This window comes from Styela clava, chromosome 3, assembly GCF_964204865.1.
Source record: "Styela clava chromosome 3, kaStyClav1.hap1.2, whole genome shotgun sequence".
NCBI lineage: Eukaryota > Metazoa > Chordata > Ascidiacea > Stolidobranchia > Styelidae > Styela > Styela clava.
Genome location: NC_135252.1, coordinates 12,234,409 through 12,341,411, shown reverse-complemented (window position 1 = coordinate 12,341,411; position 107,003 = coordinate 12,234,409). Strand labels below are relative to the sequence as shown.

The window sequence follows — 107,003 nt, the reverse complement described above, 5'->3', positions numbered from 1 at the left end:
ACAATACTTATTTGGGAATCCTCAATCATTAACAATAGGAACGCTTTGCTTCCTTTTTTTATTGCTATTATCACAAACTATGATGCTCCACACAATTTATTATATGTTTATAACGCAATTTAGGCTATGAAAAAGTTTGTTGTTCGTTTGAAGTCAACACTAAAATACAGTGACAGTAACAGAGGCGTAGCTTAGGGGGGGCAGTGGGGTACATATGCCCCCGGGCGCCAAGGTACAGGGGCGCCAAAATGGGGCTGGCAAAAATTTCACAACAAAGGTAAAAAACGGTCACAAGCAAGATCGCACCGGCGGCAGACATCTAATCTTAGTACATGGCAAATTGCACACTTGGTCAGACCACTTACGACTGCCGACGTCATCACGCACATAGCACGGTCAGATTTCCATCGTAATTACATGGCCAAAAAAATTTGGCCGGAAAACAAAGCAAAATTTGATTTGGTAACGTTAGGTAACAAAATGCACCGGGTTAATTACGTGGTTCTGTATCGTTAAGTTCTTGCCTGCGCACTCGGATGTAAGTTGATATTAGTTCTGTGCTGGAGACAAATGGAAACGGAATTTGGTTGAATGATGTTAATACATGTTTTGAGTAATACGTGGATTGTATTTTGTTGTCAAAGTACCGTACTTTGCGGCAGAGTTACATAAAATATATTATACTGTGCTAAAAGACCTCAATGCCGTTTTCGACAATTCGTCGAGATTGCACAGATTTTGCAAATCTCTACCACACGGACATCAATGGCCACGAACTTTTCACCGAAATTGGAGATTGCAGAATGCTGCTCAGTAACAGAACTGTAGATCAACCAGAAACTCCTTCGGCTCTTCTTGGTTTTATTGTGTCTTTTGGAGACGACGTTTTATTCAATCTACGAATTTCTCTACAAATTTTGTTAACAATATCAGTTTCAATTGCAAGCTGTGAACGGTCTTTCAGCAGATTGAAACTTATTTTGTCGTATTCGCGTGCATCAACGGGACAGGATCGTCTCCGTGATCTTGCATTTCTAAGTGTTGAAAGAGAAACATTGGAAAAAAACAGATTTTGTACCAGATCATCTTTGACAGTAACTGAGTGGGACATATGCTCTATTTTGTATAGCTTTGCCTCTTCTTTAAATAAAATGTTCCATTAAAATTTGAATTTACATATACATATATTTTTGAATAAATAATAAAATATATAAATACATATAAATTTGAATTCACATATCGTCACGCTAATACCCGAATTGCGTAAGTCATTTTGGGCGGTTTTGAATTTTTCATAAAATAGGTATTTATGTAATGCTGCGCACCTGTCTGTTAACTCAGATTTTATTTTAAGAATTCCGAAACCCATAAAAATAGAAATTTTGTATGATACGCAAATTTGTTCAATTGTTCCGTCATAATGAATTATCATTGTTAACGCAGGACTATTGTGACGTCACGAAGGCAAAATAACCTAGGCGAAGGATTTTCGAGTTTTTGCATCTCAGATTCTAGCTTAGCGCTAATAATTTTCAATTTATACTACTGTATAGGAAGGCGTGCACTTGTGATATTTACTGTCTGAGTCCAATTCACCTTGGTTGACTTTTATATAAGAGTACATTACTGTTTTATTCTTTATATTTAACTTTAGTCTTATTTCGGTGATGTGCAGAGCGTGTTATATTGATGAAATATATATTTTTAAACATAAAAAATAATGTAATTGAAACAGATTAGCTATTTTGGATTGTTTGGTTTTCAGGACTGGTACATATAGACAAGTTGCAAAATTGCGTATGTCCTCTAGCCATAGACACATTTTTGCCTAAATCACAGTGTGCCATTATGACGTCACATGACTGCGTCATACAAATTAACTTAAATCCGGCTACGATCAAAAAGTTGAACTATGGCAAATTAAAGACTCTCAATGGCATAGCAATATCATTAGGAAGTATTTTTACGTTTTTCTCAAAACAGCTAAAAATGACTTACGCAATTCGGTTATTAGCGTGACGAAATATAATTTTTTTTACATATACAATTAAATGCAATAGAAAACATGATTAAACGTGGGGGTCGGGGCGCCAATTTTATATTTTGCCCCGGGCGCAAAATGGTTCCATTACATTTGAACCCACGTACATTTGAACCCATGACAATTGCACCTGTATGCTATTGCACCTATGGAATTTTTTCTGTTTCACGGATAGTTAAACCCATACTAACCCTAACCCATGGGTTTTAGCACCCGCATATAAATTGAACCCGTGGATACACGCATGGGTTCAAATGTACGTGGGTTCAAATGTACGGTCACCGCGCAAAATATGCTGGCTACGCCTCTGGACAGTAACGATCGTGACTTGGATTGGCATGATCTGTTCGTGTGACCTGTCCTGTAATCTCCTAAAGATTTTATTTATATATATACGATTTTTATTTATTGAGACAAAAGAACATAGCCTACATATTACATGCAGTAGTAAAAGTATAGGACTTTAACTGCTTCAAGCTGTCACACAATTAAGTTTTGTAAAAGGACACTTTGACGTCATTTAATTTTCGTCAAACCAGCAAACACATACTATTTAAAATAATAATGAAATAAGGGAATCAAAAATTTTCGGTAGCTGACTGGATGGTAACGATTTAGGTCAGGGGCTTGCAACCTTTTATAAAGGGGGCTAGATACAAATAACTAGATGAAACCGCGGGCCAACATAGGCTTGCTAGTAGTTGAAGGCAGAAAAATTTTGATTATTGATCTTATGACATGCGTTGTCCGCTTCGCACAAGCTAGTTGTTAGAGCAGTGTAACGTCAAAGGCATAGATAATAAAAACTTTGCAACGCATGGGGATTGGAATTACTCCTACCAGATTAAACTATATTGAAAACTCGTTTTGCGGTCCGCACACCATTCAAAATTAGCACTTCCCCGCGGGCCGCACAAATTTCCTTATGAGTCGCATTTTCCCGCGGGCCGCATGTTGCAGACCCCTGATTCAGGCCATCTGAGTCAGTCACCACCCAATACATATATATAATTGAATAAATAAACTAATACTCGATGAGTTGCTTTGTAAAATTTGGTTCACAGTCATAGCTATCGAGTAAGTACCCGAGGTAAGTAGGATAATTGAAAGTAAAACATCCTAACATTTACCCGCCTCCCCGTCGCCACCAATCCGAGAGCGGATATTTTGTTGTTTTAGAAACAATACGCCTTTGCCCCCGTTCAAAATAAAAATGATGGTTGACAATTTGCCACTAAAAATCATGTTGATCGTCAAAGGGCCGCAGTCTGATTGAGTTACATACAAGAAGAAAAAATAAAATATGAGACACAAATAGGAGATAGGAGGAGTGTTTGCTCATACATTAAAAAATATAGCAAACGAAAATAAATACTTACTAATTCCATTGCTCTAATTAATATGTACTTAATGAACATGTAAACTACTATATGTAAATAACAGGATATATTATTTTTTTTATTAATAAAGACATCACATTTATATAGACACAATGTCAAAATACAATTGCACTTAAAAACACAGCTTATGATAGTTTTCCACTTCTTCTTATGGATTAACAGTTTGCCTTTTTTAGTTGCAATAGCTTTTTCACAGTAAATAAAAATTTTTGTCATATATAAAAATTGACAAAACTGAGGCCTTTCATCACGAAGTTTACATTTCTATATAAAACATCTGGCACATAATAAAACACAATTTATACCTTTTTTCTGCCCTACTCCCATTAACTATTTACCACAATTGCTGCGTAAATTTAAAGCCATAATGTATCACAGTTTCGACATGCATGGATATATTAATTTAATTTAAAAGAAATAATCCGAGATCATTGATCACGTCATGACATATTGGAATCCACATACCGTAGGCTACTAATCGTTGGTGCCTCAGAGTTGAGAATATAGATTTCACGAGCTGTTGTTTTCTATTACATACAATTGGAAATAATTTTGTGAGTGTCTATGAATAAATTTGATAAGTTTAGGTGAGGGAAAAAGCACCTTCTTCTTGGTAAAACCTTCCACCTCATATTCTGTACGATTTAAACTTTATCTAAGGTTTTGTTTGCTCTCTTCTGGTTTTCTAATCAGTTTTCATTTATTTGGGTTTATTAATCATTTTATTGCCTATTATGCTGATTGAGTCCAAATAAACTTATACTTAAATACAGTAATGCTTTCATACTTGGCGTTTATAATGTGAATAGTGATGAAAGGAACAAAAATAAACGCACGGCCATAACCATTGTTCCTAACCGCAGTAGTCTTCTTTGAGACGGTAACTAAACAAATTAATACTCCCTGATTTTTCGCTTGCGCTAATAACAAATTCTGAATCCTTCTCATATCTCCACAAAAAAATGATTACGGACAAGATTTTCAAAGTCAGTTGGCATATGATCTTTGTGTTGTTGTTCCCCGATTCAGAATATCCACCAGTTGGCGTACTTTTACCAATCTCTGGCTCTCCCCATCCTTTTAGCGTGGCCATCGGGAAATCGGCAGTCATGAGGTAATTTTCAACAATATTTGAACATTTTCTCTTTTTATTGCATTATAATGGGGTTGGAATTTGTATAGAAAGAATGAAAAATTATCAAATATCATTTAGATGCCCTGCGTTGCCGTTAGAATATTAGTTATTTTTCCTGCAGTGTCATCAGGAGTGTTGTAATTAAGAATATTTTTCTGCCCATTTCCACTCTCAGACATGACCATGTAATGCAACAAGTGAATAGTCCTTTGGGGTGTGTTTCATCGAATGAATATTGGCATGATAGTTTTCAATATTATGTTATTGTAAAATCATTGTTTGCTGCCATTTTATACATTTGTATCTCTACTGGGAAGAGTGTTTGTTTTAGCTCACCAGCTAGCCTATAAGTGCTCAGACACAGGTCTTAACTTTGTGAAAGGCGGACTGGTTTTTGATATATCAGCAACTGTTCTAGGAAAAAAAAACCTAGTATACTTGAATTGTCTTTGCCTAGTCAATTCACACTCATTTTGTATTACGCGTGTGTACTGTTCCTTCTCACCACTGTCTGACTGTACAGTGTTATAGAAGATACACTGATCTGTAGAAAGATAAATGCTCTGGATTTATCTGCATTGTGTCATAATGATTTAAATTTGAATATTTCATTTATTTGTTCTAGCACCCTTCGACTGCAAAAGCGGCTTGCCGCTGCTGTTATGAAATGCGGGAAGAATAAAGTTTGGTTGGATCCAAATGAAACTTCCATGATTTCAAATGCCAATTCAAGTAAGAGTTTTCACCTCCGCCTTTAATAGCTTGTTCTTTATCTCATTCTGATTTAGAAGATGAAATATACAGCAGTTTAACTTTTTCACCAAGACAAAGTTTTTCAAAGACTTCTCACACATAGTATTATTTAAAATATTATATTAGTTGGTAACATAAATCTGTTAACATTAAAATATAAACCTTTCTTATAATAAATAAAATCTGACATAAGCTAGAATTTTGATATTATTTAAGTATATTTTTAATTATTAGATTCGGATTCACATCTATGTGTAACATTTCATTTTCACAGGGCAAAATGTTCGTAAATTGATCAAAGATGGTCTGATTATCCGAAAACCTGTGGCTGTTCATTCTCGTGCAAGAGTGCGAAAGAATACAATCGCTCGTAGAAAAGGTCGCCACACAGGACGAGGTATGAATCAATGACATGATTCTATATATAAACTTGTGAAATTATCACATTTAAGCTTTTCTAACTCGTGAAGATATTTTTGGTCAAGTAGAATTCGGGAGTTTTTTATATAAAAAATTGAATTAAAATAATATTATTTATTTGATTAATTTTTGCAAATAGGTAAAAGAAAGGGTACTGCAAATGCACGTATGCCTGAAAAAGTAATCTGGATTCGGCGAATGAGAGTTCTTCGACGTCTTCTGAGAAAATACAGAGAATCGAAAAAGATCGACAAGCATATGTATGTAGAATGTACACTATTAGCCCTTTTTTGCTGCATATTCGTTTCTTAAAAATTCCTAAATCTTACCTCAAATGATTTTTGTTATCTAATCGAACTACCTCTTCGTCAATTCGTTCGATATCAAACTCCATGAAGCTGAAAAATTATTACTAATCTTATCGACTAAATTTCATTTTATAGGTACCATGAACTTTACTTGAAAGCTAAAGGTAATGGATTCAAGAATAAGCGTATCCTTATGGAACATATTCACAAAGAAAAGGCCAAGAAGTCGAGAACAAAGATGTTCATGTAAGAAAATAATTATTATCAATTGTTACTTATCGATTTTAATCGGTAAGTAGGTATCTGTTTGTCTGTTAGATGCACGCGATATCTCACGAAAGCGAGATTGGACCTGCTCCAGATTTTGCATGTGCATTCATCTTATCTCGGACCAGAAGCCTATTGATTTTGGGCGAATTATGTCGTATAATTAGCGAGTTATTAATTAATTAGTGATGAGACACAAGGTGTCACTATGGAGTAAGAGTGCTGTTTTGAGGAATCCTCTAACTTTCGATGGACAAGTCTTCGGTCTCTGACCGATATTTTCGTTTACTTTTCAGTGAAGTTAAACGGATAAATTTTGCACTGTGGAAAATTTTTAGTGCACTTTTATGAATATAATTCTTTTTTTTTTTATTCAAGTTGCTGCGCCTTGTTGGAGAATATGCAAAATATTACTATTTTCAGATGCATGATTTTGATAATGCTACTTTTAGTATGAATTAGACATTCTGTTCAGGGCTGTGGAATAGGGGTTTCAGACCTTGATAAAAGAATTTACCGAAGAAACTCAAAGAACAATGTAGTTTACTAAGCATTATTAACAGTATATTACTAAAGAACACTCTTGCTTATACGGAAGTTTTGTTGTCAAAATTTGATTTTCTCAAGAGCTGGAGTCTGAGCCTGGGTTTTCTAAAACCCATATTCAGAGTCCACAGAAAGTTTTCTTTCACAGCCCTGATTCGGCTGTTTACTATTCCTAAATTTTTGCATTGTCTCAAATCAGTGACCAGGCGGAAGCTCGTCGCCAAAAGAACAAGGAGGCCAGAAGAAGAAGGGAAGAGAGAATTCAGACCAAAAAGAAGGAAATGCTTTCAGCACTTGCAAAAGAGGACGAAGCTGTCAAGAAGGAGTGAATTCTATTTGCCTTTTAAATTTCTGTGGCTATATTCACTACAATTGTACAACAAATAGTGCAAATACTTTTTTTGTTTCTATGGGTATGTTAGAGATAGTTTAGACAGGAATTATGTCAAGTGGGTGTCATTAAAATGCAATAAAGCCAGTCCTATGTCAAAATGTTGGTATATGCAACTGGGGTTTAATATCGGTCTGGATGATTAAGATGGTAAAAATATTGCCTAAAATCTCCCATAGTTTTCCAAGTTTCATGCTCTGTTGCCTCCTGCTTCCAGAAACTGAAAACTATTTTGGTTTGCGACTAGTTCACATCAGTTATTTTGTTTGCCTGGTTTAGTGATAAGAAGCCAATAAACAAAAGGTGATGGGTGGATCCAGTTTGAGAAGCCTTGCTTCAGGTGGAGACCTGGCTAGTTGGGTGCAATCATCTCTGTCATCATCATTTGCATTACCTTGTCAAGGTGGTGATTAATCAGAAAGGAAGTGACGTCCGAGAGATAATAAGGAACTTGCGACAGATGCGATACTCAAGAACAAAAGTGTCAAACTTTTCTTGGAATTTGGAGTGAAGAACACAACTATTCATTTATGGGAAAAAGCTTGTGCGCTAGATTATGACGCAATGGGAGGTGGTGGTTTTATTTAGCCATTTTGTTTCTCTTCATTTTTTTGTAAAATCCTACACCCAGTTGAAATCACGAATCGATCTGAAGCACAAAGTTTTTCTCAAATATCATGAAATGCTCTGAATTAGACAGAGAACAGCAACTCGTTACACAAAATGATCATGACAAGTTAGTCTCAGTTATCATGAACCATATCCTCTTGTCCAGTTACCAGTCCATGTCCGGTATTGGACTTTTCTAATCGACCAGCAGTTACATGAACCACCCTTCGCCGGCAAGAGGTCCTCCATTCCTTTCGCACGTAATTACCCCCCATGATTCAAACGCAGGGTAACCAGAGGTACCGCATGCCGCCAGCTAAGTCCCATATCCATACCATCGATTCGGAAATAGACAATGATCGATGTGGTATCATTTATTTCTGACAAGAACACAACACAGCATATACATCACTCATGGTAAAGCAAGAACAGTGGCAGTAGAAAAAATAAGACAGGATTTGATAACTTACAATATTCGGCATGAAAAAAAGGTTTGTACTTGCTGATCACAAACATGCAATATTTAAAAATCCAACGTTCCCCCAATATTTGAGCAGGAAGGATAACACAAAACCATCAAAAAGTGAATGTGTTTAAAAAACTATATATGTATTCAACACAATGAACATTCAAGTTGCAAACAAAGCTTTCAGATGGAAGTATCAGGAAGAATTTGCTCAGCTTCATCATTGGTTACACTAGATCCAGCAGAAATGTCCTCTACTTCCATATCTTCTGCATCTGTGAAAAGCAAGATGTCAGTTATAAGTGTGGGATTAAAAATATTAAGAACAGATTCTATTTTGTATCAAACTCACTAACAACAGGTTCCCTCATTTTAGAAAATGCATGTAGATACATTAACATGACTTTCGCAAAGCCAAAAAGAGGACTAGTTATCAGCTGTGGTGCATATTACCAGTTTGCCGTCTAGTGCACCGGTTCTCAACCAATGGGCCACAGAAACATGTTCAGGTGGGCCACAAACATATTAAAAATTTGCTAGAGTTGTTGATAAATTGGTTAAATTTTCATTGTAGTAACAATGAATGATGCTTTTTTTGCTACTGAGTGGTATTTTTTATTTTAATTATTAAATTGGAGATGTCTATCTTTACAAAATAATTTTTTTTTGTTTTTCTATAGTTCTTCCCTCACACAAGAAAGTTAATGGGGCACAGAATCTTTTGTGCAACAAAAGCAGGCTACGAAAGAAATCAAGGTTGAGAACAACTGGTCTCGTGTCTAAAACCAGAACAGGTTCGCTGATTATCTTAAAATTGAAAAAAGGGTTCTTATCCGTTTGATGCAGTTGCCCAGTGTCTAAAACCAGAACAGAGACGCGCATGAGTCTCCTCAAACCCAACACTTAACTTACGTGTACTATTTTGTTGTTTTCAAAGTAAACTGAGTTTACTTACACTTCAAACAGCGTCTCATTACCTGTATGCTCCGATGGTTGTTGTGAATTGTCAGTATCTGCATTGCTTTCCACATCAGGGACTTCTTCCTTCACTGATGCTTGTTGCACCTCTTCACCTGTAATGCTGGCAGGAGCAGTTTCTGTGACAAATAAGTCATGTTGATGAAATAAAAGTTCGTGTTCTCTTGTTTCATTGATCAAACCAGGCTGTATTGAGCCTAACACCGTTGAAATATCAAACTTTCCATGGCGATGATTTGAGTCGAAATTCTCTACAGAGACTCAAAAACAAAAATCTAGTTAAAAAAGTTTGAACGATTGCAATGCTAGAGAATTCATGTGCATGGACTATGTGATGAAAGAAAATTTGGAACTATTTTGCCAAGGACATTTTTGCTGCGGGTCAAATGAGTAAAATTCGCAGCATCATTCCTGGTATAGACTTGAGTGGATTTTGAATTGAATTTTGTCACTCAAGTCAAACTAATACCTGATTCAGGAGTAAAAGAAGTTGAGGGTTTGTCACTCTCATTATTCCCGTCATCATCATTGTTGGCAGTACCTTGTATCGGTTCAATGCGACGTGGCGGAGTCATTGGCAGTCTGGGAGCATTAGGTCTTTGCTTTCGAGCGGGATTGAAAAATCGACAATATGCACATCTGAAAGCTATCAATAGTGATGTGTAAATTAATAATGTAAAGAATTTTGAACAAAATTGAATATAAATCCTAGTGATATTGATTTCCCCAGATTTTCATCTGATCCCTCACAATGAGGTTTTGATGTGGGTGAATCCCATGCAAAACCATAACACAATCTTTCGATCATATCTGATTCCATCAATTTCAACCCATCAGCCAGAGAGAAGTATCAATAACTTCTTGAGTAAGGCTTACACTAGCATTCAAATAATTTGAAATTGAAATAACAGACTCTACCCAGTCTAGCAAAACTAACTGAAAGTGTGGATTCAGGAATTAACACTTTCTATGGACTGAACAGCTGGATGACATAGGTTAGATAGATGAGCAGATATCATTAGCGGTTGCAGCAAAATAAAACAACCATGAGTTCTTGGTTTTCACAAACCCATGGTATAAATTATTATATTAATTTGCATTGAGTGAAATAAACATTCAATCATAATTACCAAGATATTGAAATTCCTCCTTCAAAGCCATTCCATTATGATTGCAGCAATTTTGACATATGAGAGCATATCTGATAAATCAACGATAGGTATGTTATTAAGATTTCAAACATTCTAGGCTTCTAATTTTCGTAATTTTACTTTTCTAGACTACTACGATTGGAGTTGACTTTCAGCTGAGTGAATTTTTAGAGGTAATCTCTGATATTTATAGTTTCTCTACCAAGAAAGTCAAACAGAATTATCAGGTGGTCAATATACTGCAGTTGAGGAGGTTCAAGTTATTTACTCCATTCGAGCTGAACTTGAGTCTCCATTTATAAAAAACGTCGGAGTGATTAGGGACATCTAAATGGAAGGACTTTGACTCGCCATCTCTCAACCACCAGTGAGACCAACTCAGCGATTGACACAACTCGAAACTCTGACGACTCAAGGTTTAGGGACTTTTACTCACAGGTTAATACAATATGCCCAACACAACTGTGTACAGTAAGTTTGTTATAACATACCTAACTTATTCATTCCAAATTATGACACATCAATAATGCAAATCAAGAAACAACTTATTCATTCCAAATTATGACATATCAATAATGCAAATCACGAAACAATGTCTTTGATGAACGCATAAATAAGCAAATATAACCTGTGCGCAGTTCCATCTCCAATCATATAATCCATCAATTTATCCATTGTTGTTTTATTCAACGGCAATATTGGTCTGGGCAGTACAGCTACTGGGGAACGAGGAACAATTGGTTGTCCTGTGATAAGTAGAGGTATTATATGACTTAGGGGCAGGGATGGCCATTTCCGAATACTAAACTATTCCGAATACATTCTAAAATAATGTTTTCGAATCTGGAATTCCGAATACATTCTAAAATACCACATTTTTGTTTTAGTTGATTAAAACCCTGTAAATTAGGAAATAAGCTTCAATAGAAATATCAGAATGAAGCCACAAACCAACAGTATATGTACACAAAGTAATTGATAGTTTATAGCTATCAATAAAAAATAATAGCAACTTGTGACACAGTCAGTTAATTAAAATTAATCACTTTGTACAAATGACCATATGAAAAGTTGTCTGACGCTTTCTATCATTGGTACCATGATATTACGATAATAGTCAAGTCTATTGACAAAAATACTACTTGTATTCAGATAATTGTGTATATTTTCTGAGAGTAATAAAATTTATTGGCAATACCAATCGAAAATCCATTATGCCTTTAAAAATTCTAATATTTGGGCCTAGAGTATTCTACTACCTACCAGTATATTTGTATATCAATTTATGAGAACCATATTGTTATTATGTGTAATATATTGTTGTGTTTGGAATTAGAAATAAATTAGTAGAGAATAGATGACCATCACTGCGAGCGCGCAGCCAGGATTTTCGAAATCGGAATTTCCCATTGCCGCCTGTAACAACCACCGCGATTACGCGCTCGTTAAAAGAGTCGTCTTGTCAGCGTATAATGATGATCATTCTGTTACGTAAAATATTCAATCCATGACAACTACGAGATTCTAAAATATCTTTATATATTAATTTAATGTGTTCAATGTAACTCGCGGTTGCTTCTTCTTACGTCAAAAAAGAAACATTACTATTCCGTTCACGGCGATCTGTGACCTAAAATTACGAGATAAACTGCCTGATGTATTTAATTTTAATACGTATTTTTGCAATCTTGCCAACTCGTTATCGCCGTTAGAAAAATCTCAAATAATTATATAAAATCCTGTTAAGTGTAGAGTATAATTCATTTCATACAATGAATATACATATAAAGTTTAGTAAATTAAAAATACATATTCATCGCCGCGATTATGCCACCTGTTGAAAGAGTCGACTTTTACAACAAATAATATAACAACGAAATTATATTTTTCTGTTGTGCAAAGTGATGAATTCGTGACCGAAACCGGCATATTTAAAATGTCTTGCTTTATTAATTTAATTGTCTTCAATTTAACCTGCGGTTGCGTCGACAAAATAAAATCCTCACCACTCTTATATACCATTGCAATCCGCGGTCATAAAAATAAAAACGTGAGGTAAACTGTCCGATTAAATATTGTTTTGATACGTATTTTGCGAATTCGGCAAATATTTAGATGTACTTGTTAACAGTGACTCCGCTCGATCGAAATGCTGCCACTCGGATTATTTTTAGATAAAACCGTTCGAAAAATCCATAAATATGCTGTAATATCTCAGAGTAAAAATTATTTCATCAAAATAAAATTGATTGAATATACTTTAGATTAATTATATTATATACATCCTCACAACCCGGGAAAAAGTCGCGTTTCAAACCTTGTATCGTGTTAACACGAAAATATTTGACGGCAATTTAAAATAATGGATAATCAGGCAAATCCCGCCCTCAATTAGTGACGATATGTTTCTAAACGCCGACCAAACATAATGTGTGCCAGAGGCACACGAAATTTTGCGTTCACTGCCTAGAAATTTAAATTTTCGCGGGCATCAATAAAACTTATATTGTTTACGGTTTTATTTTCAGTATTTTAAATTGCCGCTTTTCAATCAAAAAGTTGCGTTGTCTTCAGAAACTCGCCGCCGATGAACGTATTTACCAGATTCACAATTCCGTGCGTGTACAAAAATAAAATAAATGTTATCGTTATCGTGGAACAAATTTGTGGAAAATTTTCGTTTTAGAGAAAATAACACAATTGTAAAGGCGTTTACGGGCCTAAATATTACGTTACGCTGATGAGTGATGAAAACAATCACGCGCAAGGTACTATCGAGAATGTTTTCATTCAACGGAAACGTCTTGAAAGCGGCGTCGAAAATGTGTGACGTCACACAAATATCCGATATTCTTATGAACGTGAATTCCGATATTCGAATGACGAGATATTCGAATACATTCGAATACTTTATTCGAATTGGCCATCCCTGCTTAGGGGATTATATGATAATTTATCCTGTGGGAGAGGATAGTTGATAAAATGGCTTAATGATATGACAAACCATCACCCCAAGTACATGTCGAGTATGGGTATAGTTAACCAGTAATTTGTTCTGATGCATGAACTTATTGTTGGAGGAAGCGGTAACCAACAAGCTTTACATGAATCATCCTATGGTAGAGAGGAGTCTGGCAACCCTCTCGCAAATAATTATTCTGCATAGGAATCGAACCTGTGAAACTGCTGAAACTTTTTTAACCATGGATTTGAACATTTCACACTCTGTAAAATCTCACGTCTGAAGGACATGCTTAAATACTAAACGGCATGCAGTACTTTCACGGCCACAAACTTTACGCACCTCTTGCAGCTCCATTCATTGGTGTTTGCTGCATATTAGGAAGAGGTAATGGAGAACCAATTCCTCGTCCACGACCAATAGCAGCCCCTGGTGCTCCGGGATGTTCAGATTGACCTGGTACTTGTCTTCTGCGCAAACCTATATCAAAATATATAAAATGAAAATAATTTATTTTACTACATATTTGATTAGGCTGAAGTGGCCAGCCCCAGCGTCCGAGAAGAAAAACAACCAGGTTTAATGATTTTCTACCTGGATGTTGTTGCTGTTGTTGTGGTGGTGAAGTTGCAGCATTTGCTTCCGAATCTTTTCGATTTTTTTCTTCTTCCAATTTTTTCTTTGTTTCTGGATCGAACTTCTCTAAAATTTCTTTCGCTTTCTTGTACGTTTCAGTTTCCATCACATTTTCCAGCTAATAAAACAAATCATTTTATAAAACTATCAAAAAACGTTTAAAAAAATGAACTTACAATGTCTTTTCGTTTGTCTTTTAATGCTTGCATTTCGCCTTCTGTAAAATAAACAGAGAAAGATGAGTCAAATTTATAAAAATAGTGTTTTAAATGAGTTAATAATACTCAAAAAGGACAATGATTGAATATATATATGAAAAATCGTAATTTATATGCCAACGCTCTAATCACATTTATTTGCATTCAAATTTAGGATATTGCCCAATTCTGAAGCCAGTATGTCACTCATAGAAGTATTTTCTAATTACGCAGATTGTTGAGAACTGTTGCCCAAGATTGAATTGAGCAAATTCATTCATTAATTAATATAACAAATAATTAAATCTCAAGCTTTTATATTATTTAACTTACCATTTTGAGATATTTTCCGTACAAAGAACCAGTGAAGAAATCTTTTTAATAAATAAACTCTGAAACACAAAATTAATCCAAAAATCATTTTTAAACTACTTAATTGCAACAGAATGCATAATATATTTACCGGTAATACTTACAAGAAAGGAAATAAGAAAAATGGAGACAATCCATATATTTTATATGTCAACTCTTGAGGCATAAAAAAGAAGTAAAGAGCCACTGCGCCAACAATATACAGAACAACAGAATACAAAATGAGTTTCCCAATAACCTGAAAAAGGTTATTCAAACTTTATTAGTGTAAAAATGTGAAATATCACAAAATATGAGATTATCGCAATAAAATTACTTTTTGTCGTAGCTCTTGGTTAGCTTTTCTGAATTTTTCCAGATGTGCAATGTTTTTGTCTATATCTTCCAATATCTCTATGGTTGTTGGTGATTTCTGAGTATACAAAATACAATTTGAATAAAATATTTCTTCAGTGAAACTGCATTTCAAAGCTCTACGTAGTCACAAGAAGAACATATGAAGAAACTTTTAAGTTTCGGGAGTCAGATTTTTAATGATCATAATCAAAGGAATTTCTATGAAAACTCAAAGGGGATCAAGTTGAGCAAGCATTATCAACAGACAAAGATGACGAATTATAACCATATAAAAGCTCAATAATTGAAATGTAGATAAATAAAAATCATAGTTACCCGAAATCTAGCTATAATAGCACCCATGATGTAAGAATAATAAATATGGCAGCTGAGCAGCAGACAGAACAAAATAATAGAAAAGGATTCAATCTATAAATAATTTACTTCAAACATTTTAACACCAACAAAAATGGCTAAAAAAAGAAAATCAGATCTTAGGTTAGCGAGAACTTTCGAAAACAATGAATACTGGTATCATTAAAAATTGCATCATTATCTTTCCAGTTATCAAGCATTGTTTCAGAAACTAAATCTTCTGAAATTATTTTATAAATAAACTTATATTCATTTTTTAATACGCTTTCAGGCAATCTTTCCCACATTGTTTTGAAAGAATTGCCGATTACTATAATCTTATCCATAGTTCGATTTTCCAAATTTTCACATAACAGATTGTCATAAAGGAATTTGTCACAATGAATCATGTAAAATATAGATATTCCATGTTCCGATGATCCCTTTCTTCTGCCTTCTTCATTTTCTGACAAGACTTTCAATTTAAAATCTGAAATAAAATAGACATGTCATATACACGGGTGTATCTAGGATCCTGATTTATAATTAAAAAGCCATTATGTTAGGATGTTTATTATATATGACAAATGTGATATCATAATAGAAAAATGGCATTTCAAATCATGAGGAGTATGGCATTATAGCATTAAAAACGCCACTGATAGGGATGACCTAAAATAATATCTATTACTAATATTTTTGAATATGGAAATTTTAAACAATGTTCCAAATTGGGTTATGTTTAACAAGGACAAACAAATGTCAATGTACATCAATGAGTTTAAATTTGGAATGCGGGGAAAGTTAATCTTTGATTGATGTTATATTTGTAGCCTATTGGTCATATCATTCAGAAATTAAATGAAAGCGTTTTTATTAATACATTTTAAGAGCCCAAATGATAATTTTTAATTCTGAATTATTCCAAAAATAAAAGTAATTAATTTTGAATGAATTCAAATATATTATTAGTTTCGGACAATTGCCCTGACCCCTGAAAATAATCATTTTAACAGTATTGCATACAATATAATACAGACTTATCAGTTTAATTTGTCAAGTTATTGCATTCACTAGAGTGTCACACCTTTGTATGTAAAAGTAGAAATATAATAAGATATTGTTAAATGTTAAAAAAATGGTAGACTTACTTTCCAGTATGGCAACATCAAAGTTATTGAAGATTGGATCATATACATAGCATGGTATTAGTTTATTTCCACAATTATTGCCAGTTCTTTGTGATAAAAACTTCAGCAACAAAATTAACATAGCAAGTTGGTATCTTGCGATGTAACTGTTTGAAACACTGCCAAGTCCATAACAAACAATTTCATTCAACATGGATGTTTCTTCATGACAATCGTTTTCATATTTGATTAAAACTGTTTCAATATATTTGCAGAATTTGTGGAAAAAAGCAGATTCTATAAGCTCTTCTGATGCTTTTTCTACTTTAGATATTCCATGCTGTATGTCCGATCTTGTAAAGTTTATATTGCTCAGAATCTCAACACAGTTTGAAGACGTATTGTTTTCTTTTTCGATTCTTCTTTTAGTTTTCCGTGTAACTGTCTTCCATTCTTCCAACATGACTGATATATCCAGTTTATTATAACATCACTAACACAAAAAACTGCACTATCAGAAATTAATGAAATTTCGAAAAAATTGATATTTGGAATTTATACCTTTGTATGAGGAAAATTATAGAGATTTGCCTATTAGCTTATAGAACCTGCAAATCAAAAATCAATTTGAAGAAAAATAGTATTCAATCAACAGTATAATGGAAAAGATAACAATTTGACATTAGAATTTAATACCATATTTAACCATGTTCGATACTTATTTATTTAATAGTTTCTTCAATAACAAATAAAATATTAGTTTCAATTAACCGATCCAAATTATTATTTTGTATATAACAATATATTAGAAATGAAAAAAAAAAATTACTAAACCCATTTTCATGGTATCGGTAAAATAATATTGCACTAATTTCCAATTGAACAAAACAATTCATTGTCAGCATTCGGTCACACAGTACTATTCACACTACAGCTTGATAACAATGCAACTTTTAGATGGAAACAAATCACTTCTAGATTGTACTTCTGAAGCAGGAAGGACAGTCATGAGATGAGGTCGTATGACACCGCATGCTGCTTTATCTAAAACGTCCTTCAATATGTGAAGATATCGACCTTGCTGACTTGTTGACAATGTCCACATCTCAGGAAATAAGTGACATAAGCTTGACCCTTTCATATGCAAGACTTCTGAATCAGGAGGGTCTATTTGCAAATCACTTTGGCTAGTAATCCATTTACCTCCTACAGCAAGACAAGAAATAATATCATGTTTTGTTGGTTTTGAAAAATCTTCATCGTTATTGGTAATTGAAGAATCGTGAACAATAATTCCATTATCAACAATACAATCAACACCTAAGCCCCCTGTTTCGTCCATCACAAAATTATGCAACAATTGGTGACCACCGAATACTTGTGGGCCATTGTTAGACATCATACGTAAGATCTGAGCTTCTTCTTCAGAGGATGCAGTGACGAGAACCTTTGCGCCCCAATGTCTAGCAATTTGTGCCATTAGAACCCCTGTTGAATCAGAACCATTGCATAGTAGTAATGTATCACCAGGTCGAATGTGAGCTTGGTAATGTAGCGCTGTATAAGCAGTTAATCCATCCAGCAAACAACATGCTGCAACTTCCCAACCCAATTCAGAAGGCTTGTGCACTAAAAATTCTTCCTGCATAAGAGTAGTTTTTATGCCATGTAGAGTTTTGGCCATGTCTAATGGAATTATTCCAGCTACCTCATCCCCAATTTTAAATCTTTTGACATTTGAGCCAATTTTTGTGATTTTCCCACTTATGCTACGAATTATTGGAAGCTTACTGAAACCATCAGGAAGAAATTGTTGATCACTTCTCTTCGTGATAATATTGATGCTACAACATCGTACTTCAAGCAATACTTCAGAAGAACCAGGGAGCACATTCCCTTCCATTATATCTTTATATTGTAAAACCACAAAGATAATTACTACCTAAGCTATTCAGAATTACAAATATCAGCAGTGGTACAGCAGCAGTACTGGAAGATCAAAGTGAAAAAGAGTTAACCATGTCCAGATGTCATGAAATCACCAAGCAATTTCTTATCAAGCTTGGTTTTTAAGAGGGTATTCTCATGACTATTAAAATGAATTCTCAAGACATTTTGGATAAGATCCCATGCAGTTGAGCAAGGGGCAGAGGGTAAATCTGAATAAATGTTATCCATACATCCATACCAACCAAGATTTCCTTGTGTTTAAAATAGTTGAAAAGTACCAACAAAATTCAACCTATTACAGTCTGGCCCTATCCAAATTCCAAGAATTTCACTCCATTTGGTTCAATAAAACAAACAATCCATGTGTATCACAAACGAGGGGCGATTGGCACCACGTCATATCACGCCATGCTTGTCTCAATGATAATCTGAATTAATCGCGTTTTTAGATTAGATTATTCGATTGCTTTTTTGGAGTATTTTGCGCAACTTCATTATACTGTAATTTTACTGATATTGTGGGACAGCAATGTCCAAAGGTCTCCCAAAAGAGGGGTGTCTGATCATCTGTAAAACAAAACAATGTCGCTCGATCTATACCCGTATAGTATGCTGAGCTGTATCATGCAAAATATAAACGACATCAGATATAGGCCTATTGAATATATTATATAACAGTAGTCAGTATTGCACATGCAGACATGTTTCACTTACGGTAATTATTTACAATTTCGCCTACCGGTACCGGTACCTTATCTAAAAATACATACATATACAGATATAGGCTATAAATAACATACATACATATGAATTATGTGTTTTACACAAAAACAGCAATTTCAGATGTATGATTTATAATACTTTAATGGCAAAAACAAGGTACGGTAACGTAACAAAAAAAACGTCTTCGAAAATAGGAGTTAATACCAGGTTTTATTTCGTTACCGGTACCGGTACAGGTACCGGGTAAGTTAACTAAAACAACAAAACTAAAACATAGAAGAATTAGTCTACTGTACACTACAGCATGGATATTCTTACCGAAGCCATTACAGCATTAAGATGGAAAAAATCTGATTCAGCACCAAATAGCATTCAGACATCACGGGATATCAATACCCTGATACCCGGCCTTTGCCTTTCCTACTTGCTTAACTAAAATACAAAGATAAGGTAGGCAGATTGAGCTTTCCGTCAGCAAAACTATCCCAAATATCACTGAAAACAAAAGTGTCCACGGCCCTACGTATATTGAAATATACATAGATTTGGGGAGTCCAATAAACAGCACTGTACTGGCATACGTGAACTTCCGCCTCGCTAACAGTCAGCAAACGAGAGTGATTCTGCGTTTATGACAGAATAACGAAACCGATCAGTCACGGCCAGCCATAACATATAAGTTACCTCCCCGAATGACCAATATGAGAATGACTGGCCGTGTGATCTTAATGATATAGAGAGGAAGAGAAACGTGTCGTATATTTTTGTCAATCGGAAAAATTTAGCATCATCAGACGAGAAAAGTTATTCTTTTTTTAAACGCCCACAAATGTGTTAAATGTGTCACAGTAATAATCATAGAAATAGTGGCGGTTCTCAACATGTGGTTCGCAATACGCAGGAGTTTTTCGAGTAGTCCGCATACAGTTGGAATTATTGCAACAATTCACTTTTGTGTCGGCAACGAAATAAGCGTTCGACGCATCTCGAGATGCCCTGATAGGGATTTGACACGTCATACAGATGTTACTGTTACTACCTTCTGTATGTATCGGCTGGTCGGCACTAGCTTTACTTTTGAAGCTAATTTATCGGAAATTTTTTGACTGAATATTCAAGCATGTCGAAGCGAAAGTGTGCCTCCGAATACATTAGGTATGGCTTCATCGCTATCGAACATAATAAAAAAAGTTAACCGCAGTGCGTGGTCTGCATAACCGCGCGGCGGTGTGGCTCAACAGGCTAAGCGTTCGCCACCGCACCTCTAATTACTCTGCGTGGGTTCGCATGTTCGAATCCCATGCAGGGATGGTTATGTGCAAGAGGGTTGCTGGACTCCTCGCCGTCGTTTGGTGGTTCACGTAACCGCTGGTCGGTTACGGCTTCCTCCACCACCAAGTCCATGCCTCCGAAAACAAACAATATAACTAATCCCATACCCGACTTGGAATGTTAACCGGACGAGAGGCCGTGGTTCGCCATATGGATAAGCCGTTTTATCGGCTTTCCTCTCCCCCGGGATAAATATGTAAATCCTATCCTATCCCCCAAATGCAGTCATGAAACCAGGTTTGCTTAATAAGCAGCATCTTGAGTCCAATTACACAGACAAGAAGCACCGCGATAAAAGTTATTTTGAGAGAAATGGGGAACGTGTGAAGCGAAAGCAGGACCAGGCAGGGCAGTTTTACCAAACGAATGCCGGGATTGTGAAAGCATTGTACGATGTATTTCTTCTAGGGACTCAAAATAAGAAAGTTCATACCATTGCGGAGTCGCTTGTTTTGTCAGCAGCGAGGATGTTAGTTCGGAACCTGATTGGAAAAGAGTCACTGGAGATACCGTGAAACGACGTATCGAAGAAATGTCTATTCACATTGAAAAACAAGTGATTGTTGAAGTTAAAGGATCAAAGTTTGATTTTGCCATACAACTTGATGAATCGACTGCTGTCACTAAATGTTCTCAATTACCCGTTTATGTCCGCTTTGTACAGAATAATATTGTGCGAACAGAATTATTGCTGAGCACAGATCAATCTGATACAACAAAAGGGATCGATATTTTCAACGTTTTGGGCGAATTTTTCACCAAAAATAACCTGCTGTCACCAATTACTCGTTTATGTCCGCTTTACATAGAATAATACTGTGCGAATAGAATTATTGCTGAGCACGGATCAGTCTGCAACAACACAAATAAATGATGTTTTCAACGTTTAGGTCAAATAAATAACCTGTTGCTCCATCCATGCTTGTTCGAATTTCAAACACATGTTAAAAATGTATCACCAAGCGCCACTTTTATTCACTGCTTCATCCACATGGGTGTTCTTTGTGCCAAGGTGCTCCCTTCGGATCTATTGTCATACTTGGATCGAATAATCAAATGGTGAATTACGTCAAAACATCAGCTCTAACCACTAGGCTGTGTGAAGATTTGAATTCCGATCACAAGTGTCTTCTTTACCATACAGAAGTGCGCTGACTCTCCCGTGGGAATATCACTAGGAGGTTCTTTGAACTCCGACAAGAACTATTCACAAATTTCCAAAGATAAGAGACATGATTTAAAAACGATTTGGAGAACGAAGAGTTTATCTCATAGTTGGCTTACCTGTCGGATATTTTTCAAGCTCTTAACCATGTGAATTTATCGTTGCAAGCAGATCTATCCAAGAATTCGTCTCTAAGCTTGAAGCGTTGGTTAGCTAGACACATGAATGAAAAATATGAAGAACAGACAGTGATTTCCCTACACCCCCCTATAGGGGGTGAACACCCCCCCTAAAATTACAAACACCCCCCCTAATTTTGAGATGCGATTCCACACTGCGGGGTTCTAAACCGCAGTCTGCGGGCCAATTACGGCCCGCGTAACGATTTAAAATGGCCCGCCGAACTTGAGTGAAGTAGTTTAACCCTTCATGTGGTTTATTTCTTTATTGAAAAGAATCAAACTTCAGCGATTTGTCTTCTTACCAACAAAATATTTCAGTTCTGAAGGAGTACAACATTATGCGACATTACGATCAGTTGACGAGCGTATTTCAAAATTTAATTCATACAAAAGTCAAACAAACATGTTCAAAAAAATTAGAAATGTGTAACAAAACTAGCCATAAGTAGACATTCATACAATGCCAGATGAGCAGGTAACTTCATTAGTCACTATCAGTTGCAAATTACTTGTTGAAACGTAGTAGTTAGGGATGGGCAATATAGAATACCGAATCCGGAGGATTCGAATCCCAAAGTATTCGAATCCAACAGGATCCGATAACAGGATTCGGTTTCCGCCTCTCCGGCGCCATGCGTCGATTTTTGCATTTCGGGTTTCTAAATATCGATTAAAGACGAGCGTTTTTCTCGCGTGGAAATCTCTCTCGTTTAACTAACTAGACTTGCGTCTGCTCTGAAAGAACCCGTAAAATCGGTAAACTTCAAACACTGTAATCTCAATCGGCGTATTCTGGACAGGAAGTCTGCGAAGTACATCTCATGGCGAAGACTCGTTATTGCACCATTTTTGCGTTTTCGCCGGGCGTTAATTTTTGTATTTCGGATTTCTAATTTATCAATTAAAGACGAGCGAGTTCTTTCTCGCGTGGAAATTTCTCTCGTTTAATTAAACTTGCCTAATCGCAAAGAACCCGCAAAATCGGTAAACATCAAACACAGTAATCTCAATCGGCGTATTCTGAACAAGAAGTCGTGAAGTGCACCTTACGACAAAGACTCGTTATTGCACCATTTTTTGCGTTTTCCTGCTTTGCTATCTAGCGAGGGTTTAATAATAATAATTATTTGTGCGACTAACTGGCGATATTCCGATAATCTGATTGCAACAATCTTCAATTGTTTACAGGCGTGCCTTGCTTCATTTTACATTACTGTAAATGATTTTCCGCGACCGGCGAGTTTTCCCCAGAAAATGATGCATGTAAATCAAAAGCCAGGCGTAAAATGTTATGACATTACTTGCGATTAATTTAAATCAAATATTATTTTGAAATAATTTTATTACTTTTATTACACCAGTTTCTGAAATACAAAGTTATATCGCATAACACGACGATCTGTCGCATTTAAATTTCACTCCCAAAAGATTACATATATTTCGGTCCGTTTTTATCGTTCAAGATAGACGCACGTTTGATCGAGTGTCTGTAGTAATTTTATTCGCCGATAAACTTAAAAAAAAGATGCCACATCTGGCGAAAATAGTTACGTATTGAGTTTGAGTAGGGCCAAGTCTGGGTAGATAATGATATGTTTTAGAATATTATTAGAAGATTATATGTTTTATAGAATATGATAATTTACGGGAACCTTGTTTTGCACGTCTTGATGGCACAGAATAATAAGTTGATTTTAATTGATAGTGGTTAAATTTAATATTTTACACCGGTCGCATAGGTTGCAGTGGCCACACGCTGGTCCTGCATCTAATTAATTCTCAGCGGGTGTGTTTTAGTACACTCGACACTCTATAACATTAATAATGATTTAATGCCGTTTCATATCTATTTTTGTATTTAACCGCTTACTATTAAAGTGTTTGAAGCGTAATTTAGCATATAAGTATTTAGAGATTACATACATTTGGAACAATTGAAAGCAAAAATATTGTAATATTCTTAGATTTCATTGTCCTGGGAAATGCCTGTTTAGTATCAAATCCAATGTTAAGGACATTTCCAAATAAATAATACATTTATAGTAATACATTTACAATTTTTGACATCTAAATCCAGCAATCAGGAAAATTCCCTCTATTTGAATAAGTATGAAAATAGAATAGGATTCGGTATTCTGGATTCGATTTAACTATTCTAGAATAGTAAATTATCCTACATTGCCCATCCCTAGTAGTAGTATATATTTACGGTTGAAAGCCGTGCTTGTTTGTTATCTATTCCCCGGGAATTCTATCAGCTAGATATTATAATTATTGATTTCATTACATAACAAACTGCGATGCTAGGTGTATCTAAAATCAAGCCTAGAGCCTATTTTGGTAACTATTTCTCATAATTTTCTCAGGGCGCTCAAGCGCGCCCTGAACCCCAGCCGTGTCGTCCCGCACTTTTCCTCACTCCCCTCTTCTGGCCCTACAATTTCATTCTGCTGTGGATTTTAGCTCGCCGTCAATCAACTTAGGGGGCCCTCATGTACATCGTTTCTTAAATACATACCATTTTTTTTAAGAATACAAATAGCCTAGTTTTATCTCTAAAAGCAAATTATTTACCACCCCCTAAATTTTGGAACACCCCCCCTTAAAAAGAAAATCTAGGGGACATACTGAGAACAGACATTACGAAACGTTCGTTTCCGTACCACCATTACGAGGGAGCCCAGTGAATGAATATCTCAAGAAATTGCAGATCATCTAAGAACGTAACTGATGCATTGTTACCGGATATAATATGTTGCCCATACACGGTTAATTCGTTTCCCGCCGACTTCTACCTGTTGGAACTGGTGAACAAGAAGATATAATTGATATTCAATCCGATGAAACAGCAGAAACTGAGCACAAAGAATGCTCACCAATCAATTTCGGGCTAAAATTGGCCACTAGTTACCCGAGACTGACTCGCAATGCTGTTCCTCTACTATTGATTTTCACTCCACGTGGAAGTGTGAGCAAGGATTATCAGCCATGATGACAATTAAAACAAAGTGCCGAAATTGTCTAAATGAGCCTGAACATAGTTTCCGATTATCTTTGGGTGGGGTCATTCCCCACCCACGCATTAAACTATATATATATGCTTATTGTAAATTCGTTTTATTTTTTGCAAAAATACATATATTTCAGCAAGTTCATTGGAGACTATGTCGAAATAACTGCAAAACATAGATTATCAATCATTTAAAACATGTAGTAGAGATTTCTTGCTGTCCACTAAATCAAAAAAATTTTGCGTCATTGACTAGGTCTTATTTTGAGGGGAGAGCATATATTAAGATAATTTTTAAAATTCAGGCTAGGTCTTCTTCCGAGGAAATACGGTAGCGACTAGCGCCGATCAAAGTGTATTCGCTAGTGCTGCGATCACGGGATATCCGGCTTTTTTCCAATCCCGGGGTTATTTTGAATATAATCTCGGGATTTAATATGTAACCTATTCTTATTCTAAAATAATTTTCACTGTGCATTTCGTAAATTGTACGCATTTTTTTGCCAAAATATCAGAAATCGTCTTAATGATGACACTTTCTGTACACTGAAGTTGTACGCAGTCAGTAAAAGGTCGAGAACCACTGATGTAGAGGTAGGCACTACTTGCTGCAATTTTGCGAGCGGCAGTTCATTTATTCGCTGGACCGAGTTTAGCAAACATGAGTGATTCTTTCAGTATTTCGAAGGTGAATTAGACAGAGATGAAAAAGAAGAGTTGACCTTTTGCCTTTATTTTTGGGCCTACATGTTTACAAACTTTAAAATGCATAAAGTACACATTAACAATCATAAAATTGGGTTTTATTTGAAGGCAGCATTTTTGTGTGCACCATGAGTTTTTCCTCGACAATTTGGCGCCCCACGAATAAAAAGTTTGGGAACCGCGATGCTGGCAATAAAGCATTTACCACTACCTGATCCATGCACTGGTCGCACAATCGATTTTTTTGGGGGGGGGGGGGGGTAGTTGACGCGTGCTTTATGGTCCATAATATACGGTATTCCTATCCTGAATATATGCACCGGTCTCAACGGCTTTTTCACGCTTGCCAATATAAATACAAAACGATAACAATAAAAAAAGAATTGACAGTGAATCCGATACTAGGTGCGCGTTTTTATCTATGAAGCCTAGAATCGAGACCCTAGCTTATAATACCTGTATAATGCTTTCAAGCAGAATAAATTATTGTTCAATTGTATCACATCAGTTCTGACTTTTGAGCTCGAGGAAGGGGGCGCGAATTTGATAAAGAGGAGAAAGTCACAAACAGTTTGAGAACCCTTGAACTGGAACAATCCCTCTTGCATGGTAATCCACATACTTTTGTTATACTTTAGGACTTCAGAAGATTTCCGGTGAATCGTGAATGTTTGAGCAAACTCCTATTGTCAAATTGAATGATTTAAAAAAATACAAAACTTAATTATCTGCTAGATGTATCAAACTGCAGTAGCGAAAAGTCCAACCACTCTTGCCAAAAATAATTCTCCTCGGTAATTGGCGTTCATTGATGAGGCCATTCAAGGGGTATGTATATGCAGTATAAGAAAAAGCAAATATAGCCAAAAGCGAGAAACGGCGAGGAGAATGACACTGAAAAACAGAGTAGTTACCCAAGGAAAACGAGTTAGATGTGACAACCTAGATATGAAACTTACCAGAAAAGATACTTCAAAATCGAAATTGGCGTTCCTTACTAATGCCCAATAGAATTCTGCGATATATAAAAATATTGAAGATGGCGGGGCAATGCAAGTAATATCTGCGTTCAATACGACACACGTCCAATACAACCCACGTCAGTCAAATCGAGGACTGCAACATTGTTGACCTCAGTTTTCTGGGCCTTGCTACCTTCATGGCGCTGGATGAGATCTTGGCATCGTGTAAACAAGAAGGTACACCAGATTGCCGACAAAGCCGGCACTTACCATGCAAACAACCCACAGACTGAACGCGGTGTGGGCGGCAAAGAGGCTCGACCGGAGATGCATTTCTTTCTTTTGCGAGAATATCACAGCGGTGCGCGGTGTGATTGAGAGAATCGATGAGGCGTGTCGCCTTCTTTTATTCCATCACAGAGCAACTATTTAGCCAAAAGTTTTGATCTGAAAAACGAGAGTTGCCGCTTGCCGTGGCAGAGATCGGGTCCGCCGTCAGGCTGAGAAATAGTGGGAGCGAAAAGCAGCGACCAGCGCGTAATTATATATCCCCCAAATAAGCTATGCTCTTGAAGAATGCGTATAATAATTAGCTGATTCGTTTTGTAGAAAACTGCAATTAGGCAGATCATGTAGTCAAATTATTTCCGCCGTATTGCATGTTTCAGATTCTGATATATAAGCAGTAAGAAAGGTATTTTAGTGAGGTCCGGGGTTTGAATCAATCTATCGTTTTGGGCTTCACGAATAAGCTAATAATAAACCCTGTTAACCCACAGCAATAATGTTGATCGCGTCCAGCAGGCAATCAAACTCGTGCGAATCGCGAACAAACGAGAGACAGGAACGTAGCTTCGCGATCGGTTAATTCTCTCGTTTACCGACGTCGTAGTTCTTTTATGGTCTTCTTGCGCTGTCTTCTTATAAGCAATTAACTCCCGCAACATCTTTGATTACGCAAAAACAGATATATAACTTAGCAGCTCATCACTCCGCTAGGAATTGAAAACATACTCTTCATATTGGAAGGTGATTAGTTTGTAGGAAGTTTATGTAAAACTGGATCGCTGGCCATGTATGTGCTTTCGTCGCAAGACCATGTAAGGTAGTATCGTAAAATTTCACGCGACTATTGGTTGATGAAAAATTTGTTCAGAGTCGTCTACAGATTCTTGTTTAAAATAAATTCCAGATAAAAGTTCACTCCACCATATAAAAATTTTGGACAACCAAAATTCAAACTCCTCTGATTTACAAGCCTGGAGTACTAACCTCTTGAAGCTTAAAATCAGGGGCAAAATATTAGAAGAAGATTTGGGTATAAAGTCGTTTCTCCTTGTCAATTATGGTAACGCTTCTGGTTACTTGCTAACTGGTTAACTTACTTAAAATTATTCATAACCTATGTTGGCTGGACAAAAAGTCATAATTTACTATATTGTTGTATCCTATATACTCTCCTATCACAAATTACATATGTAAATCTTATTATCCTATCTATTTCAGATATTTACGTTATTCAAACAATTGCATTTGAAGCGACTGATATTTCTATTCCATTGTCACTATTTTTTAACTATGGCCACAGAAGTGATCACACCTACCGCCAGTCCTACAATTGATTATACAAAAGGGGAAGATCATGATAATTCCGGTATAATCGTTTCAGAGGAAAGGGCATCAAGTGAGACAAAGCTACTGTTTGATTGAATCTGACAAACTACCCTAAATGTTTTTGACCCAAATTATTTTTTAGCTTTTTTATTCTTATATTTTTATTTTAACTTTTTTCTGCTTTCAGTTGTGGAGAGTCAATCCCCTGAAAACTGGACCAGGCATAATGCTGACCCTAAAGTTCCGTCAGGTCAAAATCAACAAAAAAAGCATCATCATCGAAGAAAACCCTCGAAAAAGAAAAGAAAATGGAAGCCATATTCAAAAATGACTTGGGAGGTTTGTTGTTATGATTCTCTATTCATAGATCGTTTAGTGATGCTTTTATCTCAACATTTAAACAATCTAACAACCTGAATTGTTGAAATTATAGCATTCTCTCTTGCTCTGAAAAAGGCTGTGGACAAGCTTGAAGTACTACAAGACTCTTTATATATATACATAGGACTCCATATTGCATTGCAAAAATAATGATTGATTTTGTAAGAAAGATTCTTATTCAATTGTGTACCATCACAAGCTTGATCATCTGATTGTGCAATTCTGGCAAGATACAGGTTATTTGCAATCTAATCATTTTCCAAAAGCAATCTAGTTTTACAGATTTAAAAAATCACTTCTGATGATTATTAGGTTTTGCTCACAAACAGCCGGATAGAGTTAACAGTTTATCAATACTATTGCTAGTAGCTATTATTTCTATTTTGACAGCTTCAATCAAACTATATACATATTCTTGTAATTGATTTGCAATATTCAATTCTAGTGAACAAATTATCAAGTTTAATTAATGTTGAAGTTTATTGAAAAACATCAAATTCAATAAGTCAGCATTCATTATGTTAATATTCCACTATGAATAAATGCAGCTAGCTGATTTTTTGACTAAAGTTGCTTGATTGCAGCAACCAATAAAATGCTTTTTAATGACCTACTTGTTGGACATGCCCATTTTCTTTGTGACATATTTGTTCAAACATTCAATAACTTTATTTCTGTGATAGGAGAGAAAAGCCCTTGAAGAAAAAGAGAAATCCAAAGCTGTAAGAATTAGAGAGGAAATGAAAGAAAAAGGCAAGTCTGGTAGTTTGGCTCATGTACAATATTCTGCTGAGATGGATAATACTTGATTGATTATACATGATTTTGCATATATTGTGATTTTATCATATGATAGGTTAAGCGTGGTCATAAAGAACAAACAGCATCTTTTTTTTTCTTGTTTGGCCTAATATGTTGGAATATGTATATGGTAAATTTTTGTTGTAAATGTATAGCAAAAGCACCAAGTAACAACATTCTTTGATTCTAACAACTAATTGATTATGCTTGATGTATAGCTCATACATACAACATCATGTAATGTCAATTGCATTCAATTTTGATGGACCGTTGATGATCCATATATGTAGTTGACCATAATAGTTTCTTAGTTGCTCACCACCAAGTAGTTGGTGGATTATCTGTTGAAACTATCTCCCTATGCTCTTTGTATACTTGTGTTATTCTTTGGTAGAAATTTGATTAAAAAAGGCTTAAAACTCTTAAAGAAATAGAGTTTTCTTTGTGATTTAGTTTGTTAATGTATATCAATTTATTGATTATTTCACTTCAGCCAATTACTTCATCATTGCCCAGTCATTTCCCATTTATTTTACATAAATATAAATGTTACAGGTCGTCCTGTGGCACCATACAACACAACTCAATTTTTGATGGAGGAGCATGATCCATATGACAACAGTTCGTTTGAACCTTCTGGTTTGTATACATAGTATTTCTATCGGTTATATATAATTTACCTTTAGTGAACTGATATATTCAGAATTGGCATTCTGCATGCTGTGGAATCTATGTTAACCAGGGCTGTATCCCTGGTAGAAAATTTATACACTGCTCCACCCATTTTAAAAACTGATTGCTCCTTATCAGACTGGAGCTCTTGGCTACAGGTTGATGGAAATTATGATTTATACTGCTATTACCAAACTAAGAAACCAGTTTCAACCACAAAATTCATTGTCTGTTAAGAATGCGTAACATCTTTATTCCTTTCTTAGTTATTGTCATGAATTTTGACTTTGATTGCCACCATTGGAAGTTTGAATTCTTATACCAGACTCTGAGGAAGTAGAAATTGCTATTTTCCCTCTAAAAACATGTCATACTCCTGACTCCTTATCCCTGCTGATTACATCATTAATCTTGTCATTATTTTGTTTGATCATCTGCTGAATAGGCCATTTTGTTATATTTGATGTTGAACTAATATCTAGTGATAATGAAGACGCCTGCTGTGTTGATCTCTAATCCTAATTTAATTAGCAACTCAAACATGATTAAATTTAAATTCAAAATGAACAAACCTCAGCTTTTCTTTGAATGATCACTTCATATTTGATCCCAGGTTATAACAACTCCAGTGTCACTGGAACTGAAGATGGTGAATCTTATAGCGATGATCAAGATGATATGAATGGAAGTCTGGTTTCAAAAGAAGATGATGATAATGATGCTGAAGGTGATGAAACAATGGAAGGTTATACTGATTCGCCTCACATGGTTCCAGAATTTATTTCACAGGTATTTCTCTTCATAAGAATAACACCTAAGTTAATCCTTTTTTATAAAATAGTATGTAAATAATGAGAAAGGTCCAGCATTTCCATATGCAATATTCTACTACCCTCTATTTCTACTAGTAGATTAGTAAAATAATGGACTGCCTAAAAATTGGCAGTGTCTAGCATCTACCATGTCTGTGAACTCAGCAATTCTCTTTCATTTCAATCTAATTTTTGGCAATTTGGGATGGTAAGCAAATGTAGATAGGAGTATATTAATGTCTTTGGATAATTAGATAATAAAAACTGCACTTTATCTTGAATTTCTAACGAAAATGTCCTGAAATCATCACCCATTGTTTACTGCCTACACCCAGATATGGACAAATCCTAAAAAGCAGTAGTGCATTTGAAAAGTTGCAATGTTCTTTTGCTTTGTCATATTTCCATCTGTTTGTTTTTGTTTCAGGATTTCAGTGAGACATACGAAAGAGTTCATGAAGAAAATTTACAAACAATGTCCAGAGATGAGTTGTTGTCTGAACATATGGATTTAGAAAAGAAATTCAATATATTACAGGTAATAATATTCTAATATTCGAGAAAGTTTTGTTCTGTTACATTTTGTTTACGACACTCATATTTATTTAAATGCGTGTTGACAGGAGCAACTGGCCAAACGATCGAGTAAAATTCGTGCCCTCGAGGCAAAGATAAAAGAAGTGGAACGAGAGAATGAAAAATTGAATTCTACCAATGAAAGGTATTTACTATGCGTAAATGTACTTCAAAATTTGTTTGTTAGTTTTTTTTGTCCATTTTTTTTTTCTTTGTGGTACATACAATGTTTGATTGAAGTTTAATACATCACGTATTCAGATAGTTTTTTGTAACTTTTTGCGATTTTTAGAAAGAATTACAATGAAGGTTAAAAATCTTTGTTTCAAATCCTGTGTCCACTACCGCCCATAATAAATTGTGTAGGCAATGCGCAACCAGAAATATTTGGTACTTCCAATATACATTGTAGCCCCATGTATATGTATAATAAAATATCAGTTATGATTTTTTTAGTATAGCCTATCTAACTCGGCTTATTTTTTTAGCTTAGTAAGTGAGAATGAGATACTCAAAGGAATATCTTCTAAACCCGAGTCCAGAATGTCAACGTCTGATACAGAAGAAAATGGTTCAAAAGACACCAAAAAGCTTGAAGCTCCTTTCGACGGTGAAGTTATGGAGCGAAGTTGAAAATTTAGAGGTACGATACCCAGGCTTATTATTAGTAATAGTAACTCCGATTAAAAAGAGCTTGCAAATGTCAAAGTTTTTGTGGTAAAAGTTTGATATGGGGGTTTGGAGTGGGTGTACTTTTACCTTGACTTCATAGCACTGGTTTAGAAGCAAGACTAAAATTACTTAATTTTTTCACAAAATCACTGAATTTCTTCCAAGTTACATCCAATGATTAATGATCAGATTGTCCACATATAATAATGTCTCTTGAATGAGTTTGCATTTTATTATTTTCATCTGAGCATTAACTCTATAGTAGAACTTTATCATAAAAGTATTTCAAACCACCAACTAACTCGGCAAAATGATTGTTGACTAGAAAATTATGTTTCGATGATTATTCAACTATTCTATACAGGAATCGCGATCCTCTTAAGCAACCGACAGGTCGTTCGCATTGCGCAGCAGAAATGATCTGCTAGTCAGCATCAGTTCCACAGCTCATCGTTGACTGCTCTGCTGCCTATCTACAATGTGACAGTCTTACCAAACTTGAAATGAAGTTGAAGGATACCAGGCAGAGGCAATGCGAAAGTTCTGTCATCAGTTTTATATACAAGGAAAGAGACATGTTCAGCAGATGGAAGTCTGAAAATTCTCTGATCTACAAGAAACTAGCAGGAACTTTTAATGTAACCACGTATCTCAGATCTTGTTCTTTAATATCACTTTTCCCGGATTGTGCATCTAACTACAGATGTTTTAATATGAATTTAAATTAGGCCTAAATATTTTCCAACCGCCTTTTGTGGTATTCATTTTTGGCTATACTATTTGGTATTCTAAATTTCTGATGAAGTAATACCACATCTAGTGTTAGATAAATTATAAAATATGTCTAAGAAGTGAATTTCAGGCATTGCATTTTAACTAAATTGGACTAATACCAGAAGTGGTCATAACCAAAAACTATGTTAGAGGATTTGTTTTGAATTAAAATTGACCCTGCACCTTAGTTAACACAGAGAGAGTGTAGGATCTCAAGGTGAACTGTTTATTCAGTAAAGACCAGACTATCCTGTCTGGATAATGGCTTGCCTGCAGTTGATTGGTCAACATATTTGTCATAATTCCAGTGCAATTTTTTAATTAGGATTGAAAATTTGCCAATCTGACATACACGTCGCTTACCTTGAAAAATCATTTCATTTCAGCTTGTTAATTACAACTCAGCTTATTCTGTCTCGTTGTTCTAATGCATTTTTCAAATCGTATAATAGTCTAGTCATTTTTTTAATTAAAATGAACTGAAGAAGTTAGTTGGTCTGCATGTATTAATTGCAATTGGGGCATACACTCTCTGTCAGCATTCCACATGTTTCAAACGTTATCAACTGCACATGATCTTGACAGAAAATAATTAGGTATCTGGATGTTAGAACGAGCCAGAGGTTATTTAGGTAAGGGACTGTCAAACCATATCATGCCCTCACGCGCTTTAAGAAAATTTGTTACAGTCGCATACAAAATTTAAATTTATTTTATAGCTTGACTGTGAATTGTTAATGCTTTTTTTCATCTCCGGTTCAACAATGTCAATTCAAATTTGACAATATCATTCATTGGAAAAGTAATCAACATCGCAGTCTTTTTTTCAATGCAGCCCTCCATAATTTTCTGAATGTGGTGCTCGCAAAAAAACTTTACTCACCCCTGGGTTAGACTAATCACAGCGTTCAGGACGAAGGGGGAACCCTTGACTGTCACGAAGTCCCACTGAGGCATCTTAAGGTTAGCTATTTTGACTCCAGTTCGAAGGTGTCCCAAGATTTGACTCAAATGATGCAGAGATCAATACTGCCAAGCATAGACTTATGCCAGAGATAAAAACTATATAGCAAAAATGATAGTTTATTGCAGCATGACCTCAAAATAATGACCCTCATGTTAATGACATTTTCATTCTTATAGCTTTCTGGTGTTTGTTGTCTGCCTATGTGCACGGTTTCAACTGTGTTCTTGATACTCTGGCACCTTTTCCAGCAGAACTTCGAACATACAGTCTTTATCTTATCACCACATAAAAAAAGCTGGGTTTTCTTTCATAGACATCTACGGGAAAACCCCATTTTTATTATCCGGACATGGCGAACGCCAAAAATCTACATTTATTCAAAACTACTATGTTGAAAGAAAACATTGGCAAAGAGGATTTTAATACAATCAGATAACATATGACAATCTTTTCGCAATAAGATTGCACGTGCCTTCAAAAATAAAACATGCAAATAAACGCTCCGCATTTTAAAAAGTAAAATTTTTCATTGACACAGGCCATAAAGGACAACTCTCGATTTGTTAAGTGAGACAATCAGCATTTAGTCTTGAAAAACGAATTTAAATTATGTTGAAAAGTGCCATTTCTATTATATTTATACGTCACAGGAACTGAGCAGACCCATATTAGAAAAATTCATATAGATTAGTAAACTCAATATTTGATTTTAATTAATAATTCGAAAAATATAAAAAAAACTTAAAATATGGCCTATGAGCAAATATATATACCCAGAAAGTTTTACGCATTATTGGTTAATTCATATAACCTGACTTGAGTTACCCTCTTGACAATGAAATTAGTTTTTATTTCTCAATAACTTCAGCTATGCAAGATTTAATGTTTCTTTGTATGTCTTAATTGTAATGCCTGACAAATACTCTTCAAATACCCCTGTCGCCGTTTATGAATCAATTTTTGAGCAAGTTCCAATTGTGCGGGTTCAAAATTTGAGTAAACGAAAAAAAATCATATGCCGCAAATAGGCAAGTACTCTGTACCCAAAACATACTATTGGTACACCCATGATAACCAAAGAGAAAGACACATTCATTAGCATTTACTTGGCAGGCATAAGTAGAACTCTCAGATATAGAATACATTATATAAATTTTTTTCTTTAATACATCTTACATCAATTTGAAAATTGAGCACCAGAAACTAAATTTCATTATAACTGTGGCCTATTGCAAGTTAACAACCCTAATTTCCCATATTATGTTGTTTTTCCATTACAACCAGCTTGTATAAGTTCTTTCAATGAATGTTCCATAACATGTGACTTCATTGCAGTTGCATTATTATTTTCATCAACGAGTAAAGAAAATCCGCATACTCGACACATATTAACTTTTTCAATATATTTAACTTTCATTACAGTCTCAACGCTGTTTTGGAACAATTGCTCCTGTAAATTCAAAAATAAAATTTTGTTAGTTCACGAGAAGTTTTTTAGTTTCGAAAATCACATAAGTAATGTACGTCTTGCCATCTTCTAGTCCTTCTTGAATATTGTTTGTATATGCACTATTCATACATTTCCTAAGACATTTTTCAGAAACAGAAAATTGAATACAGATGCTTGCATTCATAACAGGTTTGGCTATCAAAATTAGATTTCCCAAACTTTAGATTCCTAACTTTTTTCACCTAGAGTCATGGGCCGAGGCGAAATTTTTGAAGTCGTTTTTAAATAGATTGGAATTTTGAGTCTAATGTAAATATCCAAAACTTGTTCAGGGCTCTACAAAATATTGCTGAATAACAAATATTGAAAGTTCAAACGGAGTGTTTTTTATGAGCATCATGACAACTCACATGGCTGTTTGTTGAAGTTTCTGTGTTGCTGTCAGAATCATTTGAGGAATTTTTACAAAATTTCATCGTTAATTCTGTATTTTTCTTCACTGATGATGTTGTAATTGTTTTCATAAATTCCAAACTATCTCCTTTATCAGCAATTTTGAAAGATGATTTTGATTCCGAGCTGGAAGTTCTGTCAATGTGAGAAAAGTATTGCAGACAATAATACTGCAAAACTCTTTAATAAAACAGCACAAGCTTCTATGAAATAGTGACTTCCACGAGACTGAATATACAAAATTAATATTTCACAAAAATATTCTTGCTTTCAAACAAGAAATGTAAGTGAAAAAGATTTATAGAAAATATAATTTTGTCTCAAACAACGAGAATAATATATTGAAGAGAAGAACTGAGGTCAAGGTCAGGATTTTCAATTATTGAACACATTCTAGATTTGGGTCAGTTGCTATTTTGCAGAAATCATTATAAATCAATAGAAATTGAATTTTGTAATGTTTTGACCAAATTCAGTTGGCACAAACGAAGTCATGAAATTACGGTAATTCAAAATATGTCATGATACCATTTGCAAGTGTGAGACAGACATTGAGCCAATTATATTATCTAATATATTTTAATCTCCACCTACCTTCGTTTCAAACTAGAATCCGAGATTGATTTAGAAATAACTTTTAAATTGTTATCTTTTCCATTTTTACTGTTTGACACTTCGCTTGGCCCCGCTCTCGCCCTAATCATTTCTTTCTCATCTTGAGTGAGAAGAGGTGAAAGTGATCTTTTGCGCTCCGAACGAGACCTAGTTGTCTCAGAAGGGAGATTTAAATGTTTAATATGAGATTTTTCGGCAGTTATTTGATTTGCGAGTGCCATAATAGTGTCCACACTGCTCGTAGATTTTAATGACGTTGCAGAAGATAGAGGAACGAATGAGGACGTTGAAGTTTCTGAACCGGGATTTGCCATATTCAAAACATTTATATTAACGAAAGGTGATGAAGACCGACTGTCGCTATCTTCTTCTGTGTGTGAATCTGTGCGACTGTGTTGTTCACTTTTACTAACGACTGAATCAGATGACTGTAGAAATAAAAAATCATTGTATAAACAACAAAGCTAGTTTGAATTTCTAAATCAAATAAACATATTCATGATATTTGGAGAATCATCCCATTTAAGCAATTTTGTTTGTAATTCATCAGTTTACTATGTAGCAGTGGCATATCAAGTTTTCTATTATGCTATTAAAAAGACTTCTTGAATACCAGACATTAATCAGGGTTGTTCCACGTAACCAGTATCCAAAATAGACTTAACAAATATTTGTCTAAGGCAGAGCAGATACCATATACAAAATGACGCACAACTTGAAAGTACTATAAAGGTCAAGAGACGCAGTTTTATATAGTAAAATATCACTTAGCAGTACACAAAATTTCAGTTGCCTATTTCTTATGCCTATTTATTTATGCTGGTCGCTTAATGGAAGAAGATTGATTTTCACAAGCTAATGATAACTTTTTTCTCTTATATTGCAGTGAGCTCCATTTTATAGTAAAAATATTAAAATATTGTGTTTTTCAAATTTGGTTTAATATAATTATATGAACAATTTGATTTCATCTAAATATTCAAACCAATACCTGAGCAGATTTCATTGTCGTCTGCAAATTATGCAACGTCTGCATGGCAGCACTTGCCCATTCCCCCGATCCATAATATTCAGAGGAAAGCATAGAAGGAAACGATGTTGCAGGGGTGTGTGCGGCTTGAGCCGCAAAAAGTCCAGCAGGAAAATTTTCTCTCATCATGTCGAATAAGGATGGCGGTTCATCAGATTCATCCATGGTGTTGTTTTCGGCGTGTTCGTCATCTCTGTCTGATATAGATCCATCTGAACTACTCAAGTTGTGTTTTCTACTTCCTGTGCTTACGAAAGGTCGAAGTTTGTCTACCCCCGACTCTGAAGGATAAATTAGTTTGATTTTCCAAAATATTTTAAATCATGATATACATCAATGACTCACAACCCATCATTTGCAGACCCCGACTAAATCTTGATTTTTGATGTATTTTGTAAGATTTTTAAAATTTTTACACATGAATAGTAAACATTGATCACATCTTATTGTGAAGCATGACTCATGCGTGTTCCTGTCCAATACCGCTCATCAAAATGAGAAAATTATTTGCAGTGAACAGACACAGTTTTTAAACTAATGTTCAGGATTATGTGTTTGAAATAAATACTTTAAAATCTTTTGAAATACTATTTATAATCGTTAACGGATAGTCAATATATTACCAATTCATTTGGTATCAGCTGACTAGAGGTTCTAGTTGATTACTATTTGAATAGGATACTTAATTGGGGAAGGATTTAGAATCTATGTAAGCCAAGATTCACGAGATAATATTTCAAAAAATGTCCATATATCATCATAGTAACAGATTAAATCAATTGACAGAATCGAGAAAGCTATAAAAATTTATTTTGTACGATTTGAGATGCTGTAAAATAACAGAATGAATTTTTGTGATATTTTGTCTGACCGAGATCAGACTTTTTCGGGTAAGCATATTTTGACCATCATCTTTATTTTGCTATAGCATCCACACATTATATTCACATGGATCAGCAAGCGCAAAGGCATAGAGATAGGATACGATAGTTAGTCTTCTGTAACCCTAGCTGATACTTAGTATAGAAGATTTATAGTTGTAAGTTGCAATATCAAACCTTGATTTTGCATGAATTTAGGAACGTCATATTTGCTTCTTCTTTTCTTTTTTACATCCGGTTGTTGTGGTTCAACAATCATGATTTTTCTTTTGATTGATTCTTGACCAGGATCTGATTCTGAAACCTTCAACTTCATTTTGCTACCAATAGTTGTCGTTGATGTCACAGTGGGAGAGACAGGAATTGAACTGGCAAAGTATGCAAGATATTATCAAATAGATAACCTTGAGTGACAATAGCCAAACACTAGAAAAATATTACTGAATGCCATATGAAGATGTGGCCATGAATAATTAAAATTTTGGACAAAATACTAGGCCACATTTGAATAAAATACAAGTAATGGCCCTCTGGCGACTGATTTCATCTAAAATTCCTGAAAATCATAAATGGATTGGTCTATTTCTCAATATCTTACTGGTAAGGAAAAAAATAAATAAAAATTGGATTTAGTATTTAAATTAAGATTACCTTTCTGTAGTATTTGATATTGATGATGAAGATGATTTTCTTGATTTCTTTATTGATGACTGGATCTCAGATTCGATTAACTTGCCTAGTGTTTTAAAATATAGATGGAATTTTCATATTTAACACGAGAAGAGGAAACCAGATAAGACATCTGAATGCTATAGCGGCAAAAGTGGCCCGTTACCAGTCCATGTCAAGCATGGGAATAGCTAGATAGCCAACCAGTGATTTGTTTTTGAAGGACCAAATTAATGATGGAAAAAAACATTATCGGAATGAGATTACGTAAACCAACCCGTGACGAACGGTAGCCAGGTAAACATCCCACACATAATAATGTTTCTCCTACATTTGGACCTGCAAACTCGCGCAGGGTCATCAGAGATGTGATGACAAACATATTTCTAACATATAATTTGAAGAGCCAACTGCTGGGAATGCAGCTTAATAATGGGTATTAATATCGTATATATTTTAAGAACATTTCAAAACACTGACCTATAGAGATAGTGCTTGTCTATTGGTGGTATTCCTAACACTCATCACAAAATGGGAAACTGGTTTTTGTAATAATTATTAATCAATATCCAAAATGAATTGAATATTCGAATACATTCAAATTTCATTATATTCAATATAAAAAAAATTTCAAATTTAGGAATAATTTAGACTATTTTTATTGAAAATTAGAGATTTTGAGCCATCAGACAAGCAGATCAAAATGTACAATATCTCAATTGATTACAAACAACACAGAGAAAACAATGATATTTATTTTTATGTCGTTTTAGATGTGATAATAATCAAGTAGATTTAGACATTTATTGAATTTTCCACATAAACTTGCCCCCAATTTAGAATGTATTCGACACTCCATATTCAAAAATATTTTCTCAGAATGTATTCGGAATAGTAAAATATTCATTTTGGCCATCCTGATTATACTTTTCAAGCAGAACAGATTTGAACTTATTCTAAGTCTTCCGATTCAAGACAATCCTACCTGTACCCCTGACATGCTCTTGCGTTAAAAGACTATCTTCATCATTCAGTTTTTTCATAAGACGAATTTTTTCAGCATACGTGAATGCTCGCCCAACAGCAAACGACTTCCTGAGTTCTTCTCTTGACATGTGATCAAAATTTTGAGGTGTATTTGGCGTGTACGTAGAAAGAGAGAACCTTTGAGGATCCCCCCCTCCACCTCCTCCCCATGACTAAAAAAAGTTGAATAGCAAGATTCCAGTCAATTTTCGGTTTTATGAATAGCGTTGTGGTGGGTGACCGTACATTTGAACCCACGTACATTTGAACCCATGTGTATATCCACGGGTTCAATCTATATGCGGGTGCTAAAACCCATGGGTTAGGGTTAGTGTGTTTTCAACTATCCGAAAAACAAAAAAAGTCCATAGGTGCAATAGCATACAGGTGCAATTGCCATGGCTTCAAATGTACGTGGGTTCAAATGTAATGGAACCGTTGTGGTGATATACCAGCACTGGTTATACCTACCATTTCAACAATATCAGCAATATTGGAATATAAAATTAGATATTTTAAAATGACAAAATTGAGAATAAAAATGTCTTACAACTAGGGATTTCGAGTCTGGGGAAATTCACACCGGACTTCGACTCCAAATTATTAAATTTTTGATTTAAGAAATAGTTTCAATTGAAAAATTATTATTTTGAGCAAACGACAGCAATCATCTCACAGGCCGAAATTGATTCATTCATAAATTTTCGAAGATTGTAGAAAATAGAGAAAAGAACATCAGCTACTTTCTTGATATTACAAGACAAAGTCATGGAAGATATATTAATATTTATTTATGTGTTATGTTTATGTGTGAACTCAATTTAGAATACATGCGATATACCATGTTCAAAAATGTTATTTCAGGATGTATTCAGGACTGTTTCAGATGGACTCGAGTGATTGACTCACCTTGAGTTAGGCTCGAGTCATCATTTATCAGTAACTAGATGTGACTCAGGTCATCTAAGTGGGATGTATTTGAATCGTCATCAATGAACCACAGAGACTTGTATGACCCATGGACTCTGTGTTCACAGAGTTTCTACCTAATACTGATTTAGAATACGAGATTATTCGAACAGCATGTACCTGTACTCTTATCATTCCTTGTTTTGATAAATCTTCTACTGATTTGATGGAAATAGGTTGTACTGTGACAGATGACGTTGGCATAGTAAAAGTAGAAAAGTTCGGAACTGAACGATTTTTTGGCAAATATCTTGCGTGATACGCTGCTGTAGCTAAAATTTCTTCTCGGACGCTCGCAGAAGACGTAACAGTTGAAGTATTAGCAGGAGATCCAGGATCGACAGGTGCAATTCTGAAACATTTAACACGCATATTATGAAAAAACAGGAAAGTAATGTATGTTTTCGAATAAATATTCCAACTGCAAGTAAACAAAAAGTTTAAATAAAAGAATATGAAATTGGAAATTGGACAAAACGCAATAAACCACTATTGGTATGCAATTTAAATTCATCTATTGTAACGTAATATGGAATACTGAATATATTTAGTATTGAGACATTCAACAGTTGAGAAATTAAACAGAGTACATTTGGAAGTCAATGTCTATTTAGGAGTTTGACGTAAGAAACATAAGAGACTTAAAGATAACCAATGATTTAATTCATTCTCTATATTTTATGTTCGGAATTTGAATGGAGACGAGCTTTAATAAGACTTCTTCAAATGCTGCTAACAATGATCATTTTTCAAAAAAACTATTCTAGTATATTCTTAAAATCAAGCATTTGAAATATCGAATATAATTAATTTTGATTTATTTGGACACTTCTGGATGAGAATACCAGAAAGAAACATTAGCGAACTAAAATACTGAACACACTCATGATTGTTATAAGTAATTTTTGTATTAACTGCTATAAATTATTATCTTCTTGAAATTATCATATGTATCCTGGACTAGAGGGAAGCCTATGAGATAGTTAGATTATATGGCAAACGACTTCATTTCAGTGTTTATTAGTCCATGTCGGATGGATTTAACTTTAAAAAAGTAAAGTGAAGTCGGTACTTACATTCCTTTTGATGCTGTTGATATCAGTTGGTTCACCACTCCTTGCAAGCCTGCAATATGGAGTTATGAAGAACGAAAATTATAACATGGAAAAAAGAGTACAAGCAAAAATGATGCATGGGTTAGGAACATAAACCTAGACAAACAACTCTTAAACATCATATTTTTCAGATACAGAAATTCCCAACCTTATTTGGCTGTGGGCCATTTCTGTGGCATACTCAAGACACAACAATGAAATAAATGTTGATTTCATTTGCAACATTTAATGTAAACCTTGCCCCTGAGCTTGTTTCACCAGTTTGTCAAAACTGGGGTTTATGGTAGTATAAGTGCATTTGATGTTGTCTTCAGGTTACAGAGTTCTCCATATGTATATAATTGCTTTTATTTTGTGATTGATTCGGAAAATGAATTTGTCACAAAATAAACTTTCGCGCAAATAAGTCGATATAACTGAACTGAAATACGAATGTTTTGCGTTTAAATAATTATTTTTGTTTTTCATACGAAATTGTTCGATGTGGGCAACATGTGTGTGTGAACTCACAAGGGCCCTTTGCGAACTCATTTTGAGTCCACGACCTCAGTTAGGGAGCACTGCAATAAAGGGTGTGTAACATCATCCTAAAGTTGATAACAAAAAAATTCAAATAAAAAATCAAACCTTCATCTTCTTTCGACGGTTTTTTCTCATCCGCAGTTGAATTTTGTTTTTCTTGATTTTCTGTAGTTGAGCTGGTGGTGCCAGTTGTTTCTTTTTCAACATTTGATGTATTAGGTGAAACACTATCACGACCCCCTTATATAACAAAACAAAAAAAATCAACGCTAGCAAGATACCGTATTATATCTATTAAAAACAGATACCGAAATGTTTTCGTAATGTTTCCAACATAACCAAAATTCGAAAAAAACGTCAGGCAAATCCAAATTACCAAATACCAATATGTCAGCAAGATTCTAAATATTAAAAACAGATGCTAGAATGTTTTGGTAACGCTTCCTCCACATAACCAAAAGTACAATGGGTTGAAGGTATACGAACATAGAAATGAATGATGATTATAAGGCGAAACCATCGACATTATAAAGAGAACGATAATTGCCAAAAACAGAATTCATCGAAAAAAGACTCTCTAGGGATTGTTATGATTTTCATCATTGCCGTAACATAAAGCATCATTAATATGCCCATATAAGGTTACATACAACGATACCATTAGGTCAGCAGTTTGTGATGTAACAATGCCATCCCAAAGTCAATGATGAAAACATGAAACTAACATGTAGCAAATTTTTTGTGGGTGTGATATATTGGTTAGGCAATGGAGAACCGAAAAGATTATAGTCCTTACAAAAATACAGTAGCTTCCTACATTTTGTTAGCTATCTGCTGCCTGTACAGGGCCTTGTTGGCAGTGATTAGGTGTTCAAAAAATTCAAATGTTCTGGCATTGACTCGACCAGAGTCACCATTTATTTAATACTCGGGTCATCTAAATACAATGACTTGGATTCTTCATCAACTAACATCCAGTGAGAATTAACTCAGGGAATAACTTGAATTGGGACTCGATTCAAAAATGGCCCTGCCAAAGATCCGCTAACACAGATGATTCAACTCGCATCTCAGCTTTTGCAATGTTAGGTAATAAAAAATTAAAAGCCGGAACTACTCAAAAAACAAAACCCAGGTCATTTGTAACATAATCTAGAGACAACATAACTTTTTTGCAAAGCATCCAAGATTACTGAAACTTTTGGGTACAATCATACACAAAAGATAAGTTGGTAAATAAATTTTCTTCATTTCAGCAGAAGTTATTAAGAAATTTATGGGTTCTGTTTTTTAGTTCAAAATAAATTATTGCGAATATAAATCATAAGTACACACAAACCTGTTCTATCACTGGCAGTACTGCTGCAGTCTTCATCACTATCTGGAGATCCAACCATGAATCTGACTGTTTTAGTTGGTCTCCCTTTGCTGTTCAATTTCATTGCTGGAGCAGGAGAATCTGTAAATGACAAACAATGAAATAATGTCAATGTAGTGCGGTGTATGCCCTAGGCCAGTGATTCCCAACCTGTTGTAGAACCACTCACAATAATTTATTCATTTTCTTTGTCGTTCTTTTTTTTGCATTAAAGTCTACTGTTCAGCATGCATTATATTTGTGACGCTTTAAAGAGACAATTGATTTGTAACAACAGTTATGATATGAGTCACAGTCATTTTGCAAAAGAAAGTCACTATTTAGGTTACAAAAGCCATATTGATATAAGGTGGTAAGTGGTGATAGTAATGAATACCCAAGTAGTACATGGGAATACCCAAGAATGGAAACCAATGCTCTAAACAAATTTTTTTTTAAAGTTTTTTTACAAAGACCTGAGTTAAAGTTATTATGTAGTCATTAAGATCTTAAGTAGTCATTATGATCACGAAAACAAGACACTGGTCCAAATAGAAGTTTGAAATTTTATTATTCTAATGCATAATCCTAATGTAAGATCATTTCTTCAAGATACCACACGTACCAACGGGTTTATCTTCTTTTTCACCAGTGGAAGAACTGACATGAGAATTTTCATTTTGTTTGACGATTCTTGAAGAGAACTTCTCCGTTTCTGTTTCTATATGAATATAAGAATGAAGAGTGAATCCAAGAAAACCCCAATTCTAAATAAGCAAGTACGTATAACAACGTATGTTAAAGATTAGAAAAATCGATAATATGGCAGATTTTTGCATGAAATTTAGAAAAAATTAACATCAAAGATGGCCTACTAAGATGGTTATAGGGTTAGACATAACTGTGTTGGCATCGCAGATTACACATCTTGGGTTTAAATCCCATGCACACTACCGGCGTAATACATAGCGTAGGCGATAGAAAATTTTCTGGTTCTTCCAAAATCAATAGCTTCTTACCTATCATTAGATATTAGTGGCTGCTTGTACCAGGCCTTGTTTGAAGCACAAGGCATTAAATAAGAGTCTTTCAAAAGCAAGAAACAAAATATATATAATATTAGGACTTTTCATGGCAGAATGATGCGTTATCTACAATGTGGGTACTGAAAGACATGGAAAAAGAAAAAATAGAAATACCTTTAGAAGATCCTTCTTCATCTTGACCAGCAAGATCGGTCCCAGAGCCTTGTTCTACACCTTGTTTTAAAGCAGATGCCATTAACCGCTGAGCGAGTGTTGGATTATTGACTCGTACTATACAGGATTCTGATTCATCTCCCTCGGTTTTCACTCGTTGGATTTGAAACTCCAGTTTCGCACTTGGATCTATTTCTGTAATATATTATATGGTATTATTCGATTCCAAACCCAAAAACGGATGCTGGCAACATACAGGCAATATTGCCTGTTAAACTATTTACACAGCCAACATATCTAATTCTTTATGAATTTTTTTTCTTGTTTATAACGACACTATCGGCATTTTTAAGTGTGTTGCATCACACTAGGATGAAATATCGTTTGGGGAGAATTCAATACTATTTACACTATTTCACAAAAACAATTCTCTTATTACGATAGCTAATTGGTTGTTGATGGTTTGGCCCTCTGGTCACCACAACTTCACGTTATATGGACCATTTCGATATAAAAAATATAAATTCCACCTGTATTTTCATTCATTTGTTCCCCAGCGAGATCAGGTAAATGTGCAACAAGTGAAGTTTTATCTTCAAATTGAACTTTAACTTCCGCAAAATCTTCACCAAAAAGAACAGCATGAACAGGTTTTTTATATTCTTTTACTATCGCTTGCAATAGAACAGTGACAGGATTGCCTTCCCCTTTAAAAAATGTATCCAAATTATCGATCAAAGTAAAATTTGTTATCTGGAATATCATGTCAATATAATTCCGGTTTAATTTTCAGAGAAACATATTAAATTAGCATGATTTAATAGTAGTAGAAAAGTGTAAGCAAAGCAATATTCATGTGAACTTCAATTATATCATTTGCAGATAGTTGTAATCCACTCTACTTGATAAAATGTATGTTTTGTAAATCTGTACAATTGCTAACAAACTTTGAAAGTTAGCAATACCACTGATGCCACTACCAATGATATTCTGTGACTACGAATTCGTCTGAATATTCATTCAGAAAACCTTTTTGCAGGTAACTTGTTGGGCCCAAATAACATGTGCAAAATATTCACAAATCTATTACGTACCTTCATTAAAAGAGCCAGCGTTGGTTGTCGGTGTATCACTATCAGATGATGAACCGACAGGTTGAATATTTGAAATCTAAAAATTGTAAGACAAATGACTGCTTGCAATAGTAGTAGTTATATCTAAATAAAGCGATATTTATAATATCTATAAAATAACATTACTGAAAAATATGGAACCGTAGCTGCGAAGAAGCATCATTAATTTGTCAACCACTTGTTTGCCAGGTGTTTACTTAAAAAAATATCCATATCTCACAAGTTTAGGCCTGCATATAGAGTAGATAAATATTGATTGATATAGCTCAGGTCAAACTGGGCACTCTGTCTACAGAGCTGTTCTCTGGTCTTTATTAGGTAATATTTGCATGACTGCATTAATTTAAAGTAAATTGACTGGGATTAGTTTAATTCTTTTGCTTTTGTTTGTTGACTTTTTATTACTGAACATGTTGAACGTATTGGTAAACTAATGGAAGCTTGCTGAAAGCAGAAGGGGAAAACGAGTTGAGTATCCTTGGAATGGGGAGTGACCTTTGTTAGTACTATCGAGACAAAATTTGCTCGTGTTTTTTGATTTTTTTTTTATATGAAATGTTTTGCATAGAACTACTGATGCAAGTTTGTCAAAACTTGGGGGGGGGGGGGCAAGAGTTGAGTCTCTGGAATGGGGCCACAGTTTATAAAAGTTTGAGAACCCTTGGCTATTTCAATTAGGACAAAATTTACATTATATAATTTGGTAAATAGTTGTACTTCCCTACGAAAGGGGTCAAAATGAATCGGAATCAAAGATTGGAGAAGGAAACAATTTTCAAAACAACGCATTATAAAAACATAAAAGATCACAAACAACACAAGAAGAATGAAATGAGACATGAAGTAAAAAAAATCACATACCTGGATGCCTTGTTCAGTGACTCGTTTCGCAACATACCATGGTAATGGTACAGGAGGAACTTCCATAGCTTTTTCAATATCATGAAAAACATTTTGATCTTGAATGAGTATCTTTTTGTTCTGTCTAAATATAAAAATAAATTCACCTTATGAGCCACTGCGCCTGAATATCGATTTATATATAACATCTCATACCTGTGAAATGCCTTCATATGTAATAATGCTTGAACAACTGTAACAAAATTTGCTCTGCATACCCCGCAACAATATGCCTCAAATCTTCTTGGCTTGCGTGTAATAATGACCCTTGCATCATGTGTGATTGCTGCAAAAAGTTAACTGTGGTTTGATACAGAAACATTTTGAAACAAATTGGAATTGTTAGTCTTTATTAATATGGACTTACATAATAAATTTGTCATTTACTATAAAAGCAACGCAGAAAATCCTGTTTTAGTTTTAAAATTTACTGACTAGGGGTTCCAGACCTTTTTTCTCTCATTTACCACTTTGTCAATTTCAAAATTTAAATTTATTTTCAAAATCTCAGTTTGGCCATTCAACTGTGGTCATAATTCTGGTAAACCGCAATCAAATACAATAAAACTAATGTAACCATGAATAACATAAGCATGGCAACGCTGATCAAATGCAAAATAGGAAGTGAATGAGAACATTGATAGAGAAGTTGGAAGTTGAACAAGTAAACTTGAATCTCACCTTTCCTACCTGCTGATGTATCACTAACATGAACTTTACATTCAACGCATCCATTTTCTAATGATATAAGCCAATACAAATCCATACTCAATCTAAAAACATCCATATTATTTCACATATTTAGGAATAGACTGCATTTTACATGTAAAAACTTTTGCAGTATTATTTGGGAGAACATATCTCGTCTGATTTCCTTCATACCAATATTCAAGCCATGATTGGCAGCAAAATTATCATCCAGTCAAGGTGTTATTATTCTGACCGGTTACGCTTCAAAAGCATCAACACACACAGAATCGCAAGGAATTTAAGTCAACCATATTCAAGAGCGCCAATAGCAAATTTTAGGATATACGAGTCGCTGTTACAAAAATAGTCATTATTGATTGCAATTAGGCAATTTTAAGCATTTGAGAAAACCAAAAATAAAGAATGCAAATATGAACTCACAGTACTGATTGATCCGGAACATCGGCATATGTTATTATACAATCAGGTCCAAGTGGAAAATTTTTTGATGACTGAACCATATCTGGAAGTATCATGTTTGTCATGTATGTCGACTGTCGTCCAGCCAATTCAGAACGTGTTTCGGCTGTGAAAATAAAATACAATTTGATGAACAAAAATGGACGATAACATCAAAAACTTTCCTTCATTACATACAAATCGGAGCAAAAACCCATTTTTAAAATAGTCAAGATTAAGCAACAAAAATACGATTCGATCATCATATAAAATGCTTACTGATATTCTGTCCAGAATGATTACCGAATGGAAGAGAAGAGGACTCCATCATGCTCACATGCATATCAAAGCAAATAAAACTGTATCACCTGGAAATAAAATAAGTTCTCTGAATGCAATAATTGCTTCCAATAGTGTTCTGCAAATTACATACTTCTGCAAATTCTACAATTACATAAAAAATCAAATGTTCTGATGAGAATATAATTGCTGTAAACTCTAATCATAATTAGATATATATTTTTCTACATCAACAATAGGAGCCATTGTATATGCTTTCATTTAAAATTCCCATCTCAGTACATGAAACAAGTGAACAAAAACCTTCAGTTCAGTAGTTTGAGCGTTTCGTCAGTTTGAAATAACAGGGGACTGGGGGATGCTAAGAGCTATAACGATATATATAATTTTTTACTATACTACTGCTCTATTATTCTGTAAGGTTCTGAATGTTAACAGTTTTGCTATTCTGAATGCTGGAATGTTAAGAGTTTACCTTCTCAACATACAGATACCTACCTAAATTGTAAGGAAAATACACAAATTTGCCCATGTAATGTACAGTATTTTATCGTACTAGGAAATGATGAAAATTAAATTTTTCAATAGTACCCTTGACGTAGTTCCCGAGGTTCAATCACGTAATAATAATCGCTAGCTCTTCCCCAAGGGCATATTTACAATAGCAAAATGAGCGGCAGCTTCCATTACTCGGACGACCAGCGAACAATCGTGACAAAACAACCCGTGCTATCCCCCATGAAAATACAAGCACAGCTACTCTCTTTACGTTCGACCTTTTGTGACATCACACGACTGCGCAAGAATTTTTTCTTTCTCTCTCATAAATGTAAAAACGAGAGAAACGGGTGACGCCATCTTGGTTAGACTGACTGCCTTTCTGATATCACAGTTACAAAAGATGGCATAAGCGACAGGCTTTTGGTGGATTTTATACAATCATTTTACTTAGAATTTTTGAAGAAATTAGAATAAGATTACCTATTCAACCTACCCAAGATTTGCTTTTCTTCGTTTCACTGGCTTAATTCATTGAAGTAGAGTCTCAATTGCGACAGATTACTGAGCAACGCGCTCTATGAACTCATTCCTAGCGACTGACGTCACGCACTGTGCGATTGTTTTTCATGTGATCAGCGCTGATGTCATTGTTTCAGGGATAAAGAGTGAGAAAGGTATGCACGGGTTGTGTAAGCCGCGTACGTCATTTCGACATTGTTTCGTCATATTTTCAAATTTATATAACTACTTTTCAGATATTTAGATATAATTAATCACTCCCGGGACATTGTCAACAAAACTCATATATTCGACAACCCACAATGCGCAGTCCTGAAGATATCCCCAAGACGTTTTGTTCACTTGGGCGACTAGGTTGGTACCAGCCGTATTATTTCATGTACCATAATTCACAGAAATGGTTTGTTTCATGTACATGCACTGTCTCGCTGTATGTACCACAAATGACAATATTAGTTTATATGGATCAATAAGTATACTTATTATACTAAATAATGGCTGTGCCATCCATGTTGTAGTATTGTGTGATGGTTCTAAACTTTGTGATAATAGAGTCAAGAGAGCAAGAGCGAGTCAACTTGTACCTAGCAAGTGCTTTATCGTTTGGCAAATAACATCAAAGTATTAATCAAATGAAAATTTAACCACTGAATTCAACCATTTATGGCATTATACAAAAATGACACGGATAAAACAGATTCACAAAACAAACTTTTTCTAATCTTCCACTTATCATGCAAACTTGAATGAAATTTTAAATTTCACCAGGCAAAAGCTTACTGTTCAATGCTGATATCTCATATTGTAGAAATGTGACGAATGATAATCTGGTTGCTATTAAGTGCTTGGACACGGATTTCTTACCATCCAGCTTACTCGCATTGCTGCAGGTATTAAAATTGTATAATCAAAGACTGAGTGATTTAATGAAGGTATTGAAGAATAAAACAGTAAAATAAATAAAGCCATTATATGTTTCTGGAACTGGAAGTATTTTAAACGCTATTGCCACTTTGCTTTCTCGGTTTGTCACTTTTGCTGATGTTTGAGAGGGTGGTTGTGACTTTCTGAACCAACCCCATTAAAGCATATAAAATGTTGGGCTGGTTTGATATTCAAGAGTAGGATGAAGAGCTATGGTTCGTCACATAGTTTAATCATACAGAGTATAATTTCATTTCTGCTTTGAACATTACAAGTCAAGTTCCATATACCCTCAAGTCAATCTGTTGCATACTGAAGTGAGTGATTTTTGACCTTTAATAATATCCTGATATGAATTCATCTCCAAATTTTCAGCATGAAGTTCGTTTATCACGCAACTTAAGTCATTCAAATGTGATCACTTTCTCATCTATATTTCTTCATGGAAGCAAGCTATGCATGGTTATGCCTTTAATGGAATATGGTTTGAAAATTTATTTATTTCCATCTATAAGCTTGGAGCATTTAAATTTCTTTCAAAGCAAGGTCCTGAAATATTCGAGGAGAATATTCATCATGCCAAAGTGGTTAACTTGCTCAGCAGATAATTGGACATTTGTTTGAACTGTATGATCAAAATTATGTGAAAATTAAGGAAGATATAGACTATATGACATTGGGCAGAGAGACTCATCTAATCTGACTTTTTTATCGGTTTCGATGGTTGTTTTTGTATTTTGTGATGGATTTGGCTTGTGGAAAATTTTAAAATATTTTTCAGACTTTGGAAAATGTTATATTTTTGTATGTACAATAGATTTTTCAGATTTATACATCTCTTCAAAAATGTTTATTGCACAAATCTTGATGAAATCTAGTCAGGGAAGAGATATGTCATTTAGATCATTTTCACTCATTCGATCTGGTATACTATAGCAAAGATATGGAATTATAACTTATACCAATGATTTACTTTTCCTTCTAATCCACTGAGAGTCATATATTATTATTTAACAATTGATATTTCCATTTTAGGTTCCTGCACAGATATAATGTCAGCGCATTTTAAATATGGTCTATCAGAACACGTAATTGCTCTAATAATGAGAGAAGTTTTGAAGGCATTGGTTTATATTCACAGCATGCGATTAATTCACAGGTTGGTATGCATGTACTTACTAGCTGGCGCATCATGCTAAGTGTTACTAATACTGTTAAAGTAATTGCCATATCACCTCTGATTACCCTGTGTTAGATCGCCGGTTCGAAATCGGTGGGGGGAAAAATTTGGGGGAAAAGATTGCTGCACTCTTTGCATCATAGGGTGGTATACTAAACTGCTGGTCAGTTACAGCTTCCCCCACCATTAACAATCCATGCATCCGAAACAAATAACTAGCTAAATAATTCCATGCCTGACATAGACTGAAGTCGGACGAGAAGCTGAGGTTTGCCATGTAATTAATTCATCTTATCGGCTTCCACTCCTCCAGGATAAATAATAATCCCATCATGTTATATATTTTTCAGAGGTATAAAAGGTAGTCATATTCTTGTATCGAAAACGGGTGCAGTAAAGTTGACAGGACATCGGAATGTCATAGAATTGACTCGAGAGGGTGTTCAAGTTCGAAAAGTTCATGATTTTCCAAAGCATGATACATCTTTGTTACCATGGCTGAGTCCTGAGATTTTGCAACAAGTCAGTCGAAATTCTGAACTTTCAGAAATAGAAGTTTGTGTTTAACAAATATTGTAACATTCTTAATTAATAAGTTTTGTTGTCTGTAACTTTGTATGTGCTGTTTGCTACCTAAGATTACAATGTATATTTTAACATATAGCCCATATAATGTTTCTCATTTGCCCAGCACAGCAAACGTTTAGAAGCAAGTCTGTAAGTCCGAGCTAAGATCAAAATTTGAAAAATCTAAATATTGGTGAATTCTAATTTTAGTAAGCTTGTGGCCAAACAGGCCATGTTGTTACAATTATATAATTGACACCTCAATTTTACAGAACATGCAAGGATATGACACTAAATCAGATATTTACAGTCTTGGTATCACAGCATGTGAACTTGCAAATGGACATGCACCATTCATAGATATGCCTAGCACACAGGTATTAAATGGAAAGATTTTCGAACTTCACATGTTATGTTAACTCTTTTATACAAGTCCCAAGCGCTCAAAAATGAGAGTCAAAAGAGTAGTGACAGAAGAGTTGGAAGAGACTACCAAGAGCTATTAAATGTCCAAAATTAATTAAACCGATTCGGAATTACTGTAATAATGTTCTGAATTTCTCGATTTTAACAATATTTTATAATAGTGCAATTAGAAAATTATTATTAAGTCTCACAGTATAACCAAAAACAGCAGGCTTAAACTTTAGGCACCTCTAATTTAGAAAATATTCCAAGTAATATGTGTTCGGTTTTGGCCGACTATGTGCATATAGGTTTATCTTTTCTGCAGAGATGTATTAAATAGCAGCACTTGAAAGTTAACACTCTAACCTCAGTTGGTTTATTGTAATTTATGACTTATTTTTTCAGATGCTATTGGAGAAGTTGAATGGAACCATTCCATATGTATTGGATGAGTCTACAGTTCCACCTCCATCTGACATTGCAGATGATTGTAAGTAATTACGTTCCATTTATTTCTCCTTCCAATGTTGTTATTTATAATTTATATATCAAATGCTTGTACCTTTTTTTTTTGGTATATAGAGCTTTTTATTAGAATGATATTAACATCCAGCTATGTTATGTGGAGTAATAGAATACAATACAATCCGGCCCTGGTTAGGGGAATACGAAACAGCCATAATTTAAAATCATGCCCTTTGGTCAGCACCTTGTCTCCTTGACCAAATCGATATGAATTTTGCTGAAAGGTTGCGGGTTCAATGTAAAACAGGTCATCACTATATTACATATAAAATAATGTGTATGTTTTTTTGTTGGTCACCTCCCACTTATACTTAGCCAGAGTGTACTGAATTTTTTTTTCAAATATATTTCGTCTAAATTTATTGTTTGTTCACCAGAAGTCTGAAGGTTTATTCTTTTCTAGTGGATAGTTCAACTGTGAATCTGAATCATGAAGTTACAAGATTGAGTATGATAAAAACAGCAAGATCTCGACGTTTCTCACCCCCTTTCCATAAGGTATATATCTATATGAGTATCTTCTCTTTGCAAACCTCTGGTAACATTCAAACTGATTGTGAGGTAATTTGTATACATAACCTCAAATAGGAAGGTAAAATATATGTGAATATAAAAAATGTCCTATTCCAAGGTTAGTTGTTGGGACATTTGTTTCACTTTTATATAATTTTCTCTCAGTTTGTCACAGATAGCTTGGAACGGGAACCTGAACTCAGATTAACAGCAGAAGAATTATTGAAGCATCCATTTTTAAAGCAATTAAAAAATCGCTCCAATATGGAAATATTTCAACCAATATTCAAAGAACTAACACCTGTGGGAAGCGATCGAAAAGGTTGATTTATGATTCATCAAATCTTTGAAAAAACTGGGACTAACCTATTACACCTATATTGAAATTAATTCTTGCTTATCACCATGCACTGCTTTATAATCACTCCTGTAAAAAATTTACCCCTTCATCTGAATTGACCTGTTACTAATAAGGGAGTGACCACACTGTGAGCCCATTAAAAGCGCCCCTAATTCCAGAATGACTCAGACTCCAGGTAGTAAAAAATTTGGACTCCCAAATTTGAACTCCGAACGAAATATTGGAGATCCAAGTTTTGAATTCCAAATTGGATAAATTCTATATTTTCTCACAGATGGAGACTCTCAACCTGAGGATTTGACTGTGACACAGATGGGAGAACTTTCTATTGATGACACAGAATGGGATTTTGGAAGTTGACTCATTCAAGTTACACAGCCTAGTTGATTGACTTTCATATTAAAGATTGGTCTTAACCATATGATTCTAGGTAGTAATCTCAGGTTTAGTGGGAAACAATGTGTTTTCAAATGCAAGAACTGGAAGTATATGATCTACGTTCAAGCATGGTGTAACTGTACTTGACCCTCCGGAATACTGGGCACATTTTGGAGTTTATCAATGAATTGCAAACACGCCATCGTTCTTTTGGTGGGTTGGTAGCCTAACATCACCCATTTTTTTTGCTTTGTACAGTTTAGCTTGTGTCTGGAATCCTGCAACATGACCATATAATATATGATGAGCAAATATATGCTTGCACTATTACTGTGAATAAAATCTTGTTTTTCTGAGCAGCTGTCTCTTTTCGAAAGGTTTTTAACAAAGCTTCAATCAATTCTAAGGTGTTTATTATTTGAACATCAAAAATAGATGAAATTTATAAAGTAGAGATCAAGTGGTGATGGCTCCACCTTTTCGAATTGGAATTTGTCTATATTTCAATGATTTTTTTTTAATTATAATAAATTATTGCTTCTTTATATATGTGCTTTTGTCATGAGAAGTGGTGGAGGTATGATCACAAGTCTGCACCTTTTCTTTCAATTTCATCCAGCACGAATTCTATGTCTTCGTGTGTCACGCGATTGTTTATGACAATCATGCGGAAGAAATTGACCAGTGATTCCAGCGGTTGGTAACCAACCAACATCGTTCCATCTTTTTGCATTCTGAACGTAATTTGTGGGTAAGTTTGTAGTAGTTGGTGGTAAAACATAATAAATAAGTATATTTTGAAAACCGAAAGAGATTTTAGAGCGATGATAAGGTTAAGACTCCGGGTAGCAGATTGAGACTTGTGCTAAATACCGCATTTAAAATCATATCGCGCGTTGAAGTAACTGCATTTTTCTCACCTTGTTTTAATCGTAGGAGCCACTAAATGCATTTTTTCCCAAAACTCGTCATCCTCTTTCTGGTTTCGAAGACTCGGTGGAATGAACCAGAATGATATGTTCGTCAGCTTGGGCTAAAAGATTTGGTAAATCGGTCATGCATGTGCGCAGGGGCGGATTAACCAGTAAACAATATAAGCACGTGCTTAGGGCACCAAGCAAAGGGGGGCACCACAGAAACTTTTATAACAGAATTTTCAATAGTTCATCGGTGTTTAATAAAAGATTACGAGTTGAACAGACAACTCACACTTGTTCGTATTTTCTTTTCCTCAAGCATCATATTAAGCTTCTCGATCAATGGTTGGAGGTTTGCGAACTACCTTTAAAAAATCGTGTACATCAATGGACCTTTCCCCGACCTTTGACCCCCGAAAAATTCTTCCTATACTTTACAATTGCAAAATTCTCGGGGCTTATTTTAAGAGTGGTTTCGCGAGTTGGCCCTTGTAAAAGGGGATATTTGTTGAGACTATCATTATGTTTCATGGCGTACAATAATCACCTTTTTATAAATACCGGTAAGAAATTTTATCCTAGTCTAACACAGCTATTTTTACACCAATTTTTCATTTACTGGAATTGAATTAAAACTTATAAAAAGACATGGTGATCATTTAATTATCTGATTCATACTCAAATTTCCGAAACACAACTGAAAACTAACGAATAGAGATAAAAAAAAACGCGAAAACGAGGTAATGTTTACATTCATGCCTGAAAATCTGTCTGAGTGAGAAAAGTGTCTGAGCGGATGCGAAAAGGGTGCATTGTTACGTCACTTTTTTGCATCTTGCTGATTGGCCAATTACTCTAAGTCAACAAGGAGGTTGATGCTCGGGGAAGGTACATTAGTGATGAACACTGAAACTTACTTGTCGAAAGTTTGGTGTAGCGACAACATCAAAATTAAAAATGGCGCACTATGTGGCGGTTCCGCGATCGCATTTCAGCGATCTAGAGGTCAGCGAAGTTGGGGAGTTTTCTGGTAAGGTAGACTAGACTAATAAGTACTGGTAAAATTTGAAACTGCAGTTTGTACTCGGTTCATCTGGTATTTCGATTCACGTTGAGACTTGACGCGTGAGTCTTAATCGTGACAATTCCCAGAATATATGGAAATCATATTCTGCTAAGCCAGTTGATGCAAACCTAGGCAGCTAGACTACTTATATTGCAGATAAAATGCAAGAGCTGGAATTCGTTTCATGTTATTGTTTTGGAATGAAGTTTTACAGAATTTTCACAGAGTAAGTCAAGTTCTGTAAAGTGAGAATGTAGACTTACAAACATGCGCGCATCTGTATGCATCATTACGAGGCCAGCTGCGCATTCCACGAGATGAATTTGAACGCTATGAAGCGCTCACGCTACCACTGCAACCAAATGTCTCTTCATCTGCTGAGAAGGAAAGGTATTCGCAGGGTTGTCAAAAGCTTATTGATGCTTACCCAGAAGATTTCAACAGTAATTTCTCAGCTGAGCTTCAGCAGTTTCATTTATATGTGCTCCATAAATTCAATGACACGGGAAAAAAAATCAAGATTCAGTCATGCTGAACTTTACAAAATTCTTGTAGAATATAACATTGAGTGCGCCTTTCCAAATGTAGACAATAGCTTTCGAATATTTTTAACATTAATGATCACAAATTGTTCAGCAGAACGTTCATTTTCTCAGCTGAAGTATATTAAAAACCCCTACAGAACCACTATGAAACAAGACAGACTAGAATACTAGATGCTTTATCTCTGTTGAGTATAGAGGCAGATGTGTTACATAAGCTTAGTTTTAAGGATCTAATCAAAGACTTTGCAGCTAAAAAAATTAGGAAAAAACTTTTCAAAAGTAAGTGAAAGACTTCTGTCTTTCCAAATGTTAGTGGTGCCTTTGTAATGTCAGTGGCGAAAAATTTATCAGAATCAAATTCAAGTAAATGTACCGAAAATATGGGAATATGAGCAAAATTTCACAGTCAAAAAATTGTAAGAAAACCTAAAAATGTTCGTAGAAGTTGTATTTTTTTACTGTTGGTTGTGAGTATTTTTGATGGATAATACACTTAATTATATGTATTTTAAAAGACACATCTGGGGGCACCAAAGCCTTCAGTGCTTAGGGCACCAAAGGGGCTTAGTCCGCCCCTGCATGTGCGGGAAAGTCGCAGAAAACATCAAAAATGACAAACAAATTTCCAATAAACGATATAAACCCATGGGCAGTTTGGGTCCGAATAAGGGGAAAAACTTTCATGTAAACGAAGGCAATTCGATAAACTTGACATACAACCCATAAACTTGCAGCCATTGCGGGCGTGCTATCAAGGTTGTTGAAAATGTATCCTACGTTATGCCAGGGTTACCATACCTTACAAGACAAATTCGCTGAAAAAATTTTATACGCCACGTTGACCAATTTTGAAACCAAAACACTTATATTATGGTATTATAAAATCGCGACAAATCCAAAGGAACAAGCTGCCGTCGCTTTCTCGTGAGAATGGGATGAATACAGGACAAAACGAAAGGAGCATAATTGTTACATGTTACTAAACTAAATACAGGTTCTGTGAACAATAACAATTATGAAAATAGCACAGAATAACGGAGTGAAGCATCAGTAGTGCAGCCGAAAATACCGATTACAAAATGCTGGCAATTCAGTGACGACACGATTATCTGAATGCGATGCAATCCGTGTTGCACAAGCCCTCATGTGACATATCTCTGAAAAAAACGATTTTGTGGCTTCACAATATCTGAAAACTCGAGGATTTGTAGCCGGGTTGCAGGGACTTCAGCGATCAGTCTCCAATGTTTCGGACGTGAACTTGTCAGACCCTAATATATCGATAGGGTTATGCATTCTTCCAGAGATTTTGTCGCATGGAATTCCCAATTATCGAATTGTGTATGATTATTATCATTGTTTGTGTTTTCACAAAGAAATATTTTAACATATTAAGTTTTAACCTGCTGCGTGACAAGTCTAAAATTATCACGCTTCTTGACCAGTTCCAAAAAATATTCCGCATTTTCCATCGCCTTGTCAACATGTTTCTCAAAACCTTCATCTCCCCGAGCTTTCCATGCCAACCACAACTTGAAAGCGTCGGCCTATAATAATAAAGTATACTTGTCCTTTAATCTAGTGTTTGAAAAGTTGCAACACTGTGTAAATAATTTTGATGTTTGCAACCCGTTGACTTCTGCAAATATCGGAGCATAAATTGGGCAAATATTTATACGACCAATCGATGTCAAACTCCTGAATTACTAAAACTAAGCGAACGGCGAGCCACTGATGTTGGTATCGTGCTTAATTACAGCCGGTAAATGATTCAATGTATAAGTTGAGTATTTTAAAGCTAATCCACTCTTAATTTAATTTTATTCGTTGTTGGATTCAGATACCAAATGCAATTTTTCAGCTTCAAATCTTTAACAGGGCAGGCCGAATTTGTTTGAAATGAAGTCTTTTTTCCATAAACTTGGAAAGGAAGGTTAAAATAAAGAAATTCAGAAAGGTCAATTTGAAACATACTGAGCTTTGTTTGGAGTGCGAAATTATATGAGTTATGATAATCATTAATAATAAAAATAGAGATATCTGTCGATAGCGTACTAAAGGAAGAATCCAGCAATCCTAATTGTATTAAAAATAAATAATTAACCGAACTTGATCTCAAAAGTTCCAATTTAGAAACTTTTAGAATATTATCGCTATAAAATCTATCCATCTAAAACTGGAAATATAAACGTCGTGTATTTCAACGTTTAATGAATAATGAACGTGGTTAACGAAAAAAAGGCGCCCGATAAGGGACTTGAACCCTTGACCGTTGGATTAAAAGTCCAACGCTCTACCGACTGAGCTAACCGGGCTGCGAAAGCGTCAAGTGAGAATACTAGAAACATTCCTACACGTCATGGGTTCTGGCAACAGAAGAGATTCTTCTCTCGAATAACCGCGATGCTACTAATATGTACATAGTGAAAAGCTAGCGACGATCGCCAAATGCAATGCGGTTATGACAATCGTTGTGATCGTACATCAATCGCTAGTAAAGAGTTTAGATATTATAGATATAGAGAATATCTAAATGAGGCAGCGCCCTCGGTTTTGCCAATTTAAAAGAAGTAAACACATATTATTATATAGATTTTGCAAGGCAAAATACTGAATCGACAGCGCAAAATATAGAAAAGAACTATCAAAACACTGGTGTATTTATTTTATTAAGTATTTCAAAGGAAAGCCGCGCAAACTTTCTCAAAAGTAAAGGGAAGTTTAAGGGATTTTTCGAAATGCCGGGATCTACTGGAAAGTAAGGAATACGGTTGTGTCACATGGAATTAAATTGCGATAATCGCGAGTCTTTCAATCTAATTTGATAAAGAAAACATTGAAATGATAGTAAATGCCACATTCGTGAATTTCTTCTAGAAACAACCTTCAAATCAAAAACGAAAAATAAATTTATGCAGAAAATAAAATGAACATACCCGTCTTCCACATTGTATCAGGTCCCTTGACACGTCATACTTCACATCATACGGTTTTTTAGGTTGGAACAGATATGGAACTTCCAATCCATGAGCTTTGCTCATTAAGCCCTGCATAAAACAAAGTGAAAATTTAATCATTGTTACCATGACTATATTGCAATAATTTCAACCACAATATCATAAATCTGGTGAGAGATCGTCGTCGTGAGAAAATGTACTTCAAAAGCGCATCGTGTGCAGTAGGCCTATGATAATTGTTTGAAAAAACGACTAAACTTCGTTATTGTTGTCTGCAAACAGTTGAAATTTGGTCTGAACAAATGTTTTGTTGTGGACTTTGTGTCCCGTGATTATAAGGTCTTTTGTAGCGAAAATAAAACTTAGGGGCAATAAATACATGACCAGCAGAATTAACCTTCTGGACAGGGTATTCAATTATTTTGTTATCAAATAATATGATTGGAGTGACTTTGGAAGCATGGTTTTCGACTAGTTGGAGGTAAACGAAGATAAAGGGCCTGCAGTTCAATTCACAATACCCTAGTACCCTATGTATAAAATAGACTATATATTTCTTATTTATCAACTAAAATATCGGAATCATATGCTTTAATTTATATATATTTATGTATATTTCTTTTATACTTGGGAAAAAAATTGAAGATGTCAAGAATGAATTGATTGTTGGGATAAATTCCTTGCGTTGCTATTTAAATTGTCAATGAGGATAATGCATACATTGATTGCTTCGCTAAACAGTAATCTAAAGAATTATTAATCAAACTTACCTCGTGTTTGGTCACAAGTAAAGAACACTGAATTGGCATCGATATCATTTTGTGGGGATTCCATGCTAATGAATCTGACCTGAAATATGCGATAGTTTTGATTTTGGGAGAACTCAATATCGTGCTTCACGAAATGTATAATGTGCTGTATAAAAGTGAATTTCGAAGTACGAGATACTAAAAAATGTATAAAAATTTCGTTTTTGACCATTTTTGTTAATTAATGTCCATTGAAGTACAAGAAATATGCTGGTATATAGTGACGATAGTAAGGGCTCCATACTTGGCAGAAAACGCGTGTACTACGTTTGCAAAAGTTCACAAATTCAAGTATATCATAATATCACATACCTTTCTATTCCGTTGCAAATATGCTTATACTTTTTAGACAACATCAAACTTCCACCCCAGCAGCCCTAAAACGATAGAAATATCCCGAATATAATATCAAACTTAGGTTTACAATATAAAAGCATACGAACACAATCGGCGCTAACTAAGGTTGATATAGAGAGAAGTGATCGTTTTTTGAATTCCGAACAAAAGAGAACATTATAATAAATAAAACTAGATAGCGATCGGAGACCGCCGACCTATCGATCTTCGGCATGTTCAATATTTTACTCGACCAGCCCCACAAAGTCGAAGTGGCGTGTAACCAAAACACCTAAACGCTCCACATCGCAGACAGTGCATTGTTACGCACACAATCGTTTGCAAAAATTTCTGATCTGCATAGGTAAAAAATCTAAAAAAATCAAAAAAAAAAATAGGGGATCCCCCACTTCGCTCTGACTCAATAGCGACACCGCGTGTCCCATCACTAATTATTTATTAACTCGCTATTTATACGACATCATCCAAAATCAATAGGCTTCTGATCCGATATATGATGAATGCACATACAAAATTTGGAGCTGATTCAGAGCTGATGCTTTCGTAAGATATCGCGTAACATACGAAAGTGTCTAACAGACAGACAGACAAAAACATATAAACATACTTACCGATCAAGATCGATAAGCAATAAACTAAAATCTCTTACGTCAACGTGCATCCATATTCCATGCTTTTCGCAAATGTCAGCGATTTCGTTGAATGGATCGAAAGTCCCCAAAACAGTCGTTCCTGCTGTTGCCACAACAAATATTGGAATGGCACCCTGGAAATGTAAACAATTAACACGGAGTAAGCAATTTTGAATATTTCTACGAAATCGAGAAAATTCCAGTTCCACCCGACGAAGCCCAAGAAAAGACCCATTCGTTTCAAGTAAGGATAAGCCAAGGGTAGTGGAGAAATACGCTTATAGTTAGTGAAAAAAATTGATTTGTGCACCAGTTTCAAAAGAACTTTTGAAATAGACCTTTTTGGACACCAAGTTTATCCATAGACCGACCGTGTTGCTAAATTTTGGCTGTTGTTGGATAATTAGTGCTGTTAGACAATAGACAATAAGTTTATTTCGTCGTGCAAGAAATTACAATACAATTCAAAATAGGAAAAAAATAATTATGCGTTACAGAAACGGATTGACTGGAAGTCGCGAAGAACCAGAAATGGTCACCATAAGTCTGCGACACCAAGATTAAAAACGGGCACCGTACCGGTATGACAGTGTCAGCAAAACTGCAGTTTATAAAGACTACCATCAATTCCATGGTTTATCTGATGCCTTTGGGGAGTAATTATCATAGATTTTGATTTTTCAATATTAATTGTCAGTTTATTTGAAACCATTCAATCATGTACCTTCACCATTTCGTAGTTTACATTATTTTCTTAAGTTGGAATTGATTCATGACTGGAAAGAAGACCGGTGTCGTCGGCGAATAGTTTCGTTAATAAATTTGTGGTTGTGGTTTTGTGTATCAAACGCTTTCTTTAAATCAATGAAAACAGAACAAACAATCTCTTTATTTTCTAATTTGGCATAGATGTATGACATCATGTCTAAAATAGCATGGTTTGTTGATTGGTTGTCCCTAAATCCAAATTGAGCCTTTTTTTATCATATTATGTTTATTGATAAATTTTACTATTCTTTCATATATTAGTTTTTTAAAAAGTATGAATAGAAATCGGTCTGTAGTTAGATATTATTTTATTATCACCAGATTTTAAAATTGGTGTTACTCGAGCAATTTTGAATACTGAAGGGTACATACCCAGCTGTATTGACGAAATCATAATGACCGGCGATATTATGTCTACACTATGCTGAAGGAAACATGATGGAATGTTATCAGGACCAACAGATTTGTTGAGTTTTCTCTGCAACTAAGAAACCAATCGATTTCAAATTTTCAGGACTTAAGAAGAAAGAAGCCGCTATAACTATAACTATATTTTTAAAATTTTCTTTGCGTCCTATGGGACCCGGTATATTTCCAATACTCATCGATATTTTATTTCAATTAAAGGGGATCACTTTTCTATTCCGTATTACTCGACAGTCTCAGAATCGTCTGTCCGCCGATCTTTTCAGCAAAAGCAATGCTTTCAGGCATTACCATACGGGCACCGACGACTTTTGTGACCATATATTTGAGCGTTGCCCTTTTCTTTGTGATAATGAAAATTGTAGCTTGCCATTTTTTTAAAATACTTTACGAAATACGAAAAAATTTCATTTTGCTTTTCTTCTTAATTTGAAATGAAATGTCAAGACATTGTGGTGAAGAAGGTGGTTGATTCGTTATTCTGCCCTATTTGCTTTTGGTGAACAGAAGTGACATACGGTTAATACCAACTTTTCAAATGAATGACTCAAAATATTGTGTTACCTCATTCTTAGCTTTTTGAATCTCCTTTTCCAGCTCCGAAACTATCATTCTACCTTCATTATCACATGCTATTTTGATGCAGTTATCACTACCAATACCCATTAAGGCTGCATTTTTTACCACTGAGTAATGAGCTTGGTTTGAGGCAAACATTACCAATCGAGGACCACCAATGATCCCCTTACCCTTAACATCTGGGAACTTATGATATCTCGCAAGATTGGTTGCCAACATACTGGAATAGGTGCCGCCTGAGAGAGAAATATATAAAAGGTTTATGTGATTATACGAGACGTAGCCACAACTTGACCCCTTCACCAATTTTTTTTTTAAATATCCCATTTCAACGACAAAATTTGTGCCTGGGTCTCGGACCTTCGCCAAGTCGACGGTGGAAAACCAGTACATACCGGTAGATACATTTTTGTAGGTGATTGTGTGTTATCATCTAAAATAGTGTATGCTTTCAAATCTGCGGGAGTCAAATTCTGTTTTCAATTTGATAACAAACAAATTTGATAACAATGTCATTTTAATTAAAACGTGTGAAGGAGCTCAGAATATATTAGACGAATATTTTTTACAGTAAATACTATAGGAATGAACACCAATTGTTGTTCAACACCAGATTTGACAAAAAACGTGGCGTCGTTTTTCGAGTTCAAATCTAACCAGACAACTGAAATTCGGCAACCTCATTTTGTGCGCAAATTTTTCCTATAATAATTACCTGGACAAAATGTTCCTTCCCCATGCTCATAACCGAACACTTTGAGGGCCTTTTTTATCACAGCTTTCTCCGCCATAACGAAAATTGGAGCTACTTCAAAAGTATGTCTGTAAAAATATAGTCATTTTGTGTTGAAATCAAGGAATCATTTTTGAGATTCATTGTTTCTAAATAATATTTATTAACAGTGAGAGAGAGTGTTACATATAATACTTCTGAGCTTACGCATTGCTATTTACTCCCGCCACTACAAGCTCGCCCGCAAGAGCATATTTGTCTACTCCGGAAAATTGCTGATTGAAGAACCTCGGATGATCTGAAAACGAGAGAGACGCTTTATGTAATGTATTTGAGATCGCAGCGCCCGTCTGCCTCGATGGCGCAGTAGGCAGCGCGTGAGTCTCATAATCTCAAGGTCGTGAGTTCGATCCTCACTCGGGGCACAATTTTTTAAATCTTATTTCTGTTATTCGCTAGATACAGTCGATTCTTAGATTATAGGAAATGCACTTTTATTTTGCTCAAATCTTGTATAATTCACGCATTTCACAAGTGCTTGGAATAGTGATATTATCTAAAATCATAGGTATTTCTGGGTTATTAATGTGCAACCATTCCTTAAAAATTCCCAATACAACTAAAAGAAAAAATGTATTGCGATTGAAGAGCTACGTTGCAATCAATCGCAAGATGTTTAAGGGTGAAATATTGCAATAAAACTGCCAAAGGAATATGGCGTGTGAAATCACAGAATATCTTTCCTAAAATCATATTTGTTGTTATATATTTTTTTCACCTGTATGAACGCTATACTCGAAAGTTGCTTCGCATAATCTTTTTATTGCTTCGTCATTCACCGGATCGGAGCCGACATCGAAGTCGATAACTGAAGCCAATTCATCTGGAGTGCGAAATTTTACAACCGGCGTCGTTCTATCGGTAGCCTTGTCATGGTGCTTCAAAATCATTTCATTTACATCTTAAAAAAAGATTGGTGTTCTAATGAAAGACGGAAATCAAAATCTATAAACGATAGTGCAAATTATGTCTACGGTACTACTATATATGTACACAAAACGACACTTTTATTAAAAGTCATTGCAATCCACATACTATGTAAATCCGAATCTTACCCTTTAACAGTTGGCGTGTGTTCGTATCTTCGTCAGAGTTCCTGGATCCTTGGTTTTTATAAAAAATAAGTTCACAAAATTAAAATGTATTTAGAAAAACTTAATTATCGTGATGAAGAATAGATGAAAGGCTCCAATGAGCATTACCGTGACTTGATGCCATTTTTCGTGTATGCAGGAAAATCAGACGATTTCGATTATTCTAAAAATAAAATATATTGTACATAAAAATCACACATGACTAATATGAAATCGTTGCACAAAAAATTTGTTTGTAAATACGAAAAATGTGTGTGTATGTGTAAAAAATATAAGACATAAAAATAAATGTATTAAAATGAATAGTGGTCACTACTTATGTCGTGAAAACTATCGAAAAAGCTTTCAACATGAATTAGAGAATGCTAGCGTGAAATATAAGTCAATCTAGGTGGCAAAAGAAACTCGGTTGCGGATACCATAGGGTTTTCATATTCATCCCATGGAAAGGAAAACCGATAAGATGACTTAATCATAAGGCGTACAACGGCCTCTCGTCCGGTCACCGGTCTATATCAGGAATGGGATCAGTTAGCCAGTTTTTGTTTCAGATTCTTGTACTTGAGGGTAGAGGAATCCGTAACCGACCAGCGGTACGTGAACCACCCCACGGAGGTAAGGAGTCCATCAATCTTCTCGCACATAATTATCCCCCAAGGGATTCGTACCTGCGATGACGCAGGGTAAACAGAAGTGCGATGGCAATCAAGCGTAATTCTGAACACTTGGCGCGACGGGCCAACTGCCGATCAGCGATTACTGCCATTGTGAACATTTTGGGTGTCACCCAGTCACTCTTGCAAGTTCCCAAGTTTTATTGTGCCCCAATGGTCATCATTATGAAAAGTCCGGATTCGAAGTTTGATAACTTTCGAGCTATACAAATTAAATAAAACCTGTACCGGCGTCACGCTACCGATATCTTTTAAAACCCGCAGTCGCTTTCAACGAAGCATCGCTAGAACGCAGCAATCTGCAGTGCTTGAAACGTGGCGGGCGCGTTTTTCCCATATCTCACAATTTTGCATTAGTGTCGAAGATTTTCTACAAAAGATCCGACACCTTTTCTGTACCGTAAGGTAATAAAGGCTCTTACCTGGGCCCCGTATGGCTTCTGTGTGCAGACGATCGATTGACGACTACAGCAGCGATACAGAATTTGTTCACTCTTGTAGTACAGACTGAAGAGAATTCCCCGTAGCATGAGCACGAACAAGCGAATTGCTATTACACGTACTTTCAAAAATGCTACTCTATGCAGATTGTGTCACTATGATATAACCAAAGCGACGCTTGAACGGTCGGAATCGTACGATTGCTTCATTGCTTGCACAATGACGTGTAATGATAACGGCTAAATATGAATTTGGTGTCTGCGCAGAACTTTTGTTTGTCTCGTCTTTTAAAACGGCCGGCATTCGTTTTGGTTATCGGAATATACATAAGCTTTCTACGACGACTATAATGAAATATTCGTAAACAGAGCATGCCCAGGTAACCATAGGTGGCATTAAACGAGGAAAATTATGTGTATCGAATTCCAGGTTATCAGATACTCCTTTTTACCTGACGTTGTATTCTCTCTCTCTCTATTGTTGTGTGAACAATAGTATTGCAATGTTTCAATTCGATTCAATAACGATGATTGAATTGGAGACATGAAAGACACACATACCTCACCTATTTAATCGAATGGAGGCATGCATTACGCGCTTCAACGGGGTCAATAAATTTGGCTACGGACACAAGAGACATAAGTCAGTTTCCCATTTCGGTGCCATTCGTCTTTTATTCTGCCGTTTAGTTGATTTCAACAGATTCCGACATTATTCATTTCTGTCTGTGTAGCTAGTTCTTACGAAGAGTGAAAAATTACCCTAGAAGTAAAACGCTAAATACTCAAGATCCAGAAAGATTCCAATTTAGTTAGGGGCACCTGAACGAAATTAAATCCGGCGTGTTTTTATTTTCATTCTCGTATGCGAATTTTACCTGACAATATCAATGACGCACATAAATAAGTTTGGATGAGAAACACAACAAAAAGGCGCTTTGTTATCAATAATTTATAGTCAATTTTTAAATTATAAAATATTTTGTGAAATTCAAGCGATTTTCTGTTCCTATTATGTCGTAGTCATCGTAATCACCAAAAGAATTATGATCTATTTATATAAGCATATCTGGAAATGCCTCAAAAATACGAATACGATAATCAAAATTATTGGGCTTTTTTCACATTATTGGGCTATTTCTACCAGATATAGATCATATATTGTAAAATGTATCAAGGAAATACATTGTTGAAGTATTATTACCACATTGTAGCAAGAATATAATACATAATTATCCTAAAAATAAATGAACTTACCGACGTGTGAATTTCTCTTTCTCGTCGTCCCTTACCTGTCGCATTCAGTTGAACACATCCCAAATGTGCAGGTATGGCTATTTTAGGCTTTTTTATTTCTTTAGTGGCCAGACTTTCAGTTAAAGATTCATCTGACTTTTGAGCATACGTTTGCAACCAGGGAGCTGATGTCGAAAGTTGAAATTTTGTGGCACCAGGGCCGCATTATCTAATGCTTAATATGATCACAGGACCACGGCACGTAATTTTGGTGACGTCATCACACAAAACTCATCGTGAAAAACGAATCCAACGAAGTTTTGAGATTTTTATTCTCTCGTTTAAAATTGCGCACCTTGTGGCGGTTTGGCATTCGTTGCCATCTGATGACCAGGTGAATTCGTTAAAATTGCGGTACAGGTAGTATATTGTGGAAGATTGCGACCCCGTGCTTTCGGTTTTCTCTCGTTTCGGCGTTACGGCCAACAAATATTCCAAAACATTCAATAGTGTAGCGCAAGTGTTCCGAAAATACCTATGCTCAACCAAATGCAATATTGTTATGATCTTGTTATAGATATGAAATGTTGAGTCAAAGCATTCACAAATACACCTTCAGTTCATTCACGTCAAAGTTTCGGGTACAGCGCGGGAGTTTCTGCTAGCGGCTCGCATGACCTAATATTGAGGAATGTCACACAACTCATTCGGCGCCTGTCTTGATCCATGACAAACCTAAAAGAATGACAAATTCAGCTGGCCTATATCCAGTGATGGGATTCAATTTTTTTTGTCAGACGTTTCCATCACAAAAGTCATATTTTTCACCCGGTTCTGTTACAAAAAGTCATTGACAGTAACCAGTAATGCTAACCGGTTCGCTGTTTTCATGAAATTCCGTGAGACGGTTCTGTAGAACCGGTGCGAACCGACTGAATCCCACCACTGCCTATATCTCTGTTACTTTTAAGTACACACAAACGTGTCACATAGTCTGTTCAGCCCTCAACCAGCGGATCTTCTAGAATTTGCATCTTGAAAATAATAATTTCAATATATATTTTATCAACTTGAAAAATTCGTTTGTAATGTCCGCGAGATGTTGACGGATAGATGCGCACAAAGCAAATTAAGGTGGATGTGAATTCTGCAGGTTCTCCTACTTTTTCTGTCTTCAACGCCGTGCCTTCAAAATAAGTTTTCTTAATGACAGAAGTGCACGCATAGCAATCAATGCATAGCAATCAATTGATGGCAGTGTTTTGAGGAATCATACCAGCATTGTTTTACGCATTCTCTGTTTTTTATTCACGCATGATTTATATAAAATAGATAGTAGAATTCCCATGCGTTAGTATAAGTGAAATATGGAAAAGTTGAATCTGCGTCAAAGCTCCCACAAGGGAATGGATCTTAGACAAAGAGGTCAATTGATGAAGAAACTGACCTGGTAAGTATTCTAGTAATCTTACTATCTTGTGTTTACCTGCCTTCCATACATTTGCTCATTTCGCAGTCAATGGTTTTTCCTATTTGACCATCAATGCCTGAAATTGTTCATTAATAATGCAGTAGCCTGTAATTCAGTTATTTCAGGTCATTTTCTCGCAAAATTAAAAATGCAACGGGTCGAAGAGCTTTCATCTCAAATTGGGGGCAAATCACGGTTTGTTACAGGTTTATTTATTTTCAGTTGCAGAGTGATAAATTTTAAAAATAAATAAAAATATTTTTTATTGCAAACCCACATAATATTTTGTAAAATTGAGTCAGAAGATATTATAGAATAAATCAAAAATTATTACCTCGAGCAATTCCTTGGATGAGGATGTTATGTCGCTGCAAGATTATATTATTCAGCAGCTCTGTCGATCGATCAATTTGTGTTAACGTATATTTAATTGTGCTATATTTAAAAGTGCTAAATTCAAGAACAATTCACACCAAACTGGTGGACACACTAGAATGCCCAAGGTGAGTTGATTTTTGATAAAGCGGGAAATAAAGCATTTGCGTTCCTACAGGCCCAGTGTCGGTAGTATATTATGAGATTGGTATAACAGATTATTATTTTAAAAGCGCGACATGTGACTCAAGTTACCATGATTGAATTTATTTGCACTGCGAAAACATTATGGATTAAATATGAGATGCAGAGCCAAAACTCGTCCCTCTCTGGTTGCGCAGCCAAGTTTCCGCATTATTCTTACCGCGTGAATTCGCACTCCCGAATAAGTGAGAAACAGGCAAGTTGAAAGTCATACCTTTGGGACGATAAAAGCTACAAGCAGAAATTTATTCACGAACTATAGGGATCCCTGAAGACGCGATTCAATATTATTTGATATCCGCGACAATCGTCAAGGTTTGGAAAGTAGGAATTCATCGACACAAAATATTTTCGACATCCGGAATCTAGACAAGGCGAAATTTTTATAAATAGCGAATAAAAACTTCCATTATACAGAAATATTGCAACCAAAATCTGTTCGCAACAACAATACAATCTATTCTACAATCGATTATCTATTTTAACGACAAAATACAATTCACCATCGTGAAAACGCGGGAGTAGCATGTATTATAAAATGTGGCATGGGCATCCCTTAAATATTTTATTATGCATTCAATACTGAAATCAATTGCCGAACTCATGCTTAGGATAATCCTAATTAGGAGGTCTCGTCTTTCGGCAATATAATTTGCACTTTATGGTGAAATGCCATAAGATAATCATAATATAGCAAAACCCCAACCGAATAATTTACCGTCCTAGTACACAAAATTGTAAATATGAAGTATAAGTCGTTTTAGCGAATTTAACGAGTAATAATGTGATATCACAGATAAACTAAGATTAATATTGTTGGATTTTGTTACAGCTATGTCAAACGCTAAGCCCATTCTTGAAAAACAAAAGTTTGAATGATATTATTATTATAATGATAATTAATACCAAATGAAGTATTTCATGTCTCACACTACACAAAATGCCGGACATAAAACGACTCTCATATCTATTAAGTTATCAAGGTTTTGGAATATACAGAATCTTTTCGATTCGGTATAAGGTCTAACTAATTCATAACATACTGGGTGGTTAGTGGATTCACTTTTGTTTTCTGTGGATTTCCTTTCATTTATACTGCAATATTCATGTGTTTTTACCATTGAAAAAGTAGCTTATATATATTCATAGAATAACCAAATACTTCACCAGAGATTGTCATTTTAACTGACGTACATCAATACAGGACTATTGAAAATAAATTATCGCATTGTTATAGACACAAAGAACGGTTTGTTAGAATAAAAAAAATTAGTTATACATAATAAATCATGATATTTTTTCACCCAGGTCCGTCACTGCATCATAATAAATTTCAGTTATAAATAATTTATATGATGTGAAAACACGAAACTCTTCTTGATTTAAAAATTGCTTGGCAATTCAAAATAGTTATCCCTGGCCAGTCGTGGGCACACATACTTCGAAGCAATTTAACGCTTGGTTTTTGTGTGTGTTATCACTGAAAACTGCGGAAAAGGACATATGAATAAAACTGGCGCCGATTTCTCATCAATATATAACGTGATGTGGTCAAGCGGTAAATTTAAATCTTGCTCCAAATGAATATTTAATTGAAATCACTGCCCTTTGCATTTCATGAATGAAAAGGTGTTTCAATTTTATTCTGCCAAATCGAAATATATTTGTACTCCTGGTGCTTCTGGGTAAATACTAGCGTCAAAAATGTACTTCAATTGTTTGAAATGCCGCGAAATGTACTTTTCAAATTCAACCATATAAAAGCATTTACTCCGTACTCGTCATATTTTTACCATACCTGACTGTTTCGTTATGAGAACAAGTACAATACATTCGATTGTTAGCTCCTATAGATAAAAGTACAAACGCGCATTTCGGAAAGAGTATTTTATTATTAAGTATTTTCTCATTCCACGGATAACCACATTCACTTATACATACCGATCAAAAAGAAATTTTCAATTTCTAACCATATTTTTGGATTATTTATTCGCAATTTGTAAATCTGACTATTTTTCAAATATTTTGAATGTATTATTAATTACTGACTTTTTCTAGCCAGCATCACGTAGGAAATACAGTTCAGACTGAATGTTTGCGACTGTTTGACGGTGTCATGTAGCATACCGTTTTCAGTTCATTCTTTGCATCATGTATACGCAGCAGTGTGTATTTCCAGTATAAAAAACAAACGGATTACAGAAAATAAAATACGTTTAGAGTAATAGTGCAATTTGAACCCTAATGGCGCAACCTCCTGCGTTATAATACGTATAACGTAAAAAAAAGACATGATCCGTAAAAATCACGTACGCAAGAAATGTTGAGAATGGACCTCATGGCATTGGAACGGTTGAATTGTAACTGATATGTGACAAATGATTGCTCGATTGCAATTAGAGAAAAGTGAGATATGAGTATTGAATTGTATATGATATGTGTAGATTTTATTACCGGAAAATTTTGCCTGGGTCACTGGTCAATATGAATTGATTGGTGAAATGTTTGAAAGCAATACCAATGGTGATTCTCCCATGTTAACGTTAAGTATAAAAGTGAGTTTGCGTTGGGTATGTATAGAAAGTTGGATATAGTTTAACCTTGGTGGGAATGAATTTAAACTCGCATTAGGTAGTTGAACACGCGCAAAGAGAATATTATATACACTCAAGTTTTCAGGTTACAGTTGAACGTCATAAAAACATAGGCACGACAAGTGAGATGAACATCATTAAATACATTTGATATAAGATCGCATGCTTACGGAATCATATCATCATAAAACTGCAAGAAATTAGTGAGAAATTTTTGTCAATATTGCTTAGTTATGTTAAAAACGTACTGATAGTTTAAATTATTTTTATTTTATAAACATAGTGCTTGGGCAATTTATCTCACTTCAATGCACAGCAACATAGCTGGTCCATACATACAGTTTCCACATAGGCGAGTTTAAAATCAAAATATCTTTAACACTATAGCACAAATTTATGAAATTTTTAATAGTAATTTACGACTTCGTCGTTTCGTTTTATTTTTGATCGCACATTTTATTTATGTGACATTTTATATGACTTTTTTAATTGTTTCATTCAAAGACAATTCGACACAATTATTAGTCTGCGCCCATTAAATATTTGTTAAGGAGCAGCTTCAGCTCAATGATAATCAAGTCAGTTCAAGTTAAATGTCGATAATTTGGTTTGTAAAAATACTTTGACTAGACAATAAAAGTTAAGTCTGAGAATAGAATTAAAGCAAAATTTATTGCAAATTAATTTGTTACACAAGTAGGATGGAAATCGATCTTCAATTTTGCGTATTCTTACATGAAATGCTTATTTTTCGCACAAAAAACGATTATACCTTGAATTTTTATCTGATAGCCGAAAGGTTTCGTAGCTTCGTAGATTGCAGTAATCGCATGAATATCGAGATCGAGCTAAAGAAAGTAAAGCAAGAAAAGCAATTTGAAACCATCGGTATATCGATGAAATTAGTAACATTTTATGACAGTTAGTACAATTTGAGGCAACTAATAAACTATATATATTTAGGGCAGGAAGATTTATATCTATCTAGTGTTGTGAGTCGGGTCGAGCTTCGAGCTCTGCTTGTAACACGATTTCAAGTTATAAATTTTTTCGATAGGAACTAACCAGATGTCGAAATGATAAACTTTATTTTATGAATTTGGTTCCATCAGCTTTTGAACAAAATTCAAGAAATCATCAAAAAAAAATTCGGGTTTGATATTATACTTTCAAACCAGTATGCTCACTTACCCCCTGGTAAGATAATTGAAATACATCAACAAGTGTAAGCCCTGTGTACCGCCGTAATATATTTCAAATTTGACCGGAGTAAAGTAAGTGGCTTTCCGCCCAATTTCATGGCATTGGTAGAATGTACAATAGTACAAATTAAAATGTGTTGGCGCGATATCCTCTCTGGTAAGCACTGTGACGCCTCAATCATTGGTTGGAAATTGATTGTTGCTCTCACGGGGACGGAACAGAGTAATTAAAATTTTATGAATAATTAAGGTAAACGAGGATGTATCGAGGGAGGAAATAAGATGTCACTGTTCATCGTTCTTGTCGCCATGGATGTGTAAGGTTGCATACGTTTTAGCAATATTGTGGGGAATGTTAAAACGAACGAATCCAGTATATTTACGAGGAAAGGAAGGCAGAAGAAATGAAAAATACCACTGGGGTATTTTTATTTTTAAATTATATATTTCTTTAGCTCATATTTGCAAGTAAATCAACTACTTTTATTTGTGCTAAGAAATAGTAGTGTAGAGTGTAGACTGTACGGTATGAATAGTCATGCAATATTATAGTATTTTGTATGGTTGTGGTGTACTGTTAGTTCAGTCTATCGCAGAAAATTTTCAATGGTCTCATTTTAGTTTAGCCTACGAGTCGACTTCATGTCATCTTCCATAGAACATGGTAGAAATCCGAATAACTTTTTATTCAATCACTTCACAGTGTGTCACTTCACAGAATTTGACTAGTTATATTTTCATTTTGCACGTTGGCTTTCGTCTTGACCCCTTCGCTAGTTTTGGGAACTACCAATAATATATAAAAAAGAATAATCTTGGATAATTCTCGTTAATTATATGCAATTCCTGCTCATTATTCTAGGTATATTGGTATATTTGTATGGATATGAAAAGGCGTTTGTTTTTAAAAGAATCTTTAAATGATATATGATAGTTTTGACGTCGTTGACGTGTTTCTAAGCTATGACTTGATGGCCTGTCTTAGACTACCGGATGAACAATCCCATTTTCTTGCAACACAAGAATATTGTTATATTCTTGAGAATGACGTAACTTGACCTATATTGCTGACTTGGTCTATGTGAAATACAAATGTTACTCGTGAAATCATACCAATATTCCTGGTCTTATAGAAATAAATAGTAATATGTAATTGTTCAAGTGTCAGGTACATGTTTCGGACGATATTGAATGATTTTAAAAGTTAAAAACAATACTTAAAATTGTTAAATCTAGACACTGCAATTGTTTATTTTGTTCACAAAGGTCGCCTCTCCAAGGAATACTTTCATTTTATGTTTTATTTATCCTTAATCAATTCATATTCATTCCTCATTAGGATAAAACAATATTGATAGTGTCTAAACGGAGATTGATTTTTCAAATAGTTGAGTGAATATTCGGAAATCTTTTAAATCACAAATTCTCGTGTCGTGGTATAGATGAATAGGAATTAGGAGTTGCTTTTTATAATAGACTGTCAAATACACGCAACTGAGTATTGAGAGTTAGAGCAGATGGAAGCTTTGCTATTTCATCGTTTAGTTGATGGAGTGTTCAATATGAGACTTGTCGTTTGAAGCATGACTTCGGGAACCTTTTTCTGTGACATTGTTGACGCACGTGCGGTAAATTACTATTATTTTCGCTCGTTGCCCATGCGTTCGTGGAAAAAAGGGTATGGAAAGAGTTAGAAGGCATAAGAGACAGTACATTGACATCGTCCTGGTTAGTCCATTGATTTGAAGTTGCGAAGTAGGTTGTCAAAGATGTACGGACTCAGAAAATGTTTTCTTTGGTAATCTGTGACATGCGCAGATCCCGCGAGATTGCCTTTAGTGAAACTATTATTCTCGTTAAAAGGCATTATAAATACAGAAAAAGGTTAAAAGAAATGTGTTATTTATTGTAAATAAAAGTACTTTGGGCGTTTTTGTGAATCGATTTAGAACTGGAAATGATGCAATGCAATGTTATCGGTTTCGAGTTTGTTCTGCGAGTTTTAAAACTCACGGTTAGAAATACTCTCTTCAGAAAGAATTGCAATTTTTTGTATATTATTAGGTACAAACATTATTTTCTGAATATTTGGAGATAATTGGGGGTAAACCGAATGGATAAGCCACCTACTCCATGAGCTTTTTATACAATTTTACCACTTAATAGTGTAAACCGGCTGACGAGAGGTGTCTCTTTTATTTCCCTGGGGTGAGAACAGAAAAAAATGTTGACAGTTTCTGGGTTAGAATCAAACTATAATTTCTTATGAAGTTCATTATGATGTAACAATATAATCTTGTTTGAATGCCCAATATTCTCAAACACTTGTTGTTTTAGAAGGGTATTGCTAATATATATATTACTATTACTAGGATAATACTATTAAAATAAAATAATTGTGTATCTACATTATCAATACAATTTTGTGTTGCGATGGCAAACGAAACGTCCATCACGGACATCGCTTTGAATTCATCATGCTGTGACAACGGAACAATCGGAGAAGGAATTTATGGAATAAATGTGAGTAAAATATACAAATATTGTCAGAATATTTCCCCAAATTTTTTCTGAATATACAGGCTATGTACAAGCGAGAGTTGAAGTATTGATTTAGTCATCGACAGCTCATTTTCAAACCTCAGTATCTTTGCGAATATCTATGGCTTTGAAAATAGCAAATGTTGACTGCATCTTTTAAAATCTTGTTTGCAGCGTTCTGTGACCAAATCTGCTGAAAAGAATTGCCAAATTGTGTAATGTGGTGAAATGTGAGTTTCACGTTACAGTTTGAATAATTAAATAAATATTCATTTCGTTATGATAAATAAAGATGTGTAATTGTAATAACAACAATCAGTGATAAACGAAATCATGTAGAGTGAAACGACATATCATTTTCAAAATATGGGTTGCAAACTGGTATAAGGTATGTTCAGGCATTCAGCATGGAACATCAAGTTAAAGATTAGTTAATGCATATCCTCACGTTGGAACGCTGAAAGTTCGTCTATTTTTGCGACATTAAAATTAAGACAGGCAACAAAATGTTGTTGTTACACTCCCAACTCAAATATCAGCACGACTGAGATTTTTTGCCTGATTTCTTCTATATACTTCATTTTGCGAGAGGTTCCAAAAGTATCTTATTAAAATCTGTTTGTATTTTACGATCGATTGAGTATCATCGATTCCTTTTTGGCGCTCGGAAATCGGCTTGCGGTTAAACGCCGAAACGAAAATCCTTGGAAGCTCTTCGGTTGGCTGGGTTACTTTGGCATAATCCGAAAGTTCGGAAAAGTGTTTCATTTTTCGTAATTTTTTAGCGCTTGATATTTGAAGCTTTTGAGAAACCCGAAACCGCATTTTAACAATCTTAACTTTTCCCGTTAATCCCTCAGGATTATCGAAGAAATATATATATTTGAAATTGAAAAGTTCAGCAAATCCCGGCGAAATTAGCGGACGCAGTAACACATAAACGCGAGTAAAGTTTCGTTTACTTATTTCTTCGAAGATTATCGTGGTGAAATGATAATCAGGTTTGCAGTGTAGTTCGGTAGCATCTTCATCGAAATTCATTGAATATCACTTTTAGAATAATGTCAACAAAATGATCCCGATTTTGCATAAAAATTATGTATTAATTACAAAAATATAAAAAAAGGTGTATTGCCCCATTATAACAAAATTGAAGACGATAAAATTATAAATATTCAAGCGTTAGGTTAAGGTGCTTCAATTTGTCAATTATGTATTTATGTAATGGTTCACACTTGGTTTTTCACCTTTCACCTAGCTTGAAAAGATTGGTAAACGTTTTCGCTTTTGATCGATATTTCTTCAGTTCATCTCTATACAAGTCACTATCTGCATTCAGGATTCACTTTAATTAATGTGAGGGTATTATTAAACCAGTTCAACTCGCTCAATCAATCAATTCATTCTTCGTTGAATATTTTAATAAATAAACATTAAATTTTTCCTTCTGATGGCTTCATCGACTAATTGCTAGCGAATTTGATCTATACGTCAATCGGATCGAAAAGCCTAAATGTGAATTAATTAAGTTAATGAATTAGAATATCTGCCCCACTTTTGAACTATGCGAATATTCAGACTAAGGAATATTTATTTTTCCACGGGGAGACGAAAACCAGTAAGACAACTTTATTGAACGACGAACCACGTTTTATCATTCGGTTTCTAGTTAAAATCGGGTATTGGATTAGGGAAACAATAAATCGTTCTGAATGCATGGTTTGGACGATGGAAATAGCCGTAACCACTAGCGAAAACGTGACGGTGAGGGACCCGAAGGTCCTCTCCCACATAATTATCTCTTCCGGCATTCCAATTTGTGAACCCACGCCAACCGAAGTGAATTTTTTTATTTTTCTATAAAAGACCTCTGATTGGAAGGTAAGATAAAACTAGACGATAGACCCCAGGTATTTCGTACTTACATTGAAAATGATGCGCCTTGTGCGCTGATTCAGCATCTCCAAAATTTAATACAATGGACAATAATGTTAAGTAGCAATGCCGAGTGCTTTGTATTCATTGCTGTACAAATACATTTCGCATTTTTCGCTGTACAAAAATGCATGATGGATCATGAAATTTTTACTCAACGCAAATTTGCTATTATTATATGCAAAATTGTATTCCCACAAAATGTTTCAAGTTGCCACACCTCCTGTCATGAGATACCGTATTGAAATAGTCCCTGGTGTAATAATGGTTCACGATCGAAGAACCTTCACAAGTTGAAGTCACACGCCAGCAATACCACGGGAAAATTTGAATATATTTAGTTTACGTATTGTTGGGCACGTCTTGTGGTTGGCTTTGCTAAATTATTGTTGTTGTTGTTGTGTCGTTATAGCTGTGAAAAATGGCTTCCTTCCCAATTAATGGAGCAATCGATATAAAATTTCCAATACTCAAAGATGGAAGAATCGTTAGAAGGCTATTACTTTTATATCTACAAGAACTTTCTACCGAGTCCTACGAGGGCTCGATATTTCAGCTCAAATAAATTCGGCTGTTTATTATGATTTAAAAAAATATGACACTCGGTACATTTCTTGGTATTTGCTAACATTCATTCAACTCTCTTGTCCATTTATTTTTATATTTATTTGACCATTTGTCTCATGTAGGCATTTGCGTGGGTCAGTCAAAATGGATGATTTCCCACGTATCTGTCTCCATAAATATCAGACGAACACTCCATTTATTTCATTCAGTTGCAAATAAACGCACACGCGGAAGACGTGAAATCGAATTTTAGATTTTTATTAGGTTACGTGGCCGTCTACGCTTTTCATTTTATATTTCAGAATTTTATTAAAACGTAAAATACAATTTTATTGCATTCAAAAAATAATTTTGAGAAAAATTTATTTTCTGAATTAGTAATATTAGGAATCGAATAATTTGTTTATGCTGCGTTGGAATGCTTGGCATAATATCATAAATTTGAAGAAACATCCGACTATTTACACTCATCCACTTCATTTAAAAATGCTCTATCGAAGAGGTAGATTTTCCGACTTCTCCACCTCATTGGGTCTGCGATTTTACTCATTTGGATGCATAGATTTATTCGAGATATTAAGTTATGTTTTGTTATGCATGGATATAATATTTATATATAGTGAAGATTTTAAAAAAACGTTAAAAAATCGATTTCCAGCGATCGCTGACAACTTGAAAAATTAAACCACTAAAAAATCTTAAGTGCCAAAAATATGAAATGTGAATTTTTATTTTGATTTCTTCGCATATATCACTAAAATCAATAGTAAAAGCGCACAGCAAGAAAAGGCCGAAAAAGACATGGTTTTACAAATGTTTGGCGCACTTTACTTTCTTTATTTCTGCTATTTAATCCCACGACAAATTAACGAACGGACGAATTTTTAATAATTCATTTGTTCTAATTTGGTTGATTGTTTGTTTGTATATTCTTTGTCATCATGACTCAAACTCTTTTGGCATTGATGACTGCTAAGATTGATTGATGAATTTAAAATGAAAATACCACGTAGACTAATTTTAAAATCGGATGAAGGTGATTCACATTCTGCTATTACTTATTTGTCAGGAAATGACAAACTTAATTTACTTTTAAACGCATGAATTTCAATATATTTCAGATGCATGTATTGAGTTCCCCTACCGACGCTATTTTTCCATATTTAATTTTATTTAGTAAAGAAACAATTTCAGTTTATCTTAGCCTATCAACAGGAATTACATTGTATGGGTAAAGGTCGGAATACAGTTGCCGTTGTTTTACTTGGTTTATGTAAAAATAGTTACTTTCATAATATTCATTATTCTTGGTTCAACTTGAATTTCGTTTTCTCACAAAATGAGAGAAATTAAATTAACTTTTTATAAGCTACATGTAGTAAAAATATATTTTATAGTTTGGAATATATATGTGAACTGTATTTTTCTATGAAACAGAAGCAAATATTGTGAAATCGCACATTATCTCAAAAGGAAAATAAATTTGACTTAAAAAAAAACCTTTCTCAACTATTACGGCTTTGATATTGTTGGTAAGTTTTAATTCAAGTTACGGGAAGTTTGAATATCTAGTATTTTTACTTCAAAATGCTCAAAACAGTGTTTGAGTCTTAATTCCTTTAAAAAAAAAGCGAACAACATTTTATTTTATTATCTACTTGGGTTCTGTTAGCTGTAATCACAGGTGGGCTATATAGAGTAGATGAATAGCGATGTCAATGCAAAATTCACATTTTCGAGAAAAATATCTGAATGTACAAAATGGCAACATTGATGCGCATCTGCGGTCAAAAATCTTGTCGTTCATCACGATAAATAGGTCAGGGGCATTGCGTCGATTTGTACAAATAAATGTATATTGCTTTGCTTTTTGTGAGCTTGATTGAAATGTGTTGGTTGTTTGTTCCCTTGGTTCTGTAGGGATTTAATTATGATTGATTTTCTTTTCAGTAAGAGACGATAACAACCTATTTATTGTCTGACTAACCCATCGTTACCTGCCGCAATGGATTTTCCACGCACGTTTTAAATACAATCAATACCTATATTTGAAATTGAGCAAGAACACAACCCTGTTATTTTCACATGTGTAATGTTTTTATCTTCAACACTAAGCACTTCTTTTTAATTTGAAGACGTTCGCAAATGGAACATATGGCATGATTGTAAAGATTTTGTCAGGAGGCAAACACTATAGTTTTCTGCACTTTATGAACGTTTTAGTTGTAACCATATTTGTTATTTATTACAAAAACTGTAGATGGATAAAAAGTATAGTTAGAGAATAGTTGTAAACAAATTGGTATATATATGCTTCTGATCAGTAAACCATTGTCGCTGTCATTTGCCTATTGTGAGTGCACCGTCAGCACGAGAATTTTTTTTTGAGGGGGAGGGGGGGTCAGTTATGTGTAATTCACCACTTGAGAGCTGTTTTTCCCGTCGTATTGACCTCAACTGCGCCAAATCTCGCAGCAATCGACATTTCTGTCGTGTTATGCAACACCAAAATTCTATATAGTTTCATACTTCGGTCTTCCAGTAATCGCACGCAACTGTTTTCATAGATGGGTCGCCTTTACTTCTGGGTGAGTAGTACTTGTGACCTTGATTTGAGCAAATTTTCTTAAAACATATACCGAATTCCTCTCATTAGTTTCTCATGATTGGATTTCAATCAAATATCCTAATAATTTATGCCACGAGCGAGTTTCCACGAGAAGTCACATTAAAATATTCAAGCGGGTAGAATAAATCTTAAAAGAGATATTTTCACTGTCAAAATTGTCTCTGGAATATCATTTAAAAGGAATAATAACATATGTAATATTATTTTGGAATATTCTCCAACAGTTTCAATTTATTGATGTTGGTACAAAAACTGCCAATTTTATTGGGTAAACATTCGATTTTCATTAGTTTGATTTTAAATATTGCACATGTCTGGAAATGTTTCTTGTCGGCAAGATAATTTCGTCTATTAAATCACTCAGGTGCAATAATATGTACGAAAAATTCTGTTTTTCTTTTGCATTTAAAGATACTTTCTCACTACAAAATTAGTTTGTACTAGCAAAATACATTAGACTATTTTTACCCTCAAATCGATAGTAGCTTGAAAATTTTTTGTTCCTGTCACAATGTTATAAGTTTATGCAAAGAAAATTTTAATATGTTTTTGTAATTCTATGCTCTTTCCAAATTACTATTCGGTACAACAGACCGGATTACATTTCATGTAAAGTAGAGAGGAAATTTCCTAAAATAAACTTTTAATGAACTGTGGTACACGGTATAAAAATGCCACCGGAATAAGTAAAACGACACAATAGTGAGAAATATGATTCGAATTTGAACCGTAGGATGTTACATTTAAATAATGCATCATTTGGAAGAAAAATATAGAAATTTTGAATTCCGAAAGTTTTCTCATGTTTGAGACACTCAAATTACTTCTGCAATAAGAATTGCGATCTAACACAGAATAAAAAAAATGGTGTACAAAATAAAATTCAGACACGATTTCAGTCTGTATTCAACAACTTCGATAATTTTTTTGGCAAGATCTCTTTATGAGAATTTTCGAAACGTGATATCACGTGCACCCACAAGAAAGTAAAATAGACTTATCTCTGAACGAACGACTACTGAAATGCCAAGCGTTGCTGAAACTGCACAGATTTGGTGCATTATATGTTAGTCAGGTAATGCTGACCAGTGGGAGTATTTGTAGGGTCAGTATAGCTGAAAACGATAAAAGCTTCCAGTTTTATGATGAATTTTCCAGCAGTCAAGCCAGCGTAAAAGAGCAAGGAAATTATACAGCCTGTTGGAGCTGGACATATATTAATTGCCATAATTGACTGGTATACTTTCTTTGGCCTAATTATCCATGTTAACAGCGCATGTTTTAACTACCTTGGATTAGATTTATGGCCGCTCTTCTCCGCAGTGGAACGTCATAGATATAATATTATTACTCACAAGAAAAAAAAAGGCCAGAAGTTTCATGGTTTCAGTGGCAATTCAAAGACAAAGTGCATATCAAGTCAAAACGAATTGAACAGAGAAAATCATAATTGCGTTTTCCGTTTTCCTATGGTTGGCCGATTGCTATGTTTTTTTTTTTTTTTTTTTTTGTAGTAATCCTACTGCTATGTCTGTCAAAAGTCAAGGCGGCTATGGGTGTTGTCAACAGAGACATCTTGTAATGTGCCAACACGTTAATCTACTTGTTGAGGCAGGTTTTCGCTACATTAAACATATAAAACGGCATCAATATTTTATGCGAATTGTATGTGTCAAAGCTACCTAGGACTAAACGCCGAAGACATCATCCTTTAATTCCATACAAATCCGTACATCAGGTCGTAAACAAAGATAAAATCTGTTTCTCCATTGAATTTGGGTACAAAATTGACAAATCATGTATTCGATACGTTTTTCATGATATTTTTAATCCATCATTCAGAAGCTTGTCTCGCCATTATGAAATCAGGTCATTGTTGCTTTGATTATTCCTTTTGTCATATTCGAAAACATAGCTACAAAGTCGAATATGCCACTTACCAAGTTTAAATGCATTTGAATATAAAATTAATAATTTAGCATTTAGGTTTGAGTTTGCTAAGAACACTTAACTAATATCCTGATTAGCATTATTAGTTCTTGTGAATATATTTGTTGGACAAGATTGGAATCTTAAATGTTAAACACGCAAAGGGTTCGCTGCTAATGCAATTTTGATGTTGGAAACAATAAATTTTATGATGCATTAATCAAGTCCAATATAAAGGTGGATCGGTACCGAATGCCGTTCGAAATCATTATCGGTAATTTGTTTAAAATTAAGAACAAAAGTGCACTAAGAAAATAAGTAATATTGTTTGTGGTGAAATTACTTTGGTGTTTTGAACCAAAGCGTGCCTTATAATTTCATTAAACTCCTTAGGGTATACTGCAATGGAAGATCGATGAATAACTCTTTTAACAGGTTGGAATAGCTTGGAACTATAGAAGTCGTATAAGGTTATTGGTTCTTACTAGTGAATAGGGAAGACCTGACATTCGCCATTTTGCAAATATATCCGTGATCAAAACATTTGATGGGAAAGGGGAAAATAATAAGGAAAAATTTAAACCAGGTTCGACATATGACTTGCAATTTGCAAAATCAACCCAAATTTTATTAGCAAAATCTGTTAATGTACACTGACAACTGCACAATGATGTATAATGTGGCGAATAATAAAATTTGTGTATTTTTTATAAAAATTTGACTTTCTGTTGAAATGAAATGTCAACATTAACAAAAACATTGCCTCTGTAGCATATAATCACAGTTTGATGAAATTCAATAAAATCATCAAAATAAATACATTTTTCTCATTTTCTCAGAACAGCTTTTCTAAGTGTCGCCCTTTTCGGTTAAAGTCCTCAACATGCACTTTTCGTATCAACGTATGTATAGGAAAGTAAACAAATATACGCTATATTATACAATTTGGAGAGTCTATACAATCTTTATTGCCTTTCATTGCTCGGTACATAAAGTGCATGACGAAATAGTTTGGAATTTTGAGAACAAACGTACCTGTGATATGATCCTAAAATTTTGAGCGTTTAGCTTATTTTAAATCTTATCTTAACCACACATTTTATACCATAATATTTTTCGGTTTATAGAAAGATGAAACTAATACCAAGACTTTCAATGTCACTGATATGTCTGATCCAATGCAACCTGTGAGAATTGTGATTGCAACAATTTACATAGCCGTGTTTATTTTTGGTGAGTATATTAATAATTCAGTCTTTATTCTAAACTGAAATTTTGGAATTACGATAGGATCGTTTGAAACTATTTGACAAGAAATCTTCTTTTCCTGTGTATAAGTCGAGGGGTTTGAATTGATAAGCTCACCTTCTTTAACGATATTTATTAGGTATTTATGAAAAAAGGTAGGGAAAAAACAAAATTAAAATAGTTTTATACGAATGAACTCATTAAAAATTCACGTATAACCTAATACAAAAAGATTTATTGACTTTGCAAGTCATTCACAGTAAAAACTTAAGCAACCAACTACAGGTCGGCATTGTCAAACGGGATTATGCGTTTTCTATAATTATTCCCGAATTGCAGTACTTGCTTCGCGGAATAAGCAATAGATAAACTTTAATTAGGATTCTATTATCATCTAAAATTGACTTATTTTTATTTCAAAAACAGGAGCCTGCGATACTATGTCTTTTTGTTTTTTTATTGAAGGTGTCGCGGGAAATGGAATCATATTGTACACGCTAATGAAGGTTGTGAAAAATCGTTCTGTGACGGATCTTTATATTCTTGGATTGGCAATCAGTGACTTTCTGTTTGTTGCGATGCTGCCAATCACAGCAACGGACATGCTGATGGGGTGAGTAAAGTGTAACATTTATGTTGTTCACAATCCTAATTTTCATCTCTAAATATTTTTAAATGCGCTTGAACCCAAATAAAGTAGTATTTCTTTGCATGCGAACGATTCAATCATTGCAATAAAACGAAAGCTTTCTCTCCCCTCACATTTTGGGATTTCATTATATTAGTGCACACTTTAAATACATCGTCATCATCGCTTATCAAATTATCCATTAAAAATCGATATCAAGCTTGCAATACAGTCAAGTTCAATACAGTCAAGAATGAAAGAACCCTATAGTAGTCACTCACTGTTCAAGTGCGAGCTTTTACCTGGGAATTTTTTTCAATAAAATAGGGCACATTTATAACGGCGTATACCCAACGCCAATACGAAATATTGAAACGTGAATCGATAACTGGCACAGAAAAATGAAGGTGGCACTCCATGCATTAGAAATCCTAGCCTAGACTGGGAATCAGACGAAAGGCGTCATATGTGAACGTTCCTAGCAATATTATTTGGCGTCATGCATCAGCGCTCCTGTTCCAAAAATATGTATTGTTTATGGCAGGGTCGTCCAACCTGTGGCCCCCCGAAGGTTTCCGAGTGGCCCGCACAGTATTATTTGAATCCAAATGTCTTTAACAAATCTGGGCCATTATTAAAACCTCTAATAAAAAAATTATTCCTCGTCATTTAAACGCGCGAGAAGCACCACCCAGCTATCGAAAGCTTATTTATGTCCCCCTTTGTGATCGTTATTGCTGGAGAGAGAAGTTTGAATTTATTTTTATCGTCTGCCATGTATTTCAATCTGTTTTTCTGTCTTTTTTCTGTGAAGCTAGAAGAGGCAGTTTTTATGACCTCAATATTTGGCAGCGCTTAGGCTACTTGTACGAGCAAGTTTTTTCGCGTATGAACCATGTCAAATCCCCCGTGTGATCACTAATTTCTGACAGTCATATGAAAAATTCGCTATGCATTCGCCCATCTCACAGTACATTGACAAACTTATTGAATAAAAGCGGTGTCGTACTTGACATTAAAATATCTACGTGTGGTAAATACTTTTGATTTAACCGCATCTTCGTATTTTCATTGTTTTTAAAAAATTTTTGGATTTTGTTTGTTTTTTCATTAATCTGTAGTCGGTGTAGTGAAAACTAGAACATAACAACCATGTCAAGTGGCCCGCGCAATCATTCGTAAACTAAATGTGGCCCTTTGGCCAAAAAGGTTGGGCAACCCTTGTTTATGGATATATCTTATTTTTTGTCAAAATATCTGTAAACAATGTTTGACGTCACAAACTTGATGCGCGCGTGACAAAACGCAGAAAACACAAAATATCATGACTGCTGAAGGCAAGCTCCTTTGTGATAAACAATGCTATGGTGAATAACAGAATCTTGTGGGAATAAACATGCCTAATGGTATATAATATATTGAATGAATTTAAAATGAATGCAATGAGATAACAATGTTAACGCAATGGAATTCTGAATTGCAGCCCTGTTCTCTACAGCGTTTGTATCGGGTAAACTCTTGTTTAGAGTAATCCAAACCTTCCAATCATGAATATTTCTATCACGGGGATCATTATATTTTAGAATATTAAGTATGTAAAGGATAATATAAATAACGTTTTCGATTATATGACAAAGATAATTCCTCTTACTACTACAGTGAGTGTTTTTTTTATTACAGAAATCAATGGATATTTGGGGGAGTAGTCTGCAAATTATTTGTCAGTGTCAACTATCTTGCTTTGTGTGCTGGAGTTTTGATTGTGACTGCGATGAGCGTGGACAGATTTCAGGTAACCAATTAATTCGTGAAACAGTCCTTTCTATGTATTACTGACTATGGTGAGGTAACTGTGGCAGGCTACGCAGTGATACTAGGAACAACATGCTGTGGTCCCTTCGCGACCAGAACTGTGTTTTTGACGTCCGTTTTCTGATACCACGACGTGTCATCGCGTCTCCCGGAAAGCTCCTTTTGAGCCCAGAACCGACTTCATCAAAAAAGGAGATTTAGGTATTTGTGTTTTGTAGCAACTCTGATTGCTTTACGTGACCTAGTTGGTAAATATATCAGAGTAGATGTCATTCCTTGTGCGGTACCGTTTCACGTTCTATCCCAGACACTGGTAAACTACGGTCCGCGGGCCAAATCCAGCCCGTTGGGTAATTCAATCTGGTCCGCCCGATACTGCCACAACCAAACTAAAACCAATCCTTGATGTTTTAGCTAAAAAATAGCTCCAAGAATTTGTTGAGATTGCGATTAAATTTAGTTTCGACACGAGGCTTATTGTTTTCCACTTTTGTTTTTTAACACTGTAAATATTGTTCGTGAAATGTAACTTTTTACGTCACGCTTACATGGCCCGCCAGTGTAGGTGGGGAAAATTTTTGGCCCCTGATCCATAAATCTTGCCCACCCCCGAATCATTTCACCACCAGCCTGTAGCTGGTCAAAATACAATGTTTCATTTTGGAAAACCGGATAAGAACGTAGTAAAGTTTTATACCTATCTCTTATTTATACTTCGACCGTGGTTTGATGACAAATCCTATTAACCTTTTCGCTTTCCTCATTTTCCCCCGAGTTCACAAATTGACCTTATTAATAGATGAGTCAATATTCTGGTCTTCATTTGCGTTTCGTGGCATTACCGTTAATAATCCATTTGTCTACACCTGATCCAGATTGTAAGTAGGGCTAGGATTCCTGATCAAGTTCTCGCTCACGTCTAACAAAAGCGGGTATAGATAACAGATAAGTAAAGTATAACCTGAAGTTTCAACCTCTTGGTATCTCTGCCTGCCGGTTTGTCTTAAGAAATGGCGCATTGTTTCTAAGTGACAATTTTTCGTTTTTGTGTATATTGAATAAACAGGTATCGGGCCTTTACCGTACCAGGAGATTGCTGTTAAGTGCTTCATTTCTTCGCTTCCTGACGTATAAAGTACTCAATATTTTTGACGTAACTCTGGACTGACGCGGGAAAATTTAACTGTTTTGTGACCTTTTGAGGTTGTTTTCTCGAATGACTAACGGGTTCAAAATTAATTCTTTATTATACATGCAAGGTATTAAAGCGTTTATCCAGAGATAATTTTTTTTCCAGAATGTGGTGTTTGCGATTAAAATGATGGGCGTTCGGACAACAAAAAGAGCAAATATTATAATAATAGTGGTTTGGTCATTCTCCGTCCTGTATATGGTTCCAGCAACAATCACAGCACGTGTTTCGTATGTTCACTTTTTGTTTATACTATTTCCAATTATTATAATTTAATTTAGTCACAGGGAGATTAAATGCTATGTTTTAATGAACAGCTTCAGAACCACATATAATAATTTAACTGTTGCTTTGTGAGTCTGATTTAGGCTTAGACTCCTTTGAAAATTTCAATAGAATAGTCGTAACAAATATTTGATTCATTCGGTGTTTCCCCGAAAATAAGACTTAGCCTAAATTTTGAAATTGATTTTAATATAAGCCCTCTCCTTAAACTAAGATCTAGTAGATAATGCGGAATTTTTTTCATATTTTGTATATATATTCGAAAATCTCGTAATTCTGTGATTTGTAATTTTGTTTTTGAATAATGAAATTAAAAGACATCCCCAATAATAAGCCCTAGTGTTATTATTCGAAAGAAAATTTAAATAACACTCTGTCTTATTTTCGGGGAAACACGGTATATATTTAGCGACGGAGTCGCCCAAAATTTGCAGTACTGAAATCTCATAATAGAGCTATGATAACAATTCATGTATATCTGTAAACAGCCCTCCCCATTCCGATGTGCACCTCAAAATGAGATAAAGTTGCAAACGTGTTAAATGATTTTTAGGTTTAAGAACTTGATCACAACTTCTTGCATTACAACCACGACCGGAAACATTTTAGACTTTAGAGGTTAATAGCGTACTAATTATATGACGTAATGTTTGTGTTTTTCTCCAAATCAAACATCGTGCTTAATTTCTGTGAGTCTAACCATCGGGAACTTTAATAATTTATTAGAGCAAAGCACTACGATGTCGAAAAACAATTGCGCATAGTCAGATGTGAAATTTGGAAAGATACCAATACAAAAATAAAGTTACCTATAAAGTTAAAATAATATTCATTTCAATATTTTATTTTCTATGCAGGGAAGTTATAAACGGAAGCAACGTAATGGCATGTTCTCTGAAGTATGAAGAGTAAGTTCATGTAATAATTATAAATTAGAAGTTTTATCTAATCAAGTTTATTTTCAGACATCCAACCCAAAAGTGTTGAAAACCATTCATAAATTTATTGCTGCCATTGTCATAGTTATTTTGAAATATACATACGTTTTACGGCTTTTGTACTTGAAAAAAATTTACCACGTTAGTTGTATATGTTTGCGTGTAATGCAAATAAAAAGTGAACCTAATTTTTTCAAAGTTTGAAGCATCACATAAATTAAAAATGTGGACGTTTCGGTTATTATTAGCCTAGTGCAAAATCCAGCCTTATAATGTCATGTATGCTTTTTGCTGTACTCCTCAAGTACAGAGCAATAACCCACAACATATCGATTTTTCACTTGATGTGAGTTCCTAAATGACGTCCTCAAGGTTTTATGAAATGGCGATGAATTTTTTTAATCACGTGCCTTAGTTTTACCCAACTACTTCGTTACATTAGTTACTCACTAGTTAGACTCAAAGATAAGTTTGTGCATTTATTATTTTAGTCTGTCTGAAACCTTGACAGCTGAGAAGATCGCTACCATTCACACAGTATTTCGATTCTTCGTTGTGTTTCTCGTACCGTCAATTATCATGGTCTTTTGCAATGCCACAATTGTTCATTTTCTCAGAAAGAGAAGAGAAAAGGTATGATAAAATTTTATTATGTCTCAGGAAATTTATTTGTGCTACCAAATAAGCCGCTAGCAGATAGTTTCCACTGTGTATTGAAGAAAAATACTCAATACACCCTACTTTTTTTTAATGTTTCCTCACTGCTTAGCTCATAACAAGACTTTAGCATAGACAGATAGCTACTTATGTACGTTGGTAGGTACGTTAATATAGGCTTGAAAGGCTGTAGTTTTCCCGCACTATCCTATCCCAATATTTTGTCTTCTGCTTTCTATATTTACAGTATTGAGTAGTTAAATTTTCGCACTTTGGATGGTAACTTCAAATTATAGTGATAAGGTAATGATGCAATAATGTCGGTGGCAAAAAGTGGGGAATATCTTAGTTCATATGGATTTCGGCGTCCGTTACTCACGAATATTATGCATATTTTATTTTTTGAAATGTAGCAGATAATACGGCATTCTATTTCCCATTGGCATAAATGATTATAATTTCAATGGACTATGAACCATTTTAACGCTTTTGTGAACGATGTAATTGCATTTTTGTAATAAATATTCAACAATAGGTCAATTGCCCATTGATTCAACCCTGCAGTAAATTAATAGACTTTTGAATGCACAATTTTTATACATGTTTTTTTGTTTTATAAAATTCCACTATTTATTAAATTTTGTCCAAATGAGTTTACGTAATATACTCAAATGTACGTGTACGTACGTGACAGCGGAATTGTACTTTTATTTTTCCGCTGCTGGGATTTGTTTTTATAGATGAAATATTTATAAACTATTTAGATAGCAAAAATATATTCTTTATACTAGAATGTTGAGATAATTTCAGGTCGAACAAGGGAAATATTTTTCCGATTTCGTGAGATATAATGCGGATGATTTCAAAATATTATCGTCTCATGTTTTTTTTTTTCAAAACAAGTAGTATAGTATTTCTTTCTGCTATATAATTAAATAGCTCCCGGTATAATTGCATAGACAATACGTTCTTCAACAGAAACAAAAGAAAAAGGCAACAACATCAGATAAAGATCACAAAGCACAAGCACATAAACGAGAGCAAGATAGAGTATGTAGTTCATTTTATTTTCTTTTTTATTATCTTTGAAAAAATACCTAGATGCTATATTTTAAATATTTGTTTTCCTTCCAAAATTTATGTTTTATTGCTCGTATTTTTAATATAAGCCTCCAGTGTTCCCATATTTGAAATCTGAATCACGAATTGTAAATGAATGACAAAAGTATGATTATCATATACAGTATATCTGGTCTGGTATTATTAATCTTAGTATTCCGACAGAGTCGAGTAATAGAACAAGGACGAGAGTCGATTCTACAGAGTCCAAGACGTCTGGCAAAAATTAATTACAACCGCACCGTTTGACTCCAGATATTCTGACAATCTATGTTATGGAAACGCAATAGCGATACTTCCGGACGTGTTGCGACATTGCGTACTCGTAATCGTGATCATTATCTCGTATCTATTTTACGAAATCACCTATTGAAATGAATGCATCTCATATTGGAATGAATTCATCTCATATCAAAATGAATTTATCACCCGAACGTCCGGTAACAACGAATGGAATTGCAATTCCTATTAGAAACTCCCTGTTGAATCAGAATGCTTGGTAATCATCAATTACAATATTTGTAGTACATATTAATAATATTAATGTTTGAGAAGATTTTGTATACATTTTTTCTTTTGAATGGAGTGGTATGAAAAATTTAAAACCCGGAGGAATTGCAGTTCTCAATTCCCAACAAAAATGCTGCAGAACGACCTTGCTAAATAATGTCTGTGGTTTTGCGGTTCCAGGTGAATTTGCATAAATGTTATGGTTAAGAAACAACCTTAGAAAGAAGGGAGTTCCCTATCCACACAATGTCGTGTAGCTACCGGCAATTTTTTAGTACGTGTATTGATTCTGAAGTCACTCTTTTTGAGTTTCATTGGCTTTGAAGTATGCGGATTATCTTGGCTCTGAGTGAGAGTGCGCCCTTGGATCAATCCCTCCTTAATTTGTGGTGTAAAAATCTGTGAATAAATATTTGCTTCTACAGTAAGAAAAAACACAAATATATTGCGCTAACTAACACATATTCGCCAGAAGGCGCACACGGTATGGACCTTTCTCCGACTTTTGACCCCCGAAAAATTCTTCCTATACTTTACCATTGCAAAATTTTCGGGGCTTATTTTAAGAGTGGTTTTGCGAGTTGGCGCCTGTAAAATGGGAAATGTGTTTCAAACCATCATTATGATTCATCGCATACAACAATCTGTTTTTTAGAAGTACCGGTAATATATTTTTGCCCAGTCTATCACAGCTATTTCTACACTAACTTTTCATTACTGCAGTTAAATTAACACTCCTAAGAAGACAGAGTGATCATTGAATTATCTGATTTATACTTGAATTTCCGAAACACAACTGAAAACTAACGAATAGAGTTCAAAAACGCGAAAACAAGGTAATGTTTACGACCACGCCTGGAAACTTGTCTGAGTGAGAAAATTGTCTGAGCGGATGCGAAAAGGGAGCATTGTTACGTCACTCTTTGCATCTTGCTGATTGGCCAATGTCACGGAGTAAACAAGGAAGTCGATGCTCGGGGAAAGGTCCATAGGTTTTACTTTCATTTCGGGCGAGTACACGTAAATCTAACGTTCAATTACTGAATCAAGCGAGCTTTTATCGATATAAGGGTCGTTAGTGGGAATAGAAAAGAATTTTCCAAAAGGCTAATGTTAAAACATAATTTTGACCATCAACTATTGTTTTGTACAGCGCTTTACGGGTAAACCTGCTAGGCAAAAGCGGGATCAGTTGGTAAAAATAGAATTTGAAAAGGGGCTGGTTTGTAGAGACATGGACTCGATATCGCAGCCAAGTCTTAAAAGTCGTGGATTCGACTCCAATCACAAAATGTACGAAATATTCACTTTCCTTCCTAGTAAGCAGGAAACGAAGCATATGTATGTGCCAGACTTTGCATAACATGTCACAATTATGTATATATATTACTTATTTCAGATAACAAGATTGATCCTGATTGTTACGTCCGTGTTTTTGGTCTGCTTCTTTCCCAATTTAATTCTGAACACCGTATGGGTTCTCAGTTTGATGACTCCAGGTTTAATAAGTAAGAAATGAATTTTATTCTTAAATAAGCACAATTGTGAAAACTAATCTTATACACAAGTGAACAAAAATTTCACATAAAAAAGATACAAACAGCAGGAACAAAATATGATTTTCTATGACAACTTTTAACTCATTAAATGAATAGTGTATAATAATTTTCAAAAGATTTTTTTTACAATTTCAGATCAAAGCAACAGTCAGATATTTCTTGTATTTCGATGGTGGAGTGTATGCTTATTGTACATCAATTCTGCACTGAATCCGTTACTATATGCGTTTTCAGGTAGCGGTTTCAGACAAAGGTAGGATACAGTATTCTTTCGTTCTTGTAAACTATTCTCTCATATTATTTATTGTATTCTGTTGACATTTTAATGCTATTTTAGAATCAAAGAAGCTTTGGTCGGAAAGAATTCAACTCGAGGCAAATATCCTACAGTCGTTATACCAAAATCACCTCAGACGGCTACAACTAGACTCCACACCCCTATGCTGCCTCGTCAACCGGTAAGCTAGATTACGTAGATGTATTAGATTATTAATCCAGTGTTATGAATTTTAGAATTTTTACCCCGCACACCTTTGGACATTCAGTCAACTACCCAGAATATTATCACGTAAATAAACGAAATTACAAACGAAGTGCACGGCACCATCAGATGCCGTTCGTTCGCCGAAACTGATCGCCAAAAAACACATGGTTGCGCAATTTGTCCAGAATGACAAATATTTGGGGTGACAAACGATCTCCACGGATCTCGGAGGAAATTGAAAAAAATATATTAATCTTTCATTATTCGACACTGACATCTTTCATTGATCAAAAATGGAAGGCAATTGGCTTAGTATTTTGAAAAGAAATAAGAACAACAACAATTGACAAAAGCGTGCCCGTAATTCAGTTTCCCAATCGTAGTTCCACGTTTTTCTCAGAAATTTTGGTCAATATCGATGAACAAATTTTATGAGAAGTCGCTTTCATGATTAAGTACCAGGCATAATCGATCCCGCTTTGTTTTTGAATATCGTCGGGATGAATGGACACACTTTACATGTATATCATTTAAGCATGCTTTTAAATATTTATAATTATCTCTATTGCAACAGATTACGGCGGATGCATTACCATCAATAGTTAAAGCAAATCACATCAACGGCGAAAAATACGCGGTGTCTACTTTTGTTTGTAAGAAAGAACACGAAGACAATATCAATGCAGAAAACCACGCCACTGATAAAAATACTGAATCACCAGAAAAGTTGTCACTGAGCGTGGCTGCTGTGCCAAGATTTCGGCGGGAGAAGACAGGCCTTTTGTCAGCGTCATCTCATATTGCACATGATGCCCGCGACCCGTTATTGTCCGCGGAGGTGCATACAGCGAACGACAATGACAGCGGTATTATAGCCGCTTATGAATACGAAGAGAATGACATCACAAAATAGTTCATAGTGATTCAACTTCAGACAAGTACAGCGTCATTCAACAGTTTTAAAACTCAGCAGGGTTTTCCGAAATCAAGTGGAATTGGACATAAATCAGATATATTCATTGAAATGACATGACATTTCTGCTTAAATTCCGAATGTTAATTTCAATGCGATTAGGGCTGCTGTGAGGCAACACTGTGGAATCGCGGGAAAAGGACTATAGGCGGAAGTGTCTTTGAAACAACAAGATCACACAGAAAGCCTAACTTTGCGACAAATCAGTACAATGAGTTTCATTTACTTTTCCTATCTTATCAACTGTATAAACAGGTTTATATTGAAATAAAAACACATGCACAAGCGTGACGAAGTACTATCTATCACTTGCTTTGACAATATACGCAATCACTACACTTTGTGTAACATCACTGATAGCCAACTTCAATTTATTCGGCATCTTTTTGCAAACACAATATTTAACACAGTCCCGTTTTCTTACATAACGCTCGAGAATCTAGATAGACAGAGATATATAGAATTTTTGTGTTTTCTGATGTTTCAGGTTCTTCATCCAAGAAATTGTCTAGATACAGTCTGATTAACGTCATTTTATACCAATCGGAAAAGTGTTATAGTATAGTTCGCCAAAATTCCCTCAATCATCAAACAGACACGAATCCAGTTGCACGATAAACGTGCACAGTTTTGTGCAGTTTAGTCACACACTAATGGCCATTAAGCACAATACAACATTTTTTTACACTCGCATTTATATATAAATTGCAAGCATCAAATTCCTCAGCTCTCTCGATCGTTACGTTTGACAACGTTTTATGCGGGGAAGGCTAATTAGCTATAGCAAAAAATACGACTTTGTGTTGCTGACAATATACACCTTAGAAAAATGTGGCACACAACAAATTAGCCAATTGCAATCGAATACTCATCATGTGGTACACCTATGACGCAGAACTAAATCATATTGAATATTTCAACTCGTCATGCTAACTGTCCTGTCATACAGAAAGTGAGATTTATACACACGGCGTCATTTCATGCCTAATACGTACCCGCACGCCTTATGACCACGTACCAGTAGATATGGTCTCAAAACGGAAGTTGAGCAAGAGGTTTCATGACGTTATGCGGGGAAAACTTTAGTTCATGCGGACATAAGACCGTGGTGGTATTCTGTGCATTGCTTAATTAGCTTCTTCTCTGTATATTGAATTTAGGCAGGCCCATATACAATCTTCGACATTAGGTTCACGTGGCTATGCCTGTGGCATGGATGAACCGCAACTCGAATTCTACATCAAGCTTGTCCCAAACCATTTGAATGTTTTTGTGTGGGAAACGGTTAGAATAGCATCATTTCGTTTCATCACTTCCGCGTTTTCAGGACATCGACAGATCAAAGCCATTGAGTCAGGTATAATCAGGAAGGTTAGTCAAAAGTGTTTCAGTGACTTCCCATACGGTATATTGGTTGAAGCGTTTATGGTATTGTTTGATAGTCATACAGCATTTCGTTGTTTACAGTGCGTTGTATTTTTTCCAGCATAAATGTTTTGAAGAGAAATTCTGATTTTATTGTTTTTGATCAATCTTACCTAATCTTTTGGTAATGTTCAGCGTGTAGATTTGGCAGTCTGGGACCAAATAGACTCTCGCTTCAAGGGCTAAATTGTGAAGTGTGGAATATTCGCAATACCCAAGTTTTATTAAAATTGGTTTGAGTGTAGCACGTCCACTAGTTAAATTTCTCTGAGTGCATAGCTTATGCAACAACATTACTGGTTCATATTAGGTATAAAATTAATTTGTTTTGTTGATGATAATACGATGAATGACGACATAGTCTTATGTTGTTTCTGGCCATTCGTTTTGTGCCATTAAATCAATGAGTAATACCGTGGTATCTTTCTGACTGGTGGTGCAGGAAATAAAGATAACTTATGTGTTAGATATACATTCAATGGAACAATAACGTTTCAAAATACTTTATGTAAAAATTGAATTCAACTTGAAGTGGTCGACAGAAGTGTCGCAAATGGAGTTACACTAAAATATTTGGAAATATTTTATTTGTCCGTTGATTTGCTCGGATAGCAGATATATTGCTAAGTTTAAAATGAATTTGCTCACAACATCAACACCCGTGTTTCGCGAGAAGATGATTTTGCGGCAGATACTACTCCTATTTATTGCGATGAGCTTTATGATAGGAAAAAATTCCGGGTTGGCCACTGCTGAATCTAATATATGCGGTTCTGATGTAAGCAATCTTGAAACAAAAACATTTATGTTTAATTTAACAAGAGAAGTTAAATTTTATCTTCCAACACCATCAGAAAATGGAACATCTATTGAATATGTCTTCGAGACTGCAGATCCCGACAAATTTTTGACATTGAAATTTACAAAGTTCCAGCTTGGGGGTCCGGACTGCGACGAAAATTCTGAAAGGTACTTTTATAAAATATTATGTACATAAATAGAAAACGAAGAAATTGTAGACATAAATATGACATAAACTGTCACCGTATTTCGTAACTATGAATGTCGTTTAGGCTTGAAACCGTCCCGGGTGATACATGTGGACAAATATAATATTGTTATCACTACTGGTAACGTGTTTCCCCGAAAATAAGACTGGGTCTTATTTCAAATTTCTTCCGAGAAATAATGCTAGGTCATATTTTCGGGGGATGTCTTATATTTTCATTTATCAAAAACAAAATTACAAAGTAGAGAATTACGAGATTTTCAAATATATAAAATATGAAAACCGATATCCATTTACTTATAAATAACAGTTTAACTGCAAAACTTAGATTAGTAATCATTTAAAACGTGTAGGAGAGATTTCTTGACACCGACTAGGTAAAAATTGCGTTATTGACTAGGTCTTATTTTCAGGGTAGGTCTTATTTTCGGGAAAACACGGTAGTAGACTACAAAATCGTAGGCTAAAAGACAAACACATTAAGATTACATTTGAAAGTTTGCAAAAAATTACACATGTAACCATGTTTCACCCGGCATTTGAGATACCCCTACTTATACTGTGCCCAGTTGCTATTTTGCTACTTCGTCTTGGCCAAAGTGAATATAGTCACTTTGGTCTTGACCAGGGTTATATCTGGATCTGGACTAGCTATTTTTTGGTGCTATAGCCACTTAGCCAGCGCCGGATTTAGACGACGAGAGGCCCTAGCTAGGACAGGGCTACTCAACTATTTTTACCGAAGGTCCGCATACAAAACTTCAAAAATATTTGGGTCCGGACTTTCCAGACATTATATTTTGGCATCCTCAAACACACAATTCCTCGGCCGACTAATGATTATTAATTAGCTAATCAAGATTGTTTGTTATGGCGTTATAGTTCTTTTCATATATATTTTTAAATCTATAAAAGTGATTTTATAAAAGGAAACTTCAAAAGTGGGGCTAATGATCCAAAATAAAGAATTATGCGCGGTCCGAGTCGAATACCCGAAAGGTCCGGATTCGGACCGCCAGTTAGCCCTGAGCTAGGTTATGCAATTTAAGACACCATTTAACTATGACGACACAAAGAATCTATCATGACATCACAATATGTCTTGCAAATTATATAAATGTATTAAGACGTCACAAATCTATAAATTATGCGAAATACGACATATTAGTTACAGGCAAGATATAGACTCATATAGATTGGATAGGGGATTGAATTTATAGCAGTTCAACAGGTATACACTGCCTGTCTCAGTACGATACTTTAACACAGGCCTGCACAACATACGCCCGTCTGATACTTCTGCAGCATGCGGGTGTTTTGGAAACACGCCACGTATCGGGTCTAACAATCAAAGCCGGCATTGTTATGCAAGCGCACCGCTACTCCGAGCATATATATTCGAAATCGTGAGATTTATGTTTTGCACTAGTTTCAATAAATATCGAACTTTGTGTGAAATTGGTGTGCCGTGCCCTTCGCGACCCCTAAAATTTGTTGCTCGACCTCTCGCCCCCAGTTCGGGAAACCCTGATTTAGATATCGCAGTATTCAGACTGAATCACGGTCAAAACAATATCGGTATACAATCTCACACCCATGGGTACATATTAGCAACCTGTTATTAACCCCATTATTTTTTACTAGCAGTTTATGAAACTGAAGTTTCTTTTTTGATTCAAATTTAGAACTTAAAAAACAAGTAACAGATGTTGCTATTTACTGTGAAAATTCGAATAAATTGGAGCAGATTTTGTAAAAAAATGTAATTTAACAGTCAAAAAAGTAGGAAGATATATTGCTACTAAACGGATTGCTTGTCTAGCCTACAATGGGAATATCAAATAGCCTAATGGTAGATATGACTAAATAAATTGTCATACAAATATTTGGGACGATTTTACAAAACTGAACCTGAGTAAAATATTTTCCTGCAGTCAGTTTATACTGCAACACGCAATACCTAATTCTAATAAAAAAGAGATATTGAAAATGAAGGGTGGGTTTTCAAGGTAGATGAACCACTAAATACATATTTGTAATCTCATATGCAAATATACTGTACCTTGTTTTTATTGAAGAAAATAAGATTCTTCAAACGTTTAAGCTGTGTTACCAATATCAATTTGTATGTTACCGGTACTGCAGAATACTTACCAGACTACTTTCACTCCGCCTTACTTACCTTCCGACCAAAGTCATCCTCTGTGACGTTTGTCGCCTCCATAGTCCCCACTTGCAATAGTCACCGGGAGACCCTCGTGCGGTTCATTATTTTGCAATTAATATTTGTGCTGCATGCCGGATACTAAATGTACTATCTTACATTTATATAACGTTGAGCAACATTTGTTCTGCACGAAATGCATGCAATGCGAAGTGCTCACGATATATATAATAATAACAATGAAAAAACTCAAGGTTGTGATGATAATACCCGTTTCTAATCGGTAGTCACTTACTTTCTTTCACTCAATCGCCGCTCACTTTCGCTCTCTCTCTCTCACTCGACGGGTTACTGATAATTGAAAAACATTACTGGTATCTAAAATTATATTTCCATTTTCAAAATAAAAACGGTTGGTATTTGGGACACGAATTACAAACAAATATCAGTGTAAAAAAATTTGGAAACAAATTCCTGGAACAAGCCTATACAATTCAAAATGACTTAAAAATGAATAATAGTTTAAAATTGGATGTCGATGGCCCCAGGCTTCAACCTACCTTGCCTAATGGTAATCTGATGTATTTCTGTACCAAGGAACTTTTTATTCGGAATATGTAAGATTACAATGAATACTGTTCGTAATTATATACCTAAAACGAGTGAACATATTTTATTGCTAGATATTCGAAAGTTATGGTGGAATCTAGACTGAACCAAGTGGTCACTAGACCGCTGTTATTTTGCAAAGGAAGGCGTACTCCGGACCCTGCTTCATCGATGGGAAAACTCAGATTTGGATACTGTGACAGATATACTTCTGGATCTGTTGAATTTATCGTAACTGCAGGTAAATCATTACACACAGAGTACAGACCCTAACCTGCGCAAAAGGCCGAACTACTTGGGACTAGCGAACAATCTACATCTACTCAATGCGGTTGTGTCTTCATGTTAACGAAATTAAAACCATGGAAGCTCCTCGCGCGTACCTCCCATTTAATTTTCTTTGTTTTGCCAATGAAAATAAATAATTTTTCATTGTTCAATTTTTTATTGTCACCAGATTTAAATTTGTTTTGCATGACGCAATTATGTTACGTCATAATGACGCGTTGTGACTCACGTAGCAGTAATTGTACAATTGGATGATATACGCAATTTTGCAACTTGATTATATCCAACAGTCCAGACAATCAAAAATCATTCGGAAATGCATGCAATTTACAGTATCATCAAACTCCAAAACAGCTTACCCGTTTTTACAAAATCATTTTTATGTTTAAAATGTATTTTCTATCCATATGCTCCGCACATTCAATTAAAAATTTGAATGTTCCAAATATTAAATACAGTGAATTTAATTGGATAAAAGTTGAAATTGGATAAATGTGAGAGTGTAAATTAAATTTTATAGGTGACACAAAAATTCGTAAAATGCAACTATTAGAACAATCGCAACAAATGTAATGATTAGTAGACTACTGGCAAAAATTTTGTTGAAGTTGAATATTTTCAGACTGTAACGCAAATCTGCTGGCTCGCAAGAATGAAAAAGAAGTTACCGTGAAGAAGAACAATGAGGTTTGCTCGATAACATTGACATCGCTGGTTGAAGGAATTACAGCAGAGATTTCAGATCTTGAAATGAAACGATCTCGTACCACCAGATGCAAAACAGGATACGTCATTATAAAAAGTAATTATTAGTATTTTTGATACCCTACAAAAACTACTTAACGCGGCATGGAATATGGCGATTATGAAAGCTCTAATCGGTGTTATTTGACAATTCCTTCAATATTAAATACAGTAGTATGTTCCGGTGGGTCAACTTAGAAGTCAGGGCTGAAGTGGTCATTTCGCATACGTTTTGGTGCACGTATAAAGATGGACAGTTGAGTACCAAAGTAGAACTACATATATTCAAAACCACCAGTCTATTCAGGCCTGCTTACCTGACAAACAAAAGACTGATCTCCATGTTTTTAAATATAAAGTGCTCAGGGATGTTTTATTGTGTGATCAGTTTCAAATATTTCGACATGTTTGCGTAAGAGCATAAAACTGAGATCTGGTTAGGTTTTAAAGTCCATCAGAAAGTAGTGCGCTGAATAATAATAATTATGTTATAGCTGATACTGAGCATTCTAGACATTCTATACCTGCATTATGTTTCAGGTGTGAATATTTACGGTGAAGAACTCTCGTTGCTGCCGGAAAAAAGGGATAAACTGTGTAAAGTAGGTGATAACGATTTGGATAACTTTCGTCATTTCAAAGTACATACTGATCTGCACAAAATCAAGATAGAATTCAAAAAGGCCGAATTTAAGATTAAATTCAAGTCAGAAAATTACGAACCCACCACTGAAGCCAAGATGGATTCTATTGCAAGTAAGTATGCATTTTTGGAAATATAAAACATCTCAATCGACTGCGGGAATGCACCGCAGCATTTTCACAAGTTAACTTTAATTACTTTACAAAGTTCCCATCGTTGGTGGGCACTCAGAAGAAAATAATACACGTCGACACAAGTTTTCGAAATGATAGAAAAACCACCTGCACAAATGTGCACAGCAGCGTTTCCCAAACTGTGTTCCGCGGAACACTGGTGTTCCGCGAGCGTCTTTCGAGTGTTCCGTGGAAAATGAATCAAAAATACATCTAAATGGGTCCAATGGCGATCTAGCGATTGTGAAGTTGTCGCCCAACTGACTGTTCAGTATCGCGTCACCGTCGGCCTAAAGGGAACTAACTAAGGTAGGGTAGTGGCATTTTCGTTAACTGTCGTCCTAGCTTTTTTTCAAGTTTGCATCAATCCTTTCGGTTTTGCTATAGGCAAACAAGTAGGTATAAAGAATAAAGGCAAATGGTCAACTCTTTTTTTGCCATCTCTGCCTGGTTTTACTTTGAAATGCTGAAAAAATTACTCATGTTCGCTGAACTCGATTCAGCAGATAAATAAACTGCAGCTCGCAAAGTTGCAGCAAGTAGCTTACGTCTATCTCCATTAGACGTGACATTAGAAGAGGCAAACACTGCGTAATGGAAAGTAAACGACGTAGAAAGGTAAAATAAATTTGTTGATTCATATACACAGCATTCAAATTGAGAAGCAATAAAACATTTATAAAAAATGAAATATGTAAAATATTCCATCATATTTTGGGTATGTTTAACACAATTCTGTTAGTTTCAACTCGCCACGACGAACCCATTGGGAACCGCTACATTGCACTGTTCCTTTATCAATTTGACCCTTTCATTTTTTGGTGTTCCGCGAGGCGGGATAAAAAGTGTAAGTGTTCCGCGACCGAAAAAGTTTGGGAAACGCTGGTGTACAGGATTCCCCACAACTTGAAATCAAATGATTATTGCTGTTTTCTAATGTTGCGAAATTCCCTCTCACAGTGAGGCGACGTAATCCTAAATAAAAATCGATAGATTTATTGATGATATTTATATTCTGTTACTTTTATACTAACTATATGCTTTTATACTTCTGTTCCTATATATAATTATATTATTGATATATTATTCAAACTTTGCAGCAAGCACTTACCTTCACGGGGCGACTGGAAATAATTCCGTCGAAAATTATATGAACAACAATGAAGACGACGAGACTGGCGACTACACCCATATAATAGCGCTTGGTTGCGGCGGAATCTTTGTTCTCATTGTTATTATACTGACTCTCATTTTTGTCCGAAGGAAGTCTGGAAATTCAAAATGTAAACGAAGAAAATCAAAGGTAAAGATTCGTTTTGGAAGGAGTTATTTTATTCTATTCTGTGTTATTCAATGTGTTAATCTTTGTTAAGAACGCATAACTTATCATTTATTAATTTAAAAATTGATTATGTATGTTACAGGGAAGCCGCTCTACAAGGGTTTCTTCAGTAAAGTATTCACAGACTACGACCGGAGTTACAGGAATTATGAGAAATCCTAGCATTGAATCTGTCAACAATGCAATGTATGGGCAACTTGTTGGCGTTGATGACACAGCGACAAGAAAAACAAAAAAAGGACACAAGATTAGCAGGAAATCCAGCAGGCAACGACGACAGAATGATGAGGAAGATTTGAGACGAAGGCGACTAGCAGAACTTGATGATAAATATGGACCATTTTTGGAAACTTCCGTCAACTACCCCGAATCTCACTACGTTGAAAATAAATCTTTTAGTGTTGTCGGAACAACATTAGAACTTCCAGCAGAAGGTGGTTTGTTTCGAAAGGGTACTCGTCCTTTGTTACCGGTTCCTGCAACTATGTCAACGTTTGGAGCGTCTTGCGCCGGGAACAATGCACAGGACAAGTGTGCAACCGGCAATTTATACGAAACAATTGGAGGGGCAGCAGCACGAGCTTCATACATAACAGTTACATCAGACGAGTTTTCCGACTGTGATGATCTTTCCGGTGCGCAGTACAATTCCATCTCACAGTCAGCATGTATTGATTACCTTCCAACAGTTTCATATGACCCTGTGGAGGGAGATGAAGAAATAATACAAACAGTGCAATATACAACCAATAATAACTCTACTAACGGGGATAGGGTGCAATCTGTAAAATATAAGGATATTATACCACAGGAAAAGCCGACCATCGATATTTCTTATGCCCCTGAATCACCTCCTCCAATTTCTATATCAAATCAACAAACACATCATTGTAAAATGAACATACCAGCAAGGTTACATGGCTCAGGAGGCGTAGCCCAAGAAATGGAACATATAAATATTCAGTATTTAGCACCTCGCCCGTCCCTCCCCGTAGTTATGCCGAGTTACCGATACCTTGCTTTTAATCAGAACGGAAGTGGTAGCTTAGATTCATTATTGCAAGAGGATGCAGAAAAATATTTAACGCCTCGTCCGTCATGTCCCGATGCAACGGTAGTTGCATATTCCTCCACAGAAGATATTTCTGATATGCGCTCACGTCTTTTAGCTGCAGCGCATCCTTCCTTGTTAGAAAATAATGAAGATCGCGATTCTAAAAATTTTAATTCTTCTCCGAACAAACCATGGTACGATTCTCCTAGGCCTTCTCAGGGAGAAATAGAAGTGACGAATTGTTCAAGAGTACAATACTCTACTCCACGTAGAAACAATATCCCGCCTGATTCGAGTTTATAGATCATGTAATAATTTCTGTACAAGTTTGTATTGTGTTACTTTTCACTTTTGTGTTGGTGTGTGCTTTATAGCGGGTTGATATTTTCAACATGTAATATTTGTGACCACATTGAAAATTCCTTTTAAATGTTTATTTACCAAATCTTCAGAATACGTACAGCCTAACTTATAAGGTAATCCATGTTTAGACTTGCAACTAAAGTAAGTTCCCATTTATCCGGGCCAAACGTGTTATACCCACGGGTATGTACACACGTACGTCCGGAATCAGCTCCTACCACCAAAGTTGATTTTCCTGTAGAATATCTCCCTGAGCGTAGTATGGATGTTTCTCGATCCTTGACCCCAGAGAAACTGGATTGCATGTTTCAACCCATCTTTTTTTTCAATAAAACCATTTTCCACGTGCCTGTTACAGGTACTGATAGCTCATTTTAGTCCATATTTTTCTGTCCCACCTCATAGTAATCCATGCTCATCATAATCCATGGGATTTCAGTTTGAATACAATTCAATAAAAATTACTAAGTTTATGAAAATTTATATTTTGTTTCGAGTAAATAGGACTACATGTACAAAAAGACATTCAAAACGATAAAATTTATTGACTTTGTTAACTTTATAGTTCAGAAGTATTGTCTGACGATGACTATTCAGTATCATTCCTGCACTTTTATTCCATCTCCGAGTCACTCTGCACATTCAGTAAATTATCAATTTCCTGCTCATCGACTGTTTCTAATATTTCCGTTAACCCGGGTACTTCCTGAACCATTTCCTTAAAACCTAATAACCCCCGGTGTTCCTGGGTCATTTTGACACCCCTCTATAATTTTTTTTAATATTTCACCAACCAAAAATGCCAAAAACATCATTAATGAGTCCTTAAAAAGCTTATTTTCGTCGCTTTCCACTAAAACGCGCCCAAATTACGTGGCGCAAATGTGTACGGCCGTACGCCGGTAAGAAGAGAGAAATTTCAAAAAACATTTCGAGAAAAAGTTTCTCACTTTTAACGCTGTGGTCGACATGTGATTGATATGCGAGAGAAAGAGTTCTCTTTTAGAAGAGCTTTACGTCACCTTCAAAATAAAACAAGAGTGGGATTTGTAAGTGAAGTGATATTCGTTTTATCGAAGAGCATTTGATCGCGTGCTGTCTGGTATCTTTGTTTGTTTATTATGAGCCGGAGAACGTTGCTCGCGCGTTCAAAATACTTCGTTTTCAACTAACAACAGATTCTTTGTTTATTAGGCTTCCCGCTGCTTGTCAGCAGGGAACCTATTGTATTCCTGTGTTTTATTATTATTATTATTATTATTTTTTTATTTTTAAGCTTTGAAATACTCATACAAATAAAATTGACCTTGTTGCAAAATAAAAATTATACATAAAAAATATGATGACGTCACCGTAATTAAGAACACTCGGATCAAGCAAGGATAATTTAAACTCAAACATTTTGAGTTTTGAAATTGGTTTTGTTCACATGCAGACCACTATGAAATACTATTGACCCCCCAAAATACATTTAATTCAGCCATAATTCCAAATTATGACACAGATTAGCCATTTATAACCAGGCCGATCCTATTGGGTTTTATACATGCAAATCTGATGTACACATAGTTTTGTAACAAGACCAGGTAACCTCTTTTCCCTGGCCCGATCGCAGTGAAAATATCGTACTAGTTTCACAAGCGAACAACTAGCCTACATATGAAGACCATCAGAGACGACAACTCGCCTAACGGGAGGCGCTTGCCTCTATTGTTACTGATTGTTGCAATTTCGCTGCAGTTTCTATATGCTCATTGATCTGCTGAACCGAGTTTAGCGAACATGAGTGAATTTTTCAACGGTTCGACTCGGCGGTGTGGGGCATGGCTCGGCGGTGTGGCGCATCGTGCTAAGCGTTAGGAATACGATCGCCACCGCATCTCTGATTACCCTTCGTGGGATCGCAGGTTTGAATCCCATGCGGGGATGATCATGTGCGAGAGGATTGCTGGACTCCTCGCCGCCGTAGGGTGGTTCACAAAACCGCTGGTCGGTGACGGCTTTCTCCACCATCAAGTCCATGCTTCCGAAAACAAATAACTGGCTCACTAATCCTATACCCGATCTGGACTGGTAACCGGGCGAGAGGCCGTAGTTCGCCATATGATTAAGCCGCCTTATCGGCTTTCCTCTACCCCGGATAAATATGTAAATCCTATCCATTTCAAGGAAAAACCAGGCAGAGATGAAGAAGAAGAGTTGACCTTTTGCCTTTATTCCTTAGGTCCATATGTTTACAAACTTTAAACGGCATAAAGTAACATTAACGATCACAAAATTGAGTTTTAATTGAAAGCAGCAATTTTTTGTGTAAGTGGGTTTTTTCCCTGATAATTTGGCGACTTATGTGAATGCCATTCAGGGGCTACATGTTGGTTGCTCGTACAAATGTAGCAGTGTTTTCCAACTTGGATTAGCTTTGATTTGTATGTCAGTTGTACCTGGCCGCCTCCCATATACCAGGGAATGTAAACTCTACCTGGTATAAAAAAAAAATATGTTTGTTCAAAACTATTTGAATTAATCTAATGTCATTTGCTATGTTGTCTTCATCACGGACGCCCTTTGAATATTTAAACATTCTCCATATAGTTTGAGTATTTCTATAATATCAGCATTCATTAAGAGATAAGGTGTTTTGTTCATCCGT

At 35.1% G+C, this 107,003-nt stretch overlaps 10 protein-coding genes, 1 long non-coding RNA gene and 2 other non-coding genes across 18 annotated transcripts; 6 read left to right on the top strand and 7 right to left on the bottom strand.

The window, feature by feature from the left end:
- Positions 1-4,388: 4,388 nt before the first annotated feature.
- On the top strand, positions 4,389-7,265 carry LOC120342166 (large ribosomal subunit protein eL19-like). Its single transcript, XM_039410880.2, has 6 exons — positions 4,389-4,555; positions 5,202-5,308; positions 5,604-5,726; positions 5,889-6,009; positions 6,193-6,303; positions 7,070-7,265. Exons 1-6 carry the CDS (start codon positions 4,404-4,406, stop codon positions 7,197-7,199), a joined length of 744 nt encoding a protein of 247 aa, XP_039266814.2. The 5' UTR covers positions 4,389-4,403; the 3' UTR covers positions 7,200-7,265.
- Positions 7,266-8,229: 964 nt separating this feature from the next.
- Positions 8,230-15,465, bottom strand: LOC120342163 (endoplasmic reticulum junction formation protein lunapark-B-like). Its single transcript, XM_039410877.2, has 12 exons — positions 15,305-15,465; positions 14,949-15,044; positions 14,737-14,870; positions 14,594-14,652; positions 14,240-14,280; positions 14,022-14,181; positions 13,770-13,907; positions 11,094-11,211; positions 10,445-10,515; positions 9,784-9,960; positions 9,314-9,433; positions 8,230-8,611 (listed from the first exon to the last, which is right to left on the bottom strand). Exons 1-12 carry the CDS (start codon positions 15,329-15,331, stop codon positions 8,520-8,522), a joined length of 1,233 nt encoding a protein of 410 aa, XP_039266811.2. The 5' UTR covers positions 15,332-15,465; the 3' UTR covers positions 8,230-8,519.
- LOC120342165 (SRR1-like protein) lies at positions 15,442-17,058 on the bottom strand. The gene is made up of 2 exons (XM_039410879.2): positions 16,474-17,058; positions 15,442-15,812 (listed from the first exon to the last, which is right to left on the bottom strand). Exons 1-2 carry the CDS (start codon positions 16,913-16,915, stop codon positions 15,463-15,465), a joined length of 792 nt encoding a protein of 263 aa, XP_039266813.2. The 5' UTR covers positions 16,916-17,058; the 3' UTR covers positions 15,442-15,462.
- A 2-nt stretch (positions 17,059-17,060) lies between these two features.
- Positions 17,061-18,699, bottom strand: LOC120342164 (quinone oxidoreductase-like protein 1). Its single transcript, XM_039410878.2, has one exon. The coding sequence runs from the start codon at positions 18,353-18,355 to the stop codon at positions 17,381-17,383; it is 975 nt and encodes a 324-aa protein (XP_039266812.1). The 5' UTR covers positions 18,356-18,699; the 3' UTR covers positions 17,061-17,380.
- Positions 18,700-25,775: 7,076 nt separating this feature from the next.
- Positions 25,776-26,761, bottom strand: LOC144420816 (uncharacterized). Its single transcript, XR_013474745.1, has 2 exons — positions 26,479-26,761; positions 25,776-26,202 (listed from the first exon to the last, which is right to left on the bottom strand). It is a non-coding gene; the product is annotated as an uncharacterized LOC144420816 (long non-coding RNA).
- A 209-nt stretch (positions 26,762-26,970) lies between these two features.
- On the top strand, positions 26,971-33,274 carry LOC120343203 (uncharacterized). Of its 3 annotated transcripts, none has more exons than XM_078111190.1 (10): positions 26,971-27,510; positions 27,988-28,165; positions 28,283-28,434; positions 29,160-29,229; positions 29,833-29,916; positions 30,563-30,738; positions 31,189-31,299; positions 31,385-31,482; positions 31,826-31,980; positions 32,374-33,274. In XM_078111190.1, exons 2-9 carry the CDS (start codon positions 28,060-28,062, stop codon positions 31,968-31,970), a joined length of 942 nt encoding a protein of 313 aa, XP_077967316.1. In that variant the 5' UTR covers positions 26,971-27,510; positions 27,988-28,059; the 3' UTR covers positions 31,971-31,980; positions 32,374-33,274. The 3 variants fall into 3 exon arrangements, with proteins under 3 accessions (XP_077967316.1, XP_039268269.2, XP_077967315.1); XM_039412335.2 differs by having other exon boundaries at positions 27,440-27,586; XM_078111189.1 differs by lacking the exon at positions 26,971-27,510 and adding an exon at positions 27,540-27,581.
- A 776-nt stretch (positions 33,275-34,050) lies between these two features.
- LOC120342030 (uncharacterized) lies at positions 34,051-49,642 on the bottom strand. 4 transcript variants are annotated; one of them, XM_039410684.2, is made up of 21 exons: positions 49,513-49,642; positions 48,498-48,586; positions 48,201-48,345; positions 47,751-47,842; positions 47,226-47,355; positions 47,031-47,154; positions 46,131-46,206; positions 45,567-45,743; positions 45,037-45,231; positions 44,463-44,558; positions 43,820-43,939; positions 42,586-42,720; positions 41,920-41,968; positions 40,964-41,195; positions 39,834-40,047; positions 38,831-38,915; positions 38,357-38,547; positions 37,260-37,579; positions 36,248-36,696; positions 35,611-35,788; positions 34,051-35,200 (listed from the first exon to the last, which is right to left on the bottom strand). In XM_039410684.2, the coding sequence occupies exons 2-21, from the start codon at positions 48,559-48,561 to the stop codon at positions 35,009-35,011; spliced, it is 3,264 nt and encodes a 1,087-aa protein (XP_039266618.2). In that variant the 5' UTR covers positions 48,562-48,586; positions 49,513-49,642; the 3' UTR covers positions 34,051-35,008. The 4 variants fall into 4 exon arrangements, with proteins under 4 accessions (XP_039266618.2, XP_039266617.2, XP_039266614.2 ...); XM_039410683.2 differs by lacking the exon at positions 49,513-49,642 and adding an exon at positions 49,179-49,302; XM_039410680.2 differs by lacking the exon at positions 49,513-49,642 and adding an exon at positions 49,110-49,265.
- Positions 49,385-54,939, top strand: LOC120342032 (STE20-related kinase adapter protein alpha-like). Its single transcript, XM_039410686.2, has 11 exons — positions 49,385-49,693; positions 49,775-49,892; positions 50,307-50,428; positions 50,838-50,946; positions 51,498-51,621; positions 51,993-52,164; positions 52,482-52,586; positions 53,023-53,107; positions 53,546-53,640; positions 53,821-53,977; positions 54,291-54,939. Exons 2-11 carry the CDS (start codon positions 49,841-49,843, stop codon positions 54,374-54,376), a joined length of 1,107 nt encoding a protein of 368 aa, XP_039266620.2. The 5' UTR covers positions 49,385-49,693; positions 49,775-49,840; the 3' UTR covers positions 54,377-54,939.
- LOC120342031 (cysteine sulfinic acid decarboxylase-like) lies at positions 54,791-66,793 on the bottom strand. The gene is made up of 14 exons (XM_039410685.2): positions 66,434-66,793; positions 65,446-65,500; positions 65,299-65,346; positions 64,962-65,144; positions 64,391-64,481; positions 64,166-64,272; positions 63,436-63,686; positions 61,695-61,811; positions 61,001-61,065; positions 60,650-60,728; positions 59,859-59,969; positions 58,326-58,469; positions 55,315-55,427; positions 54,791-55,128 (listed from the first exon to the last, which is right to left on the bottom strand). Exons 1-14 carry the CDS (start codon positions 66,539-66,541, stop codon positions 54,978-54,980), a joined length of 1,623 nt encoding a protein of 540 aa, XP_039266619.2. The 5' UTR covers positions 66,542-66,793; the 3' UTR covers positions 54,791-54,977.
- Trnak-uuu (transfer RNA lysine (anticodon UUU)) lies at positions 59,165-59,237 on the bottom strand. The gene has a single exon. It is a non-coding gene; the product is annotated as a tRNA-Lys (tRNA).
- Positions 64,536-64,608, top strand: Trnam-cau (transfer RNA methionine (anticodon CAU)). The gene has a single exon. It is a non-coding gene; the product is annotated as a tRNA-Met (tRNA).
- Positions 66,794-75,895: 9,102 nt separating the features above from the next.
- Positions 75,896-94,830, top strand: LOC120343338 (kappa-type opioid receptor-like). Its single transcript, XM_039412475.2, has 12 exons — positions 75,896-76,056; positions 84,262-84,367; positions 84,848-84,995; positions 86,691-86,802; positions 88,120-88,244; positions 89,157-89,207; positions 89,729-89,870; positions 90,873-90,944; positions 92,923-93,031; positions 93,218-93,335; positions 93,420-93,540; positions 94,141-94,830. The coding sequence occupies exons 1-12, from the start codon at positions 75,967-75,969 to the stop codon at positions 94,477-94,479; spliced, it is 1,533 nt and encodes a 510-aa protein (XP_039268409.2). The 5' UTR covers positions 75,896-75,966; the 3' UTR covers positions 94,480-94,830.
- Positions 94,831-95,892: 1,062 nt separating this feature from the next.
- Positions 95,893-105,611, top strand: LOC120343146 (uncharacterized). Its single transcript, XM_039412266.2, has 7 exons — positions 95,893-95,910; positions 96,819-96,933; positions 99,821-99,987; positions 100,657-100,836; positions 101,319-101,534; positions 102,695-102,897; positions 103,019-105,611. Exons 3-7 carry the CDS (start codon positions 99,834-99,836, stop codon positions 104,291-104,293), a joined length of 2,028 nt encoding a protein of 675 aa, XP_039268200.2. The 5' UTR covers positions 95,893-95,910; positions 96,819-96,933; positions 99,821-99,833; the 3' UTR covers positions 104,294-105,611.
- The last annotated feature ends 1,392 nt before the right edge of the window (positions 105,612-107,003 follow it).

Coding starts and splice junctions, on each gene's coding strand:
- LOC120342163 (XM_039410877.2), bottom strand. CDS start 15,331: ATGGGTGCTATTATAGCTAGATTTCGG. Junction 11,212..13,769: donor AATGAATGGAGCTGCAAGAG/GTGCGTAAAGTT, acceptor TACTTATCACAG/GACAACCAATTGTTCCTCGT. Junction 9,434..9,783: donor TTCTTTTACTCCTGAATCAG/GTATTAGTTTGA, acceptor TATTTGTCACAG/AAACTGCTCCTGCCAGCATT.
- LOC120343338 (XM_039412475.2), top strand. CDS start 75,967: ATGGCAAACGAAACGTCCATCACGGACATCGCTTTGAATTCATCATGC. Junction 89,208..89,728: donor TGTTCTCTGAAGTATGAAGA/GTAAGTTCATGT, acceptor TTATTATTTTAG/TCTGTCTGAAACCTTGACAG. Junction 93,541..94,140: donor CTATGCTGCCTCGTCAACCG/GTAAGCTAGATT, acceptor CTATTGCAACAG/ATTACGGCGGATGCATTACC.
- LOC120342166 (XM_039410880.2), top strand. CDS start 4,404: ATGATTACGGACAAGATTTTCAAAGTCAGTTGGCATATGATCTTTGTG. Junction 5,309..5,603: donor GATTTCAAATGCCAATTCAA/GTAAGAGTTTTC, acceptor TCATTTTCACAG/GGCAAAATGTTCGTAAATTG. Junction 6,304..7,069: donor TCGAGAACAAAGATGTTCAT/GTAAGAAAATAA, acceptor GTCTCAAATCAG/TGACCAGGCGGAAGCTCGTC.
- LOC120343203 (XM_078111189.1), top strand. CDS start 27,555: ATGTATGTGCTTTCGTCGCAAGACCAT. Junction 30,739..31,188: donor TTCCAGAATTTATTTCACAG/GTATTTCTCTTC, acceptor TTTTTGTTTCAG/GATTTCAGTGAGACATACGA. Junction 31,483..31,825: donor TTGAATTCTACCAATGAAAG/GTATTTACTATG, acceptor TTATTTTTTTAG/CTTAGTAAGTGAGAATGAGA.
- LOC120342031 (XM_039410685.2), bottom strand. CDS start 66,541: ATGCTACGGGGAATTCTCTTCAGTCTGTACTACAAGAGTGAACAAATT. Junction 64,482..64,961: donor CGAGTATAGCGTTCATACAG/GTGAAAAAAATA, acceptor TCTCGTTTTCAG/ATCATCCGAGGTTCTTCAAT. Junction 63,687..64,165: donor GGAAGGAACATTTTGTCCAG/GTAATTATTATA, acceptor TTTCTCTCTCAG/GCGGCACCTATTCCAGTATG.
- LOC120342032 (XM_039410686.2), top strand. CDS start 49,841: ATGCGCAGTCCTGAAGATATCCCCAAGACGTTTTGTTCACTTGGGCGA. Junction 52,165..52,481: donor GTCCTGAGATTTTGCAACAA/GTCAGTCGAAAT, acceptor TCAATTTTACAG/AACATGCAAGGATATGACAC. Junction 52,587..53,022: donor TAGATATGCCTAGCACACAG/GTATTAAATGGA, acceptor TTATTTTTTCAG/ATGCTATTGGAGAAGTTGAA.
- LOC120342164 (XM_039410878.2), bottom strand. CDS start 18,355: ATGGAAGGGAATGTGCTCCCTGGTTCTTCTGAAGTATTGCTTGAAGTA.
- LOC120342165 (XM_039410879.2), bottom strand. CDS start 16,915: ATGTTGGAAGAATGGAAGACAGTTACACGGAAAACTAAAAGAAGAATC. Junction 15,813..16,473: donor TGATGTTGCCATACTGGAAA/GTAAGTCTACCA, acceptor ATTTTATTTCAG/ATTTTAAATTGAAAGTCTTG.
- LOC120343146 (XM_039412266.2), top strand. CDS start 99,834: ATGGTGGAATCTAGACTGAACCAAGTGGTCACTAGACCGCTGTTATTT. Junction 99,988..100,656: donor TGAATTTATCGTAACTGCAG/GTAAATCATTAC, acceptor GAATATTTTCAG/ACTGTAACGCAAATCTGCTG. Junction 102,898..103,018: donor GTAAACGAAGAAAATCAAAG/GTAAAGATTCGT, acceptor TGTATGTTACAG/GGAAGCCGCTCTACAAGGGT.
- LOC120342030 (XM_039410684.2), bottom strand. CDS start 48,561: ATGCATGTGAGCATGATGGAGTCCTCTTCTCTTCCATTCGGTAATCAT. Junction 44,559..45,036: donor TGAAGAAGGATCTTCTAAAG/GTATTTCTATTT, acceptor ATATTCATATAG/AAACAGAAACGGAGAAGTTC. Junction 35,789..36,247: donor GATTCTAGTTTGAAACGAAG/GTAGGTGGAGAT, acceptor TCACATTGACAG/AACTTCCAGCTCGGAATCAA.